The 144,179-nt window shown below is 46.6% G+C and overlaps 1 protein-coding gene and 4 non-coding genes across 5 annotated transcripts; all 5 read right to left on the bottom strand.

Moving 5' to 3' along the window:
* Positions 1-23,986: 23,986 nt before the first annotated feature.
* On the bottom strand, positions 23,987-142,207 carry NOP58 (NOP58 ribonucleoprotein). The gene is made up of 15 exons (XM_086955262.1): positions 141,938-142,207; positions 135,055-135,131; positions 134,209-134,261; positions 133,304-133,428; positions 128,234-128,370; positions 126,269-126,333; positions 125,143-125,277; positions 105,636-105,781; positions 102,013-102,139; positions 97,278-97,441; positions 70,684-70,818; positions 70,403-70,464; positions 46,065-46,204; positions 44,960-45,072; positions 23,987-24,313 (listed from the first exon to the last, which is right to left on the bottom strand). The coding sequence occupies exons 1-15, from the start codon at positions 141,980-141,982 to the stop codon at positions 24,257-24,259; spliced, it is 1,581 nt and encodes a 526-aa protein (XP_086811388.1). The 5' UTR covers positions 141,983-142,207; the 3' UTR covers positions 23,987-24,256.
* Positions 105,503-105,580, bottom strand: LOC147730458 (small nucleolar RNA SNORD11B). The gene has a single exon (XR_015308953.1). It is a non-coding gene; the product is annotated as a small nucleolar RNA SNORD11B (small nucleolar RNA).
* LOC147730457 (small nucleolar RNA SNORD11B) lies at positions 125,482-125,564 on the bottom strand. The gene has a single exon (XR_015308951.1). It is a non-coding gene; the product is annotated as a small nucleolar RNA SNORD11B (small nucleolar RNA).
* LOC147730456 (small nucleolar RNA SNORD70) lies at positions 126,418-126,508 on the bottom strand. Its single transcript, XR_015308940.1, has one exon. It is a non-coding gene; the product is annotated as a small nucleolar RNA SNORD70 (small nucleolar RNA).
* On the bottom strand, positions 133,902-133,990 carry LOC147730455 (small nucleolar RNA SNORD70). The gene has a single exon (XR_015308939.1). It is a non-coding gene; the product is annotated as a small nucleolar RNA SNORD70 (small nucleolar RNA).
* Positions 142,208-144,179: the final 1,972 nt, after the last annotated feature.

Genomic DNA, 144,179 nt, shown 5'->3' with positions numbered 1-144,179 from the left:
GGGACAGGCTCTTGGAACAGTCGTCCTTTGCAAAGGTTTTGTGGATTCCACCAATGCAGAGAATTGTATGCTTGACTGGTTGCCAACACTAGGTCCTGTAATTGCCCTTGAGCCTGGTTCCACTGTCTTGCTAGGCATTACTGAAGCGGAAGCATGTGTAACCTGGCATGAGGGACTATGAAAATGCACAAGGCCATCATGCCTATGAGTTGCATAAACACTCGAGCTGGCAATAAGTGATGAGGTGTGAACCTTTGGATTAACGTCTGCATTCAGTTTATACGTGCTGCGTTCAGATATGCCTTTGCTGCTAGTGTATTTATTGTTGCTCCCAGGTACTGTTGGACGTGGGAGGGTTGCAGGTGCGACTTCGGGTAGTTCAGCGAGAAACCTAGACTGTGCAGGAGATGAATGGTCTTGGACATGTGGCTGGCACATTGCTGGGCCGATGGCGCTTGTATTAGCCAATCATCCAGGTATGGATATACATGAATGTTCTGTCTCCTGAGATGAGGCGCCACTGTTGCTAGGCATTTTGTGAACACCTGTGGAGCTGTTACACCGAATGGCAGGACTTTGAACTGGTAGTGTTGTCCTTGAATCGTAAACCTGAGATACTTTCTGTGAGCAGGGTGTATTGGTATATGAAAGTATGCGTCTGAGGTCTAGAGTCGCCAGAAAGTCTCCCTGCCGCAGCAGTGGTAAGACTTGTTGCAGAGTGAGCATGTGAAAATGTTCTGATAAAATGTACTGGTTGAGGGGCCTGAGGTCCAATATTGTCCTGAGAGACCCGTCCTTTTTGGGAATCAGGAAGTATAGTGAGTATACTCCTGTTCCTTGATGTTGGAGTGGGACTGGTTCTATGGCCCCCTTTTGTAGAATACTGATGACCTCTTGCTGCAGTAATGTTATATGTTCCTGCGACATTGGACGGTGCACGGGTGGTCTGTTGGGTGGTGTTGACGTGAGTTCAAGGCAAAGCCATGTTGGATAATTTGCCTTACCCACCTGTCTGTAGTGATGTTTAACCGGACTGGCAGGAATTGTTGTAGTCTTCCCCCGACTGGTGTTATATGGTCTGGGGGTAGTAGCAAGAAGTCACTGTTGTGTTAGTGGAGGATCTATTGGCATTGCCTCCACGACCCCTGCCTTTTGTGTTATTTCCTCTGTATCCACCTCTGTTCGTGTTTTTATTGTATGTGGATTGCGTATTTGTTTTGTAAGTGGAAGATTGCTGCGATGTGTTACCTCGCGCGATTCCTCTGTAACTTGAGCGACGAAAGGAGCCTCTGTGTTGTTGGGATTGAAGGGCTCCCATGGACTTTGCAGTTTCGTTGTCCTTTTTCATTTTGTCCAGAATGGAGTCAACTGCCGGACCAAACAAAAATCTGAATTTATAGGCTGGTTAAGAATTGTGGCCTGTACTTCATTTTTAAATCCAGATATGTGAAGCCATGCGTGCCTTCTAAGCAGTACGCTTGTGTTAATAGATCTGGCAGCTGTATCTGCTGCGTCTAGAGCACACTTGGTGATGAGCTTTCCCTCCTGTATAAGTTCATCTGCCTGCTCTGGTAAATGTTGGAGAAGTCCTTTTTAAGCATCATAGTATGCCCTGTCATATCTGGCCAGCAAGGCCTGTGTATTGGCTATTCTCCATGAGTTTGCTGCTTGAGCTGCTACTCTTTTGCCTGATGACTCTAGAATCTTAGACTCCTTGTCAGGAGGAGGAGCTTCTCCAGTGGTTTGTGAATTTGCACGCTTTTGTGCGCTGGATACCACCAATGAGTCTAAAGACAGTTGTCCCCTGATGTATGTAGGGTCTACAGGTGCAGCCCTATACTTCTTCTCTATTCTAGGGTTGATGGCACGTGCCCAAGAAGTGTCTTTAAAGATGTCAATTGCGTGCTTTAGGACGCCCTTTAACATGGGAAGAGTTTTGACACTTATCTCTGATGTTGCCAGTGTGTCAAATAGAAAGTCCTCTTGTATAGCATCAGAATGCAGGTCTACATTATGGTAACTTGCAGCTCTGTCTATTAAGTAGTTAAAAGCCACTGTGTCTTATGTGGGTGTTGGGTATACAGTAGGGTCTGTAATGGGTAGAGCCCCCTCCTTGTCTGGCTCACCTCCATCCCCATGGTTGTGTATTGGGGTCTACATATGGGTTTTGTATATCTCCAAAACCACCCTCTGCCTCCTGATCTTCATCTAGGTTGTAGTCCGAGCGTGCAGGTGAGTGTGGTATGTATGGAGTAGCAGGCATAGCTGGAGAGATAGGTTGGAAAAGAATAGGAGAAGTAGCACAGTTTTTTCTTTTTAAGTGATATTTTAGATAAGTCTTCACTAGGCAGTGGTCTTTTCTTCCTTTTATAAACAGTCACTTTCCCAGTATTTGGGACATATATAGTTTTGACTGATCTGTGGATGGGTCTGGATGGATGATCTCCTCTTCCACAGTTTTTTGCTTTGGCGCCGTAGTTTTTGGTTTTCCTTTTTTCGGTTCGATGCCTTTACTTGGTTCGACCGCTTTTGGTGCCTGGATCGGTTTTTGAGGCTTGCCGACAGGGTTTGTCGGTCCGATGTCCTTTACTGGTTTCACAACGGCTTTTGTACCGAGCGGTTTTGTCGGTTCGGTAACCTGTTTAGGTGTTAGAGGTGTCTTTGGAGCCTGCTGTTTTGGCTCAATGACCCTTTTTGGATCGATGGGCTTCAGCTCGACCGATCCGGTGTGGTCTACTTTCGGTTTCGGTTCGACAACCGCCTTGGGCGTAGCCCTTTTGTCTTAGTCGATACCCTTCTTTCCTTTTTCGACCGTTGGACCCGATTTGCTCGAGTCGACGGGCTTTGGCTTCAAGGTCGATTCGACGGCCCTTGGCTTCGAAGGTGTTGATGGAACGGTAGCCTTCGGGTCGGCGCCCTTTGTCTTCACCTTCGGTTCGACGACATTCAGTCTGAAGACTGTTGTGTCGATGAGTTTCGGTTTCGATGGGCCTGGCCTTGTAATAAGTCTCAGAAGGCTCTTTTTGTATGTTCTTAGCCGGGCGGTATGGCGGGGCTGTAGAACCAGTATTTTGATCTTGGCTAAGGCCTGTTGGCGATGCCTCGACCTGAGTCTCTGATATTGGTGTATAGTCTATATGGGGCGGTGTACTCACGGTTCGCCCCTCATTGTCAGAGGAGTCGTCTTAGACAGCTACGATATCTTGGTCTTATTCTTAGACAGACGAGTTCTTAGTCGTCGATATAATATTCAGAGTCGTGCTCTGAGAACTGATCTTCCTCTTGATCCGAGTCTTTGGCGTCAACCAGTTCTTCCTCGTCGCCGAAGATATTCTCGGGCTCTGGTGCCGACCTCTGCATTTCTTGCATTGCCGCCCGTCGATTCCGGATTGTCTTTTTGGACCGGAAATGGGCACAAGCTAGGCAATTGTCTTCATTGTGATCTGGAGACAAGCATTTGTTGCACACTGGATGTTTATCGGTGTGCGGGAACTTCGAGTTGCACTGCGGGCAGTACTGAATGGGCTTCGTTCCATCGACAATCTGTTCACGTGTCGTCGAGAAGGCCAAACGGCCCGATTCGACGAACGGAGTGCAAACTAATGTTAAAGAAGGTTATTGTTGAGGGGGCGTGGCTAGCCGAGCTGCGAGATGGCCGCTCTGTGAGTGAGCTCCGCCGGCTACAAGCATTAATCCTGCTATTATCCTGATCCTGGCACTTGCGAACCCCCGCTACCTCAGGGTTCGACAGCGGACACCTAAAGGATCCCTGCGCGGAAGTTTGAGGCGCGCAGCTGATGTGGTCGGGAAACTAGAGCCATTTGCGGAACTGTCGCCCCGAATGCCCGCTCTGATCCTGGGCGGAAGTGCTGTGCCCTGGGCAACGCGAACCACTACAGCCCGCGGCTTTGAAGGCCTCTGGGGGTCCGGCACACGAAGGCGCGAAATCTTGCTGGCGGCGGCGCCGCTGCTTAGAACAATCCTCGATCAGCCCCTGCTGAGCCCGGGGGGCGGCCCTGAACACTGCAGGCGGGTAGAACACAGAGGGCGGCCGGATCCCCTGCTTGGCGACGGCTCCGACTGAGACGCAGGAGTCGGACCCGCCATTCGTCCGGAGCTGGCGCGTGGTGACCGGAGCTGCTGCAACCAGGTTAGAGACTGACCCTGCACCACTACAAATACCGGCCACAGCGATAGGGGTGAAGCGAGAAGCGGTAGGTGTGGTGAGGACCTACTGACACCCTCCTGCCCACACCGCTCCGCCTGAGAGGTGCTGCTGCCATTAGATAACGGGTCCTGAGCAATACCTGCACCGCTGTGGCACCGGGGAACTGGGGCCCTGACATCGTATACCGGCCACCTGCTCTGCTGACTTGCTAGACGCTGCGCGTCGCCGCTAAAGTGAAGTACATAAGGCGCCCGCCATTTTGTGACTTACGAGTGGCCTGGCTTGCGCGTTGCTGACAACGTGAACACTGTGCAGATACGCCACTGAGGCCTGGGAACACGGCTTACACTTCCAGAACCCCCCGGGACTGCCTGTACTGCTCCGAAACCACACCGGTCGGCGCACATAAACACTGCGGGGGACCACTGCGTTTCCAAGCCACCTGCTGAAGTGGTCTCACCACCACGATGGGGAAAAACGAAGCCAGACAGCCCAAAATAAGCTTTGATAATAAACGTCTTCCGAAGAACCGGCTACAGAGGCGGGAGGCGACATGGCGTCGTCGCAAGGGACACCAACAGATATAGACTTTGGTGCGCTCATCATGGAGGTTAGATCCAGCCTGAAAAGTATTGACACCAAACTCGACGCCATGTCTGCGCAACTGGAATCTGTGAAATCCAAGGTTGACGTGCATGAAACTCGGCTGGACTGCTTAGAAAATAGGCAAACCGAATGCTGTGAATTCCAACAGCAGGCCAAGCAGCATATCACATCATTGGAACGAGAGCTGGACATTTTGCGAGCCAAGTCGGATGATTTGGAGGCGCGTTCCCGTAGATCCAATATACGCAGAACGGGAATTCCGGAGACGACAAACATTGACAAGATGGAGACGTATGTGACAGACCTACTGCATGAATTATTCGACCCACACCTGTCCTCAGTCTTCACGGTCGAGAGCGCACAGATCGCTAGGGAAGAAACCACCGCCAGGGGCTACACCTCGTCCCATCCTCGCTAAATTGATCAATTACCAGGACAGAGACTTGATATTGCGACTGGCGAGAGAGAGAAGGGCAAAATCACCCATAAAGGAAACAACATTTCCTTTTATCCAGACTTCACCCCCCTGGTGCAAGCGGCCCGTAAAGAATTCCTGCCGGCAAAGAAACTGTTGTTGCAGGCAGGTGTGCCGTACTCCCTACTATACCCGGCAAAATTGAAGGTACTCCATGATAACACTACACACTTTTTCACTGATGCGAAATCAGCACTCAAGTTGGCCAAACACATCGGCGGTGCGGGGGCCAGAAGGAGGTCGCCCAGACACAAGGACACTGCGGAACAGCTAAGTGATAATGACTAAATGGTCTGCTGTTGTACGGTTTGCGGCATTATAGGATTACCCTCTCATGTCATACATGGGTTCACGAAGTCTCCTTACGATCACTGCTGTTACACTTAACCTGGGAACGAGAGGGGTGAGAACATGCCATATCCCCAGGCACCCGGCTGTGATTAATGGTGCCCTACTGCCTATGTGAATATTAGAAATGGTAGAACCAAATGTCCCTAGGGCGGGGGACCCGCAGAGACCATGGAACCTTATACCAAACTGTAGCCACCCCGTTCACACGGGGGTGAAAGCTGGGCACACCACGCCCCATGGGGTGCCTCCCATTGTTTTCGATGTTGGTTTTATGTCATGCCTTGCGTGCCTTACTACGGGTTATATCACGACCTAATTGGGAGGTTGCTGAGGGTGGCGGGAAACGGGGGGGGGGGGGGTGGGTTTATTGAATTGTTATGTTTTGTTGACACGGTGCAATGTGCCTTTTGCTATGATTTCATTTTTGTGCGCGAGATTAGTGGCAGGGAGGTGTGAAGAACCTTGTGGCACTGGAGGGTGGGAAAAGATGGGGATGACCCTACCTCTACAATACCTCAGATATGGGAGGGATTAAGCTATAGACCTGGAACATCAGGGGCCTCGGGGACTACAAAAAAGCCCGACTGATGCATGGCACACTGGCCAGACATAATGTAGACATTTGCTTCTTGCAAGAGACTCCTATTAATACAACCCTTTCACCCAGATTGAAAAATTCCAGATGGTCATATGTGTATTCTGCCATTTACTCTAATTATGCGAGAGGGGTGGCTATACTTGTACGCAGGGGGCTGGATTGGCGGGAACATGCTCACATGCAGGACGTGGATGGAAGATACGTAATCTTGCATGGTTCCCTACAGGGGCGACCTATCGTGCTGGCTGCCATTTACGGTCCAAATGTAGACGACCCCGACTTCTTTAGAGGTGTATGGGCGCAGATAGCGCTGCTTGACTGTCCGTCAGTTGTGATAGGTGATTTTAATGTTGTGCTAGATGATGACATGGACAGACGAGGTGCGAGTAGACCAATGCATGCCAGAGCGCGCCAGCCCGTCCTTGATGTGATGGGTGAGGGATTGCTGTCTGATGTGTGGAGAGTTCGTCACCCGAATGCGAGAATGGGAACCTGTTACACATGTCATAAAGCGGCTTGGTCCAGATTGGACCTCTGGTTGGTGTCTCCTGAGGTTGCAACATGGGTGACAAAGGTCGAAATACAAGCTAGATCACTATCAGACCACGCCCCTTGTATGCTTGAGCTGCGCCTACCCGACACCATTAACAGGGCATTCACATGGCGATTACCCCCACACGCACTCACGGACCCAGTATTTGTTGAGGAGATAAGAGATGATATCATTAAATACTTTGCCGAGAATGCGGGTTCCGTCACCTCAGAAGCCATTGAATGGGATGCCTTTAAGGCGGTAATCAGGGGCCAGTGCATAGCGAGACAGGCGGGAGTGCTGCGAACAATTCGTGACACACTGGCCAAACTGGAGGGGGAGTTGAGAGGTCTGGATGCGGCCTTTAGCCTTGACCCGACCTTAGCGATTGCTGGTGACATAAAAACAAAGCTGCTTGCCTTTCATGAGGAAGCGGAGCGCGAGGTGCGGTTTCTGGGGAGGCAAGCTGAGGCCCGCAGATACGGAGAGGGTGATAGGCCCAGCAGGACACTTGCCAGGTTGATAGCTCCTCGCACACAATCACACCACATCCACACCATTTATGACAAGGAAGGGTCTTTGGCCGTTGGCCAGGAAGCTGTGTTACGCGCTTTCACTGACTTTTATGCGTCATTGTACACCTCCAAACAACCCACTGCCCCGGCATCCTTGGACAGCTTTCTGGACTCTATTGCCCTAGTTAGGTTTAATAACAACCACAGACAATACATGGACCTACCTGTTACCGTCCAGGATATTGTCCAGGTGATCAAAAGCATGCCGGCAAACAAGGCCCCTGGGCCTGACAACGTCCTTTTACAAACCTTATGCAGATGAGCTGGCGCCGAAACTACACTCAGTGTTCGTGGAGGCCCATGATTTAAACTCCCTGCCAGATTCCATGCGTGAAGCCTTAATAATTACGCTCTTAAAACCCAACAAAGACGAGATGCTCCTGGACTCCTATAGGCCCCTATCCCTGATTAATGTGGACGCAAAAATCTATGCTAAAATAATTGCGGACAAATTACAGCCGATGTTGCCGATCATTGCACTACCTGACCAGTCCGGATTCATCCCCGGTCGGGCCACGTCACACAACCTCAGGACTATTTTCTCGATCCTTCATTACTTACATCCATCTGTGCAGGCAGCGGTGGTGTTCTTGGACGCCACTAAAGCGTTCGACTCTTTGGAATGGCCGTATTTATTTAAAATTTTGGAAAGAATGGGATTCAGTCGTAATTTCATGACCCTAATAAAATTACTGTACACTGGACCCAGAGCTAGAGTGAGCGTTAACGGCCTTGTCTCTAGACCTTTCGATATCACTAGAGGAACCAGACAAGGGTGCCCACTGTCCCCCCTCCTATTCGCCATTGCAATGGAGCCGCTTGCGGCTAGGAAACGACAACACCACACCGCGAGAGGCATCGGGTTCAGCTCCCGGAGCTTACTGATCTCGTTATATGCCGACGATGTGACTTTGTACATCGTCAACCCCAAAGACAATATGGACCCGTTGCTCCGAGAATTAGTGAGATTTGAGGGCCTGGCGGGAGTATCCATAAATTGGTCTAAGTCTGTGGCTTTCCCTCTGACGGATGGGACTTGTCGGCCAGCCCCAGACTACCCTCTGCGTTGGGAGACTGAGGCTGTTAAAAACCTGGGGATATGGGTAAGTCGGGATGTGCAGGAGCTATGGTCACTAAACTTTGGGAGAGTGGTGGACTGGCTGCAAGGGAAGATCGAGGTTTGGAATAAACTGCCCTTATCCCTGGTTGCAAGAATAGCATTAGCGAAAATGGTGATTCTCCCCAAATTCCTGTATCTGTTCGTGAATATCCCGCTGCCCATGACAGCGCACTTTCACGCACGTGTTCGCTCTCTGTTATTGAAACTGGTTTGGGCTGGGAGACAGGCGAGGGTCTCCTGGGACCTACTCACACTCCCGCTTCGGCAAGGGGGCCTTGGGGCTCCCGACTTGAGGCTGTACTCTATGTGCGCAGGCGCAATTTCTACATTTTTGGGCCTTCCCCACTCCCTACCAACCGCACGTGGCGGTCGAGTTGGCCGCGGTTGCCCCGTTGCCTCTGCGAGTGGCACTATACAAAAAAGTCTCACACCCTTCAGGGGAGATCGACACCGTGGAGATGGTACACTGGACCTGGCGAGAACTGCAAAAGAGAGCAGGACTCTCCTTACTTTACGCGCCTGCCATCCCCCTACAGGGAAACCCGATACTACCCTGCTCAACCGCAAGGGGTGACGTCCTCATGCTCCGCGGGAAGAGGCTGCACACCTTTGCCGATTTATATCCCGAAGGCACCTTTGTGGAGCTGTGCGCGAGAGATGACGACCAGCCTGAATCTTTTGCGGACGCGCTGCTATACCACTCCCTTAGGGAATCTTGCAAAAAGATGGGGCCCCAATTCCCGGAAGAGCCGCGAGCTCTAGATGCCCTCCAGAACCTGCTTTCAAAACCTTCTCCCAAAAAACTAGTATCGAGACTATACAACAGCATGCAAGAGCAGGCCCCAATCACTGTGGCCACAGCCAAGATGGCTTGGGCTGCTGACCTGGAAGTCCCGTTAACCGACGAAATGTGGGAGTACTGCTGTAAACAACTGACGGCACTATCTCCAAACTATCGACTGCGGCTCATACACTTCAAATTCTTACACCAGTACTACCGCACACCGATGCTGCTACACCGCATGGGCATCCGCACGGATACGTCCTGCTGGAAGTGCGGAAGGGAGGATGCGTCCTTCATACATGTGGCATGGAGATGCCCCAAACTGCACGAATACTGGGCGGACGTCTTCACAGCTATCAACCAAATCTTACACAGAAATGACACACCTTCACCACTCCTGGGCTTGTTGGGCTATGTCAAAGACACTGAACCTTGTGACAGGAAATTGCATGCACTCCTCCTCCTCTATGCAAAACGACAGATTTCACTACACTGGGGCAGGAAAGCACTTCCATTGTTCACAGAGTGGATTGGGATGTCGCTTATGGGCATGCACAACTAACTCATTACTGGGAGACTATGCCCACTGCCTCTAGGCCGAATGACATTTGGGAACCGTTTCTGCAATGGACCAGAGAGCGTGCGGGTTCGGTCGCCTCTGGGGGATCACCTGATGTGGGTGTTTCGGATGATATGGGCTGAATGATTTGAGCATGAGACCGGACTGTTGTAACTCTGTTGATCTAATCCAGCGCTAGCTTGCCCTGGCCGTAATGAGTACTGACCCTGCTGTCCTTTTTGACTTAGCACGCGCTGCGTGTCCTGTCCCATCTGCCTCCCCTGAGACCACATGACCCGGTGGATTGCCCTGCTCCGACATCTCTCCTCCCCCCTACTCCCCCCCCCCCCTCCATCTTCACGAAGGAGGCTGGATACCTGCCACACCTCCACCCCTGCCACAGATCGCCATCCACTGATAGTCGTCCGGCACAGGCACACGCAGCCCCATAAATGTGTGGGACACTGCGTGGTTGATTTTCTGTAATTGCACCAATGTTAGGTTGTTTACGTTTCCATTTTGGTTGTTGGGGAAGGTTGGGTGAAAACAGTACTGCTAGACGTACCCTTTTCATATGCTGTTTCAATACTGGGGTCTGCTGATCGCCCCGGAACAGCCATATTACCTCATGCTACGGTTATCTGTCTACTGTACTGATAAAAGTAAGACCACTTAACGTGCTAAGGTTGCATTGCTCACATACAAATCATTACTGTATTGTATATCTTTCTGGGAGCTCGGAGTTCCGCAGAGTTACGTTAAAACCGACTGCTTTATTATGCTTGGTGATATGTAAACTTCATAGCAGCCTGCCTCCGGGTTGTTGGCGTGACGCAGTGTAATCTTATGACTCTTTTTCCATAATAAATGTCTTACAAAAAAAAAAAAAAAAAAAAAAAAGGTTATTGGTACCGATCACAAACAATACCGACGAAACCAAAGGCCTTTCGAAAAGTTATCTTGATTCCGAACTTGGAGTGCTGGAAAGTACATTCGAACTTAAGGAGGAAAAAAAACAATCTGAGCATGGAGAGGATGCCCATGCGCACTGTAGTCCAAGGGAGGAGCCACCTATCTCGTGATACTTCGAAGACTCTTCCAGGACAAGAATGTGCAATCATCCAGACCCAACACTAGGCGGCGATCTATGTACAGATATGGATTCAGCAGCCCACATGCCTCGAACACTACGTTCTTCAAAGGCAGAAGGGAGGCCTGGGTTTCAATCCACTAAGACAGTCGTGAACCAGAGTCAGGGCTAGGCTTAAGAAAGTTATGTGCAGATGTTGGGGGGTGTGTTTAGCCAGCTCTTACCTCCTTGCAGGAAAATCAGCCATTATGGATTTGGAAGACTGATGCACTCTGGCACAAACTAATGCCACACTCCACAGGATGTGGTCATAACCATGAGGAGTTGCCCTGCTTTCATTGGTCAGCAGTGACCTGGTGCTTGACCCAGAGAATTTTGAATAAGTATCTGAGAGGGGCAGAACCCTCCAGATCTGCTGCCTGAAACTTACTGAAGCAAGCAGTGCCCTGCTGCGAAGTTAGCTGTGCAAAGATTTCTAAGGCCTGACCTCTGAAGACAGCACCAAGTAAAACTGCAGCCCTGTGGATTACCTTGCTGCCAAAGGACTAAGAGTGGACTCCCTGCAAACTACAGGTTAACAGATCTCACCTGGACAGCCCCACAAAAAAATCCAAGCCTGGAGTACAGTGGATTTGTAAGGGTTTTGTTCAAGTGGATTGCGACATTGAAGTTTCACACTTTCAAGGACCCTCTTGGAGATTCCAGAACCTTGGATTGTGTGTTGGATACTTTGGGACCCGCAAGCAGAACACCAGGAAGGTGTTCTAACTGGACCCCGGTTGCTAAAGAAGGCGGCCCACTACAGTGGTGAGAATTCTTCAGAACAATTTGTAAAGGTGTGTCCCTGACAGAGAAAACGAAATGTCTTAAAGGGGAACTGTTGGTTTCTAAGCATTAGAAAGTGACTAATCTTTAAAAATTCATAGTTGTTTCCCTACAGTGGATTCTTTTCGTTTTGGTGTCATTTAAAATATAAAAATATTACCTATTTTTATAAATTGGTGTTGGATTTTTATTTTGTGTTGTCTTAATTATTTACTGAAATGGTGTTTTTAAATGCTTTACATACCTGTCTGCTCGTAGCCACGTTACCAAGGGTTGAGCAAAGGAATACTTTTCTAAGACCTATGCTGAGTCCCATCATGTGTTAGTGGCCTTATTGCCAGTGGCAGACCTACATTTGCCCCTACCAATAACCCACTTTCCAACATTTGGTGTTCAATGTTGGAAAGTGGACATCTTCCCACCCCCAAGGGGATGGGAAGAAGTTTCCCCCCAACCACACCCGAGAGGGGGGTTAAGATGAGACCTTTCCCATTGTGACTAGTGTTAGCCAGGTGAATCAAGGTGGTGGTGCGAGTGGGGAAGGGTCCCTTACTCAGGTACCACTTCAGTCCCTTGCAGAGAGACAGCTTCAGGCTCAATTAGAGTCGATTGCCTTCGAGAAGGAGAAATTCGAATTGGCTAAGAGAAAATGGGAGAGGGAGGAGAAAAGGAATGGTGGCAGCGAACGTGACGATGCTGAAATGTCATGGGGTGGTAGATTTGAACCTAAACTTCCCAAAGGCATTGTACCCAAGTACACTGAGGGGGATGACATTGACAAGTGGCTAGCAGCTTTTGAGAGGGCCCTTAAAATGAATAGGTTTCACTCTAGGTATTGGGGTGCACTCCTGTGGGAGTGGATTCCAGTAGCTGGGAGGGATAGGCTCCTGACCCTGAAGGGCGAGGATGCAGAATCATACCAGCAGATGAAGGCATGCTTAGTCAAGAGATTTGGTCTGACTCCAGACCAGTACAGGGTGAAGTTTAGAGGCACACAGAAATTGAGTTCAAAGTCTTGGGTAGACTTTGTGGACGTTTCAGTAAAGGCACTGGAAGGCTGGATTGTCGGTAACAAAGTTGACACATATGAGGGATTGTATCATTTGTTTTTGAAAGAACACATTTTGACTCATTGTGCAGAAGAGAAGTTACGCCAGTATCTAGTGGACTCTAAGCTGACAGACCCCAGAGAGCTGGGGGAATCAGCTGATGAGTGGGTGAGAACAAGGGGTTTCCATTCAGCATCAGGGGCGACCAGAAGAAAGGTGGACAGATCCCTCCCCAGGGGGAAAGCCCAGGGAAATTAAGGTCAAAATCCTAAGGAATCCTCCAAAGACCCACAAACACCTGCACGGGGAGGGGGGTGTCGAGCCAACTCAAATTCAAAGGGAGGGGGTTTCAGGGAAAGCCTGGTAGGTTCTTTGATCCCCTCAAAGGTGGGTAAGTGCTTTGACAGTAACCAGCCAGGGCACAAGCAGGGAGATGCTGTCTGCACCAAGAAGCTCCCCCCTAAGGGACCATCCACAGGGATTGCCAGTGTCAGTGTAGGGGTGAAGGGTGGTGTACAGAACAGGCAGGTGGTGGAAGCAACCTTAGTGTCTCTGGGTGGGGAGAGTATTGCCACCCTTGCTGCCTTACCTCCAAACATGGACAAGTACAGGCAGAGGCCTAAAGTGAATGGGGCTCAGGTTGAGGCTATCAGAGACACTGGGGCTAGTGTAACTATGGTCCTGGATGAACTGGTGCCCCCAGAGAGGTTGTTACCTGGTGAATTTCACCAGGTGACACATGCAGACAGCACTACCAAACTCCATCCCATGGCTGTGGTGGATTTGGAATGGCGGAAGTGTGACAGGCCTATGAAGGTAGCTGTGTCAAGGGTGCTCCCAGTCCAGTGTTTACTGGGTAATGATCTTGAAGCCTCTGCGTGGTCAGAGGTGGCGAGAGGACTCCATATGAAAATATTGGAGCTCCCGAGTGGGTATGTGCTGTGACTAGGTCACAGACTAGCCAGAAGGGAGGAGCTGGCCACTTGGACCCTGGAACAAAGGGCCAAGCATCCAAGGACAAGGGCACTGGGTCTGGTGAGCCAGCCTAGGGAACTCCAGAGGCGCAGGAAGAATCTAACCCTGATGGGGAGGATTTGGCCTCTGGGGGAGGGACTCCATCCCTGCCAGAGCTGTCAGATTTTGCAGAACTGACAGGAGCAGGTGGACCCTCCAGAGAGGAGTTCAGTCAGGGACAGCGTGACTGTCCCACCCTTGAGAGCTTGAGGCGGATTACTTCTAAGCAAGAGGAAGGGGATGACAGTTGGTTTCACAAACTCTACTGGGAAGATGGACTGCTTTATACTGAGGCCAGAAACCTCAAGGAGGGGGCCACCAGGAAATTGGTGGTGCCCCAGAAGTACAGAGAGTTCATCCTGACTTTGAGTCACGATATCCACTTGGCAGGACAATTTGGGACGGACAAAGACATGGAACCGGTTGGTGAACCATTTCTACTGCCCCAATAGGTCTGAAAAGGTAAAGGAGTTTTGCAGCTCCTGTGTCACCTGTCAGGCCAGAGGCAAGGCAGAGGGCAAGACAAAAGGCTCCCCTAAAAGCCACTGCCAGTGGTTGGGGTTCCTTTTGAAAGGGTGGGGATGGACATCGTTGGTCCCCTGGACCCACCTACTGCATCAGGGAATAGGTATATCTTAGTGGTAGTTGACCATGCTACTAGATACCCTGAAGCCATACCTCTTCGAAGCATTGATGCACTTGCAGTGGCGAGGGCACTGCTTGGTGTGTTGACCAGAGTGGGTTTTCCAAAAGAGGTGGTGTCCGATAGGGGCACAAACTTCCTGTCCAGCTATCTCACTGCTATGTGGGATGAGTGTGGTGTCAACTACAAGTTCACCACCCCCTATTACCCACAAGGAAATGCTCTAGTAGAGATTCAACAAAACCCTGAAGGACATGATAAATGGGTTGTCAGAGAAACTCAGGAGATGGGATGCTCTCCCACGCTTACTGTTTGCCTAGAGGGAGGTGCCACAGAAAGGGGTTGGTTTCAGTCCTTTTGAGCTGGAGTTTGGACACCCTGTGAGGGGGCCATTGAGCCTGCTTAGAGAGTCTTTAGAGAAGCCTCTTAAAGAAGATAAGGACAATGTGCTCGATTATGTGCTAGGCCTGAGATCTAGAATGGCGGAGTACATGTACAAGGCAAACAGGAAACTGGAGGCCAGCCAGGAGCTCATGAAGCACTGGTATGATCAAAAGGTTACTATGCCCGAGTATACTAGAGGACAGTTGGTGTGGGTGTTGGAGCCTGTGGCTCCTAGGGCCCTCCATGACAAGTGGAGTGGGCCCTATCCAATCGTAGAAAAGAAGGGTGAGGTTACCTATTTGGTTGACCTTGCCACCCCCAGGAACCCTCACAGGGTCCTGCATGTGAATAGATTGAAACCACACCATGACAGGGCAGACATGACCATGTTACTGGCCACTGATGAGGGTGTGGAGGAGGAAACTGAGCCTATGCCCGACCTCCTCTCCACCAATGTGCAAGATGGGTCAGTGGAAGGAAATGTGCTCTCTCCCAAGTTGACAGACCAGCAGCACAGAGACTGTAATCAGGTGCTGGAGCAATTTGCTGGCCTGTTCTCTGACCCCAGGCATCACTGGGTGGTGCGTGTGCACCACATTGACACTGGTGACAGCTGACCTGTCAAAAATAAAATGTACAGGTCGTCTGACCATGTCAGAGCCAACATTAAAGCGGAGGTTGCCAAGATGCTGGAGCTGGGGGTAATTGAACCGTCTGAGAGTCCATGGGCCAGTCCAGTGGTACTGGTACCTAAACCTAATCCTCAGGGGGGACCCAAGGAGTTACGGTTCTGTGTGGACTACAGAGATTTGAATGCAGTCACAAAGACGGACGCTCACCCTATACCTAGAGCTGATGAGCTCATTGATAGGTTAGGGGCTGCTAAGTACCAGAGTACTTTTGATTTGACTTCAGCATTCTCAACACCAGAGGGACATTATCAGTTCATGGTAATGCCCTTTGGATTAAAGAATGCACCTTGGATTAAAGAATGCACCTGCCACCTTCCAAAGTTTGTTGCAAAGTCATCCTGTGCCCTGGGCACCCCCAACTTTTTGCTGACTGGAACTGGTGGTAACTGACTGACCCGGAGCTCTGTTTAACCAGGGCCAAGCTAAAAGGAACACATTAGAACACAGTTAAGACACCCAACATACACTAGGGTACACTATAGTATGGTGGGGTACCCCTGTAGTTGGCATGACCTACCACCTAAGCCCCTAGTACGTAATGGAGCAGGGGATTGAAACTACCTAGAAGTCTGCAGTATCATGGGGATTGGCAGTTTAGAGGCCAGCAGATTCTCTGCACCAGCATGTGTGCCGTGCTGAAGCCTGAGGTCAGTTTAAAAGCTGCACTGGTGGCCAGGACAGCTTTTAAACCTTAAATTGTGCCCAAACTCTACTTTGGGGGTAGGGGCCTTAAAAATTAAAAACCTACCATGTTTTTGCATATTAGGGACCCCCAGGGTCACCCCTAGGTATCCCAGGGGTGGGGGATCAGTTATCTATAAGGAGCGCCCTTATAAAATGAGTTTTTAGAAGCCTGGGTAAAGTGAAATTTTACATTTCACTCCCCACATTGTCTTAAAGAGGTGCTCAAATTCGACTTTGATGCTGGAAGAATTGGGTAAGGGTGATCTGCAATATTTCTGCAGATTCAGAACCCCTGAAGTCTCCCCTAGTTGCACAAGGGGGGGGGGGGGGGGGGGGGGGGGGGGGAATTAGGGAAATATGGTTTTATAAGCCCTGGTGCTACAAAAGTGGCGCCAGTCATTTCCCCCATTGCAAACCCCATAGGTTACCATGGTAGGAAGTGATTGATTAATAAATATTGATAGGAGAGGACTAGCCGGACCATTCAAAGACTTCCCAGAATGGTCGTAGTAAATCCAACAAAATTATATTGTTGAATTTCTCCTAAAGTGTACATACAATTAGTTATGAGACTTTGTAAGTCTTAATTCAGCCTTTCAGTGGTCTGCCCTGATTGGTCAGAGTTAAGTGGATTAGCCAGGCTGCTGGGAGGGCAGTGATCTGTTCTATAAGAATGCCAGGCCAGGAGGTGGCGCGTAAACTACGTTTTTCAAAAGGTAGAAGGGAGGCCTGGGTTTCAATCCACTAAGACAGTTGTGACCCAGAGTCAGGACTAGGCTTAAGAAAGTTATGTGCAGATGTTTGTGAGTGTGTTTAGCCAGCTCTTACCTCCTTGCTGGAAAATCAGCCATTTTGGATTTGGAAGACTGATGCACTCTGGGACAAACTAATGCCACACTCCACAGGATGTGGTCATAACCATGAGGAGCTGCCCTGCTCTCATTGGTCAGCAGTGACCTGGTGCTTGACCCAGAGAATTTTGAATAAGTATCTGAGAGGGGCAGAGCCCTCCAGATCTGCTGCTTGAAACTTACTGAAGCAAGAAGTGCCCTGCTGCGAAGTTTGCTGTGCAAAGATTTTCAAGGCCTGACCTCTGAAGACTGCACCAAGTAAAACTGCAGCCCTGTGGATTACCTTGCTGCCAAAGGACTAAAAGTGGACTCCCTGCAAGCTACAGGTTAACAGAGCTCACCTGGACAGCCCCACAAAGAATTCCAAGCCTGGAGTACAGTGGATTTGTAAGGGTTTTGTTCAAGTGGATTGCAGCATTGAAGTTTCACACTTTCAAGTACCCTCTTGGAGATTGCAGAACCTTAGATTGTGTGTTGGAAACTTTGGTACCCGCAAGCAGAACGCCAGGAAGGTGTTCTAACTGGACCCCGCTTGCTGAAGGCGGCCCACTACAGTGGTGAGAATTCAGAACAATTTGTAAAGGTGTGTCCTCGACGAACAAGTTACTTACCTTCGGTAACGCTTTTTCTGGTAGATACAGTATCTGCCTGTGGATTCCTCACCTTGTGAATATCCCCTTGCGTCAGCAACGTTCGGAAAATTCTTCGTAGCACGCCGGCGTAGACTTCATAGGAGCATGGCATCGCAGGCGACTCAGTCCGACGTCACCGACGCCTTATTAGGCCTACGTCGGTGTGATGACATCAGTTCCTCCTTTTTTCCGTGCCTTCGAGGCACCCGGACGGCCAATGACAGCAGATATATACAAATATACAGTGTACAAAGTATATACAAATCAAAACAGCACACAGTGCGCAGCAAAGGAATAAAAATCCCATTATATATATATATATATATATATAAATATAAAACTACATAAACTCAGGTATCGCAGAGTGGACAATGGGGAGGCGGGTGGGTCAGTGAGGAATCCACAGGCAGATACTGTACCTACCAGAAAAAGCGTTATCGAAGGCAAGTAACTTGTTCTTCTGATAGATAAATCTGCCTTGTGTATTCCTCACCTTGTGAATAGATTCCCACAGCAGTCACCACTCCCGGAGGGTGTCCACTCTGCTACACCAAGAAATCTTGGAGGACAGAACGCGCGAAGTGGCCGTCCCTCCTCACTTCGGTATCCAAGCAGTAATGCTTCGCGAAAGTGTGGAGGGAGGCTCAAGTCGTGGCTCTGCAAATGTCCTCAACTGGCACACCTCTTGACAATGCAGAAGTAGCAGACCTTGCTCTGGTAGAATGAGCTCTTATACCCTCAGGAGGGTCCTTACCCGCCAGGGAGTAGCAGATCTTGATGCACAGAATTATCCACCTGGAAAGTGTGCGCTTGTCGTGCATTCCCTCCTCCAGCAGCCAGCAAAACCAACAAACAGCTTGTCTTCCATACAAAAGTCTATAGTTCTGTCCAGATAAAAAGACACCGCCCTCTTAGGGTCCAGACGGTGCAGTCTCTCTTCCTCCTTGGAAGGGGGAGGATAGAAGGTAGGAAGGGTAATGGACTGTCCTAGATGGAAGGGAGTTACCACCTTAGGCAGAAAAGCAGCCCTGGTCCTAAGAACCATTTGATCAGCATGAATGGTCAGGAATGGGGGCTTAGAACTAAGAGCTTGAAGCTCACTCACCCTCCTTGCAGAGGTGATCGCAACGAAGAAGACCGTCTTAAAAGACAAAAACCTCATGAGACACTTGTGTAAGGGTTCGAAGGGAGAACCCATCAAGAATGTTAAGACAAAATCACATGCCTCGAACTAAGACAAAATTTAATTCCCATTGAGGCACGATAAATGGAGAAGGAGGGAACCTATTAGTGAGGCCCTTCAGAAACCTCAAAACCACTTGAGATTTAAATAGAGACGGCTGATCCGGCAAACAGAGAAATGCCGATAATGCCGAAAGATAACCTTTGACTGTGGCAACAGCAAATCCTGGCTGCGCCAAAGAAAGAGCAAACTGCAAAATATCGGACAAATGAGCCCTCAAATGATCAATAGCCTTCTCCCTCCACCAAGCCACAAACTTAGACCACCTATACGAATAGATGGACTTGGTGGAGTCACGCCTGGCTGAAAGAATGACATCCACCACATTGTGAGGGAGTGAAAAGGAATTCAGGTTGCCCCGTTTAATCTCCAGGCATGAAGGTGTAATGTCTGGAGGTGGGGGTGTAAAACCTGACCCTCCATCTGAGAGAGGAGATCTACCCTGTAAGGGAGACGGAGCGGCGGGTGAGGAGAGGTGGAGTAGGTCCGTGCACCACACCCTTCTTGGCCAATCCGGGGCGACCAATAGGACTTGGGCCCAGTCCTGGCGAATCTTCCTCAGAACCCGAGGAATCAAGTGTATGGGAGGAAACACCTAAAGGAGTGGACCTCCCTAACTCAAATGAAACACGTCCCACAAAGTTCCTTGCATCGGATACTGGAGACTGCAGAATGACAGGCAGTGAGCATTCTCGCAAGTGGCGAACAGGTCCACCCGAGGAGTTCGCCCCACATCTGAAAGATGTTGTGAACAACCTCCGGATGGAGCCTCCACTCGTGATCGGCAGAGAACTGCCGACTGAGAGTCTGCACGTACGTTCAGAACTCCGGCCAGATGATTTGCCATCAGACAAATCTGATGGTCCTGAACCCAGGACCAGAGACGCAGAGCCTCTCTGCAGAGACACTGCGACCCTACTCCTCCCTGCTTGTTGACATACCACATCGCGGTCATGTTGTCCGTCAGGACTTGAACCGACTGACCGCGAAGGGAAGGGAGGACGCCTTGAGCGCCAGACTTATCACCTGCAACTCTATAAGGTTGATGTGAAGCAACCTTTCCTCTGGAGACCAAAGACCTTTGACTTCCAGATCCCCCAGATGAGCACCCCACCCTAGAGTGGATGCATCAGTTATCACTGTGGCCACCGATGGAAGGGCTTTCCTTGAGACAGATTGCCTTCCACGCCCCACCAAGTTATATCCGCTGCAGTTACTCTGGAGATCCTCACTGACTCCCCGAGATCTCCGTTGTGCTGATACCACTGCCAGCGGAGGCACCACTGGAGTGCCCTCATGTGCCAGCGTGCATGGTTGACCAACAGAACGCAAGAAGCCATCAGACCGAGCAGACGAAGGACCTTCAGGACTGGAACAACCGCTCCATTGTAGAATAAAGAAATCATTTCTTGTATGTCGCGAATCCTTTGAGGAGGAGGGAATGCACGACATACAGTTGTGTCTAGTACCGCACCTATGAACAGGTTGCGCTTGGAGGGCACCAGGTGAGACTTGGGTACATTTATCGAAAAACCCAACCTGTACAACAACTACGTTGTCTCCTGCAGATGAAGGAGCACCTTCTCTGGTGACTCCGCTATGATCAGCCAGTCGTCCAGGTACTGCCATCACCTTGGTGAAAACTCGAGGCGCAGTAGTAAGTCCAAACGGAAGGACCGCAAACTAGTAGTGTTGCGACCCCACCGTAAAACGGAGATACTTCCTGTGCGACTTCAGGATGGGGATGTGGAAATAAACATCCTGCAAGTCGATCGACACCATCCAGTCTTCTTCCAATAGCACTTGAAGAACCTGCGCAAGAGTGAGCATCTTGAACTTTTGTTTCAGATACAAGTTCAAGATCCTGAGATCCAGGATTGGCCGAAGCCTGCCATCCTTCTTGGGGAATCAGGAAATACCGGGAGTAGCACCCCTGACCCCTTTAATGCTCCGGAACCATCTCTAGCGCACCCTTTCTGAACAGTGCCAGGACTTCTTCCTGCAAGAGAAGCAGGTGGTCTTCCGAACAATAACCTTGGCAAGGAGGGTAACTGGGAGGGAAATCCTGAAAAGGAAGTGCATACCCATTTTCTACGAGATTGAGAACCCAAACTTCTGATGTAACAGATTCCCAATCCCGTAGAAAATGAGTAAGCCGACCCCCTACCGGAACCGCATGATCCAGAATGGCGGATCTAGGGCTGCTTTGCTGTTGTAGGTGGGGGTTAGAGGAGGAAGAAGAGGAGGAGGAGGAGGCCTGACGCCCACGTCCACGACCCCTCTGTATGATTTATACAGAGGGTTCTGTTGTTGCTGCTGCTGTTGGCTTGGTTTGTAGGGACGAAAGGAGGACCTCCCAAAGCCCCTGAACTTCCTGGTGGTAGAGCCCTTTGCTTGCAGGCCCAAAGATCTAGCCGTTGCCCGGCTTTCTTTGAACCTCTCCAAAGCCGTATCCCCTTTCTTCCCAAAGAGGCCAACACCATCAAAAGGCAAATCCATAGGAGTAGCCTGAACATCTGTGGAAAACTCTAATGACTTTAGCCAAGCGGCTCTTCTGGTGTCCACCGTAGAACCCATCACCCTAGCCCCAGAGTCCCCCGTGTCCATGCCACTCTGAATAACCTTGCGGGCCGCCGTCTGAGCGTAGTTTTTCCTGTCTTCCTCCGGAAGCTTTGCTGACAATTGCATCACCGAATCCATTAAGGCATGAACATACCTTCCCAGTAGGCAAGTAGCATTAGTAGACTTCAAGGCCATGCAACCCGAGGAGAAAACCTTTTTAGCAGCCTGATCCAATTTCTTGGAGTCCTTATCTCCAGGAACCAGGGGAAAAGAGCCAGCAGACCTGCTTGAACAAGCCTGCACCACCAAACTTTCCGGTGAAGGATGAGAAGTCAAGAACTCAGGGTCACCAGGTGCCACCCTATAACGCCTTGCCACTGATCTGGACACAGCAGGATCAGACAATGGCTGTTTCCAAACCTCTAAAATCGGTTTGGTCAGAGCCTCAGTGAATGGCAGAGTCGGTTCAATAACCTAAGATGGTGAATGTAAGACTTCTGTGAGGATATTTGACTTGAACTCCACTGTAGGCAATGTCAAATTTGGCAAATCAGCAGCCTTTCTTATAACTACATGGTATGGCATCACATCCCTAGAGGGTGCATCCGAAACCACAGGCAACCCCCCATTCTGGAGAAAGTTCCAGGCTACTTGCACTTTGCAGATCCTCAAAGCAATCCTCATGCTCCTGAAGCTAGCCTTCCTCCACTTCAGGTTCCCCATACTCCTTCTCCTCTAAGACGCTGGGCTCTACGCCTAGACCACTCCAGTCGATCCGAAGTCGCAGGATCTGGTAGCGACTCAGTCGGCGTCGAGCGAGGAACTGGAACAGGTGGAAGAGAAGACAGAACCGGTGTCGAACCCAGATCCAAATCCCGAGGTCACTCCGGAGCCGGCGAAGCAGCTTACCTCGGCGGCGCCGTACCGAGCCAAGGAGGATATGGCGCCGGCATAAATGGTAGAAAAGGCGCCGGAGCATAAGCTTGGGGAACGCCCAAGTTATATGTCAAGGGACCCATGGGACCCACAGGCGCTCTAGAGGGGTACATTGCCCTCGCATAAACACCAAACATGGCATTTAGGAAATGCGAAGGTTCCTGACCAGGACCAGGAAAGGGAGGGTACGAACCCAATGGCTGCTCCGATTGAGGCTGCTCTGAATTCGGCTCCTTTTGACCCTTTTGACCTTCCAGGTCCTCCTCCTGAGTCTGTCTGTGGATTCTCGACCTCTTCGTGCTCCGAAGACTGTCCCGAAACCGGATTCGGTTCTAGGTCCGGAGAATGCTCTGGAGATCGTACCGGTGAGGTTCCACCTTCGGGAGATGGAGAGACTAAGTCTTCATGATGTCTTCGAGAAGACTACTTCTTTGAGTCAGACGACCCCGAATGATGCCGAGAACTGTGCTTCTTCCTCTTGTGTTTCCTTTAGGAGGATCCCGAAGCATGCCCAGAAGCAGACTTAGACGCAGACTCCGATCTGGCCCTCGACCTCGCTCTAGACCTCGACCGTGACTTCGAGCTGGGGCGTCAAGATCTTGATCTCGAAGATTTCTTGGCTTCTTTACCTTTGGCCAGCAGAAGTTTTGCCTCCCGTTCTCGCAGGGCCTTCGGATTCATTTTGAAGCAGTATCGGCAGCCCTTGACATCATGATCCGAACCCAGACACCATAAGCATTCTTCGTGTGGATCGGTAATCGACATCATCCGGGCACACGAGCCACACTGCTTGAACCCAGTCTTCTTCGACGATATCTTCGACGAAGAAAAGAAAGAGAAACACACAAATAGATACAAAGTCGCTATCTGAATCCCAGAAGATCCCAGAAACCGTTAGCGTCAAAAACGCAGAAAAAAGGGAACTGATGTCATCACGCCGACGTAGGCCTAATAAGGAGTCTGTGACGTCAGACGGAGTCGCGCGCGATGCCGTGCTCCTATGACGTAGTCTACGCCGGCGAGCTACAAAGAATTTTCCGAACGTTGCTGACGCAAGGGGGATATTCACAAGGTGAGGAATCCACAAGGCAGATGTATCTGTCAGAAAGAGAAAACAAAAGGACTTAAAGGGGCACTGTTGGTTTCTAAGCACTAGAAAGTGACTAATCTTTAAAAATTCATATCTGTTTCCCTACAGTGGATTATTTTTGTTTTGGTGTCATTTAAAAGATAAAATTACTTATTTTTATAAATTGGTTTTGGATTTTTATTGTGTTTTGTCTTAATTATTTACTGAAATGGTGTTTTTAAATGCTTTACATACCTGTCTTTGAAGTTAAGCCGGTCTGCTCGCAGCCACGTTACCAAGGGTTGAGCAAAGGAATACTTTTCTAAGACCTATACTGAGTCCTATCATGTGTTAGTGGCCTTATTGCCAGTGGCAGACCTACATTTGCCCCTACCAATAACCCACTTTCCAACATTAGGCCTGGATGCTTTTTGTGATAAGGTCATGAAGGCTTAAAAGCGAACTTCCCCAGATATCAAAATAACAGCCTCAGCACTCAAGGAGGCAAACAAACTTCTTACTACTTCAAATAATTAAACTAATCTTTAAAATAGGTTACCTTTTTATAAGAATTACAAAATAAAAATACAAGAAACTGAAATTGGCAACGATCTTCCTCCCAATTAACGGTATCTCCATTAGTCCGTGTAGAAAAATAACAAGGCTCATGATCTTCGGTTCAGGGTGAATAATCTTAACCCTCTTTTCCAACACCTCTCCCCTTACAGAGCTTTCTGCAAGGACATTCAGCGATGAATTTCACAAAGTGTCCAGGGTATAAGATTAAGAACGGAGTCCAGACTGGGTATTCCAATTAATCCTCTGTAGGATCTTCTTTGATTTTCTTTTTCTTCTTCTTCTTTTTTGGTGGCTGTAAAAATAAAATACAAAAATAAACCTTAACACAAAAAGTAATATGGTCAAAACAACAAATAATATAGGTGGGGATTTTGCCAATCATTCACTTGATAAAATGCAGAGTTGAAGGATTTGTCAATACTAATGATCATAAGAAAATAAGTATAAAAACACATGTGGTACGTATGCAAATGCAGAGTGTAATATGCTAGGTTTACTATTGTGGAACTGTGTGTGTTAGCATGGGTTGAATCCGAGCAGGGAGATCCAACATTCCAGAGGCTACATGACTTAGCAAACTTGTAATATGGAATATCTGCGAGTATCAATAGGGCTTTTCACATGTCAACATTGTACTGTTTAAATATGTATTTGATCTTTTCACTGTAAGAATGCGTTAACCTTTCACTAAATAGCCGTATTTTTTTGGGAGTAGCTATATTTATTTGTCCTAAAAAGAAGTGGCTCAAAATAACTACTTACTTTACCTGCTAAGGCAGCACCGAAGGGGGTCGATAAAATTGCAGATTCCTCACCTTTTGAATATTCCCCCAGGAGTAAAGACTGCATCCAGAAAATATTCAGCAGTACCCCTGCGCCAGTAGGTAGGTCCGCAGTGATTTTGTTCTGCTTTGGAAGGGATGTGTGAAATTTTATATAAGCACCACACATGCACACTACAAGTTGCTTTTTGACTTGTCCATTCCTCAAGCATGGAACACAATCGCAGATTGGCTTGGAGCATAATCCCAAATGGACTTGGACCGGTATAGAGTTCTCTAAAGTGGGACCTTTTCAGATTGAAAGTTTACAGAAGGTAACGGATGGGAGGGTCGGTTGAGGAACCTGCAGTTAGTCCATACCAAATAAGAGGTTACTCAGGCAAGTAATTTTTTCTTCTGACAGTAATTGTGAGGAAAGGTCTTTCTTGCAGACTCGTCCCTGCTTTTGCTAAATTTATATCTGGTTTACGGATTCTGAACACTGGGGCACTGGTATTGAACACCTAGTGTGTGCTCTGATGCCTAAAGTATATGTGTATTTGGCTAACACACGACTGACATTTATATCAATGAGTCCCTTGTATATGTACTCGTGTACCCAAGTCCTGTAAGTTAAATGTCACCGGTGGAATGCAGCACTGATTGTGCCACAACTGCAGTGACTAAGTGAAAACATGGCTCCGTGCCCGCCACTGCAGCATAACGAATAGTTTACCTGTCTGTGTAGTTTTGCAGCTTGAAGAAATTTCTGGATTCACTATGCTGTGCATTATTCCGCAGTCTAGTGGGCGGGTCCGAAATCGTAGTCTTTTTGTAGCCGAGGTGGGCGTCTACGTCCCACCTTTTGGTGTCCTTCTCGTGACGTCTGCACGCAGCAGCCCCCACCCTTGGGCGCCATCTTCGGATGGAATATGCTACTTACCAGTATGCATCTGTTCTTGGCATGTAGGTCTGCTGACATTCATATCTGTGCATAGATCGCCGCCTAGTCTTGGGTCCGGATGATTGCACATGGTTGTCCTGGAAGAGCCTTCAAAGTATCACAAGATAGGTGTCTCCTCCCATGGACTACAGTGCGCATGGGCATCCTCTCCATTCTCAGATTGTTTTTTGCCATTGTGGCAGAGATTGAGTATGATACATTAAGTGATGACCATGCCTGAGAATAATTCTGAGTGCTACAGCTGCGACAGGCACCGGGGAGGAGGGCGGGCGATATGAATGTCAGCAGCCCTACATGCCAAGAACAGATGCATACTGGTAAGTAGCATATTCCGTTCGAGGCATGTGGGCTGCTGAATTCATATCTGTGCATAGAATAGATAGCAGTTTCCTCTTTAGCGTTGGTTGCCCGTGCCAGCTGCAGCAGTCTGAAAAAGAGTTCTGAGAACAGCCTGTCCTACAGCAGCTTGCTGTTTGGAGTGTACATCCATGCAGTAGTGTTTGGTAAATGTATGTATGGTGGTCCATGTGGCTGCTCTACATATATCCTCTAGAGGAATGTTACCTAGGAAAGCCATGGATGCCCCTAACTTGCGTGTGGAATGCGCTCTTGGGGGAACTGTTAATGTGCGTTTAGCTTTTTGATAACAGATCTGTATGCACTTAACAATCCATCTGGCTATACCTGATTTGGAAATGGGGTTGCCTTTGTGCTGTGGAGAGAAGGCAATGTAGTACAGGAGAGCTCTTAACATCTAGTGTGTGCAGTGCTCGGTCTGCCACTGAATCAGGATTTGGGAAGAAAACTGGCAGTTCTATCGTTTGGATAATGTGGAACTGTGACACCACCTTAGGCATAAATTTAGGGTTGGTACACAGCACTATCCTGTTAGCATGAATTTGTATGAAAGGCTCCTGAATAGTAAGGGCTTGAAGCTCACTAACTCTTCTTAGCGATGTGATCGCTACTAGAAAGGCCATTTTCCATGTCAGAAACTGTATCTCACAAGCGTGAAGAGGTTCAAAAGGTGGTCCCATCAGTCTGGTGAGAACTAGGTTTAGATTCCAGACAGGTGAAGGCGTATCAAGAGATAGTTGGCTCCTCCCCTGGAATACAGTGCGCATGGGCATCGACTCCATCCCCAGATTGTTTTTGAGCCATTGTGGCAAAGATGGAGTGAAACTATGTGAATGATGACCATGCTAGAAGTATGTGTGAAAAACTGCAGCCGCTACAGGCGCCGGGGAGGAGGGCCGGTGATATGAATGTCAGCAGCCCTACATGCCAAGAACAGATGCATACTGGCAAGTAGCATATTCGGTTCGAGGCATGTGGGCTGCTGAATTCATATCTTGTGCTTAGAATACATAGCAGTCCCTCCATTAACGGCGGCCGCATGTGCCAGCTGCAGCAGTTTGGAAAAGTTTTTTTAGAACAGCCTGCCCTACAGCTGCCTGCTGTTTGGAGTGCACATCAACACAGTAGTGTTTCGTAAATGTGTGCGTGGTAGACCTTGTGGCTGCTCTACACATGTCTTCTAAAGGAATATTTCCAAGGAAAGCCATGGAGGCCCCCAGATTGCGGGTGGAGTGGGCCCTCAGTGGAATGGCGAGAGTGCGCTTGGCTTTCAGATAGCAGATCTGAATACATTTAACGATCCACCTGGCTATACCAGCCTTAGAAATGGGGTTGCCTTTGTGTTGTGGCGAAAAGGCAACGAATAGTTTAGTCTTCCGAAAATCTTTGGTCCTATCAATGTAGTACATTAAGGCTCTTTTGACATCAAGTGTGTGGAGCATTCTCTCCGCAACTGACTCCGGAAGAACACAGGTAGTTCTATAGTCTGATATGGAACTCAGAAAGCACCTTAGGCAGGAACTTTGGGTTAGTGCGAAGCACCACCCTGTTGGAATGAATTTGAATAAATGGCTCTTGGATAGTTAGTGCCTGGAGTTCACCAACTCGTCGTAGCGATGTAATCGCTATAAGGAAAGCCACTTTCCATGTTAAGAACTGAATCTCACATGAGTGCAGTGGTTCGAAAGGGGGACCCATCAGCCTGGTGAGGACCACAGTTAGGTTCCACTCGGGAGCTGGTGGGGTCCGCGGTGGAATGACTTCCAGAAAGGCTTTAATGGCCGGCACTCTGAAAAGTGAGAGGTGCTGTCTGTTTTGGAGATAGGCAGCCATTGCGGATATATGTATCCGAATGGAAGCATAGGCCAGATTACATTTGGACAGATGTAAGAGATAACAAATGATGTTCTGAATAGATGCATCCAGCGGGTCAATGTTGTGGTCTGCACAATAAATGACAAACCGCTTCTATTTCGCCGCATAGCATGCTCTGGTGGTGGGCTTTCTCGCCTCTCTGATTAGGTCCATACAGTCAGGAGGTAAGTTGAGGTAGCCAAACTAAGACCTCAGGAGCCAGATCGCCAGGTTGAGCTGTTGCGGATCTGGATGTTGAATGTCACCATGGCTCTGCGTCAAAAGCCTGGCTGTGAGGCGCAGCCTTTGATGCGGTACCACGGATAGTTCCAGAAACTTGGTGTACCATGGTTGGCGAGCCCACGTTGGAGCAATCAGGATGAGAGTCATCGAGTGCTGCCTGAGCTTGCGTGCCACCAGTGGTATTGGAGGTGCTGGGGGAAAAGCGTACGCAAATTTGCCTGACCAGTTCATCCATATCGCATTGCCCTGCGACTGTGGGAACCTGGCGGCAAAGCTTGGGCATTTGGCGTTTTAGTTTGTGGCGAACAGGTCTATCTCTGGATGACCCCACAAGAAGTACAGGTGGAGTACTGATGGATGTATCGCCCACTTGTGCATTTGGTGGCTGTACCTGCTGAGCAGGTCCGCCATCTGATTGTCCTTGCCTCGGAGGTGTTCTGCCACGAGGAAGATGTTTCTCTGAATGGCCCACTTCCACATGCTCTGAGCCAGATGAGACAACTGTGGAGAGTGTGTACCTCCCTGCTTCTGGATGTAGTACATGGCCGTCATCAGTGCTTAATTTGTGCCGGTGCTTTCCGGTGCTTAGCACCGGCACTTATTTCTCGGGGCCGGGTCTATGTCGTAAAATACATTTCTCATCGACGCATGCCTTATTAAGAGGCACATTCCACTTCCCTGGGACTGCCAGCGAGCACACAGTGGAGCAGTGTCTTCGCACGATCCAAGGGGCGAAAATGATCGTTCTCCGGCTATAATGACGTACCTCCTACTGCCTAAAAAAAGCTGCGCAGCCTCCCGGGCAGATTAGCGTTCTGAAACAGGCACCCTCCTCCACCCTCTAACTTCCGCCGCCTCTCTGCTTCTGCATCCAGCCCCTGAGGTCACTCGAAGAGCAGCAAAAGGCGGGCATTTTCTTTACTGGAGGGAACGTGTGAAAATAAATAATACAATGGATCCTGAACCTCTTAGGTAATGTGAACTTGCTGATATATTTATTTTGTGCTGCGAGTCCCTGCTCATGTAGAGTGCGATTGATGAGTGCACACTGTCCACAAAATAAGTGATTAGCATGGCGCGCAAGAGGCCTCGGTGATGGTGTGGCGCACTCGCCGCTGGGACCGAGGGACCGAAGTCGCTCAGTGGAGTCTGTATTTTTAAAATTACATAAACGGATTGGTGTTTGCTACCTAGTGCATGCTGTTTGTGCAAGTACGTGTTAACTGAACACGCAGCCCAAAACAAAATGCTAATTATGCAGTCTGGCATACCTCTGCTCCTTCTCGGTAGAGTTTCTGGCGCTTCCGGCCCTATCCCAGAATCTGCTGAGGTAGTCGTGTGATTCATGGCTTTTACAGCGTAGGAGACATGGCCGTACCAAGGACCCTCCAGCGTGAGTCTGAGTGGTCACCCCACACATTGCCCGATTGCCACTCACTGCAGCAGTATGAAAGTTTATCCTCGTGTGTGCTTCTCTGTTCAAGCAATAGTCTGCAGAGGCTCCAGAGCTGCTGACAGCTGAAACACATGCTTGAAAAGAAAGAGGCTTGTAGCATATCAGAAATGTAACTATGTGCACGTTTGTTTGCATCAAATTAAAAACCCATAGAATTTCAAAAACGAACACTAGAATGCAAAATAACTTAAACCAGCGTGCGTGCACTGTCTGAGCACTGTTATCATCTTAGCCAACGCAGCAGCTGACACCAACAGAACATACTGTCTCACCCTACGATAGCAGTGTCTCCTCGGGTGGGTTTACGCAGCAGGCAGTTCCTCTGTCGCAACACCTGCTGTGCTGTGGTAGGTTTATCCTGTATGTGCTATGCTGCCATGCCCCCGGCTGCAAGGGTGCTCAAATGCAGGCTGTGCACTCTGTAATGGGTGTGTGTGTGAGTAGGCATCATCTGACACAGCCTAGCAACCCAGCGAGGCCAGCATGCAGATGGCCAACACCAATGCCTGCTAACTCGTAGGGTGATGCATCACCAGCCATTTTAACCACCTCTGACAATGAAGCAGTCACTCTTCACCAATGAATCCTAATTTAATTTACTAACTTAGAGCTTGTCAACATGATACCAAGTAAAGTCTTTTTTTAAATTACAACAGGGCAGTAGGTTAGTGCCCTTCCATTTCTGCCACTCTGCAGCAGTTTGAAGAGCTTCTTAGAGTTTCTCGTTGCTCATATGGGTGTCATTTCAGATTTTTATGTTACCATCGTCTTCATTGCTTGATTTTGCTCGGGAGAAAGTGTCACTCGTTGTAATTGAATGTCACTCATAATTACACGGAAATTTTGAAAATGTCACACATGGCAATCTGAAACCTTGGCAGCTATGCTGACTGTATGCAATGGGATGACAAGACTAACTGCCGGCGCTTCCTGAATCTGACCTCACTTACTTCCAGGAGGAGTCACTGGTGAAAGTGGGTGGAGCCGAGGGAAGTAGGTGGGCCTCCTAAAAAAAATTGGAGCACCTGCACTTCATATTTTACAAATTAAGCACTGGCCGTCATGTTGTCCGTCCGGAACACGACCTTGTTGCACATATGTACCTTGAATGCTTTCATTGCCAGGAAGATAGCCATCAGTTCTAACGTTGATGTGCATCTTCCTTTGCTGTGGTGTCCATAGTCCCTGCACAGTGTAATGGAGTACATGAGCTCCCCAACCCTGGAGAGAAGAGTCAGTCGTCAGAATGATCTGATCGTGAAGAAGGTGAATGGTGTGGGACATGTGGGCGGCACACTGCTGGGCTGACTTTGCCTGGATTAGCCAGTTGTCCAGATAAGGGTAGACGTGAATGTTTAGTCTCCGTAGGTGCGCCGCCACCGTCGCCAGGTACTTTGTAAGCACCCGGGGTGCCGTGGTGACTCCGAAAGGTAGAACCTTGAACTGGTAATGCCTGTTTTGGATGGTGAACTGGAGGTATTTTTTGTGTGACGGGTGCAGCGGAATATGAAAAAACGCATCCTTCAGATCTAAAGTTGCTAGAAAATCCCCCTGACTGAGCAACAGTAGGACTTGTTGCAGCGTTAGCATGTGAAAGTGCTCCTACAGAATGTACTGATTGAGGGGTCTGAGGTCCAGTATGGGTCTGAGGGACCCGTCCTTTTTTGGTATCAAGAAGTACAGTGAGTAAACTCTTGTGCCTCTTTCGTCCACAGGCACGAGCTCAATTACCCTTTTTGCAGCATGACGAGTATCTCCTGCTGCAATAAGTGCAAATGGTCGGCGGACATAGGACGGTGTCTTGGGGGTATGCTGGGTGGAGTGCATGTTAACTCCAGACAATAACCGTACTGGATAAGCTGTGTGACCCACCTGTCTGTGGTGATGGACTTCCAGACTGGCAGTAACTGTTGAAGTCTCCCCCCGACAGGTGTTGCGTGGTCGGGGAGCAGTGACAAGGCATCACTGTTTGGTAGTGGCGGAGGATCTGGAGTTCTTGCTTCCACGACCTCTGCCTTTGGCGCTGTTTCCACGATATCCACCCCGACTTTGCTACGTGTAAGTGTTCTGCGTGCTGCCTTTATAGTACTGTGTTTGGGAGAGCTGGCCTCTGGAAACACCTCTATTGCTTGAGCGACGAAAAAAACAACCCCAGAACTGCTGGGACTGCAGGGCCCCCATGGACTTAGCAGGGTCCAAGGTGGTGTCCACCTCTGGGCCAAATAGATGATCAGGGTTTACCGTCTGATCGAGAATGGTGGTCTGTACTTCAGGCTTGAAACCGGAGATTCTGAGCCAGGCATGTCGTCTCAGCATAACACTAGCATAACTGCTCTGGTCGCAGTGTCTGCTGCATCCAGTGCGCATTTTATAGAAGCATTAGATATGAGCTTCCCTTCTTGGATGAGCATCTCAGCTGCCTCTTTATATTGATCTGGGAGGTGCTGTAACAGGGTCTCAAGTGGCTCGAACGCCCTAGGTCGTGCGGTCGGGGGCAGTCCGTACTTCATTGGTGGCGTAAGTGTTGGAGACGGGCTACCTTCTTAGAGGGTGGCGCGAAATTCGATCCGACCGACTTTGTTTTATCACTAGCTTGTTTGTGGCCTTGCGTCGACTCGATCTCTTGGTGCGCAGCAGGCACGCTCTTCTGCTTCGGCTTGACATGCTCTTTCGGGCGATTGTGGTCTTCGACTCGAAGGCCTTGACCACCAGTGGTTTAGAGGCCGGAAGCTTCGTATCGAGAGTGAGCCTTGAGGCCCTTGTTAGTGTGGCCAGCCTTTGACGTCGACAGCGTCAGTGCGACGTGCTTGACCGTAGTTATGGGCTTCAGCGCCTCGATCTTCGGGACGATACCCCCTTGTGACCCCGAAGGGTCGATGACTCTTCAACTTGACTGGATCCGATGAATCCGAAGTAGTCGATCCGAGGACTGTCTTGAGCAGTTTCGGTTTCGATGTAGCGTCTGTTGGTTTCGATTTCACCGCTGAATATGGTTTATCGACGATGGCTCCTTAGAAATATTCTTAGCCGGGCTTTGACGCGGGGCTATAGAATCTGGATTAAGATATTTGCTAAGGCCTTCCGGTGATGCCTCGACCTGAGCCTTTGGAAGTACAGTGTCATTATTGGGCCCCGCGACTGCGGTTGGGCCTTGCTCATCACTCGAGTCGTCATCTACGGCACAGATGGCCTGTGCGTTGTCTCCTACCTAGACGACGTCTTCATCATGGACGTAGTATTCTTCTTAGTCCTCATCATAGTTAGAGTTCTGCTCAGACGCAGGATCCGACTGTTCAGGATCCTACTCAGACGCCCTTGTCGTCTTCAGCCTCGAAGATGTTCTCCGGGTCGGGAGCCGTCTTCTGCGCCGACTGTCTCGCGGCGCGTCGAAGCCGAAGTGTCTTCGACCTGAACCGAGAACAGGCCGTGCAGCTGGCCTAGTTGTGGTCCGGGGATAGACATTTATTGCACACCGGGTGCACATCGATGTGAGGGTATTTTGAGTTGCAAACGGGGCATCGTTTGTACAGGCTCCGTTCCATTGATCGTTCGTTGATGGGGCCTTAGGTGTCAAAAGGCAAGCAGCCTTCGACGTCCGGCTTGAAGAACTGGAACAAGTACGAGGCACCGAACGAAAGACAATACAGACGCCCCGAAGGCCTTTTGGCCATGTGAAAAAGTGTGTTATATCGATTCCGAACTTGAGATAAGAAAGTACATCCGAACCCAATGGCGGAAAAAAACAGGATGGAGAGGATGCCCATGCGCACTGTGGTCCATGGGAGGAGCCACCTATCTTGTGATACTTCGAAGACTCTTCCAGGACAACAATGTGCAATCATCCGGACCCAACACTAGGCGGCGATCTATGCACAGATATGAATTCAGCAGCCCACATGCCTCAAACACTTTTTTTCTCATTGTGTTCTGTTTGTGAATCCTTGGCAATGTTCAAGTAAGTGTTTTCCTTGGCAATGTTCAAGTAAGTGTTTTACCCGCTTAGTCCTCCAAGGTGTCAGTTTTTAGTAGTGTCCTTGTTTTTCCACCTGCTCCTCTAGCCTCATCTTTCTGGCGGAGGTGGGTAGGTTCACTAGTGAATCCAGAAAGTTCTTCAAGCTGCAAAACTACACCGACAGGTAAGAAACTATTCGTTTTGCAGCGTGAATCTTTGATTCACTATGCTGTGCATAGACTTTGTAGCGGTTTGTTATGTTTGTGGCGGAAGCACTTTGTCCTACTTGTGTTTCCTTGTTCATTTGTATATCCACACAGTAGTGCTTCGTGAACGTGTGTACTGAAGCCTATGTTGCCGCCATGCGATAGTTCCCTTTGTTACTGGTCTACCCAGAAAACTGCTTGCGAAGGACACAAAGAACTGATTGGTCTTCCTGAGTTCCTTGGTTCTTTCTATGTAGTGCATTACTGCCCTTCTAGCGTCCCGAGTGTGCAGCGCAGTCTCTGCGCTTGTGGTTGGTTTCCTAAAGAAACTTTGTATTTGCACTGTCTGGTTGATGTGGAACCTCGACACCACCTTTGGCATAAAGTGTGGGTCCGTTCTCATCACCACCCTATCATTGTGTATCTGGATGTAGGGTTCTTGTAGTGTTAGCGCCTGTAGTTCGCTCACCCTGCGCAGTGAGGTGATTGCCACCAAAAAAGCGGTCTTCATTGTTAGCATTTGAAGAGAGGCCTTATGGATGGGTTCAAAAGGTGCTTTCATGAGCTCTGTTAGGACTAAATTAAGGTTCCATGCCGGAGGCAGCATCCTCTTAGGAGGTGCGATTCTTTTCGCCCCTTCCAGGAATCTCTTTACTATCTGTGATGTAAAGAAACTCTTCCCCGTTTCACCTCGTGTAGGCCACTATTGCTGCCAGGTGTACTCTCAGCGAGGACTAGCTTAGTCCTTCCTTCAGCAGGTGCGCAAGATACTTCAGCACTGTTGATTCTCTGGTCATCTTTTTGTGTAGCTTCTTCCTGCTGCACCATAGTGTGAACCTTTCCACTTCGCCATATAGCACCTTCTTGTGCTAGGTCTCCTTGCCTCTCGTAGTACCCGCAGGGTGCTTTCAGGTAACCTCAGGTGCGCGAACTTTAAGTCTTCAGGAGCCATGCCGCTAGGCTGAGGCTCTCCGGCTCAGGGTGTAATACTTCTCTGTTTTGCATGGAGAGTAGGTCCTTTCTTTTTCCGAATTTGTGGGGTGCACCGTGTGCCATTTCCATTATTTGTGAGTACCAGGTCTGCCTGGCCCACTGTGGTGCCACCAGGATCAGAGTCATGCTGCTGGTTTTGCACTTGCTGAGTACTCTATCAGTGGTTTCGGGGGGAAAGTGTAGGCAAATGTTTTTGACCAACTTATCCATAGGGCATTCCCCAGGGATCCTTCCCCTGGTTGCCTGGACGCGAAGCTTTGGCATTTTGCATTCAGGTGTTTTGCAAATAGGTCTATTGACGGCGTTCCCCAACTTTTGAATAGCTTTTGTGTTTCCTGCGTATTGAGCTCCCACTCGTGGGATGCCGATGTCTGTTTGCTTCCACATTGTCCTTCCCTGGTAGGTGTATGGCTAACAGGTCTATTTTCAGTGGGATGGCCCATCTCCATATCTCCTGTGCTAGGTTTGATAGTGGAGCCGATTGAGTTCCTCCCTGTTTGTTGATGTAGAACATAGTCGTTGTGTTGTCTGTTTGGATCAGCACTCTTTGGTTGTACAGTTTCGTCTGGAAGGCTTTGAGGGCGAGGAACACAGTCTTTAGTTCCAGGTAATTGATGCGTTTGACCGCATCCGCTGGAGTCCACAGACCCCTCACCCTAAGTTTGCTCAGGTGTGCTCCCCCATCCCTTCTGGGATGAGTCTGTTGTGATAGTCACCGTTAGGGTCGGTGGTGTTAAGAGGCTTCCCTTCTGTAACGTTCTTCTTGCTCCACCACGACATCTCCTCCTGCACTGCGTGCGTTACAACCACTAGATCTTACCAACTTCCTGTAGCTTGTGACCATTGCTCTTGCAGCCATTCTTGGAATGGTCTCATGTGGAGGCGTTAGTTTTGTATCAAATGTATGCACAAGGCCATCATGCCCATGAACTTACTCGCTGTCGTCACTGTCAGAGCGCACCCCTTCAGGTAGAAGCGCGTCTCCTTCAGTAGTGCCACTGTCCTCTTGTCGCTGGGGAACACCTTGCTCTCTATGGTGTTGATCTGTGCTCCCAGGAAGATTTTTACTTGCTCTGGTTCCATAGAGGATTTTCCCCAGCGGATGGAGAATCCCGGGTCTATCAGCGTATTTGTCACGCGTTGTGCGTGTTCCTTGCATGTTCTGTGGGAGCTTGCCTTTATTAGCCAGTCGTCCAGGTAAGGGTATACATCAGTGGATGCCAAACTTTTTCGACCTGTGGCTTCCTTGACCTAATTGGCAGTTGGTCGTGGCTCCCCATCAGGTCACTTTATTTGTTTTACCGGTGGTAGGATACAAGCCCGACCTCGGTAGTACTTCTAATTTTCTCCCTGAAATGAAGTGGGATGAAGGTATTACAATCATATTTGTAACAAAATAAAAAGATAAGTCGTTTAATAAAAACTTTTATTGGTTAAGTGAGAAATGATACAATATTAATTTGACAAATAGGTTTCCATGACTTGTCCCTTTTTTAACCACACATAATGAAGAGTCCAGACATAAGAGCTGGACCAGTCATGTGAGTGTAGACTCTGGTCACAGAACTAGAATAGTCGGGGACTGGAGACTCTGTGCATCCAGAACTAGAGCAGTCAGGAACTGCAGAGTGTGGGCATCCAGAACTGGAGCAGTCAGAAACTTCAGACTCAGGTCACAGAACTAGAGCAGTCAGGAGACTGCAGACACTGGTCACTGAACTAGAACAGTCAGGAGACTGCAGACTCCGGTCACTGAATTAGAGCACTCATGAACTGCAGACTCTGGTCACTGTCAGGTGTATTACAAGTTGATCATGAAATGTTCTCAATCTTGTTTAGTGTAGCGCCACCTAAACACACACAGTAGGAGTGCTTTGATAAGAAAAGAGGTTTAGGAAACACCAAGATTTTTTGAAGATATGCATTTTCTACCAGGTATGTCCCCTTTTATCTTGCACTCTGGTCATATGCTCTGTCTGTAGTGTAAAAAACTGGTCCTCTAGAAATGACCTCAAGCGGTCTACTTTAACAACATTTTGAATTTCATCTTCAATTTGCAACTTATAGCATTGATATTTTCCTGGCTCTATAGGTGGCTTTGATGCATATCCCTCTATTTGCCACCTAAAAAGCTTCTTACTTGAGTCTATCCTGAAGTTGGAGGGCATTCCCAAGGTCTGTGTAAAGTACTTTTTAAAATTTCTTTTATGTTTCAAAATACTGGGTAACAGGAGGAGAAAAGTATTCAGGTGAAATGAAAATCACTCCTTGCCAGGGCTCCTTCCAAGTCAAACAGCTACTTACTACATCTTTTCTTAAATTAGTATATTCTGTTTTGTGTGAGACATGCTACTGTTAACCCCACCCTCGCTCACTATCGGGGACTCTAGTAACACTAGAATCCCCTTGCTCAAGGAAAAGTTTGAGTTGAGCATCTAAAATCAATCTCTGATCCTCATTATGGAAATGTTTTTCTATGAGCTTTTTAGGAGTAGTCTGTTCATCATTTCAATTTTACAAAATTCTTTAGCATTTCCTTCTGCTATGCAGGGCTAATTAATACCTAAAAATCCGAAGTGACAGCCATTATTAAAAGTACCATCAGTCTTTAAGCGTGAATAGAAATCGAAGAAAGAATTCTAAATCAGGCATATCCCATATATTCTTTTTTCCTCTAAATAAGGGCCCATCTAGATATTTGTTGTAACAAAATTATACTCTTCCTGACAGCGCCTCCGTGTGAGATGGGAGATAAGGTTTGAAAATGCTAATTTTATTTGTGAGGCCTTACTCTTGTTACTAACAGGGAGAAATATACCGAGTGAAGAAGGGGGAACTGCTTTCACTGAGGCTGAAAAGTAAACTGGGTTACATTATTACAATAATAATTACATGCTTCGTGCCTGGCCTTGGCTGAGGGTCCGACTGGGGCCGGAAAACTAATCCAGGCTGCAATGCGGCTAATTTCCAAAGCTGAAGCGAGTTTGCCCACTGGAATTTCTGTCTTTTAAATTCTGGTGCGGACAGGAACAAAGAGTGGTAACAGCAGCCAGCATAATTACAGGGGCTTGGCCAGTCACAAGTTTTTCATGCCCCCTTTTTTTTGTATTATTCTAATGTGCAACCAACCTGTGTAGTTTGTGCAGGGTCCTCAGAGGCGCAGAACAACACAGGCAGCAATAATGCTGGACAGTCTGCTATGCACAAATGGAGGCATCTTGAAAGCACGTCGTAAATGCGAAGTTGTGCTCTTGGGCGAAAGTGTTTACAGGTTACACAGGTGGCATTTGTAACACCCCCTGCGGGTCACTTGCAGCAGCAAGTGAATCTTATTTAACACCCAGCAGCCTGCAGCGCAGGGGGTGTTACAAATGCCACCTGTGTAATCTGTAATCACTTTGGCCGAAGAGCGAATTTCGCGTTTACGACGTGCTTTCAAGTAGCCTCCAATTATGCACAGCAGACTGTCCAGCATTCACAACTACAATAGAAGCTTCCTTTTCACAGTCACAGGCTATCTTTCACACATCGTGCCGTGGTGCCCCTGGCTACTCCCAACGACGCCCTGGGGTGCTGCGACGCACAGTTTGGGAACCACTGGTATACATGGATCCTTTCCAGTCTTAGGTGCACTACCACTGCTGCGAGGAACACCAGGGCTATGAACTGGTAGTGGTCTTTGTTTATTGTGAATCTCAGTAGGTTTTGTGCTGCCTGTTCATTGGGATGTGCAGGTAAGCATATTTGAGGTCTATGGTGGCCATGAAATTTCCGTCCCTTATCTGAGGAATGCGCTCCTGTAAGGACGCCATCTTGAATTCCTGTGTCTTTATGAACTTGTTCAGAAACCTTAGGTCTAGGATGGGCCTCATTGTTTCGTCCACCTTTGGCACAAGGAAGTATGTGAAGTACACTCCCTTGTGCCTTTCTCGGTATGGTACTGGCTCAATGGCCTCTTTTTCCAGGAGGTCCGCCGCTTCTCTTTGAAGTAGCTCTAGCTCTTTTCCTGACTGCGCCCTCCTTTTTGGCGGTGTCTTTTCCAGCTCTATGCAGTATCCGAAGTGTATGATGTGGAGTATCCATTTGTCTGTGGTCATCTTCTTCCACTCATGGAAGAAACGACTTAACCCGTCTCCTACTGGTGTTACATGTTCTGCAATGTGTGTTCTGCGTAACCCTGCTTCGGTCTTTGTGCTCCACCCTGGGAGGCTTTTGCGCGGGTGGGCACTGATTTCGTGACTGAGTCACTTCTAGGCGGCTTGTTGGCCCCCTTTTTTGTTTTGTCCACGTCTGTTCCCTATACCGCGAAAGGACTGGCCTCTTGTCGGTGCCAGCGTTGTTTCTAATGCCCTTGCTGTGTTTGGTTGTCGCCATGCTGTGACAGTTGGAATGCCTGGTGCGACGTTCCCGGCTGGTTACCCCCCCCTTCGGTTTGGTCTCTGTGACTGGGTACCTCTCTTTGTTCTTCTGAATTGCAAGGCCCCCATGGACCTTGCAGTTTCCTTTTCAGCTGTGTGAGTTTTTCATCCACTGGTGCGCCAAAAAGTGTCTCCCCGTTGAAAGGGGTGCTAAGACTGTTGTGCTGTACCTCTGGCTTGAAGCCCGAAATCCTGAGCCAAGCATGTCTTCTCTCAGTGACTCCCAACATAATCAGCCTGCTGGACGTGTCTGCTCCATACAAGGCAGTTTTGAGGCAGGCATTTGCCACGTGCTTTTCTTCCTCCACCAGGTGTGCAGCTCTTTGCTGGTACTTATCTGGTAGGTACTGCAGCAGCTGTCCGATTGGATCTGGTACTGGTGCCTGTTCCGCAGGGCGTTTGAGTTTGCCATGCGCCAGTGCATTGCAGCGTTCCTTTCTATCTTTCTCCCAGTCAGGTCCATCCTCGTGCTTTCCTTGTCTGGAGGTGGCCCTGAGGTAGTCGGGACATTAGCCTTTTTCCTGGCGGTCGCCGCAATAATAGAGTCCGCTGTAACAGATCCTCTGACCTATGGAGGGTCCTTGGCGGAGTGTTTATATTTCTTCTCCGTCCTAGGCGTGACGGACCTGCATGTCGCTGGTTCCTTGAACGCCTCCTTCCCCTGGGCCATGACACTCTGAAGCATAGGGAGGTACTGGCTCCTATACTGCGTGGGGAGCAGGGTCTCGAAGAGGAAGTCGGCTTTCGGCTTCTCATCAAGTTTTACTCCAAAGGCTGTTGCCGCGTTCTTGATGACAATATTGTACACCTCAATGTCATCTGGCGGGGAAGGCGTCACAGGGTACGTGTTCACTGCCTCTTCTGGGCTCTCGGTGTCTAGGTCCTGCCACTCCAGGTCCGGTGTCCCCGAAGATGCTGGTCCGAGGGTCGTCCACTGATAGTTTTCCCCCTCCTCATCGTAGTATGAGGCTTCTTCATCCAGGTGTTCCTGGGGACCGGGACTTTTCGGCGGCTCCTTGGCCTCTAAGTCCTCCTCCTCTTCTATTTCCACAACCACCATGCTTTGCTTCGACGGGATATTGAATCTATTCATTTTATCGTCTAACTCCTTCTTTCGTTGAAGGATGGCAGCCATCTCTGCCTCAAGCAGTCTTTTTTTCCTCTCCATTTCGGCAGCCTGTTCGGCGTTGAAAGGTTCGCTGCTCTCTTCATCGTAAATCTCGACTTCGAGATGGGATTTGGGTCTTTTATCCGCACCGAAGCCATCTTCGGGGCCCCTTCTTTCGAAGCCGAACGTTCCTTTTCGGGAACGTGCTTCGACGACCGTGGCTTTTCGCCTGTCTTCGCCGCCTGGTAGTCCTTTTCGAAGGATCCGGTGGGCATTTTGTTCTTCGAGGCAGCTGCGGCCGTCGAGATTTTCGGCACCAGTGCTACCCTCGAGGACTTCCACTTTTGAGAGTCTGCCTCAGATTGTCGAGGCTCTTTTCGGGACTTTAGGGGTTGCCAACTCTCCTACCTTTTTAGAAGTCTTGTTATCAGTCTCTACAACCGTGTAGCTATCTTAGTCTCCTGCGACGTTATCCTCATCGTCGCTCGAGAGCCCCATGTCCCGAAGGGACGACTTGTGGCCTGCATGTTGTAGTTGTCCGGTCTTTGTCGCTCTCGAACCCGGAGAGTCTTCGGTGTGAAGTCTGAGCAGGCGTTTCAGTCCTTGCTCTCGTGGTTGATCGGTAGGCAGAGGTTGCAAACCGGGTGTTGATCCTTCTGCGCGTATTTGTGGTGGCAGTTACGGCAGAATTTAAAAGGTGTGTTGTCCATGTCGCGCGTTCAGGGGGCCCCCTGAGCGCATTCTCCCTCTGACGTCGAAGTTCTCCTTCTTCTTAGCCCGGTTCAAAGTGGTTATCCAGAGTCGTCTTTTCAGGCTTTTCCTCGCAAAAGCGGCTTATCAGTGTCTTCTTTTCCTCAAAAACTCTGGAGCCACTCGTGGAACGATGCAGACCCAACGGCGGAAAAAAGAATCTGAAGATGGCGCCCAAGGGTGAGATCGAAGCGTGCCGACGTCACGAGAAGGACACCAAAAGGTGGGACGTCGACGCCCACCTGGGCTACGAAAAAAACAGACAGGACCAAGATTCCGGACCCAACCACTAGATCGCGGAATAATGCACAGCATAGTGAATCCAGAAAGATTCACACTGCAAAACAGGGCAGTTTTAAAACTGCAAATTGGACATGGCAAAATTAACACTTCGCTATGCTTAAACCTTTCTTTTAAATACCTGCAAGTCATCTGTAAGGTAGGCCCTAAGTGGCATAGGGAAAGGGTGCATGGTATAAAAAATATATAGGACCTGTGCATGCAAGTTTTACACGTCCTGACAGTGAACATCTACAAAGCCTTTCATTGTAGCAAGGATGCCTCCCCATAAAAAAGCAATGGATTTCATTAGAACACATTATATGCCTTCAGTTTGGAGTCAACCACTCAAATTATTAATAACTTAAAATTGTAACTTTTGTTTTATGTTCCTCATCGTCCTATACACACCTCAGGGGTGTGTCTAGAGCTCTGGCTAAAGGAAGAAAGATTTGACGTTTTGGATTTGAGCACAGAGATGCAGTGTGACTGCTTAGTGCCAAACCCCCAGGAATGGATACAAGAGTCAGTAGGTTTGCCGGTGGGAATATTACTATTGGTTATGGAGTCTCCCATAACTACAAGCTATTTTCGGGCAAAAAATTGGCACCTATGGCTACCTTCCTCAGTAGACTGCTGGACCTGTGGAAAATGGGAAGATTGCACCTGCTGAACTAAAGGACTGGAAGTCCAGAGGAGTGATTCTGGGGCCTTACCTCTGGAGAGAAACTCCAAGGGCTCAAGTGCTGCTACATGAAACCAGGACAGAAGACTGATCGCCAAGAGCTAGTTGGCTAGTCTCTTGTAAAGCTCCAGAAACACAAAACCTACAAAAATCCAGCAATAAAGGAAAGCCCAACTGATCAATTACAAATGAATTTGCGTAACTCACTAAGTGATGCCCAAAAGGTCCTGGCCCCTTGGCCTGTATTTGTGTACTGTCAGCCCCCATTTAAACTGCTAAAGTTGTCACTTTGAAACTTTTTCACAAACCAACCAGAGGCTACCATGGGACCACCGCCAAACAGTAGTATCGCTGGCGGATTCAATTTGCTGGTTTTCCAATTGAAAGCAACACGTCTCCCAGAGAAGTTTTAAAGCCCCACTGTGGAGGTTTTCACTGAGAACACTGGAGAGCACTCCGTCTGATGCAACTGGCAACCCATCCAATCCACATGAAGATTTCTCCATAAAGAGGCCAAGTCAGAAAGCAAACACTACACCGGGACAAATCTGGTCCCTGTAGCTCACCTACCCTGCATCGTGGTCAGCCTTAACTTTTGACTTTGACCCGGACTAGCACCATCAGATACCTGTGGTTGGCTTTTTCTGGTACGAGAAAAACTCTTTTAAACAAATAATTTGTGTTTATTTTTGGTGTCTAGTGGCTTAGTGAATATATGCTATTTTATTGAATTATGTTGGACCGGACTGTTTTGGCACGGATAAATGCTTCACACTTGTTCCTAGGAGTTAAGCCCGACGGTTCAGTGCCACAACTTTCCAAACAGAAATAAGGTTTAAATTAAAAGTAACCCACCTGACCCACGGAACCCTTATAAGGGACCTCATATTCCCAATGCTCACTGACCGATCCATCCCGCACTGTATAATGACTCACTCTGTTCGGATGTCATATAATCTTGTTTTGAGATCTAGTACTGTGAGTTTAAGTTGTACTACCTGCATGTTTGGCAGGTGTTGGAAAACGATCAAAATGTTGGAACTTCAGCGATGTCAATCACCTCCCCCCCCACATTTCATTGTAGGGCTGTTGCCCAATTTTCAAACGAATAACTGAATAAAATCTGTATAAAAAAAAGCAACCTACCTGGACCAGATACAGAATATTAACACTTACTAGGTTAGGTCTCACAACCACCCTAATCAATAATAAACTTTTTCAGTGGAAATTCTGGATTGTATGAAATGTGTCGTCACCACAGAGTATGGAATTTTACCTCCCAGAAATAGAAGGAAAATGCATGTTTGTAGCCGAGGTTTGAACTTTGCAAGGGCATCCTGGTAAGCACAGTCCCACACTCTGCAGCTAGCCCTTCGTATCCACACTGAGTTATAGGATGTTTGCATTTCGGGAATTAGGCAGAGGCACATGCACACAAGAGGGGTAGCAAGCAATGTTTTCTGGAGAAGTGTGGAAACCGGTCTTAGGAATTTTGTTGATACCCACAGGCCCTGAAAGCTGCAGACACAAACGTGAGAAAAATTTGTTTAGCGATTTGGGCAAATTTTGACGTTTGCATGGCATTGTGGTTGAGTGGGATCAGTGAAAGTTACACCACTCTGGACACCTCTGGGTGTACAGTTCTCAAATTTGTGAGGGGATTGGTATTGCTCCTGCTGAGTCCATCCACTATCGAACTACATACTTACACAGGTTGGTTTTCGGACCTTCAGGACGTGCTAGTTTCAAATAGCAAATACTAAAAACAAAAGGTAAGAATGTTCAACCCATGACTACTGGGTGTAAGCTGTAATTCTATGTAAAGGTCAGCACTGCACAAGTGTGGTAGCAGGATTTTTGGGGATACCCATCGGCCCAGGGAGTTTGTCACAAATCTGAGGGAAAAGTGTGATTTTATATTTTTAAGCAAAGTTTGCAGGGTATAGTGGGTGAGTGGGATCAACGCAGATTACACCACCCTACACACCCTTAAGTGTTCAGTTAACAAATGTGTGTGTGTGTGAGTGGGGTGGGGGGGGGGGGGGGTTATTGTTCTTTCAAGTCCAGCTTGGAGAGATCTTTCAACCTCCAAGGAATAAGCGCTTTCTCAGACAAGATTCCCGAACATATGAAGCAACACCCATTAAGCAGTCTGGCAAATTGCAGATTAGGCAATCCATGTGTCAGCGCAGTGTTAGCAGCCTTAGCTCTGGAGGATTGAGCACTTAATCCATTCGGAGATTGCTTTTTGCCACCATCTCAGTTTTTATGCAGACTGATCAAACAAGATAAGGCCCTCTTCTGCTCTGCCTTGCCTTTCTTTGCACCACTGAATCTATTAACAGATCGTCCAGTGTTTTTGATATAATTAATGTAAAAAGGAGGCTTGGGTTCTCAAACCTAGTATATGGCCTATGGCCTGAGTCACTGAAATTATGATAATCTTAGCATTCAGTAAAGTAAAAGCTTTTTTTCTGAAACTCTACATTTGCAAAAATGTAATACTTCTCTTTGCCACTTAAAGTCCCATGTTTTACTTTTTTTCGCTAAACAATTCCTGGTTTCAATAAAAGAACCTTTTCAAGGGGAAAGCACCAAAATAAACACAATATAAATGAAAAGTAACAAGTAACATGAAATATGCTTCTATATTGCTACTGTGAAGTTCAGGTAACATTTGAAAACCACAGGCTGTTTTGCCTTATGGTTTTCAGGTGCCTAATGTCACAATGTTTGTGCCTTGATAGCACAAAGGCACACCCCATACTAAAAGGATTTAAATATGCTACTAGCTCAGGTACAATCTTCAGTAAGAACATGTAATGGCTAATACAATAAAACAGTCCAACAAGAAACCTTTGAGGCGCATAAAAAACACAAAATTGTTTTGATGTACTGAGTAATTAACTGACCTCAATTGCTACACTTGTGGAAGGCTCTTCCTCTTCTACAACCTCTACTTTTACTTTTTTCTTTTTCTTTTTCACTGGCAGTTCCTCAGCAGGCTCTTCTTCCTCTGGCAACTCTGTTGAAAAATAAAACCATAAACAAAGAAGTTTAATAAGGCTGCCATCAAATGCAAGTAGGTACAATTTTAGGTTACGTATGCCATAAAAAAAAAACGGTTCAAGAATAAAATAGAAAAAAAAATGTCAAATTTTAGAAATACAGAACTCTAGACCTGCAGAAACAGGGTTTTTTTTTCCAACTTGGATTTTCAAATTCTGCAATTACATTAAATCCAAAAGGTATGGAACTTTCATCAGCTGTTCACAAAAGGTGGTCTCTACACACCGTTTTCACTTGTACAAGGACGGACGGCATAGGTGTATAAGTACTTGGCAAGCATGGTTTTAAGAACAGGTGGCTGACATTACATTTGACATCTGAACCGAATTTAAAAATGAAAAATGTCAAAACTACGATTATAACAGTAGTAGTGAAAAATCAATGTATTTAAATATTGTGTTAAGTTGTTTTTGCAAGGTGTGACTATTGGGTAACGTGAAAATATGGAGGAAAGAAATACAGTGGGAGACAAATATTGAGAATCAAATTATTGTGACGGTCAGTGCAATAAAGTAAGCATAGATTTACTATTCTTATACCCGCTATTATGTATCTTTAAAATGAAGGTTAGCATAGTGAAAATCAATTGTTACCTATAAATTATTACCGCCACAATGTTTTTGTTTTGATATTTACTTCTTAATATTTTGGTCCTATGATATTCTTACATCAGTTGTTTGGAGAAAATGCCCCTAGAGAGTAATTGCTCAAACATGCATTTTTAACATTCAGCAAAACTTGGCTGGACCACTGCTGTATTTACAGGAAAGTAAGACTTGTGCTCAAAAGTCCATCTTTTCAACCCTCAACCATGCTGCGAGCTAATAACTTCCAGAAGATTTTGAAAAGGTCTATGTTAATTACGTGTCTCTAGTCAGTCATTCTAGAAGCCAAACTCACTACTCTAAAAAACTAGTTTTAGCACAAGAAAATATGCAGCTGGAACACCTTCAATTTTTGCTTTTTTTGCTTTCTTTTCTTTAAACACAGGTTGCTCCTCTTCTGCTGCTTCCACTTCCTCAAACTTGCGTTTCCTTGGAACCGAGGGCAGTGTTGAATCACCGGAGGGATCATAAGTTTTTACTTCACTGCAGTGGAAAGATGCAGATAAAGTCAGCATAAGAAAATACACATGATGGAGCCAATCATAAAATGGAAAACGGTAACAGTATATTATCAAGATGTGTGTTATTAGCGGTGAATATTAGTATCACTCGATATCATGGGGAGGAACCCAAGTGTTTTATTTAAGCAATTAAGAAAAACCAAAATGCGTAAAGCAAATGGTTAAGATTACCTTTTGAAATCCAATTGTGAAAGGTGCGTATTTTAAGAACCATAAATATTTGAGCCTAGTTCATAGTTCTGCATTTCAGAAGGGTATCTACCCCCTAGTAACAGCTTGATGAGGTGAAACGAACAAACAAGGGAATCTCAACGCAATTTTTTTGCTATATGGCATCTAAATCAAATGCCAAATATGGGAACATACCAGAATTGTTGACTAAACCTGAAGGCAGGGTGATGCATATCATTTGCTAACAAAGCAAGGTGCGGCTGGGATGGGCTACTCAAATACCATTTTTTAATCAAATAGTGGCTTTCCTTTGTTTGCTTCACTCTGCCTCCTACAGATACTCCGTATGAGGGTTTACTGTTAAGTCATTGGTAGTAGTATTCAGGACTCCCCTGCCTTTAGTGGACAGGAGGTGTGACCATTTTTCAAAGTAACAAACACATTGTGTGGAAGAGCACTGTCATTTACAGACGATACATTTTCCAAACTTTTCACATGAACAGTTTTACAGATAAAACTATATAACACTTACATGATAATGTGTGGAAATAGTGTTTGTGATTGTTTATCATTTGTGCATCACCATTTACGGATATTTACATTTTGTTTAAACCCCTCCCCCCTCAAAAACACTTTACAGCTTCCCTTTTTATGTCTCGCCTATGCAGCGCCCATGCGCTACCTGCATAGGCAAAGAGACCTTTTGGGATCGCTTTGGCTTTTCAGCCAAGCACGTGCATGCATTACATTGCCTTCAACGGCAACGCGTGCATGTCAGGAGATTCGCTTGCGGGAGCGAGCGCCGCCATATGGCAGCAATTATCACTCCCGCAAGTGAATCTCGCAAACCCGACCCTCCTGCTGCCGCGCGCGCCTTCCCCCCTGCTGTCGGCAGCGCTTGTTTTTGCGCCAGTTTTAGATGAGCATGCTGCAGCAGAACTCTTTCCTCATGCTGTTCCAAAAAAGTACTGGCATCTTGTTTTGTTTGAACTGATTTCGGCGTGGCCTTGCTGCGCTTTAGCCAAACCCTTGTTTTTTAGTTACAAAAAAGTAGGCCTGGCTGGAGGCGCCCCCTTTATCGGCTGGAGTGTTTGGATTCCGGGCAGGGGGTCCCAGCTTTCCTTTGCTCGTTACACGCTCATATGCTGCCTACCCTTCTACCCAGCCCTCCGCGTGAGCAGAGCGCATGTGCCAGCCACGGGGCATAAATGTAGACCCTGTCACCAGGCTGGCTCACCTCTCATGCCCATGTTTCGCATTCACGGACAGCAGTAACCGGCAGCGGAGGAGCTTTTACCGGTCTCTCGTGAACTGATGAGGCGGAAGCAGGGGAGACTTTAAGCCTATCCTAATATTCAGGGGAGAGCGACAGATGCCGCCATGCCCAGGGTAGTTGGGCTTAGCGCCAGTCCCCAAAAGCGATGCTAGCATGGCATCAGCATCATTTGCGATTGTTTTGCGAAAGAATTTAGTTCTATCAATGTAATAAAGAATGGCTTTTTTCTAGTCTAGGGTGTGTAGAGCGCTTTCTGCTACAGTCAGGTTTTTATAAAAACACTGGCAACTCCACTGATTGATTAAGATGAAATGGAGCGATGACTTTAGGAAGGAATTTTGGATTTGTTCTGAGGACCACTTTGTTACGATGTAATTGTAAAAATGGTTCCTGTATAGTGAAAGCTTGAATCTCACTTACTTTAAGAGGTAATGGCAACTAGGAAAGCTGTTTTCTATGTGAGGAACTGTAGTTCACATGTGTAAAGGATCAAATGGGGGTCCCATGAGCCTGGTAAGAATATTTAGGTTCCACACTGGAGGGTCGCAACCTACAAGGAATGATTTTTTTTAATCCTTCCATAAAGGTTTTAATTGCAGGGACTCTAAATAGTGACAAATGTCTTGTTTTGTAAGTACGCAGCAAGTGCTGCAAGATGAAAACATGTAGGGCTGCTGACATTCATATCTGTGCATAGATCACCGCCTAGTGTTGGGTCTGGATGATTGCACCTTGTTGTCCTGGAAGAGTCTTCGTAGTATCACGAGATAGGTGACTCCTCCCCTGGACTACAGTGCGCATGGGCATCTTCTCCATCCTCAGATTGTTTTTCGCCATTGTGGCAGAGATGGAGATAGTAGAGTAAGAGATGTCCATGCAAAAGATAATGCTGCAGCTGAGACAGGCACCGGGGAGGAGGGCGGGCGATATGAATGTCAGCAGCCCTACATGCCAAGAACAGATGCATACTGGTAAGTAGCATATTCCGTTCGAGGCATGTAGGCTGCTGAATTCATATCTGTAGCAGTATCTCCTCTAGCGGTGGTTACCTGTGCCAGCTGCAGCAGTTTGAAAGAGTTTTGAGGACAGCCTGGCCTACAGCAGCTTGCTGCTTTGCTTGCACGTCTACACAGTAGTGTCTTGTGAAAGTGTGTATGGTAGTCCATGTGGTTGCTCTACATATGTCCACAAGAGGAATATATCTCAGAAAAGCCATGGATGCCCCCATTTTTCGCATAGAGTGTGCTCTTGGGGGGACAGTTAAAGTAAGTTTAGCTTTTTGATAACAAATTTGAATGCATTTAACTATCCATCTGGCTATTCCGGACTTTGATTTCCATTATGTTGTGGTGAAAAAGCAACAAATAATTGCTTTGTTTTTCTAAATGATTTCGTTCTGTCCACATAATAAAGCAGAGCTCTTTACATCCAGTGTGTGTAGGGCTCTTTCAGCTACTGACTGGATTTTGGAAGAACACTGGCAGTTCCATTGCCTTCCACGTTAGAAATTGCAGTTCGTAGCCAGGTGATACTTCACTCCGGCCCCTCAGCAATTGCTAGCAGCGGCGTTTAACTTCCCGTCTTTGCCGTCTTTCACGAGGTCAGCAATGCTCAGTGCGCCGGGTGAGCCATCCTCTTGTTCACATGCTTACATGCTGCATGGCAGGTGATTGACGGTTCAGCGGCAGCAAGCAGCAGTAGGAGGCACATATAGAGGATACGAAACCCAGTAAAACTTTCAAGTGGACTTTTAAAGTGACGAGCCTCTGGCAAAAGCCTTTTGATCTCTTCTGCACAGAGGTGATGAGGACTCCAGCAGCCCAAGACTAACTGGAATCGGAAGTAAGAGGGGGCAAAGGACGAAGGGTTAAAAACGAAGGAAGAGCTAGGAGGGGGAAATTCCCCCCCCCCCCTTTTTTCTCCCATTACTCTGTATAGCAATTGAATTCTGAGAAGTGTCAGGGGTCGACTAAGAAAGTCATTTAAAGTGGAAATCCCTCCTGGGCATTTTTTCTTGTTAAGCGTCATGTCTGGCCTCCCTGAGATGAAGAAAAGTTCTTGTCTCGCTAAAGCCAAAGCCCGCCGTTTGTTGGCGAAAGAAAAGAGATGCCAGAGAGGCCAAGAAGGCAGCACACTTAGTGGGGATAGAAAACGCCCCCCCCCCCTCCTCTCACTTGCACGACTCTACAGTTGAAACAGCTGAAAGCTCAGAGGGGGAATTAGAAGATGGGAACCCAATTACCAGCAGCTTGCACTATCGGGAGAAAGCCCCAGTGAGGGTTCAAGATCGTGCCTAATACCGAATAGTTTACCTGTCGGTGTAGTTTTGCAGCTTGAAGATCTTTCTGGATTCACTATGCTGTGCATATTCCGCGGTCTTGTCCGGATTCGTAGTCTTTTCTTTGTTTTTTTTCATAGCCCTTGTGGGCGTCGGCGTCACACCTCCTCGGGTGCATTTCCGGTGACGTCGGCATGCTTCCTGCGGAAGCTCCCACTCTTGGGCGCCATCTTCGGATTCTTTTTTCCGTGTTTCTTTCTTTTCCGAAGCAATTGCAATGTTCTATTCAGGTGATAATTTCTTTACCACTTGTCCTTATATTCTCTTACTTCTCCTATTTTCCTTTTTTTTTTTTTTGACCACCTCTTCTCTCTCCAGCCTCATCTTTCTGGCGGAGGTGGGTGGGTTCGCTAGTGAATCCAGAAAGATCTTCAAGCTGCAAAACTACACCGACAGGTAAGAAACTATTCGTTTTGCAGCGTGAATCTTTCTGGATTCACTATGCTGTGCATAGATTTCGTAGCGGTTTCTCATTTCCGTGGAGGCTGGGTGGAAGATGAGCTCTGGTTTCTGAATATATGCTGGAGCACCCTTTGTCCGACTTGTGCTTCTTTGTTCATCTGAACATCCACGCAATAGTGCTTCGTGAATGTGTGCACCGAAGCCCATGTTGCCGCCAGGCATATGTCTTGTATGGGTGTATTGGCGAGGAAGGCTATTGTAGCCCCCCTTTTTCTAGTGGAGTGGGCGCGTGCCCCCCTCTGCCAGTTCTTCTCCTGCCCTTTTGTGGCAGAGTTGGATTGTTTGTGCGATCCATCGTGCAATAGTGGTCTTAGTCACTGCCTTGCCCATGTAACTGTTGGCGAACGACACAAAGAACTGTTTCGTTTTCCTGTGTCCTTTTGTCCTTTCAATGTAATGCATGACCGCCCTTCTGGAGTCCAGGGTGTGCAGAGCTCGCTCTGCGCTAGTGGTTGGTTTTTGGAAAAAACTTGGTATCTGTATGGACTGGTTCATGTGGAACTTGGACACCACCTTCGGCATGAAGTGTGGGTCGGTCCTCATCACCACCCTGTCATTGTGTATTTGTAAGTAGGGCTCCTTTAGCGTTAGCGCTTGCAGCTCGCTCACTCTGCGTAAGGACGTAATTGCAACCATGATAGCAGTTCTCATAGTTAGCATCTTCAAGGAGGCCTTGTGAAGCAGCTCGAAGGGCTCCTTCATGAGTTCCGTCAGGACCACGTTTAAGTTCCATGCCGGTGGTGGCACCCGCTTGGGTGGTGCAATCCTTTTTGCTCCTTCCAGGAACTTCTTTATAACTTGTGATGTGACGAAGCTTCTGCCCATCTCACCCCTTGTGTATGCCACTATAGCCGCCAGGTGAACTCTCAAGGAGGACGAGCTGAGGTTTTTCTCCAGTAAGTGTGTCAGGTACTTCAGTACCGTGGAGTCCTTTTTCATTTTATTGTTGAGTCTCTCCCTCCTGCACCACATCGTGAACCTTTTCCACTTTGCGACATAGCACTTCCTTGTGCTGGGCCTTCGTGCCTCCCGAAGGACCCTGAGGGTGCTCTCTGGCAGTCTCAAATGTGCGAACTCTATGTCCTCAGGAGCCATGCTACTAGGCTCATGCTCTCTGGTTCTGGGTGCAGCACCTCTCCGTTCTGCATGGAGAGCAGGTCTTTTCTTCTGCCGAATCTGTGGAGTGCACACTGCGCCATCTCCATGATCTGCGAGTACCATGTCTGCCTCACCCACTGTGGTGGCCAGTATCAGGGTCATGGTGCTCGCTCTGCACTTACTCAGTACTCTGTATCAGTGGTATCAGGGGAAAAGCGTACGCAAATTTCCCGGACCAATCTATCCATAGGGCATTCCCATGGGACCCTTCTTAGTGTTGTCTGGATGCAAAGTTTCGGCATTTCGCATTCTGGCGTGTTGCAAACAGGTCCACTGATGGCGTTCCCCACCTGTTGAACAGCCTCCTTGTCTCCTGAGCATTGAGCTCCCACTCGTGGGATGCCGAGGTCTGTCTGCTCAGCCAGTCTTCCTGAATGTTCTCCTTCCCTGGTAGGTGTTTGGCTAGCAGGTCTATCTGGAGAGGGATGGCCCACCTCCATATCTCCTGCGCCAGCGTCGAAAGCGTTGTTGACTGTGTGCCACCCTGTTTGTTGATGTAGAACATCGCCGTGGTGTTGTCTGTCTGTAGCAACACCCTTTGCCTGTAAAGTCTTGTCTGGAAGGCTTTCAGTGCAAGGAAGATTGTATTTAATTCGAGGTAATTGATGTGCTTTGTCGCATCTGCTGGCGTCCATAGACCCCTCACTTTGAGTTCCTCCATGTGAGCGCCCCATCCCTTCAGGGATGCGTCCATGGTGATGGTCCCTGTCGGAGTTGGGTGTGTTAGAGGCTGTCCCCTTGTTAAGTTCTCCAAGGTCCACCATGTCATCTCCTTCTGCACTGCGTGCGTCACCACCACAAGATCCTCCCAACTGCCAGAAGCCTGTGACCATTGTTCCTGGAGCCATTCTTGCATGGGTCTCATGTGGAGCCGCACATTCGGCACTAGGTGGATGCACAATGCCATCATCCCCATCATCTTGCTCGCAGTCCTCACTGTCCGAGCTTGTCCCTTCCGGTAGAGGAGAGTTTCCTTGACCAGTGCCCTTGCTCTCTTCGCGCTGGAGAACACTTTGCCCTGTAAGGTGTTGATCTCTGCCCCCTGGAAGATCTTCACTTGCTACGGCTCCATTGATGATTTCTTCCAATGGACGGAGAACCCCAGGTTTATGAGCGTGCTCGTCACTGTATGTGCATGCTGCTTGCACTTCTGGTACGAGTTTGCTTTCACCAGCCAGTCGTCCAGGTAAGGGTATTCGTGTATCCCCTGTCTTCGTAAGTGCGCTGCGACTGCCGCGAGGCACTTCGTGAATACCCTTGGTGCTGATTTCAGTCCGAAGGCCAGCGTTGTGAATGAATAGTGGCCTCCTCCGATTGCGAACCTGAGCATATGCTTGTGCTTCTCGTTCATCGGTATGCGTAAGTAGGCGTCCTTGAGGTCTATCGTGACCATGAAGTCTCCGACCTGCAATTGCGGCAGGACCTCCTGCAGGGAGGTCATTTTGAACTTTTGTGTTCTTATGAATTTGTTGTGGAACCTTAGGTCTAGGATGGGCCTCATCTTGTCGTCGACCTTTGGTACTAGGAAGTACGTTGAGTATATTCCCTTGTTCCTTTCCCTGTAGGGAACTCTTTCTATGGCCTGTTTTTGTAGAAGTTCTTGCACTTCTTCCTGAAGCCTCGCAAGCTGTTCTCTTGCTGGTGGCTTCCCCCCTGGTTTTCTGTTTGTTGGCTTTCTCTCCAACTCCAAGCAGTATCCGAATTGGATGATGTTTAGGATCCATTTGTCTGATGTTATTTCTCTCCATTCTTGGAGATAGAACTTTAATCTTCCTCCCACTGGTGTCATGTGGTCGTAGGTCTTTAGATCGTCCTGACCCCTTCGTACGTGGTGCCCCCTGGGATCTTTTCTGTGGTCGGGCACCCGGAGGTGTCTGAAGTCACTTCGAGGTGGGCTGCTGCCCCCCTCTTCTATTCTGGCCACGGCCATTTCTCCCTCGAAAGGACTGACCTCTTGGCTGGTATTGCCAGGACTGCTTCTGGTGACCTTGCTGAGCCTGCGAGTCTGGCTGGTGCGTCTGCTGGAAGGCCTGGTGCGATGTACCTGGCTGGTTTCCACCTCTCCCGCCAGGCCTCCGTGCCGGGGTGCCTCTTCTGTTGCCTCTGAACTGCAATGCCCCCATGGATCTTGCCGTCTCGTTATCTTTGAGTTGGCATAGTTTCTCGTCAACTGTTGCTCCGAAAAGCGTTTCGCCGTTGAACGGTGTGTTCAGGATACTGTGTTGTATCTCGGGTTTGAACCCGGAGATCCTGAGCCAGGCGTGTCTCCTTTCCGTGACACCCATCATCATGAGCCTGCTGGCAGTGTCTGCCCCGTCCAGGGCCGTCTTAAGGCAAGAATTTGCCGCATTTTTCCCTTCTTCGATCAATTTTTCGGCCTTCTGCCTGGCATCCTGGGGTAGGTCCTTCAACTGCCCCAGCCCCTCCATGATCTGGTACATGTGCCTGTTTAACAGGGCGTTGGAATTAGCCATGCGCCAGTGGGTCGCGGCATTTCGCTCGATCCTTCTCCCCACCTGATCCATCCTCTTGCTCTCCTTATCCCGTGGTGGGCCCGAGGTAGTGGATACGCTCGCCCTCTTCCTAGCTGTGGCCGTGATAATGGAGTCAGCGGAGACCTCGCCTCGAATGTAGGCCGGGTCCTTCGAGGAGTGTTTGTATTTTTTCTCTGTTCTGGGAGTTACCGCCTTGCATGTTGCGGGCTCTTTGAACACTTCCTTTCCCTGAGCCAAGACGCTCTCGAGCATTGGAAGGAACTGGCTTCTTGTTTGTGTTGGGAGCAATGTCTCTAGCAGGAAGTCTGCTTTCTGCTTTTCCTAGTCGAGCTTTAGCTTGAATGCAGTTGCGGCAGATTGTATCGCCGAGTTGTATGCCCCGATGTCGTCCGGCGGCGAGGGTCTCGAGGGGTATGAGTCGACCGCCTCTTCCGGGCCCTCGGTGTCGACATCTAGGTAATCCTCCTCGCGTGGGTCAGAGGTGGCCGACTCGGCGTCCAACCTATTGTCCTCATAGCTGTAATCCTCGTAGGGATTCTCTTCACCTACCTGGTCGTCGACCATCTCGTCGCTAGGCACATGGTCGTCGACATGTTCTTCCTCTTCGACAAGATCTAGCACGGCGTGCTTGGTCTTGTGTGGAATCGTGAAGGCACTCATCTCGGCGGCGACATCTTTTCTCCGCTGCAAGAGGCTTGCCATTTCGGCCTCTAGCCAACGTCTTTTCCTTTCCATCTCGGCCGCGTTTTCGGCTTCGGAACGTTCAGCCCCTCTCTTAGTCGCCTGGTTCGGCGGCGAGATTTTCGGCGGCGACGGCTTGGACGTCGAACTGGCTTTCTGGTCCTTGGACAGTGCTGAGGCTTTAGGGTCTTTCTCCCTCGACGTCGATCGGTCCCTTTCGGCGACGATCTTCGACGCTTTCTGCTGGTCAACAGCTTTCGGCGCCAGGGACTCCTTCACCGAGGATCCGCTGGGCCTGCTTGTGGTCGCGGACGGCAGATGTCGCTGCGTCGGCGCCTTCGGGCTCTTGGCCTCGTACTTCGAGACTCAGAGTCTCTCGTGTTCTTGTGGGACGAAGAGTCTCCTACCTTATCAGGTGTCTTCTTGTAATCGGTCTCTACGACCGTGTAGCTGTCGTCTTCGGCGGCAGCGTTGTCCTCCTACTCTGAGGACATCCCCAGCTCGTACAGCGATGGCGTCGGGGATTTTCCTTCGAGGGTGGCGTGTGCTACCCTCTGTCTCTTCTTCACACGAAGGGTCTTCTGGGCGAAGACGGCGCAGGCGTTGCAGTCCTCGCTTCTGTGTTCTACCGGTAGGCAAAGGTTGCAAACCGGGTGCTGGTCTTTCTGCGCGTACTTGTGTCTGCAGTTCGGGCAGGACTTGAACGGCGTGTTGTCCATCCTCGTGCGTTCAGGCCTCCCTGACCGCGTGGACGTCGACGATCGTCGAAGTTCGAGGTGCTCACCTTCTTTTCTCCTAGTCAATGTTCTGTGAAGTCTTCTTTAGTCTTCTTCTTCCAATATCTCCTCCAACTTCCACTCTTTTCAGTACTTTCTCCAAAAATGTCTGGAGCCCAACGGGAACGATCCAGACCCGACCGCGGAAAAAAGAATCTGAAGATGGCGCCCAAGAGTGGGAGCTTCCGCAGGAAGCATGCCGACGTCACCGGAAATGCACCCAAGGAGGTGTGACGCCGACGCCCACAAGGGCTACGGAAAAAAAAAAAATAAACAAAGAAAAGACTACGAATCCGGACCCAACCACAAGACCGCGGAATATGCACAGCATAGTGAATCCACAAAGATTCACGCTGCAAAACTACTCCTATCCCCTTACACTCCCAGGATAGCATACAGGAAGGCGATCAGGTCTCAAAGGCTCAGAAGAAAGAGGTGCCTCAGAAGGAGGTTAAGCAGTTTGCTCTCCTTAGGAAAAAATCTACGATGCCTACTGTACCCATAGTACAGGCCTCCCTCACTAGCCCTCTCGGCCCTTGCGCCCCTCAATCTACTGCACAGAGGCTCCCCGACGTGTTGAGACAAGAGAATTTCAAAATCCAAGAAGCATCTCAAGAGCCACAAAGTCCATTATTAAATACAAGCAGCCCAGCTACCTCAACCTCCCCTGATTCACAGATTCCAAGCAGCCTGAATGTTGGCAATGAAGAAATCTCTACTATCCCTATTACCCGGACTGTTGCCATTTCATTTAATACAAGGAAGGAGAAAGATAGCGCACAACAAGCGGATATTTTGAAGAATCGTGGACTAGACTCGAGAGCTGGGGTCCAGACACCCCTCCATCACCTGGAGGAGGCGGAAGAGGCTCAGTTGAGAAGCTCCCCCGCTGTCACAATCTCTCAAACAGCTTTGTTCTCTTTGCAGACTGATTTAAGTACTGAAGCCAGTATTGACCCAAGGGCGGAGACAACTGGGGCCTTCCAAATGAACATCAAAGACATGCTCAATTTGATTCTGGAGGAGGTTTGTGATTTAAAAAAGACATAGAAGGTTGAACTGGCCGCCCTCGGTCTAAGTCTTGATAAAATTATTACAATGGGGGGCCTCCCCATTAGAGTCCAAGAGGCCGAGGAAAGAATCTCGGTATTAGAGGATCAGCTGTCTACTGTCATGAAAGAGGTTAAAGCCGTGGCGAAGGTTAAACAGGCTCTGGAAACCAAGGTTGAAGAATTGGAAAACCATTCCAGCAGATCTAATCTTCGTTTAGTTGGAGTGCCCGAGGGATTGGAAGGCTCTCTGACTTTGAGCTGGGCGAATACCTTTATCAAACAAAAGGTCATGCCGGACTTTCAAGGGGATCTTACGATCACTAGAGCTCATCGTGTTCCGGCACACCCATTCCCCAACTCATCACTCCCACGCACGATTTTGATCAACTTCTCTGATTTCAGAGTAAAAGAAGCAGTCTTAACAAAAGCTTTACAACAAAGGCAATTTCCTGTTAATGAGACTACAAAATGTTGTATTTTCTCTGACATGTCAGCGGCCGCAGCTCGCCGCAGGAGTTTGTTAAAATACTGCAATTATTTAAGGCAAAAGGGGCACAAGCGTCCATTGGCCTGCAATCAAAGCTAAGAGTCCTAGTTAATGGAAAGTTTTTTGTTTACCTGATGTAGACTAAGCTCAGGGGTTTCTGGAGGGCATCTCTTCAACATCTAAGGATAGAAATGTCTAATGCCTAATGTTCAATGTGATGGTGTCGAGTCAAGCAATTAGCCTAAAGTTTCAAACCGTATAGTTAAGATGCAGGGCCTGACAAAGTGGTCATGGTTCAGTAATCATTTTGTGCCAAATCAGATAATATAGCCTAAACTGTTCAATTAGGGAGGATTGAATAACGGATTTAAAGGTCAGGCCCGATTGTTTTTGTGTTAGAGGGAAAGTCGGCTCTTAAACCCAGCAGAGTCTCTTAAAATGGTTGCACACAACCCAGTGTATAGTTAGGGAGAGATTGCACATTAAGTTAAGTAGGATGAGTAGGTTGATGAGGTCAATCTTGATTACATTTTGATGGTACGCCATAAGATGGGGGAGAGGAATTGCGATTCACATTGCTGGGGAGGCTGATAGTGAAGCGCACCAGGGTGTAGTAACATGACACCCGAATTGAGTTGGGGTAAGTGGAAGGTGTGGTGGAGGGTGGGAAGTCCACTTTTGGGGGGGTGGGGTGGGGTTTTGCAAAGGGGAAAAAATGAAGCCAGTTATTTGTTCTTATTCAGTTGTTTTTTGCTTATTGGTTTCATTAATGTCATTAGAAAGGGTATTAATGCCGGTATATGGCTAAAATGTCAATTTTGAAGGTTTAATGTCAACGGACTCAATAATAAGAGAAAGATGCGTGCCATTGAAACATGGGTAAAAACAGAAAACCCAGGGGTAATTCTTCTACAGGAGACCCATATTGCGACCCATAAGATCTCTGAATTCTCTATGTTTAGATCATGGGCAGGTTACAGGGGGTTCTCATCTTCCTCTGCATCCCATAGAGGGACTGGCATCTATATTAATAAAAATGTACATGCAGAGTTTATTAACTCTGCTAGTGATCCATCAGGAAGGTGGTGCTGGGCCTCCTTTTCGTTCAGATCCAAACCTCGCCCTCTCACATTTGTGAGTTTTTATGCACCTGTGGAGGACAATATGAAACCCTATGAGGAACTTTTTTTTATAGCATTGATCAGGATCCCGGGGGACTTAATTCTAGGAGGGGATTTCCAATATTTTGATGGATCCACGGCTAAACTCCACAGTACAGGGAAAGAGGCAGACAAAGCCCAGATCTTTCAAAGTTTTGAAAAATTACGAATACGTACTGAACTTACATGATCCATGGCGTTTAGCGTTTCCATCTCAAAGGAGATATACGTGTGGATCTAGTCGATCCCGTATTGATTTTTTTCCATCTCTCAGGGGTTACAGTTTTCACAACAAAAAAATGTTTAAATGCATTTTCAGATCACGCAATGCTTACATTGGAAATCCAACTGGGGGAAGGCTTGAGACTCCCCAAAAGGTGGGCTTTCAATAAGCAGTATTTAAATGATGAAGAATGGGGTCATTGGAGTCATGGGTCCATGGAGTCAGAGATTAGACAATTTTTGATTCAGAACACTACCTCTGCTGCACCGCATATTGTTTGGGATGCACTTCAAGCATTTGTGCAGGGGCTACTGATAGGCAAAGATGCAGCAATGTCCAAGAAAGCTAGGCAGGAAAAATGACAGCATGAAGATAAGATCCATGCCTTTAACGAGATATTTTTGAAAGATCCTACAGTTTCTAATAAAAAAAACTTCTTGATCAGGCTAAACGTGAGCTCTGCTCTGCCTATAATATCCAAAGTGAAATCTTTTTTTTAACGCTTTCAACAGAAGGTTTATGAGGAAAGCAATTTCACTGGTGAGCTATTGGCATGGCAGGCCAAAGAGCAGGCCGCAGCAAATCAAATTAAAACATTAAAATGCCCCCTGACAGCAGCCCCCACAGAAGATCCTGGGAAAATAGGGGATATTATGATGGCCCACAATCAATCAATCAATCAATGGCATTTGTAAAGCGCGCTACATACCCGTAGGGTCTCAAGGCGCTGGGGGGGGGGGGGGGTGCCGCTACTGCTCGAACAGCCAGGTCTTCAGCTTCTTCCTGAAGGAGAGGTGGTCTTGGGTCAGGCGCAGGTCGGGAGGGAGGGAGTTCCAGGTCCTGGCGGCCAGGTAGGAGAAGGACCTTCCTCCTGTCGTCGCTCTTCGGATGCGGGGGACGGCGGCGAGGGCGTGGTTGGCTGATCGGAGGTGGCGTTTGGGAGCGTAGAAGTTGAGTCGGCTGTTGAGGTAGCTCGGGCCTTGGTCGTGTAGGGCTTTGTGTGCGTGGGTGAGGAGGCGGAAGGTGATTCTTTTGTTGACGGGGAGCCAGTGAAGGTCTCTCAGATGTCCGGAGATGTGGCTGGTTCGTGGGATGTCGAGGATGAGTCTGGCTGAGGCGTTCTGGATCCGCTGGAGTCTCTTCTGGAGCTTGGCGGTGGTACCGGCGTAGAGGGCGTTGCCGTAGTCCAGTCGGCTGGTGACGAGGGCCTGGGTGACGGTCTTCCTGGTCTCGGTGGGGATCCACCAGAAGATCTTCCGTAGCATGCGTAGGATGTTGAAGCACGCTGAGGAGACGTTGTTGACTTGCCTGGTCATGGTGAGGGAGGAGTCCAGGATGAAGCCCAGGTTGCGTGCGTGGTCTGTCGGTTTGGGTGCGGTGCCCAGGGCGGGAGGCCACCAGGAGTCGTCCCAGGCGGAGGGCGAGGAGCCCAGGATGAGGACCTCCGTCTTGTCCGAGTTCAGTTTCAGGCGGCTGGTCGTCATCCACTCGGCCACCTCTTTCATCCCTTCGTGCAGGTTGGCTCTGGCGGCGGCGGGGTCGTTGGTCAGGGAGAGGATCAGCTGGGTGTCGTCGGCGTAGGAGATTATGCTGAGGTTGCGTTTGCGTACGATGGCCGCGAGGGGGCTCATGTAGACGTTGAAGAGGGTGGGGCTCAGAGATGATCCTTGAGGGACGCCGCAGGTGACTTCGGAGGCCTCTGACTTGAACGGTGGTAGGCGGACTCTCTGTGTTCTTCCGCCGAGGAAGGAGATGATCCATTCCAGCGCCTTGTCCTGGATTCCGATGTTGCTGAGGCGCCGTACTAGGGTGCGGTGGCAGACCGTGTCGAATGCCGCGGAGAGGTCTAGGAGGATGAGGGCCACTGTTTCTCCATTGTCCATCAGGGCTCGGATGTCATCGGTGGCGGCGATGAGGGCGGTCTCGGTGCTGTGATTGGCTCGGAAGCCGGACTGTGAGGGGTCGAGGGATCCGTTCGTCTCGAGGAAGGCGGCCATCTGCTTGTTGACGGTCTTCTCGATGACTTTAGCTGGAAACGGGAGGAGCGAGATGGGGCGGTATCACAAAGTTGATGACCAACTGCTTGTTAAATTCCTTCAAGAAAATCCATCCTCAACCCTGTCCGAAATAGATAATCAGTCTATGGCGAGCCCTTTCTCTTTGTCAGAGCTGGAGGAAGTTGTAAAAAGTCTGGCGAATAGCAAGGCCTGTGGTCCAGATGGATTACCCGCAGAATTTTTAAAAGTTTTTTTTTTAGAGTACTTTCAGATTGTGTTATTTTTGATTAACTCTTTATTAGAAGGAGGGCCAGTCTGGAATCTTTTAGGCAGGGGAACATGGTTAGTTTCCTAAAGGAAGGTAAGGATAAGATGGATCCTAGCTCTTATAGTCAGATCACGCTGCTGAATTCGGACTACAAAATCGTCACAAAACTTCTATCCTATAGGTTCAATACATTTGCAGCACAGTTGATCCACCCTGACCAGAACTGGTTTCTAGCTGGTAGACAATTGCCCACTAACACTCACTTTCTCGCAGAAGCCCTGGATTATTTTGAGGGTCAGAAGATTCCGGCTCTCATCTTATTATTAGATGCAGAAAAGGCCTTTGACCTTGTGGTCTGGGAGACATTATTCACAATTTTACACTCTTAATATCCCAAGGTCATTGATACTTTTAATTCAGACCCTATATGACAACGCAATGGCCAATATAATCATCAACTCGGAAGTGGTAGGGTCTATTAAAATTAAGCGAGGCACGAGGCAAGGTTGCCCTTTATCACCCGTGCTATTCGCATTCTTTATTGAACCCGTAGCAACAGCCATACGTAACTGTCGGTATTTGCCCTCGAATTACAGCAATGCCCAAAATAAAGCTGTATGCTGATATTATGCTTTTAATTAACCCCTCAGTTAGAGGCGCAATCCAAGGTCTTCAACTTGTTTGAGGACTTCGAAGCTTTGGGAGGCTACTGCATTAAGGGCAAAACAGAAGTTATTCTGTGCGGGAGTGACGCTATAAATCTTCACCCTGACATTCTGGGCTCGGTTAACTCGAATTCAAAAGAGATATTTGGGAATATATTTCTCTAATTTAATTCATGATCTATATAAATTAAACTTTGTTCCCCTAATAAAGAAAGTTAAAGCGCTGCTCTCCTGATGGAATCTACTTCCCTTGTCTATTTTGGGACGAGTGGCCCTGATTAAAATGTCTGTTTTACCATTATTTAATTTTTTGGTTGCCTCAATTCCGTGCATTTTATCAAATTCCTTCTTTTCTCAGATTGGGGCAATGTTTACAGCCTTTAAATGGGCAAAGAAAGTCCCACGCCTTGCACTTTATATGAAGACTTGGATTCGGGCGGTCTAGCACTTCCCAATCTTAAATGCTATTATGATGCGTATTTTGCACAATACATCGAGATTTAAGCCCGCACCACAAACACATTGTTTTACCAACTTTTTTTTATTAATCTTATGTGTCAGGACACCCAAATTCATTCTCCCCTGTTAATTTTCAGATCTCAGTTGGTGCACTACAAGAGCCTGCAGTGGCTTTTTAAAAGAAGGCAGTCATTTTTTAAAAAATATTCCATTCCTGCAATTAACTCTGCTTCCTTGTTAAAAGAAATTCTACCCTTCATAGGTGTTAGACAACCTAGACACCTGACTGTAAAATGGGCAGAAGCAGGGTTTGTGAAGATCTGATTTTATACGGGATGGCAACTGGGTGTCTATGGTCGATATGCTTCAATTATTGATCAATGATTTTATTTTAATGAATTCTTATGGCACCTTATTCAAATATCTGACCGAAATTAGCACTATTTCCCTTTTGACTCAGGATCTCTTAGTTAAGGTTTCAGACAGAAAGCATGGTGCTTGGATGAAATATTTGACCTCGGTAAGGGGATGATGTTGAATCTAAAGCTTTAAGGAAATGGTCAGAACAGGAAAATTGTGAAATCTCCCCCTTTATTTGGACCACTTTTAATAGGTTGAATTTCAGTTTCTTAACCGGGGCAAATTGGCGCAGGATGCTATTTTTTTAGCAAATGGCTGCTGTATCGAACCCCAGCAGCCCTGGCCAAAATGTACCCCAATCAGTCTTCCCAATGCTTCCGATGTTTGAACTGTCCAGCTGCCAACTGGTCACATACGTTATGCTCTCCAAAGATTAATGTATACTGGGTAGAGGTATTTGTGTATCTCGAAAAAGAATGTAATTTACAGTTGGAAGTAAATGACAGGTTAATTCTTTTTGGCTTTGACCCGGATCTCCATTTTGTCGACTCAGTGAATAGATTTTTGTACATAGCTATGGCGATTGCAAGATCACTGGTCCTTCCTTCAAAATTGGCGCTCCGACCAAACTGTCAGCCTTGGAATCGGGGCATAAGATGAGAAGGGTAAAGAAAAGTGAATACACCTTTGCAGCTAGAAATGGGGGACTCAATAAATTCATTAAAACATGGGGCTCGAGATTTCATTAAATCAGAGGGTGAACATGCAGTTCCCAGTTTGCTTGGTGGCGGGTGGGAATGAGATTTAAGATCATTTATCTATTTATTGCGTGAATGTTTACAGGGGACTTTTTCTACAGGATTTTTGTACTTTTTATACCTGATCAACTCTCTTCTAAGAAATGTATAATAAGTTTGTGACTTGGGATAATGACTGATATTGATGATTCTGTTTGGTTCTAATAAGATGCGTTTGCCATTCAGCTTTTTGCTATGATCTAGTGGTCTATGCAAATGTCTACGTAGACAAACCTTGGCTTCAATAAAAAAAAAAAAAAAAAGAAATTGCAGTTCGCACGAGTGTAGAGGTTTGAAAGGCGGTCCCACAAGTCTGGTAAGTACTGCATTTAAGTTCCAGACTGGGGAAGGTGGATGTCTAGGAGGAATCACCCTTTTAAGACCCTCCATGAAACAGTGAAAGGTGTTGCCTGTTTTGAAGGTATGCCGCTATAGCAGCGAGGTGTAGTCTTATCGAAGAGTATGCTAGGTTGCATTTTTGAAGATGCAGGAGGTAACATTATAATGTTGTGTGGAAGCATCCAATGGGTTGATTTCGCTATTGTTGCAGTAAATAACAAATCTCTTCCATTTAGCTGGTTAGCACGCTCTAGTAGTTGGTCGTCTTGCCTCCTTAATGATGTTCATGCAGTCTGGAGGCAAGTTAAGGTATCCAAATTCTAAGACTTCAGGAGCCAGATCGCTAGGTTCATCTGCTTGGGATCTGGGAGTCTGATTTCCCCATGGTTCAGAGTTAGAAGATTGGGTGCGAGGCGCAGCCTTTGATGAGGAACTACTGAAAGCTCCAGGAACGTTGTGTACCATGGCTGTCTCGTCCATGTGGGAGCAACTAGGATCAGTGTGAGTGACTGTTGCCGCAGTTTGCGTGCCACCAGCGGAATAAGTGGTGCTGGGGGAAAAGCGCACGCAAATCTGCCTGACCAGTTCATCCATATGGCATTGCCTTGTGAAAACGGACGTGGCAACCTGGCGGCAAAGTACTGGCATTTTTAGTTTTCGTTTGTGGCAAACAGGTCTATCTCTGTGTGCCCCCACTGGCTGAAGAATGGCTGGAGAACTTGGGGGTGAATCTCCCATTTGTGTCGTTGCTGGCTGTGTCGGCTGAGCAGGTCCGCTATTTGATGGTCTTTCCCTGGGAGGTGTTCTGCCAGGAGAAAGATGTCTTTTGGGATTGCCAACTTCCATATGCTTTTTGCCAAGTGGGACAGCTGTGGAGAGTGTGTCCCTCCCAGTTTCTGGATACGATACATTGCTATCATGTTGTCCGTCCGGAACACAGTCTTGCTGTACAAGTATTTTTGGAATGCTTTTAGGGCTAGGAATATTGCTAGCAACTCTAGTTGGTTGATATGCAGTTTCTTTTGTTTGATTGTCCATAGCCCTTGTACTGTGTAGTGAAGGAGGTGGGCTCCCCAGCCTGTCAGTGATGCGTCAGCTGTTAGCATTGGTTGTGGAACTTGCTCTTGGAACAGTCGCCCCCTGGAAAGGTTTTGTGGGTTCCACCACTGCAGAGAGTTGTGAGCGCGACTGTCTACCAACACTAAGTCTTTTAGTTGTTTTTGAGCTTCGTTCCACTGCCGTGCTAGGCATTCTTGCAATGGACGCATTTGAAGTCTGGCATGTGGAACAATGAATATGCAGGAGGCCATCATGCCTATGAGCTGCATGAAGACTCGAGCTGGCAAAGAGTGCTGTGGCAGAAATTTGCGAATGAGCATCTGCATGCTGGCTATCCTCGCCGAGTTTGGATATGCCTTTGCCACTGAGGTATCTATAGTAGCTCCCAGATATTGTTGTATGTGGGACGTTGTAGATGCGATTTTGGGTAGTTTATCGAAAAACCTAGGCTGTATAACATCTGAAGTGTTTGAGACGTGTCTCTTGCACACTGTTGGTACGATTTCGCTTGTATTAGCCAATCATCTAGGTACGGGAACACGTGGAGGTGTTGCCTCCTTGTGCTGCTTAGAATACCTTTGCGCAATTTACGGGTAATACATACATTGAGACCATAACACTACTGCTGCCCCTCGGACAGAAAGTTGAAGAATCTTCCTTGTATTTACTGAATTCTTACACATTTCTAAATTCGTAATATGGCAAATATTTCTGTATAGAGTTATGCACCCTTGAATTAACATTGCGATTGGCTTGCACTTAACATAGAACACACACCTCACCAAAAGATCCATTGTGGTTTGAGCAGGAAATAAAATTACTGTTCCACCGCTCACAATAGTGAGTCAGGCTTTGCGCAGCATCAGTAATGGGCTTGCTATCTGAGAGTTTTAGTGGTTTGATGCCCACATCGCTTTTAGAGCGGTCTGTTTGGTCTCTAGGAGTCTCAAAAATAATGCTGCGAACGTCGCAACACTTCCCTGCCCAACCGAACAGACACTTCAGATGCAAGTGTCTCATTTGCTAGTTCTCCCAGAAAGGCTGTGCAAGTGTTTCCATCCTTCGTAGTGCTGCACTGTATCACTCATCACTTCATTTCTGCTGTTTAGTTTATACTCTTTCCATGTTTTAAGTTTCATAACTAGAAGTGTACTCTAATGAACCTGAACGATGATGCACTTTCTGTTAAATGAGAGCACAATTTACGTCCGGGCTTTGTTTGTTTCTCTGCTGTGCCCGCAACAGTAGGGCAGTGTTGCAGTAAATCCCAATGTATCCACTCATTTGCCAGTAAATTTTTTTTTTAAAGTGGCAAACATCATATTTTTCTGTCATGTCATCCTTGAAAGCTGATACTTTTAAAGCAATTGTTTTTCCATAATTCAGTAGTCTGATTTAAAAGCCATCAAACCAGTTTAGGCTTTTCAGAAAACTACGGTACCTTCCTTAATAAAGTTTAATGGCAGGAAGATCTGTTCTGCAATGGAGGACAATAACGAAAGCTCAGTTGGCTTACCCGCATTAGGCAAGGTTGAGCACCCACCCACCTTATACTAAAAGAGCTTCTAATCCCACTGACAGTAGTTCAGCCAGAAGCAATTTGGCACTCCACAACATCCCCCCGGGGGGGGCTCTACAAAATCCCCCCGGGGGAGGGGGGGGGCACTACAAAATCCCCATCTGGGGGGGGGGGGGGGCTCCACAACATTCCCCCAGGGGGCTCCACAACATTCCCCCAGGGGGCTCCACAACATCACTATGCACTACCACAGCATCAATCTGTGCAACCAATCAACAACTGGTTCAAATATGTTCTCTCAATGTTTCAAGCTTTATTACAAATGTCACAAAAAAAGATGTTACTATTTCACTTCTGTTCTTGGATTTGTCACAATAAAATACACTAAACAATCTTCACAAAAGTTATTTACAAAAGTTTAAGCTATTGCCATTATAAATTACAATCACTTATTTAAGTATAAATTATTTAAAAAAATTAAGCCATTAATATTTGTAATCTCAATACATCTAAGTAACGTACATACAAAACATGTTGCATTACAAATGCTATAGGTGTCACATTTGCGAAAGTTATAACTATTGGCATTGTAAATTACAAAGCTATTAATTTAGCTATTTTCAAAACCAACACCTAAATAAAAAAATTGTCATTTACAAGACCAATAGCTCAAACTTTCATAATGCGAGACCTATTGCATTGCAAATGCTTGTTTCTAGTGCAGTGTCCACAGCCGGGCCAAAAAGAAGTTGTTGGCTAAATGGCTAATTAAGGATAGTAGTCTGGACCTCCTGCTTAAACACATCGCTGCTGTGGTTATTTTTCCCCTGTGCTGAAAATTGCTATTCTCCTTTTTTTATGACGAGCTCAGCTCGTCATCAGCACAGCTCAACTGTGCCTCATGACGAGCTGAGCTCGTCATGAGCATGGAAGGGGTTAAAACCAGAGATGCGTAGCTATGCGTGGTGTCTGAGGAGGACACTGGTATTTATTGCTCGAGAGGCAGTGTCTGCTGCATCAAGTGCACATATTATTGATGCATTTGAAATTAGTTTATTCAATTGGATTAGATCATTTGCTTGAATTTTATATTGGTAAGGCAAATGTTGTAGTAGGGTTTCTAACTGGTCGTAATGGGCTCGGTCATATCTTGCGAGCAGTGCTTGGGTGTTAGCTATGCACCAGGTATCGCTTGCTTGGGCAGCTATTCTTTTACCAGAAGAGTCTAGCAGCTTGGACAGGCGGTGGCACTTCTGATGTTTGGGAGTTAGCGCGCTTTCTAGCATTGGAAACGACCAGAGAATCCAAGGGCAGCTCTACCTTAATGTAGGCAGGCCTATACTTCCTTTTTCTATTCTGGGGTTTAGAATCCTGGCACGTACGGGATCTTTAAACACTTCGGAGGCATGCTTAATGACTCCTTTAATCATGGGTAATATTTGTACTGACTTTAGGGACCGTTCGAAAACATCTAATAAAAAGTCCTCTTCTGCCTCCTCTGAGTGCATTGTGACACCATGATAAATAGCAGCCCTATTACGTGTCCAAAACCTATATGGTCTTCTGGAGGAGATGGTTTTGAGGGGTATGTATGTGGATGTCCGGTATGTCTTGTGGGACAGGGTACCCCCAATTCGGTGGGTCAGTTGGGTACGTGAAAGGGTCATCTGGGTCACCCCTGCTGCCAGGTCATCATCATCTTTCTGTGGAGGTGGAGAAGTTGGAGGTGTAATAGGTTTAGGTAGAGGAAGTGGGTTAGCAGGAAGTATAGGAGAAGAAGGGTGTATAGGCGATGTGGCAGAGTCCTTCACAGGCACTGGAGGAACAGGTGCTGTGTCTAACTTCCTCTTTTTATATGGTCTAGTGGGGACATGTCCTGTCTTTGGATCAGTATAGATCTTTGTCTGCTTAGGATCAATGAGATCTGGATAAAAAAGCTCCTCTTCCTCAGAAACCGCTTTCAGCGTGGATTTTTTCGGTTCCGAGCGGGGGGGTTGGGGTTTGTCCTTAGCCTTAGGAGGCATGATGGTCCTTTGGCGTAGCTTTTGGCTCCGAGGGTTTTGGAGACGAAGCTGAATGTTTCGGTATGGAAGAGTCCGAAGCCAGTTTGTGTATGGGCTTGGGAATTTTCAGGCCTGTTTTGTCTTTCAAAGTTGACAGCGTCTAAACAGTTTTCGGAGTGGGACTTCTTTTGGTTTCGGTGCCGAAGGTGCTGGTGGGATTGGGACGTGCGGTTTGCTCGGTCCAGAGCCACCAGAAGGCCTTTCGATTTTCTTCAGAACCGGGCTCGAAGGCGGGGCTCCTAAAGTACGTTTTCGGTCGCGACAGAGTCCAGCAGGCCGAGTGTTGACCATTGCCTTCGATTTGGGAGGTAGAGGTGGGGGTGGGTAGGGGCAGTAGTACTCAGTCTTTCACCTGGAGTGATCTGCCTCCGACACGATTGAGTCCTTCGGAATCTTCTTCTGGGACATCTGGGCCTTCATCGAAGATGTCCACCGGTTCCGGAGCGGATTTTTGCATGATGTGTCAACAAGCTCTTCGATCTTGAATGGTCTTCGATCAAAAGGATGCGCAGGCTGGATAGCTGGACTAGTGTTCCGGTGATAAGCACAGGTTGCAGAACTCGTGATGGTCACTGTGCAGGAATTTTGTTCCACACTGGGGGCATTTCTTGAATGGCGTCCTTTCCATGAGCTGTAGACCTCACAGCGTGGATCGGCCCAACGGCCCACGTCAACGACCGGAATCAAGTTGATGAAGTAGAGTCGAAGGTCGAGATGTTTAGAAGTCAGTTTGAAGAGTTTAAGGAAGTTTTTTTGTGTCAAACTACCTAGGAAAGTACATTTCGAAGCGGAAAGTTACATCCGAAACCAATGGCCGGAAAAAAACAATCTAAGGATGGAGTCTATGCCCAAGCGAACTATCGTTCAAGGGAGGAGTCACTTACCTTGTGACTATAAAGACTTATTCCAAGACGACAACAACATGCAATAATCCGAGCCCAAAACCACATGGCGATCTAATGCTTAGTGTGAGATCTGCAGTTCATATGCCTCGAACATACTTACATAAATATCTATATACACAAACACATATACATACCCACACACAGAGATTTAGTGCAAACTCGAAGCGCTTTAACGGAAAACCAGACTGTTACAGTACACAAGGTTGGATTTGTTTCTTTCGGGGGTGGGGGTTACAGGAGATTAAGTGGGTGGCCAAGAATTAAAGGACATTGAGCAGTCGCTGGGACTAAAACATGGTTCCTGGCAGCTCTGACCAAAAGCCACATCCCCTCACAATTCAGTGGAGTTTGAATCAGAGATGAAGGCCCACAAATCTTCTTAGACCATTTTCATGGTGAGAGGCTAGGAATAATGGTCTGTTCGGACATGGATTTGCGGGTACTGGGCTGTCTTTTTGGTATTGTTATTTGGGTCACTGCAGATGGTCTTTCCTGAAAAACCCAACTCCTACTCTTATTCTCAAATTACAGTTTTACTCTTTGATACTCCTCGATTCATTCTCCGAGCAGCCACTCATGCATGTCCATTTCTCAACTTACACTGTGCTTTTTCTTCTCTTATAACTTATTTACTACCCATCAATTTCTTGCCCATTTCTCAGCCTTATCTGGAAGTGTGAGCACTTTTAGTTGTTCATGTTTACTTGAGCCAGTTATCAATTTCACAGTTCTATTCAATTTCCTTATATACAGCCAACTTAACCACAGACATCCACACTGCCAATGTGCCATTTCCTGCACCTTTTCTTTAATTTTAATGTATTGCTCTCAGCCTGCAGATTTGGTGTATCTGGTGCAACAAAAGCCTGAAGAAAGTGCGCCCAGATTCCACCGCAAAAACAAGGCCGATTTACATAAGGCTGTAACATGTTTGGAAGACAGTAGGCAAAAGATGGAAGGTGGCCCAGAATAAAGACCTGGGGCTCAGATAAAATTTGCACATTTCCTTGATCAGTTCTTTATTCTGGGCCACCTTCCATCTTTTGCGTATTGAGTAAAGACCTGGGGCTCAGATAAAATGTGCACATTTCCTTTATTCCATACACACAAAAAGTGTGGTAGTAGGGCATGGCAGCATAGATTAACAGGAGGGACAACAATTTTTATCTCCTGCAAATACAAGGTACACTGAGGGAATTTTTGGCGAAAATAAAAATGCTTCAGATAAACGAAAATAGCAGAAATCCTGGAGAACATACTTAAATAGACAAATTCAAGACACTCCACTTGGGCGTTAGAGGGGCGGAGGGTGTACCGGTAGGGTGTTGGAGGTGAAGGCAATATGTACGCTGTGCGAGTATACTGGTAGGCTACAGCAATGTGAAATACCTGAATCTGTACTTATGAAATGATTATTACATTGAATTGTGCTACCTGGAAAGTAACCCACCTCTTGAACTGGTATTTTTCAGCTCTAGCCAAGGCTTTTCCTGTGCCACTTATTCGCTTTATCTAAAAGAGGAGTAAGAGAAATCAAAGAAAGGCTCATCATAAAATTAAAGTGGCATAATAAAGTAAAGCATTCACACTTAGCATGCAGAACATAACAAATGTGAGAATTTGAGCTAAAAATGTAAACACTGTCGGATCAGTGGCTGAAACTAAATGAGCATACATGACTACTTTTCAGTGATTATTAAATTATTACAACTAGAACAGTAATTTACATACCGATTTATCCTCCAAGCGTCGCAGCCGAAGCTCCAGTTTTGCCCGGTTTTCAACTCCCATTTCTGCATTAGTGTCCTCACCCAGAGCATCGTATCTGATCGCAAGGGCAGTTTTTGATGCTAACATGCGAGAGATCTGTTTGCATGGACAGGAAAAGAGACACATTTCTAACTCCAATCACCTCAAAATTCAAAGTAAACTACTGTGCATTTTAGACGAGGTTTAACACATTATTCAAAGAGCTGTAATCCTCAGAGATGTAAAGCACTGACTTTGCAATAAGCTGGATAATAAAGAAAATGATAAACCCCTTCAAAGCGGAAACTGCTAGGAGAGATCAGGTGTAACCGAACAATATTGGAGGGTCTCCAATGAGGTAGTGACAACCTGCAAGCAATTTAAGTCAGTCATCACAGACCACTTTCTTCAGGATCACATTTGGGTCTTCGAGATATCCATCATGGTACACTTCACTTTGGCCATACACAGAAAAAATTAAATTCTGAGAATGCCAAGAAAGTCACAGTTAAGGCAGATTAAAAAAAACTACATCAATAGTTTGTTTTTTTTCAAGCAAAAAAGGTACAAAGTTAATCTGACAATCTAATGACATTTACCAATTGACTAATCATTGAAAGCTCTTTACATAACGCTGACACACCAAACTGACACGTCGGTCAACTAACTTGGCTTTAAGGGGGAGAGGGAAGGGGAGGCTTGGGGGATTAGGTTCAAACTCAGAGGGGCTCGGGTCTTTAGGATCTGTTATGCCAGAATGCAGAGTAAGTTGATCAGGACTCAGGCTGTGGGGCTTGTGTACAGTGGTCTATGTCCCGGCGGTCAGAAGTTCTTAGTTTCAGTTGGCCCGCAGAAAGGCTGCAGGTGGGTACTTGGAGGGGTGGGGGTGAAGGGGGCGGAAATGGAGTAGTGGGTTCAGGTCTACAATCTGTTTACTTGGATACGGGCTTTGGGGCTTGGGTGCAGAGGTGCTTTGAGATTTCAGGACATGGCAGTCAGACACTTGCTTCAGGTGATGATCTAGAGATGGGGCACAACAGGACAGCTGGGCCACTCTGGGTGATGGCTTCCGCAGTACAGATGTCTAGTTAGCTGGTCGCAAGACGGTCGGTCTCCAGATTGGATCGCCAACAAGTCTTGGCTGCTGAAAGGGGTTTTGCACCCCGGCTACCTGTGCTGGAAGGCTCCTAGAGGATCTAGCGTCTCATAACTCTCTGGGGAACGAGGACTTACCCCAAGAACATGGAAAACCTCATCCTGGGTTCCTGCAGTGCAAATGAGGGCGAGGTCAGCTGTTTGGTAAACCAGAGTATGGAAGACTCTGGGGGAATCAAATATCTGAGGCGGCAGGGACTTTTGAAGTCGCTGGGTCAGATAGTCTAAATCACTAGCCATCCTGCTGGAGGAAGTGTAAGCATCTTCTTTGGAGCAGCCACTGTTTATCCTCAGAGTCCGGGGGTTACCACCTGCAAAAGCAGGGGGGGAATGGGGGGTCAGAAACTAGTCTGTGGTGGCAGGCTGGGCTATACCAGTCATCCAGAAAACTATAGCCTTGTAGATTTCAGGGGCACCTCTAAGGTGTTCTCTAGGTGCATGGTATACTAACTCTTGTACTGGAATCAGTATATATTTATTAAATCATTGTACGATACAAAACACCAGATTTCAGTGAAGCCATTTTGTAGCTGGGTAACTCGTTTTGACCAGCGACTAGTACATACCTTAAGATGGCTTCCTTATTCACCAGAAATATTTAGCAATTTAACTAGACATCACAGGACCATATCTACCCCTGCAGATATGTCCTCATATAGAATAGAAGGCACCATGCGTTAGGGCTGGAAGGCCTGCTATAGGGGTGACTTACATGTATCATATGCTGTGACTTTTACATTGGACATAAGGGTGGGTGCTATGAAGTGTTTTCGTCCTGGTTTGCACCAGGTCATGCAGCCTGCAATTGTATTTATAGTTCACTTACTACCCCTGACAAGGTGTCAGTGTTTTTCTGGCTAGTAGCATGCTAATTAGGAACCTAAAAAGGATTAGTTATGAATTAGTATAGGCAAAAATAATTTAATTTGAGCAGTGGACCGGTTAGTCTCATTTGGATTGAAAAGGATAGCGACAGGAATTTGGATGGGGTTCCTTAGGGTGGCATATGACATGCTGCAGCCCTTAAGGACCCTCTGTGATACCCATACCCTAGGTACCAGTGGTACCATTTACTAGAGACTTACAGGGATGCCACAGTGTAGGCCAACTGTATCACAATTTGATCTGTTACCTTGTTTTATCGAAAGAGCATCGGCACCGGAGCCTAGTAAGCAGGCTCCCAGTGTACTTGTCGAAAACATCAGTATTGGGGAGCAAAACGTGGGGGGGGGGGGGGTAGGGGCGGGGTGACCATGACCAATAGGGTCACTTTCCTACAGGCTGTGCAGCATGTTACAAATAAAAAGGAAACATTGAGAGAGCCCCAGAAAGGTGCGAAGGCTTTTTTTGTCATGCTTCACAGCGCTTTGAGTGGATTCCTAACTGCTCCTAATTTAGGCATATAATTGAACCGATTTACTAGTACATATGGCAATTTCTGCAAAACAAATGGATGGACAAAATGCAGAACAATGTCATACATTCACTCCCTTTGCATTTGTCACCCCGAGTGGGACTGTACGCCCAGTCGTGGGACCTGTGCTCTCCATGCCACTGGAGTCAAGCTATCCTGGCCGATGAGGGCTTAAAGTCCGAATCCGGTCCTAGGATGCTGGTTTCCATTCCAGGGAGGACTTGGCCTGGCAGTTCGGGTTGGACTGTTCCCATTGGTCGCAGAGTCAAGACTGATATGGCTGGGTCCAAACTGGAATAGTGAGCCGCAGAGCAATGTTAAATCTGCAAAACCTTCTCTGCCAGGACCCTGAGAGAGGATGAAGATCAGGCTCCAAGGCCTCGAGGACAGACGTCAGAAGGCACAAGGTGGGTCAGGGCAGGTTTCATCTGCCCATGCTGAGGCCTCTGGGGGGCTCCCCAGGGGCAGGAAGTCCAGCAAGCGTCCCCATACTCCGCCAGCGTGGATTGCGTCGACTGCGGCGTCGAGGGGGATGACAACGGTCTGTTCCCCATCTCCCCAGGCCTCTGGGGACAAGCAGCGTCGACGTTTGGCGCCGAGGGAGCTGAACAGATAGTCGTCGACATAGTCGAGTCATCGGCGTCAAGAAAAGGCCCAGCGTCTGCGCTTGCCGTCGAGGCGACACCGCCGTTCGCAGTCAGCGAAGAGGAGAAGATCGGCGTCAAGGAGGAATTCGCCGTCGAGAAGGCGCCACCGGTCGACGTCGAGGTGTGCTTTGACGCCAAGGAAGCGCAGGAGGAGTCCTGACGCTAGGAGGTCGCCGATTGGTTCGCCATAGTCGCCAAGGAAGACAAAGTCACCGGGCTCGGTGTGCTTCGGGGTGTATACGCCTACTAAACCTAGGACGCCTACCCCATCTCCTTTGCCGAAGGGTCCGCCTCCGCTGAACCCCACCCCGCCTCCACCTCCACCTCATGGGCCGGCTCCTCGTCAGTCACCGCCACCTCAGCTTCCACCACCGCCTCTTCCCTCCGTTCCTCCACCTGTGCCTCCACCCAGGACGGCCTCATTGCCACGTTATCCATTGCCTCCTAAGGGGACCCCTCAGCCGAGGGTCCCGGCTGTGAGAAGGTGGCCTGATATGCAGTGCTCACTATTCTAGTGAACACTATGTATCAGTCCAGCAACCCTTATTGATGATTGGTTGTAAGTCAACCTTATAGACCAGCTATCCTAGTAGCGTGGATACGAGCAGTCTAAGGCTAAAGACTCGAGAGGGCGTGTTAAGCCAGCTGTTTACCACACATATACCCCTTGAATACCCAGTGAAAGGACACCACACAAGTGTTATGAAAATAAACAAGATATTTATTAAGAATCACAACAGCCCTGTACTCTTTATGAGGACAGGGTACTAAGCACAAAACAAAACTCTTACGAAAATACTTAAGTTAGCACAGTATATACAAATGCCCGAGGGGCACGGAAAACCATATACTCTGAAAGTGGAATGCGAAATTACTAGCAGGTAAGTACAGTACTAATAGGCTTAGGAATCGCTAGGACTTGACTATAGAATCTTCAGATTACTTCTAGGAGGCCTAGGGGACTCGGGTGCAGAGTGTGCACTCTCACGCGTGATGCGGGACAAAGTCTATGGTAGCTAGTAATGACAAAGTTAGTGTTCTCGGGCGAACCCGACCTGGTAGGAGGAAAACGAAAGTGGATCCTGACCCTTGGATAGTGAGGCTATGCTGGGGCACCGAAATGCCGAAGTTACCTAGCCCAGGGGCTGCAGCTGCATAGGTCTCAAAAGACGTCGGGAATCCTAGTAGACGGACCTGGAGCCTGGAAGAAAGAAGTTGCTGGCAGGCGACCAGTGAAGAAAGTTCGATGGATCCAAGCCTGGATCGAAGGAAGATGACACCTGAAAGCAGAGGGGACCAAGTTCGAGACTACTAGCCAGTAGTCAGTGGGCACCAGGGGGGCACCGGATGGTAGCCACCTCGAGTGGGTGACGCTGTGCTCGCAGATCTCACGGACCAGGAGGCGTTGTCGGCGACCAGGATGGAGGAGCGAGCTGTCCCACGAAGATTGAAGCTGTCGGCGTCGCTGGACCCAGGATTGGGCAACAAAGCCTTGGCAAATTCAAGCCCACGCGGTGGACTCAAAATGGCGTCTGGAGTGGACCAGGAGGGTCCGGGGTGCCTCTCTTGAAGAAGGAAGCAAGGGCCAGTCTGGAGCAACCAGACCAGCAGCAGTGATGTCGTCGGGCGTCGTGAAGAAGGCCACAAGCCAGCCGGCTAGTAGCCACACAGCGCGGTGAGCACGCAAAAGCAGAAGGGCCCCACGCAGATCGTGGAGATGCTGGAGGGCTGATCTTCGGTGCTGGAGCTGCTCAGGGTTGGGGCTTCTCGGACCCCAAAGCACTCACCAGTGGAGCACACGGTGGGCTTGTTGCAAAGAAGTCGTGCAGTCTTGGCGATCGTCGGTCCCTCTAGGTCTCGTCGCACTCACAGTTCTCAGCTTTGCTGTAGAGGTGAGTAGAGGTCAGAGGTGCCAGGGAAGCCGGGTCTCGTCGAGCTGGGTCGTCGGATTCGTGAAGAAGGACTTGCAGCAGACCGCAGTGTTCTTAGGATGGTGCCTGCGGATGCAGGGTGACTACTCCTTAGCCACAAGGGAGAATCTTGAAGAAGAAATCTTGATGTCCTTTCGTAGAAAGTTGTGTCTTGATTCCAAAGATGATCTAATTTTAACAGGGGGACCGCTCCCATCTTTATACTAAAAAAGGGGGCTGACCCGGTGACTAGGTCCTGCCTATGGGTGGGACTAGGAGGGGGGTGGTTACACCCCTCTGCCATGCCGGACTTTCCCCAGGCCAGGGGCTGGTGTGCCCCTGGAACTGGTTCTGACTGGCCTATGCGTAGTGAGCACCGGGGTGCCACTCAGCAGTCACCTTCCTGAAAAGCCCTGCCTACCCAGGATACACAAAACCATGTCTGGGACGGTGCTAGCACCGCCCCTGACAGGAAACCCTTTGTCCAGGCTCCCCTCGCTGGAAGGACTCCCAGCTGCAGGGGGTCAGACTCGTGTCTGTGGTGGCAGCATCCATTTTGTGGAGCTGAGGCTTTGTTTAACTTTAACCGGGGTTCACAGTTACATACATGTCGTGTCCCTCTAGAGGGGTGGAATGCTAACCCCGTCGCCAGAATTGGCGAGGGGTTAGTATTCCAATTCGTATGACACCTTACTCGACATGTTGTGATAAAGCAATACCAAAGATAGCATTTAACCGCGAGGATTATAATGCACTTAAGAGTATATGGTATGCGTTATCATGGAACAGCTATTAGGACTTGGTTCCGCAAGCTGCAGACAGGCTCAGCTCGTGCCAGAGCACCATCTCACACGATTCCAAGCACTCTGCCTTCAGGATTGTCAAGGCCTGCCATAGGAGTGACTGATAGGAATCTGTGTGTCCATTTTAGGGTTAGGTATAGGTATACTACACCTACAGCAAAGGGTGATTACACGACTTTGCCCCAGCTGTCATGCAGCCAGTTGTGTCAAATTTAGGAGGCCATCCAGGGGTGGCATAATCCATGCTTCAGCCCCTGGTAGGCCCTGGGTACACCTATGCCCTGAGTTACAGGGTCTGATAAGGTGGCCCAGTACCAATTGGAAATGTACCTAGGGTACATGGAATCCATTTTACAGAGAGAGCAGTAGGCCTGGGGTCCTGATTGGCAGGGTCCCAGGTCGACTATGTTAAAAACCAGCTAGAACACAAGGCAAAAAGTTGGGGGCAACCTTCCTACACCGGCCAGGCCGACATCACCTGCTCATGCGAGGCCCGCGGATCGGCCGAGGCCGAGAAGATCGTGCTCCCGCTCCGGCCGGAGAGGGAGATCGCGGAGCCGTGGCCGGTCGTCATCTCGATCTAGACGCCACAGGAGGCGCAGATCCAGATCCCGCACAGGCTCTTCCACCAGGGATTATTCACTGACGCTGTCGGAGTCTCCAGGGACGAGGGTGTCGCCCGTTGACGATGTCGTCTCCTTCCAGGAAGTGCTGTTGAGGGGTGCGGCTAAGCTAGGGATCACAGTGACGGTGCCAACACCTATGACGTCCGTGATCTTAGAGACGCTTCACAAGAAGCATCGTCTCCACCGCTGCTGCCGTTGGTACCTGGATTGGAGGAGCCCGCCAAGGAGTTGTTTCTCATTCCGGCAGTAAAGGCAGCAGCTCCATCCAGGCTCCTCAAGAAATACCGGGCTCCGGAATCTGACCCGGCTTTCCTTCGAATGGACCCAACACCAGACTCCGTTATTGTGACAGCGGCTAAGAAGCAGCATGCACCACTCCTTCGACAGTGCCGCCTGATAAGGACAGCCGTTGGCTGGATTCGGCAGGCAGAAAGGTCTGTGGGACGGCATCTACCACCATGAAGGCTGCAAGTGCCGGGGCTCTGCTGGGGCGATATGATCGTGCCCTATGGGAGTCCCTCCAGCAGTAAGCTGAGCTCCTCCCTCGTGACAAGAAAAAGGATTTTCTGGAGATATTAAATGAGGGGATGATGTTGTCTAACCAGATCATCAGCGCGGCTGCTGATGTATCTCTTCTGGCGGCGCACAGATACTGCCACGGAATGAATCAGCGGCGTCACGCTTGGCTTCGCCTCACTCCACTCAAACCGGAGGCGCAATTTTTTCTGGCAGAGTGGAGAAAAATTACAGGATGCGTACTTCCATGTGCCCATTGCACAGAAACACAGGAAGTTCCTGAGATTCCAAGTCGGCGCCAATCATTAATACATAGTACTGCCATTCGGGTGAAGTCTGCGCCCAGGACATTCTCGAAGTGCATGGCAGTGGTAGCTGCACACCTGCGGAAGAACAAGGTGTTTGTCTATCCGTACCTGGATGACTGGTTGATCAAGGCCTCCTCCTTCTCAGAAGCTCAAGCACACTTCCAGAAGACGTGCGTTCTATTGAACAAGCTAGGGTTGCACATCAACATGTCCAAGTCGGTCCTGACTCCGGTCCAATGAATACAGTACTTGGGAGCCTTAATCAATACGCTGTCAGCAAGCGTGTCTCCTTTGGAGGAGCGACGGTTATCACTCCTTCAGAAGGCTCAGGCTCTTAGGACCGCTCCATCTACAACAGTGAGGACGGTGTCTTCTCTACTGGGGTCGATGGCCTCTTGTATCTTCCTCACGCCTCACGCACGGTTGCACAGGAGACCACTGCAGGAGTGCTTGGAGGATCAGAGGACTGGTTCTTGGGACGACACGGTACGACTCAGATCTCTGTACTTGGGTGAACGTATGACATTGTTCTGCATTCTGTCCATCAATTGTTCTTTGTACTTAACCCTTATAGTAGTGGCTATTGTAAACATGAGGCAGTGGAAGACCAAATTATTGTTGAGGATTGATTAAATTATGTGCCAAAAGAAGAAAAATGATGCACACATTCTGAGGCAGTATTATCGCTCAGATATATCCTTTAAATACATATTTATAAAAAATAGTGTTGCTCAGGAGTGACAACGGAAAGTTCGAGGAGGGATAGGGTGTAGGAGAGGGATTGCAGATGCATGCATTCTTTTAGGAGAGTATGCTGATTTTTTTTTTTTTTTAATCTATCCACAGGAGTAGGGACCAAGACTAGGAGTCCAGAAGGCGGCCGCAGGAGGCACTAGGAAGCAAGGAAACTAGTGATGTAGGCGCCAATGGTACGTACAGGTAAGTAATTGCTGTAAGCCCCTTTTCAAATTTTTTTCACAAAAGAACAGCCTAGCACAAGCGATGGGCAGGCAAAACCATAAAAAAGGTAGAAAAGTTAACACTGTTTATTTGAATAGGGCAGTATACACAAAAAAGGTTTCACATTGCTGGTCAAATTAGTAGTGAAAAGGCCTGAGATCAGGCATGCATCTGTGGAATATCAGGTAATCCAGATTCAGATATTAGTGTTTAATGTTACTCAGCAGAGAGTGTCAGTTATACGCATGGGAGAAAAGCCAGGTATTAAGTGATTTCCTAAATGGAGTATAGGAATCAGATGTGCGCAGGTAAGGGGGGAGCGGGGAGTGTTCCAGAATTGAGGAGCCAGTGTAGTGTATTTCAGACCGCCGTGTTTTTTCTGTTTAAAAGTGTGGGACACCAACAAATTCTTGTTGGAGGTGAGTAAATCACGGGGGCGGGAAGATACCGCTGGGTGTTTAGAGCAATGAAAGCGGTGCCGGCGACCTGACAAGGCTTTGTAAATAGTATAGCCCAGCTTGAACAAGCAGCGTTGGGGAATAGGTAGCCAATGCATACTTTTCAACAGTGGTTTCACGTGAGAGTGCTCGAAGCCCTCCTACACCATCAAGCACATCAAAATTCAGGGACACTAAAATTTAGGACCACTATAAGCCATAAACAGCAATTCAATCCACTTATTACTAAGAGCCCATGGAAAGATTTAGTCTCATTAGGAACGAAAGTATTTTTTGAAGCTACAGAGAAGCCGGACGACATTCTGGACCTCCTAAACATGGGTTATTAAATGGGGTGGAAATACACTAGCATGGTGGGCTTGTAAAGCGCACACCTCACCCCAGCCAGAGAACGCTGAATTTCCCCAGCACAATGCAGCGGACCTGCTAGTTTCCAGTTCCATGCATCACTAGCTCATGTTTTGGAAAAATAAATAAATCCTAAAAAACGTGTTGCACGAAGCCTAAGTGGACCGCTCGGAAGGTGATTAGACTCTTGCAATAAGTGGCGAGCTGAAGTCGGGGGCAAGGACTGCCAGACGGTAGGATACGCGGAGGCAGTTCCACAGCAGCGTTAACGGAAAAATGTTCCTGTTGTATCAGATTTTCGGTTCCTCTGTGATGCAGGTATATTTACTGCTGAAGGTTGGGATAGAAGTTCCTGGTGAGTTACCATACATTACATGCAGTCTGAATTTGTATTTCACTAAACGCTGGTTCAAGTATTATGTATTGCCATGGAATTTTACTGACTTGCGTTGAGAGGGTAAACTAAGTGAGAGCAAGAGAACCCCAGAGGCTGGGATTTAGAGCCATTCCTCTGTTTTTGCAGCAATGCCTGGCCGCACAAAGATACCCACAGCCTGGCCCCATACACTATGCGTTGGTGATCTGAGGCTCATAGCATTCAGCCTGAACTTGCACCTCAAAAGGGGAGTAATAGGCTCCCCTCAGGGTGAAGCAGACTGGTGGATAGTTCGAGGAGGCCTACAGACATCTCCTAGCGCTGGTATTCATATTCCTTGAAGACTCAAGAGGTTCAGCAACTAAGTTGCGCCGCTATGAATCTAGTGTGCAACAAGAAACATTCCAATCGCATCTCCTTTGTTAGGGGGAGTGGGATTAAAATTCTCTGGTGCAGAAGTACAGAATATTTCACCTGATAGTATATCTGGTCAAAGAGCCAGCCTAGAAAATGATGTAGCAGCTTTTGAACATTTCAGTGGAGAAATTGTTCAGGTCAAAATCTTTGGCTTTCATGGAGGCCAAAACTAATGACTCTCCATCCTTAGAAGTACTGCAATGTAAGGAGGGAGGGCACTGATCACCGAAAGAAAATCCAACTCGAGATGATCAGGATAGCACAGCCTAGCAGCTATAGCCTCCTTCACCTATGGTATGGGAAAATCTGCAGGTGAACGACAGGTCCGAGAGCATGAACATCAAGATCATAGACTCCACAAACTCATGTAGAAGGGAAAACCTTTAAAATAGGCGAATCCTAGGCTGCATCGAAGAAAATGCTCCTTCAACAGATCTTAGGAGGGGGAACTAAAATAAAAATATCCCAAGAGGAGACGCAAAAAAAAACAAAAAAACGAGCAGCTACTAATTTTAATTCATATAAATATGCAGTAGCTTGCTGCACAGATTTCCCATGTTGAGCAACGAGTCTCTGATTTAGAAGTCAAGCCTCACCAGGAACCTCTAGCTGAGAAGTTACATGCTGGGCTTAAGAAAGACCAGGATGTGCCTACCTTGATTTCGGATTTGATCGTTAAACAGGAGTATCCCGAAGCGGATGCAGAAAATCTAGATTTAGCTATTACGCGAGTCCCTGCAATCCAACTCCATAATGCAAAGTTTTCACAGACTATTAATCAGTGGTCAACATGGCCGGGTGGACGGGATCCACCTTAGCTCCTGAGCGTTCGGTTGTCCTGTGGGCTACATGAGGCGAAGAATGACCAAAACACATCCAACTGGAGTGTGAAGCCCCGTGGTGATGAGGGAGATAAGTTGATCACATCGGCATGTACAGATTAAGAAGTGCAAGCGGGTAACTTTGGGAACAAAGAAGGAGCTACCGTGACTCCCAAAATGGCGGCGCTGACTGGGGAACAAAGATTTCCCCAGCTGAGCTGAAGCTGAATCTCAATGATCATTGATGAGATCCAGCCCCCCTGAGTGCCAATGCAGGAGGTGAGGCACGTACGATTGGGACACCGGTGAGGAATGACAATGCCGTAATGCTAGGGATCGCGCCAGCTATCTGCACTACGAAACTAGGTGGAACAGGAGAAACGTCAGACTACGCTTGGGATCCAGATAAGAACGGGGTACACCCTGAACTGTGTCTCTTAATTATGGTTGCACGACCCGGTGCCAAAGATATTGCTCGGGGGAGACCAGCCGCGGCGTGCCGAACTTTAAAATGGCAACAGCCGCTGACTCTCACCGACACTTATAGACTGTCTGATACATCAATAAGCCTGGCGGCGAGGGAGGCGGAGGACAGAGCTGCATGACAGGTGCGGCTGGGGGTCAGCTATGGGGCCAGCGAAGAGCTACATTGTGGGACTCTGGTGCTGTGTATGCAGATTGTGTTATGGCGCGAGAACCGAGGAGGTGACAGATTGAGCGCGGTATCTAGCAGTGATCGCGGTAAGCCCGGTTCCCTCGTGGTGAATGGACTCTGGGGGTTTTGAACCCCTGCATTCGGAGCGAATGCAGAGACTTACGGTCCGAGGAGTGCTCCCTATGTTGAAGTGCTGTGAGGAGTTACGCAGGGCACAGGTGACTTTTGCGTCCTCGCTAACTGACGTGCTTGTATCGTGGTGCCCGCGTTGCGTCTGCCGGTGATCCGGTCGCCGCAGCTATGATCCCCACACCTGACTAGATTGTGGTGTCTCACTGGACAGTGAAAGGCCCGGGCCAGCAACAGCGGGAAATGCCAATTGCCTACGGACCAGTGTTATTCTGAGGTGGGTGTAAGGAGGCGGAGCTGCTGAATCGTGCAGGCCCATACTGCAGTGATCAGGCCCAGCGGTCCTTTGTGTGCGTTAGCGGACCGCTGACTCTTACTGCCCTGTTATTGAACCTCAGTGTGGCTGGAGAACTACTGACCCCATAGTCTCTCAGTCCCTCGCTACTGATCTGTGGAAGGTCCAGGGGTCGGTCACTTGACTCAAACATTCAACAGGGGGTGATCCCCCGATAACAGCTTCACCCGCCCTCACCTGTGAAGGGAAAGCTAACATCGGGACTTCTTTTGGGCGTAAGTGTGCATTCATGAGCACCCTTTTTGTATGTTTATGGCATATTACTATAATTAGACTACCATGTCGTCGTCCTACCGCCGACCCCGAAGAAGATGCTGAGCATGCAAATAGAAATGGGCCTGCTCCCTTTACATAGTATAGTTGCCATCTTTGAGTGGTCATTCACTTTACCTATACTCACTCCTTGTCTCTGCTATGTTTGCCCAATATCACATACTGGGTGAGGTCGCTAATCTACAAAATGGCACTGGTCAGGCGATTTCAGTTCTACACCCTGTGTGGTCCTGAAAGGTGAGCAGAGGGGCCGACAAGACAGACATCGTTTTCTTCCTCATCTCGTTTTTCTAGGTTTATGGAATACACTAGCAATGGATCAGTCTGTAATTTAACTGCAACTGATTTACCGCTGTAACATGCCTTAATCCTCATGTAAAGCGCTCTAATACCTCTGGGTCTAGCCTGGACCTTCTCGCTGAGTCTCCTAACCCCTCTGCACCCAAGAACTTTATATGAAAACATCTGAATTGCTGAGGTGCAGCGTACTATAAACTATTGTGAAAATAATTTGAATTACAAGCGGTGTGCTTGCTGTCCTTCCTGGATGGTAACGCTTCTGGAATTGCCTGTGCTAAGTTTTTTCCTTAGAGATGGGGCAGACTCATGGCCACAGAGAGAAAACAGCATCAGTTTGGAGGACAGACTGTGTTCCCATTTAGTACTCTCTCTTTGTCTACTTCATTTGCTCCTATCCCCTCTCACCTGAATCCCTCCTCTCACCTCCTACACAGACTAGCCTCCTGTCGTTTTGTGCCCATTGACTATTATTTTATTTTATTGAATTTATATTGCGCTCAGCTACCCGCAATGGGTTTCCCGGCGCCAGGGACAGACTGGAGAAGAAAACAAGCACGTGCAAAAAGAAGAGCTCACAAGCAGGGGAAATCAAAACAGAAAAGTCTTCAACTTTTTGCGAAAAGCCAGAAGATTAGTTTCGGTTTTTAACGCCAGCGGGAGAGCATTCCACATCTTTGGTCCAAGATATGCAAATGAGCGACCTCCCATTTTTGCCAGTCGGATTCTTGGAATCAAAAGATTGCCGTTGTTAGATGACCTTAAGGAGCGGCCAGGTAAATAAGGCTGGGCAAGGTTATGAAGGTAGATGGGGGCAGAACCCTGACGGATCTTGAACAAGAAACACAAAGTTTTAAAGGTCACACGATCTGAAATTCTTAACCAGTGTAGGTCACGCAAAGCTTGCATTGCGGACGTTCTCCGTGGAACATTGCGCAAGAGGCAAGCGGCTGAGTTCTGTACCATTTGGAGTTTATTAATTGTTGCTTTATCCGCTCCAAGATAAAGCACATTGCCATAGTCGATGCGAGACATCACAAGGGCCTGGACGACAGTTCTTCGAGTGGACTCAGGCAGCATCCATATGATCTTCTGCAGCCAGCGTAAGGTGTTAAAACAGACTGCAGCGACCTTGGTTGCCTGCTGGCTCATCGAAAGTTTATCGTCGATCAGGAAACCGAGGTTACGGGCAACAGGCACAGGGGTAGGCAGAGGGCCCATATCACAGGGCCAGTGTCTAGAGCCCCACAGATCTTTATGCTTGCCTAATATGATAACCTCGGTCTTATCTCCGTTGAGCTTCAGCAGATGGACTTGCATCCAAGCTGCAACACGAGATAGGCCAATTTTAAGGGCAGAAACTTCCTGAACCCTGCTGCTAGAGAGGGAAAACACAATCTGCGTATCGTCTGCATATGAATATATAGACAGACCGGTGTCCTCTACGATGGAAGCAAGCGGTCTGATGTAAATATTAAACAGAGTGCTTAATATAGACCCTTGAGGGACGCCGTAAGCTGAAGAATGAATCGCAGATTCAGCTTTGTTTGAGAAGACCTGAAAGGTGCGCTCATTGAGGAATGAGGCCACCCAGGCAAGCGCTGATCCATCAACACCTAGGGAGCGGAGGGACTCCAAAAGAGTGGAATGGAACACGGTATCGAAAGCAGCGCTTAAATCAAGAAGAATAAGCGCAAAGGTCTCACCGCTATCGATACCGTGTCGGAGTCGCTCAGTCACCCCAAGGAGTGCGGATTCGGTGGAGTAATTAGCTCGAAAGCCTGATTGGGATGGATAGAGATATCCCACGTTTTCAACAAACTCAGTAAGCTGGGTGTTGACGTGGCGTTCCAAAATTTTGGAGCAAGCTGGCAGCAGGGATATAGGCCTAAAGTTGGCAAGATTTGTGATGTCAGCACCAGATTTTTTGAGCAAAGGAACAACCATGGCATGTTTCCATTCCTGTGCCACCCGAGATTCGGTAAGAGAAATGTTTAGTAGCCTCATTAGGAATCTCCGTGGTTCAAGGTCTAGTTGTTTTAATATCTTCATAGGGACTGGGTCCCGCGGGGAACCTGACCTAATGCTGTTTAGACAAGACAGGAAGGAAGAGTCATCAAATGGTAGCCAGTTGTGGATAAACACAGTGGGAGAGAAAGAAACATTGCAAGAAAAACCAGGTTGGGGGGAATCAGTTGGTTGTGGAAGGGAGGCCAAAGATTGATAGATGCCCTCGGCCTTAGATATGAAGAAATCCGCAATGGCATTACATTGTATACCATCTAAAGCCGGCAAAGAGGGAGTGGTATCAGCTCCTGTGAGTTTTTTTACAGTGGCGAAAAGAGTCAGAGGACAATTTTGCACTAGGGTAATGGTAGAGGCAATGTAGGAGGCCTTGGCACGTTTGCAATTTGCATGATAGACTTTCAACTCTTCTTTGTAAGTCACCTTGCAAGGAGCGGAGTATGACATCCTCCACTTCCTCTCCAGGGCTTTACATTTAGCACGTTGGATTTTCAACTCGTCAGAGAACCAAGGTGCTGGGGGGGGCGCAAGGATCTATATTTGCTACTAGAGCGGGGGGTAAGAGCAGTCACTGCATCTGTCAACCAACAAGAAATGGGGGTATTCAAATCCTGCTCTGTGTTGATCGAAGATGGAATTCTCAGTCAGACGCTGATTAAAGGCAGCCATGTCGAGCCTGTCCCAGCGGTAGGACGATTTAGTTTCCTCCACATAAACACTGGCCGAAAAAAGACCAGGTGGTAGCATAAAGTGTATCGCATAGTGATCAGACCAAACAAGCGGACGCGCCGATTGAGTACAATCGAACGAAAGAGTTGAAATGATTAGGTCCAAGAGGTGGCCAGCAAGATGAGTAGCCCCAGAATTACAGAGTTTGAGATTAAAAACCTCAAGATCAGATAAAAAAAAAAAAAATAAAAATAAAAAAAAAAAAGATTATGGGGATTATTGACATCTTCTAAATGGATGTTTAAATCGCCAAGAATAGTGAAATTGTTTGATTTCAATAGTGTTGCTGAAAGGCAATCAACAAGTGAGGAGATCCACGAAGCAGCGTTCCCGGGCGGCCGATAAATTAGCAGACCGGAAAGCGTCAGTCGGGGATTAATCATTAGTTTAAATAATGCTGCCTTACTACCTGGAAGATGTAATAGTTCCAGTTTGCATTGATAGATGGATTTAAAGATGATTGCGATTCCACCACCTTTGCCGGAGGGTCTGTCCTGATGCAGCACAACATAGTTGGAAGGAATAGCTGCAGCAATGTCCGGGCCCGAGCTGGCATGTAGCCAGGTCTCGGTCAGGAACAGAGCGTCAGGAGATTCATCAATTATGAAAATCGAAGATGTTTAATTTATTCTTAGGAAGCGATCTACAGTTTAAGCTCCAAAAATGGAGCGGAGAAGGGGATGGAGTACGGCCCTTAGTAGGCTTCCTTTTTCCCCTATAATGCTTTATATTTAGTTGAGTCTTAGAAAGCTGCATTTTGCCAGTGGAAAAATCGCAACCAGCACATGTGAAATAGTGAGAGGGCAAGATGCATAAAGTGAAAGTAGTGGGGGTGGGGGATCGCAATGAATGTAATGCCGTGGATATATAATATACGCGGCCATCCAGAGTTAACATACCTGAGGACATGTTGACTAATCACTCCTCTCCTTGTTGGGGAAAGATCCAATTCTTATACTCTGGAGTCTCAGCAAACCCGCCGATCGAGTCCACAGCGCCAAGGAAGCCACTCACAGTAGAGGTATGGTATGGCACCCCAAGCCAAAGCACTCCCTCTCCCCTTTTTGGGGAAGGATCCAGTATGTAGGCCTTGGAGTGTCAGAGACCCCTCTGAGAGAGTCCACTGCGTATGTGGAGCCTCTCGCAACAGATGGGGAAAGGATACCACTTGCCCCGGGATCACAGCTTACTGGACTTTGGACGCAGCTATGACTCTTATACCGTTTGTGTCCCCGTCACCCTCCCATTCCTCTTACCATGCTGTGTCTCTCGCCCTCCCCATCTCCATTCTCTCTTCTTCCCCTGCTCCCATCTCCTCCCCTGAATCTCTTTCCGTGCCTGCTTTTTCCTTTATGTATATGTCCATTTTGTTAGTCTCGACCTTACATTTAACTAGGTTTGCCAAGCTCTAATAACTAATGGAATTAATCATAGCAAGGTTAGATCTATTTTTATCATGGCTTAAGTTAGCTGGCACACAAATATTGCTTCAGGAGACTCATTTGAAAGCTTCTGCCAAACAACCAACTGCGTCGAAATTTGTATATCAGCCATTTTATGCATCTGCAGCATTATTGGCAGAGTGTTACGGGTGGTGGGAGATCCGAACACCAGGTGGATTCTGATTAGCCTGCAGGTCTACAACCAAATCATGAATCTAATTAGGTTATTATGGGCCTTTAGAGAATGAGGTGACTCCGTTAGAAGTCTATAATGTTCCAGCCCCACTCACCAAACTAGTACTAACTGAAGGCAATTTAAACGTAATCTAGGATATAAAATGTGACTGCTCAAGCCAAAATAAGAAATCGGAATAAAGCAAAATCAGCTCCGTTTCTGGTCCATTAGTGATGTGATCTCGCTTTGGTTGATCCCTGGCAATTTGATCACCCTACGAGAGGCAAGTATACTTGTTTCGCCAAACTCTTCAATTCTACGTCTCGCATAGATTTTAGTATCGCATAGTTGGGGGAGGAGTTGTATCAGGTATACTCTTGAACCCATTCTGACCATTCCATATTTAGATCTTAAAACAATCAGCCCTCTGAAAGAGCAACCACGATGGCCATTAGATAAATCGTGGTCGCAGGAGGGATGAGTCAGTGTCAAGCGAGTCACGCTGAAGGGGTTGATTCAGAAAAACAATGGTAACGCCTCCAGTTTTTAGGTCGAGCCTTTACCATTCCGCAGGAATGGGAAATGGGGAGAATTCAAGTCGGCTATTTTCTCGTCAAACCAAAGGGCTTTCAGCCGCGGTTTTCTTGCAGTGCCCGTGAACCACGTGATAACATGCACGCGCATTCAGGGCCAGCCAGCCCAGCACATCAAAGGGCTTCTCCTCCCCTAATTATTCATGGCCGGCCGCAGGCCGGCCGTACTTTCAGTTTCCCCAGAACGGCTAATTAGGGGAGGAGAAGCCCTTTGATGTGCTTCACACCAATGCGCCTCAGTCATTCCTCTTCTTTGTATTTGCTTCCAGACTCACGCATTTGTTCACATCACATTTTAGTGCCCCCTGCCCTGAGGCACGCATCACTTGCCCGCTGCCATTAACCACGCATCACTTGCTCTTCGCCACACTGTGCCTGCTTGAACATCTCTGTGCCCACCTTTCACGATATTCATTTACTACTTTTTTTTTTTTTAGCAGTGTAGAAATACGATGTTATTTCCTGTCATACATGCACTGAAGCGAACCCACTACGAAGTTCACGTTTCAGCTGTTTTCAATGCGGGCCCTTTCGTGAGTCATACCGGATGACTACTTAATTACTTCCGCTTTACATTTTTCCAATTACTGACTTGCTGCCACTGTCTTGTTTCTATTTTGTCTTCTGCCATTTCCTTCATTTCATGTACATTTTTTTTCATGTTTTACTTTCCGAGGACTGTGTGCTTCTCTCGTAGGCTCTCCCGCCCCATCCGGCTTCCCTCCAACCATTTGCCACACTCCTTGCCTCTGTCTTGCCTCCCCCTCCATTCTCCTCCCCTCGCTCGCACTCCCGCCCCCCACCAGGCTCTCCCGCCCGTTTCTCTTTTTTATCTCTGTCTCTCGATAAACCTGTTTGCCAGGATCCTCCCCTGGGCATCGCACTCATGACGTATGAGGTGCAGACACGTACATTAAGGTTTATTACTAGACTGCACTAGACTACATTGTACAAAATACCACAGCAAGACTCCTAGCAAAAAAAACACATACTCCCCGCCTGCAAAAGCATGTGTCAGAAGCCACGTAATTAAAGAGCGCTCTGTTTAATGAGGAAGAAAACGAGAAAGCACTTACGGAGACATTTGTGAATATGTCAACAATGCAAAATCAGCGTGCATTGTTGATTCACACTCGATCAAAGCGATTTAAGAGAGGAGGAAGCTATCGTGTCTTAACGCTTCCCTGCCACTGCTGGATGAAACCGCAGAAGTGCAATCAGAGGGCAGCGGAGATCCTCAGACGGGAAATTACCTCGATCGCCATAGAAACAGGCAGGGAAGCCCGTGCAAAGCAACACAGCTTCTTTTTTCCAATCAATGGGCATTCGCTACCCCGGGCGATCAATTAAAAGTCATGGAGAATAATTATTTGACATTACTTATTCGTCCAGTTGTGCAGCACTGCGAGGTCGCCTGGCAGTTCCCCCCCCCCCCCACATACGCACCCAGTGCCCCGTCTAAGAAAGCAGGCTCGGCCAGTCTCACTCCCACAAGCGGGGCAATTACTGCTAGCGCTATGATACTACCGCTGCGGTAAACACCGATAGCGGTAACTACCAATTACTGCGGGGGGATAAGTAATAACTTTTCGGTAATTAAGTTAATAGCGTTTTCTATCTAAAATATTCAAAAGCCCACCTATGTGCAACAACCAACGTAACCTAACCATACAGCAGGCGTTGAACACCCCAGCCAAGCGCATTTCTACCAGAGGCACCGCACTAGAACTGACACGCAAACAGAGGCAGTATGGAAAGTCGGAATCCCAGACTGACAACTGCTGTTCCATATGAAAACGTGAATATACCCAAGGAAATTACTTGCATAGGTACACGAACTGACTAAATAGTGGAAATCACTGGTCAAAACACAAGAGCAAAAAAAGAAATCAAAAGTCCTGCCTTATTCTGGAACTCTCCAAAAAGTTGTACTTGCATAGGTACACGAACTGACTAAATAGTGGAAATCACTGGTCAAAACACAAGAGCAAAAAAAGAAATCAAAAGTCCTGCCTTATTCTGGAACTCTCAAAAAAGTTGTGCCACTTTATGAGCAGTCCCGTCCCCATCAGTAATGTTGCAACTACTCCCCCCACACCCCCCCACACCTTCACCCCAACAGCCGAAGACCCATTAGTCCTCACAACCCTTATGTACTACCCTTGCGGTTGGTTTGACCTTTTGCCGTGTCACTACCCCATGAAGACCAGAGCACAGCCAGGCATTTGGTGGCTACCTGAAATGTTTCAGCATCTTAGAGAGAGAGCACCACGGGAAAGCACCAATGCCTTGATGCACTATGCTCACTCTGTTAACCTCGAGTGACTGCATAAATGTTTTGCCATTTGTGCACCCGACACTCTGAAGCAGCTACAAGATACAGGCAGATTTTAAATTACACAAACACCTAAAAAACAGTTGTTAGCAGTCAGCCACCAAGAAAGCCTTTTAGCAGGAGGACTGAGACTTACAAAATGACGGGTGCAAGTCACACTTTTTGGGCCAGTATTTGGATTAGGATAAACATGATCAATGAACAACTCCTCTGTATAAACTTGTTCAATATGCACTGCTTAATTATCTAGGGTTCAGCAAAATGTATCAATCATCACTACATCTGGGTGGAAGAAACAAAGTCCACTTTAAACATCCTCAGACAAGATGATCCAGACATGGCACCAGATGGAATTTAATTCACTAATTCTGGCAAAGTGCTGAAATGGCTATTACCAGAGGATGATAGTTAATTAAACAAGCACTGGCGTTGCCAATAGGTCTCGCAGTAGGAAAGTTGGAGCTATTACAATTGCAAATAACAATGCCTTTTATTTTTGTTTACATTTTAAAAACATAAAGGGCTTTGTCATTTACAAAACCAATAGCTCAAACTTTCCTACTGCGAGACCTATTGGCAACGCCAGTGCTTGTTTTGTTTGGCAGAGAAGGAAGCCTTATTTTAGGGAGAAATGATCTCCTATACAGCCCAAGTCAATAACACAAGACGTGAGGAAATTGCTGCGCTGCAACAAGACTTGGAGCAAGCACACATGGACTACCTTAATTTACACACTGCCGAATCAAATGTTAATCTGGCGGCAGCAAGTCAAAGACTTAAAGATTTTTTTTTTTTACTTCTAGAAATTTGGTTACTTCGAAAGTCCTGTTTTCAGCAACTCTGCGAAAAGAATAGGCAGGCAAGATGCTTTTTGACGTTGTCTGAGAAACGTAACCGGGGAGTCATCAATGCAATCTTTGCTGAAAAATTGAACCACACTGTTGCAGATAAGACTAGATAGGCAGGGTGTTTTTAGATTACACAGATCTTTAAGCTTTCACTAGCAACCTCTTGCCTAGTGCGATTGAAGCCTTCTTGCATCCAATCAAACTTCCTCACTGAATAGTGAACTTTGTGAAAGGGTAGGGGCTCCCATTACGGGCACAGAGGTCAAAAGATACTGTTAAACTCCTGAGGCCAAACTTATGATCAATTCTCAAACCATAGGCCTTATTCCCAATTCGCAGAGGCACGAAACAAGGATGTCTAATGTCACCGGTGCAGTTTGCTTACTCTGTAGAACCTTTAGCGACGGCCCTAAGACAAGATCCAGAGATTTGGCCTCTGCTTCCCTGAAGCAAAAGCTATTTGCGGATTACATTATTCTTTATTTAGCAGTCACAGAGCTATGTTCAAAACACAATCCTTTACAGATATTGGGGGCTGCAAGATCAACCTGGCCAAAAGTAGAAATTCTTTTATATCATTATCCACCCATTGTCAGCTATGCGCCATATGATGTATTCAAGCATTTGTCGCTCATGAGTTTTAGACCTGCTTAAGCTAAACTATACCAGCCATGGTTAAAAAGGCATGTTCAATATTAAGTAACTGCCATAATCTACAGCTATCCATTATAGGGCAGGTAGCGCTTATCAAGATGCTGATCCAACACGTGTTTTTTTTAGTTTCATCTAATATTTTGTTCACTTTTCAACAATCTTTTTTTGTCACAGTGGTTCAAATGATGAGTCATTTTTTGAGGCAAGGGAGAAAGCCCCGCACTAGGCTGACTTTGAATCAGCTATTGATAGACGATGTTGGCTTGGCCATATGAGGAAATCTTATCAAGCCGCCTTTGATTGCCTAAATTGAGTCACCACAGAGACTAGTCTATTAAATTGCTTTTATTTGCAAAACATGCTTACTAAGTATGGCACTCGGCCACCAGGCTTTTTAAAAATTCTGGAAATCTTACTCATTCTCATACTCCTGTGCACGCCGGCAACTTAGGGCCAACAGCAGCCGACTAGGCGCTGCATCGGCTCCAGTCATTTGAGGTCGCCATCTTGGGTGAGTCCGAGGGCGAGCAGATTACTTGCTCGGCCCTCCCACCCTCCACAGCATAAAATGCCACTCCCTTCTCGGAGGCGCAGCGGACGGGCGCGCCAAAGGCGAGCCCGTGTGCGCCCGGCCAGGGCAAGCCACTCTGCCCTTTTTGTTACTTATACTGCTTATGACTTGAAACATCAGCACTCTCAACGGCCCCTTTACCCAACTATACTTGCCAGATTGGACTCATTGGGTCTGCTTTGTTCTCGTTTACCTTTCCCGGAGTTAGTTCCTACGGTAGCTATGGCCTCTGCTCCTGCCGCACAGACCCCTGTGGCCATCCCTCCCCCTCCTGTCAAAGGAGCTGCTAGTTCCAATTTCACTGTGAGCTATTGAAACACCTGCTCACTGGTCAAACATTAGCTGAGATCTTCCAGCTGTTGGACTCTGATAAGCCCGACATACTCTTTGTCACAGAGACATGGCTAAATGAGGAGTCTTCACCGGACATCCTTGCGGCGGTTCCACCAGGCTATTATATCCTCCATGCCAATAGACCCACCGGTAAGCCATGTGGCGGGGTGGCAGCTATTATTAAACATCCCATTAGATTTTCTTCAGTAGCTATTACGCTGGATTCCCCTGTGGCCCCCCCCCCCTTATTTGTGTTTTAGTCTATCAGCCCCCTCAGTCCATGCCCAATTTCCTGTCAATGTTTAGCGAGATGCTCTCCCAGTTAGTTATTAATAATTCAAAAATTTTGATCTTGAGGGATTTTAACTATTGGCCCTTTGTTCATCCACCTTTTCCAACTTGTTACTGGGTATGAATTGCTCTCAACATATTCGCCAAGCAACTCACATCAAGGGCCATACCCGTGACCAGATATGGACTTACAACCTGGACATCTCCTCTCCCCTTGTCCTTCCCTGCACCTGGTCGGACCATTCTATTATTACTTTTTCTATCGCCATTACTACCCATGTTAGTCGTACTCTTGAGGGCAACCTCTCTGCTAGGAATTGGAATAGGGCCGACGTAGGCTTCTTTGTCACCTTACTTAGAGCCTCTTCCCCACCGGACGACGACTTGTTGGACACTCAAGCGCTGGGCCTGCAGGGCTGGCTTGAGTCTGCTAGCGATACTGTAGCCCCACTCAAAAAGGTTAGGCTAAAACGCCACCAAGGTGCGCAAAGATGGTTTTCAGAGGAACTTAAAGTACAAAAACTTAAACTTAGACAGGCCGAGCGCTGTTGGCGACGAGTATAGACTCTTGACAGGAAGCTGATATTTACGACCCTGCTTAAAGATTACAAGCTAGCTATCTTGCAAGCTAAAACTTATTTCTCTAAGAAAATTTCTGACTCAGCCCCCAAGGCTAAAGATATTTTTTCTATTGTGGAAGAACTCACACCCAGATAGGATCACCATCAAACCTCCCCCCTCTCAGGCACTTTGTGACTCCCTTAACTCATTTATTTATAGTATTTCTGGTTCGGTCCCCTCTGACTCACCCACTTTTGTTTCCACTCCCGCTGTTCACAACTCGCAGAGGATTACACAGATACCACCTATCTCGGAGGACGAGTTTCTAACTTTGTTAAATAAGGTGAGCTCTGGCTCCCCTATTGACTGTTGCCACCCCCACGTTTTGCGTGAGGCTTTTTCTGCCTGCCCTATTGCCCCTCCGACTCAACAACTCACTCAAACCGGCTTAGTCCCTAGTTCCTTTAAAACCGCGGTCGTGGTGCCTATCCTCAAGAAACTTAATGCTGATCCCTCCCTTATGAATAATTTCCGTCCTATCTCCCTACTCCCTTCTCAGCAAAGTTCTTGAGGCTCATGTTACCCACTATTTGAGTTCATGTATTGGACACTCACAGTTCCTCGATTCCCAAAGGGCCGGGTTTCGACCTGCCCACTCAACTGAGTTGGTCATTCTCTCAGTGATGGAGGAGCTGCGGAGGGGGGCGGACTGCAATACCAGCCAGGCTCTGGTACTCCTTGATCTGTCGGCCGCCTTTCGACATGGTCGACCATGATATTCTGGTCGGCCGTGTCGAGGAGGCCGGCATCCGGGGTTCAGCCCTTGACTGGGTTCGCTCGTGAGTGATCGTCATCAGGCTGTCCGTCTATCTCAGTTCTCTGCTGACAAGAACGGGTTAACATGTGGTGTCCCGCAGGGCTCCTCTCTTTCTCCCCTTCTTTTTAATTTGTACCTTGCCCCCCTTATCCGTTCTTTACGTGGCAGCAATGTCACTGCATTTAATTATGCAGATGACATTCAACTGATCCTAGATACCGACCCCTCGGACCAATCCATTCACAACTTCCAGTCCACTCTGTGTCACATTAGTGATTGGATGGGGGCAAATCACTTTAAACTTAACCCTGATAAGACCGAACTGGTTCTTATCGGGGGCACATCCAACCCATGGAACCCTAACTTCTGGCCTACTTGCCTAGGCCTTCCCCCTTGCCCTGCTGATTCTGCCAAAAGCTTGGGGTGGTCATCTGTAAGGATCTATCGATGAAACCCCAGATTAACGCGGTGGTCTCTTCTAGCTTCTTTCACTTATATAAAATCCGAAAGATCTCGATTCCTTACCACAGAGGCCCTCACCCTGGCCTTACTGGCCCTGGTAATTTCCAGGCTAGATTATGCCAACTCCCTCTATGTTGGTATCACCGCCTACCAACTAAACCGATTACAGCTGGTCCAGAACCAGGTGGCACGACTGATTTTTAATCAGCCTAGGCATCAGCACGTTCGTCCACTATTGAAAACTCTTCATTGGCTCCCCGTAGTATAACAGGGTAATTTCAAATTGGGCTGCACCATCTTTAAAGCATTGGTTGACCTCGGCCCGGCCTTCATCTCCTCCCTTCTCCATCACTATATTCCCCCCCCCCCCCCCCCCCCCCCCCCCTCCGGAACCTCCAGTCCTCCCATCTTGCTCTACTTAAAACTTCCACTTTCAAACACAAGAAACATGGAAGGCTCAAATTCTCGTTTCTGGCCCCTTCCTTTTGGAATGCACTCCCCTTAGAGTTCAGGCTCACCACCTCTTACCCTCATTTCAGGTCCCTCCAGAAAACACACCTGTTCCGTAAGGCGCACAATTAATTCCCTAATCTTCTGCTTTGTTTCTCTCCGTCTCTCTACTGCCTATAGCGCCATGAAACCGCTGGGTGTAAGTGCGCTCTATAAGAATTTTTTACATTACATATAAGTTCCCGCAAGTAGAGGCAAATACATTTGCGTTACTCCCAAAAGAATCTGTTCCCTCAGCTACACTACCAGATGCAACTGAAGGGGTGTGGGCTGTAGGCTTACCAATGAAATGCGGCACTACTGAATCATGGGATAGGCGGGGTATTAGGTTTTGGTAATTTCACGCTAGCCGAGCAGATAAAATCTTGGGATCAGGTGGCTACGGATAATGCTAATATTGTGCCTCACTGCACTCGCCCATCTCCAATTTTGCAATCATTTACCCGCCTACGCTTGGATATCTAGCATAGTGAAAGAGCATATCAGCAAAGCACATTTCACGAGCAAGCGGACGGGACAGGGAAATTAGTATTGGATATTCTATGTGTATCTGCATGAATTGGTCGCTCTCGCAGCATTTGCTTTGATTCCCCACAGCAAAGGGCAAAAATAGATTCCACTGCTTGGAGCAGGTATAATATCATGGCTTACAAGGCCGCCCAAGGAGTGAATTTTAAGCGTATAGCCCTCTACTTTACTATACCCCCACAAAACTTGCAGCAATAGTTACTGGCCTCATCCGCCAAATGTTTTCAATGTCAGCATCTGCAAGGCGATTGGTCGCAAATGATGTTTCTCTGTCCCAAATACTCGTCTTTTGGACTAGTTTGCTTTTATTTGGGGGGGTGGGGGGCTACAAGCTCTCAGAGACCCAGACATACAGGGGGCGATATTTGGGATCCCAACCTCTAATTGCCATTTAAGGTTGTGGCAGCAACAATTCTTTTTATTGGGTCCCTAGTTTCGAAGTTGCTCGATACCAAAAAGTGGTAGTCCCACCAACCCTCCCACTTTTGCAACATGGGTAAAGAATATGGATAGAGTTAGAAAATTAAAAGGGACTCTAAAGGTAGGTGCACTGAAGAAATGTAAAGGTATCTGGAATAACAGAGGTGGTGAAGCAGATTCTTTCCTATAAATTCTTTTTCTTACTCTCCAGAAAGGTTTTCCTCGACTAAGAAGGATTTTATATTTCCTTCAAACATTTGTGTACTGAGATAGTGATAATTTAACACTTTTTTTTAATAGTAATGGATTTTTCGACACCCAATTATAAATAAATAAAAAAAAAAATGTTCACCAACTCTTGAATACATCAATATGTAGGTTAAAAATCAAATACCTTTAATACACTGAAGTGACATGCTTATCCAGGCAAGTCAAACAACATGACATATTTAAGTAAAGATCTAAATCTAATATTTCCATACATACACAACCCCAAAAGTAAGTTCATTAGTTATCAAAACAAGGATCTTGGATAATTTGCTTATAAAGGAGTGCACTTCTAATATGAGGGGAAACAGCAAAAACATTGGCCTTTATTTCCAAATAGTGCAGCTTTACAAAGCTAACCAAAATTGGGAAATAACTTGCGATTGATGCTCAATCATCCACGTGATCACAAAGCATTTTACACATAACTAATGTTGGGAGATCTAAACAGAGGTTATTTCGACTATAGTGCTGGCCTGGTCGGCTTATCAAAGAAAACAACTGCAATTTTTAGTTGAACAGGAAGAAAATACACTTTCACACTCACCTTTCCTTTGTTCTTGGCACTTGACTGCCCAACTAGGGACGCATGGTAAATCAAGCCATACTTTGGAGTGTCTTTTCTGGTCTTCAGAGCTCTAAAGAGTGCTTTCTCAGCACCAAGGATCTGAACAGTAGAAGCTGGATGCTTTGCCAAGTTTAGAAGTGAACCTAGAGGAAACATTCTTGTTAAAACACCTAAAAACGGCAATGCAAGAGTAGTATGGTAAACATGTCCTAAATATATTTGGCAAAAAAATAATTATAATAATGTTGTATAGACAAAGTACTTAACGTCACCAATCAATTCTAAAAAATGTGTAAATGGAACATATTTTGATATTTCCAGGTTACTCTTTGGTGTAACGAGATGACATGGCGGCGACTGACACGGATTTAGGTGTCAACATTAGGGAATATTCACCTCCTCAACAATTAGCCTGACTGTCCCCCTTGATTACATTCTCTGAGAGTCGAGCCCATGGTAAGATAGTGCCTTACGTGCTCTAAAAGGTACTTGTAGACTGGCGGAAAGACAATGGCGCAAGCCCTACGAGGCTGACAAGAAAGCCGCGCATCTTGCTTCCGTTAAGCTTTACCATCGAGCGATCTGTAGAGCTCGCGCGGCGTTCTATTCCTCGGAATTTCGCAACAGCCCGAACCAGTCTAAAACCATCTTTAAAGTCCTTAAAGACCTTTTGGCGAAAAGGATCTCCTCTCAGGAAGCCTGTTCCACCTCCCACTGCGAGGCCCTGGCATCCTTTTTCCTAGAGAAAGTCCAGATTATCTATCAGGCTTTCCCTAGTATTGGACCATCTCCAGGAGCCCCAGATTGCACTCAAGGCCATACCATCCTGCACTCTCTTCCCCCGTTACTTCCTGAGGGGTTCAACAAATTAGCCCAGCAAATCAAGTCCGGCTCTCCTTCGGATCTGTTAAGACCTGCCCTTTTTAGAGACCAGTCTTTTTTGGGACGCTTCACGGTGTGCTCCCTGATTAACCTCTCACTGGCCTCGGGCATGGTTCCAGCCAAATGGAAGCAGGCGGTGGTTTCTCAAATCCTGAAGAAGCCTTCGTTGGACCCACTAAAACCTGAGAACTACCGTCCCATTTCATTGCTACCCTGGCCGGCGAAAGTTGCGGAGGCACACGTCAATTTGGCCCTCTCAGACCATCTTACTAGGGCCAATGTCCTGGACCCCACGCAGAACGGTTTCCGTGCTGGTAACAGCACGGAGACAGCCCTTCTCGCCATGGTGGAGCATTTGCGTGCGGTGTTGGATGCGGGTCAGACGGCGGCGCTTGTATTATTAGATCTTAGCGCTGCCTTTGACACCGTCTCTCACCGTATTCTTCTGCATCGCCTGGAGGAGATTGGCATTGGTGGGCTTGCTCTGCAGTGGTTCCGCTCCTTCCTCGACAATCGCTCTTTTTGCGTGGCCATCCCACCTCACCAGTCCAAATTCCATCCTCTGGGCATGGGGGTTCCTTAGGGATCCTCGCTGAGTCCCACGTTATTCAATCTATACGTGAGACCGTTGGCTGTCGTCGTCAAGCAGTGGGGCATGACTATGGTCTCATACGCTGACGACACTCAGCTAGCGGTTACTATCAGTGGGGATGCTGAGCAGGATGCCCCTAGGTTCCAGAGTGGACTGAGGGCAGTGGCTAGCTGGATGAATGCCAACTGTCTCCAGCTTAACGCAAAAAAGACTGAAATCATGATTGTCGGTAAGAAAGAGGAACTTTGGGGGGACAGCTGGTGGCCTCCGGAACTTGGGCCGTCCCCGACTCCGGTCACGGAATTAAGAAACCTGGGAGTCTGGCTGGACCCCACCCTCAGCTTGGTTGGCCACACAAAGAGAACTGCAGCCTGCTGCTTTGGTGTTCTTCGGGGCTTAAGACCTGTCCTCCAATTTTTTGATGCCCCAACCAGGCAGTTGGTGATTCAGGCGACGGTGATCTCCCGGCTTCATTATGCCAGTTCTCTCCTGATGGGGGCCAACCAGGCAGAAATCACTCGCCTGCAGCGCGTTCAAAACGCCGCAGCCAGAGGGGTAGTTGGCCTGCCCAGGTTTTGCTCCGTTTTTAACACTCTACGATCGTTGCACTGGCTGCCGGCCAAGATGAGAATTCATTTTAAGGTCTTATGTCTGGCCTTTAAAATCTTGAAAGGTTCTGCTCCCCAGATCCTTACCAACCTCTTGTCTCTCTATATCCCGACTCGCTCTCTTAGATCCTTTGGCCAAGCTCTCGCTTTGGTCCCCCGGTTCAAGCTCAGCCGAGCTGGGGGCCGATCTTTCGAAGTGAGAGCTGCAGCTATTTGGAACTCCCTTCCTGTAGAGATCAGTCTGTTGGAGGACCTCTTGCTGTTCCGTAAGGCCATTAAAACTTTCTTATTTTAATTTTGCCCCCGTAGCTGTTCCCCTTTTCAGTTCTTTGCATTTAGCGGTGTTGTGTTCTACCTTGTGCGCCGGGACGCTCCTTTGCTGGAGCATCTGTGCGCATTATAAGTGTCCATAGCATAGCATAGCAGAATTGGACCGTGTGACTACACCATTGGGAGATAAAACTCGCATTGCATTTCGAAGAGCCGCAAGGATGTTCAAATTGTTTGCTGTTTTGATAGAATAAAATTAAAGAATTTAATAAAGTGAAATTTAAGACATATAGGATCATTGACTCTGATGACTGGGTGCACCATTCCATATTGTTAAACTATGTGCCTCTGCGAAGCTGCAGTACTGATCGACGTCTGGAATGGAGGAAGGGTTGCCCCGAACTTTTAAGTATGGAACTGCATGGGAGGAACGTTCGAGTGTCCGCTGCCGTTCTGATTTCTCAATATAGATTTTGATAAAGCCCTGTTCATTTAAGTAAGATGTGTCACAACTTGCTTTTGAACACCAACCTAAAACATTACACTTACCATCAGGCAAATAGTTATTCAATAAATGTATGCAATGTACAAAAGAGGCAATTTTTGGTGCTTTTTTTCTTATAATACAAGGGAAAAGTGAACACCGAAAGTCCTACTGTAGAACAGTGGATTTAGGCCCAGATCTCTGTACTGGGGTGAATGTATGACATTGTTCTCCATTCTGTCCATCAATTGTTCTTTTGGCATTTGTCAACCCGAGTGGGACTGGTATGCCCAGACGTGTGTCCCGTGCTCTCCATGCCACTGGAGTCAAGCTTTCCTGGCTGATGAGGGCTGAAAGACCGAAACTGGTCCTAGGATGCTTGTTTCCAGTCCAGAAAGGACCTGGCCTGGCAGTTCGGGCTGGACTGTTCCCAATTGGCGCAGGGCCATGCATATGGCTGGGTCCAAACTGGAATGGCATGGCGAGCAAAAAAACTATGGATTTCGGCCCAGATCTCTGTACTGGGGTGAATGTATGACACTGTTCTACATTCTGTTCATCAATTGTTCTTTTTGCATAGATCATAATTGGGGTTTCTGGAATTATGCAGCAGGGGAGCATCAAATTATGCGAGTTGACTAAATTATGTGGCAAGAAAAGGCTAAATTAAGTGGCAAGAAAAGACAAATCCTGCAGTCACATTTTGTGAAATTAAATCAGAAGTGTTATTTGTCCACGTTAACACTACACACAAGTTTCATTTCATTAGTACTGGTTTAGCATCCAAATACAATAACAAGCAACTAAAAGAGGACACGCTACCTTTGTATAAGGCTTTCCTCTGCGCAGCAACAATAGTCGCAATGGACTTACGAACACTTGATCCATTTGAGCCAGAAACAGTTTAGTTAACATCGACTGGCCTAGATCAGAATCAATCCATGGATGTCAGTCTCAAATTGTAGGCTATGCTTTGTATCAAGAGATTTGCTAGTCTCCAAAAAGGACATGAAGGGCATTCACTTGACAATAAAAGATTAGATGGGGAAATAGCAGTACCCTGTAAACTTTTGTATCTTGTGGGTGTATGCGAATCATCAGCAAGGTAATACAAAGCAGGTTTCATTATGACCAACAGGAAAAGACACGGACTGTGACATGATCCGATGACGTGGGAAGGTTTTTTGCCCCAAGTCTGGCATTAACCAGTTCACTTTCATAAATTGATTAACAGCTACTTAAAATCGGATTTGCGGTACGATGAACAGAACAAGGCAAGGAGGAGTGCAGGAATAATCCCACTCAAATGAAAGACCTGTGCATTCTGCATTTCTTCCCTTGGAGGCATGCAATTCTTCACTAAAAACCTTTGCTTATGCGTCATTCAATTTTGAACAACTAATATTTTCCAGACAGCATACTGTCAAAGTATAAAACATCATATATGTGAGATAACAATCCCAGGCATACAATTGAGGAAAAGAGGCAAAAATGGATTAAGGCAAACACACAACTAATTCAATATGAAAAAATACATTTTTAATATGATAAACACATAGTAAAAAATCAATAAATTGATGCCGATTGATAAAATAACATTGTCACAATAAAAAGCTATATGATAATAAAAACAGATGGTTTCCTGCCTGTATAAAACATCTGCTCACAGGGGCTTCAATTTTATTTACAAACATGTCAGACTACTACAATTTATTGCGAAAATCTGCAGTGACCGAGCCAGACCGTACTTTTAGCAGGTAAACAGAATCACAACAATGATGAGTGTAAACAGAGCGGAACTTCTCCAAGCACACAATATTTAATAGCAATTCTACATTCAACAAACCCATTAGTAGAGTGTCCAAAAAATAAACATACCCGCATGCGCAATGAGCCTGGCTCCAACCAGTTCTCCCACCATGATCGTAAGATTTGGTGCAATGGCCATCATACGGTTTTTGAGGTAATCATAGAGTTGAGCACGATATTCTGAGATTTCAATAACCTGGAACATTAAGACGGACAGACAAATAACAACGAGTTAATACTTCTACAGTATTATCAAATACAACCCTATCTAGTTACAAGCTAAATGTATTGCATTACTAAGGCTTCCGGTTTTCCATTTTTAATGATTTTTACAGATTATTACAGACAGAAAATGTGTTTCCTGTTTATTTATTTTTAAAAGCAGAATAGTGAAAATGCTTCTTGTGAAAAACTCCATGATATTTAATGAATTCCAGGCAACAGTTGAGCAGGCTGACAGTATGGAGGGTTAAAATACAGGTTGAGATTTCCTAAAATACATGTACAAGATTACATACATTTTTTAGTATGATGCTAATATGTACCTGCGAGTATTGGCTTTTGTTATACGTGGCTGCTTCGATTGCTAAAACGTGAAAGGCATCCATATTTGAGTGCCAATGGAAGAGTTCGATAAACGCAGAAATATACCATTTTAAAGCTACATTTATGCAAGAAACAAATACTAATAAGATGGCAAAAAAATTCATCTGGATAAACGCAGACGAAAATTTTTAAACATTAATCAAAATCGGAAGCCCTAATTACAATACTTCATACCTAGACCAGTTTCAGTAAGTGTATCAATAATCAAAATTGCTGTAGCTCTTTCGCAAAGCAGTGCAGAACTTGGCAGGTGCGTGCTTCTGTAAGGCTAAATAGTATTATCGTAGATGCAGCCCTTGATCTTTTTTTCTTCTCATTGAGCAAGACAAAATAAACATGCTACTGAGTAAGCTTATTTAGCTTAAACAGCTGCTCTCCTAAAAGGACGTTTCACTTTCATTAAAACATAGGAGGAACTGGTTCATTTGTGGCAACTTTGAAGGACAGATTGTGATGAAATAACCTTACTCAAGACCAGGGAAAAGTGATGTGCTGTTGGTTGAGCACTACCACAATTTAAGCTATAAGTCTTTCAAAATGAACGGTACACTTCATTTTCAGATCCCAAAAGGTATGTAGCATACTTTTTCACTGCCGTAGAAATAGAACGGTCAACAGTCTGCACTAATAAGACTAACTTGTTATGGTGAACACTATCGCACATTACTCGTAACCAGTTTTGTTTGACGCAACTGTAACTGCGTCAGGTGAACTCAGTCAGATACCTACTGCCAAGAGGGCTCACTACTTCCCATGGGAATGAAGGATTTCATGAGGACTATCATAAAATGTGTTCACCTGAACATTTTTTTTAAATTTCACAATGTATTAAGGTTTATTTCACGGTTAACAGGTTTGGTTTAACTTCCGGACAATAAGGAGGGAGTAATAACCAGAAAGGCACGTTCTAGAGAAGAATACGAATTTGCCCTCACGTTTTGGTCTAAATATGGTTAGAGCACTCCTGAATTAAAAAAAAAAGCAAACCTAATTTCCTTTAGGGAGAAGAATGCATGCGATAATCTGAAAACTGGAGAGGGCATCAGCAGTTTTTATAGCTTCCCTTCGTGGTCTTGCAGCTTTCGAGCTAGAAGAGAGCATAAACGCCCGACGACCTTACATGTCAAAAGCCAAACACTAATGCAGAATGTTGGGACATTGTATCTCCAGTACAGATATTTTTCAGCTATCAAAAAACAAACCCTGCTAGGCATGAAAACAATTAGGACGCAGATAATCTCCACACACCTTTCCATACATAACTTTTGCGTAGTTTACAATCATTACTCATTTTGTTGTTCTCAGAACCTGTTCAAAGGACTGCATATAAAAAAAGTTGAGAGAAACTGAACCTATTACAACTGAAATTGGGATGCTGTAACTTGGTATTACGAAAAAAATACAACTTGCACATGCATGGTCTTCCGATCCATATTAATGCAAGCTACGGAGAAGTAGTCTGGATTGTTTTAATAGTAACAACTAAATTTAGAGTTCACATATGACATGTGGAAGTTTAACCATTGATGCATTATGTAGTCATCTCCCCAAATGTCAGTTGCAATGGTTATCCTACCCACGGAAGGGCGCAACTTGCACGAGACTGGCTATACTACCCTGGTTGGATGCAGGTGTAGAGACTGTTGGAGCACTATTTGCTGGTGTGACACTTATGGATCATGATTCCTTTATAAGAGACACGGGGCGCCTAACACGCTATACATGACACATGCAGCTTTACTGCACAATATAAAACGACAGTGGTCCCCACAATGGAAGGAACCCCAAGCAAATTAGTTACGTCTCTTTACTACATGGGACACAGTAGTCATCTTATTAAGTGGTTATACATTAGCGCCCGTAAACATGCCAGGATTCCCCTGGATACCATGAGCATTGTGCAATAGATCTGGGACGATATTTTACAGACAGGGAAATGAAAGATATTGGAATACCCACGGAAAATACCTCGCAATGCCAAGTTAATGTTTATTCAATGTATGATCTTACATAGAGCTTATTTGACCCCACATAGGCTACAGAGAATGTACCGTCACTGCCCACCAATGCCCCCGGTGCAAGTCACCAGCAGCGAATCTACTTCATTTGCTATGGGCATGCCCTGCTGATTTTTGGAGGGAGGTTACGGGATTGAGAGGAGACTACTTACCTCTCCGGAGCAGCACTGGAGTGCTTATTAGGCATCCGTAGACGTAAAAAGATGCACAGGGTTCAGTTACGCTTTTTGGACTTGGCACTCATAGTTGCCAAAAGGTCTATCACTATGCGCTAGAAATCAGCCAAGGCTCCTACGATGCGCATGTGGCATAGCAAACTGCACAGGTGGGATGGGGCTGAAAGTGCGGCACTGCGTAGTTAGGAGGTCCTTGGTCTGCGGAAAACTCCTAGGATACAATGGTAGAAGCCCATAAGAGTGCCAATCCCGATGATACCCCTAATGTTCCACGTAAACAATCATAGATATAGCATAGAGTTTCTATGTAGTCACTCAATGATGGTTATGTACGAAACAGTGCGACAAGTTAATGTAATCAGACGCTCTTTTAGAGGGACGTTTATTCAGGATTTTGTATTATGCATTCAGAGCATAGGGGGTGGGTTATAGACCGGGAGGAAGGGGGGGTGTTCATGGGTAATAGTTAAGCATTGTTGGATATATACACATGGTTGGTGTCACAACATATGGAAAGTAGACTGAAAAAATTATTTTCTTCCTCCGATTTACATCCATGGTCATAATGCTCCGTGTATGGAAATCTTATAGGAAGGGAAAGTATATTTTCGTACAATTCATGCATATAATAGGTTTACAATATGGAAAAAGAATGAAAAATCCAATAAAGTTTGTTTACAATATATTCATTCATCTCTTCAAGTGGTTTTCCCACTTTAGGACTAAACTGATTTTCTGCCCATGTATTAAAGGCCTCCTAGACAGCATCAGATGAGGTAGTGACTTGCACCTTCATGTTTTATCAAGAATGCAATTAAAGAATCATCACTGCTGCCATAGCACATGAAAAAATCATATGAACGTGAAGGTTATCAATCACATATATCCTGACCTGGTCACAAAGATGCAAGATGTTGCTGGTATCCTCCTCTGACACTTCGGTTCCCATGGAGATTTCCGCTGCAGCTTTCACTTCAACCTCTATCTCTTCCGGGAGTATCTCAGAAAGATCAAAAGTGGCAAAGTTTGTCCTGTCCCCTACAAAGCAAAATTAAGTTTAAAAAAAATATGTACAAGTGGTTGAAAGTAAACAAACAAGGTAGGACTAAAATGAAATGCAAAACAGGACTACAAGTGTAGTTGTTATGGTAGGGTAAAGTACTTAGTGGTAACAAAAATAAATTGCAACTTCCCCATCGCTGGTCTGTGTACTTGGTGGACTTAATATTTTCTTCTTAGGAGAGATGATTCAGTCAAGAAATTCTTTCCTCAACAACTAGTAGGCAAAAATAACTAAACAAATTAGCCCAATGCAGGCTGCTTTAATAGAAAGAAAAGGAAAACGCTATTTTCCCAGTAGGCATCCTTTCTTTGCATGTAGAGCTGTACATTCACATGCTTTGCATAGCCTGCCATCTAGTGTTGGGTCCAGTTGTTTGCACTTTGTTTTTGTTTTAAGAAGTCTTCGAGTCACGACTTAGGGGACTCCTCCTTTCAGGGATAGTGCACATGGGCATCGACTCCATTGTTAGACTGTTTGCCGTAGAGGGTGATAAGTGAGTTTGTAAGAGATGTCCATGTATAAATGTATCTAAGTAAGAGGTTACTGCAACGGGTATAGGTACCCAGAGAGGCGGGTGGGCGCATGTGAATCTACAGCTTTACATGCCAACAGATGCACATTGGGCAAGTAGCATTTTCCATTCAAAGCATGGGAGCTGTAGATCACATGCTTTGCATAGACTATACAACAGTTAGCTCCCCAAGTGGTGGCTAGCCTGTAGCTTTTGCAGTTGTCTGAAATAATGTATGTAAAACTGCTTAGTCCAGCTTGCTGTCTTGCGAACACATCACACAATAGTGTTTTGTGAATGTGAGGTGTAGACCATGTTGCAGCTTTGCAGAAGTCATCTATAAGTATATTTCCTAAAAATGCCATAAAAGCCCCTCCTTTGTGAGTGGAGTGCGCTCTAGGGGGAATTGTTAATGTTAGTTTTACTTCTGCATAGCATGTCTGAATGCATTGGACTATCCACCTTGCTATATCAGATTTGGATATAGGATTGCCTTTATATGGTGGAGCCAAAGCCACAAATAGTTGTTTTGTCTTACGGAAAGGCGATGTCTTTTCTATATAATAAAGTAGTGCCCTTTTCACATCTAAGATGTGTAAAGCACGTTCTGCCACAACATCTGACTGAGGAAGAACACAGGAAACTTAACAGATTGGTTGATATTGAAGGCAGAAATTACCTTAGGTAGGAATTTAGGGTCGTCAGAAGAACTTTGTTTTCGTGTATTTGTAAAAATGGTTCTTCTATGGTTCGTGCCTGAAGCTCACCCACTCTCCTTAGTGATGTGACTGCTATGAGGAAAGCTACCTTCCAAGTGAGAAATTGCAGTTTACATCTGTGCAATGGCTCAAAAGGAGGACCCATTAGGCTGGTGAGAACAAAGTTGAGATTCCACACTGGAGCAGGTGGAAGTCGTGGGGGAATGATTCTTTCAAGTCCCTTCATAAAGGCTTCAATGAAAGGCACTCTGAAGAGTGACAGATGTCAGTTCTGTAGGTATGCTGCTATTGCAGCCAGCAAGATGTAAGCATATGGATGTTTACGCTAAATTGGAAAGCTAAAGATGTAATAGATAGCAAATGATGTTTTGAACTGAAGCATCAAGCGTGTTGATTATTACAGTATATTACAAACCGATTCCACTTTGCTGCATAGCATGCTCTTGTGGTAGGATGTCTAGCCTCCGAGAATGTTCAAGCAGTCTGGCAGGAGATTAAGGTAGCCAAACTCTAAGATTTCAGGTGCCAGATCGCAAGGTTGAGATGACTGGGATCTGGATATCTTATCTCTCCATGGCTCTGAGCGAGGAGATTGGGAGAGAGATGTAGTGTTTGGTGAGGAACTAAGAGCTTCAACAGGGTTGTGAACCAAGATTGACGAGCCCATGTGGGAGCTACTAGGATTAGTGTCAGGGATGCCTGTCTGAGCTTCCAAACCACTAAAGGAGTAAGTGAGAGGTGGAAAAGTGTAGGCAAATATCCCTGACCAAATCATAGTGCACTGCCTGTGTGGATACCTGGATGCGAAGCTTGGTCATTTTGTGTTCAGGTTTGTGGCGAACAGATCGGTGTCTGGAAAGCCCCCTACATTTGAAAGAATGGGAGGAGAACATGAGGGTGGAGTTCCCACTCATGGATCTGTTGTCTTTGACGACAGAGCAGATCTGCTATCTGATTTTTTACTCCTGGAAGGTGTTCTGGAGGAGACATTTTGTGATGTATAGCCCATCTTCAGATGGTGTGCGCTACTTATGACAGCTGGAGAGAAGTGTCCCCACATGTTTATATGTATTAATTGCTGTCATGTCTGTACGAACGAGGACAGTTTTGCCTACTAGATGAACTTGAAAAGCTTTAAGTGCTAGAAAAATCATTAGCAACTATAGAAGATTTAGATATGAAGGTGATTTTGCTGCAGACTCCACATACCCTGAATTGTAAGTGTCTGGGTAGGAGCTCCCCAACCAGTAAGCGATGCGTCAGTTAGCACCATCTGTGGAACGTGGGGAGGGTGGGTCGATGAAGGGCTGCCCTTATGAAAAAGTTTTGCAGAGAGCGACGGGTGCGGCCGTACACCAACACTATATCTGATAACAGACCCCGAACCTGGTTTCACTAGTGGCGACGCATCCAATGTCTTGAGTAAGGGACTATTAGGATGCAAGACGCCATCATCCCTAGGAACTGCATGAACACTTGAGCTGGCAAAGAGTGTGGAGGCTGAAACTGAGTTGACTATGCATGTTGCGGATTCTGGTCTGATTGGGAGAGGCTAGAGCTTTGTGTGCATCTATCGTGGCTCCCAGATACACCTGTAGGTTGGAAGGTTGGAGATGTGAATTGGACAGATTTACTGTGATTCCAAGTTTGTGGAGCAACTGCACTATTTTGCGAGTGTGACTTCGACAGCTCTGTCGTGAGCTGGCTTTTATGAGCCAGTCGTCTAAGTATGGGAAGAAGTGAGTGTGTGGTCTTCGTAGATGAGTTGCAACTACTGCTAGGCATTTGGTGAAAGCCCTGGGTGCGGTAGTTACTCCAAATGGGAGCGCCTTGGACTGATAATGTTGGCCTGCTACTACGAACCGGAGGTATTCGCAGTAAGCACAGTGTATTGGATATGGAAATAGGCTTCCTTCAAGACCAGGGTGGACAGAAAGTCACCTTGTTGAAGGAGCCGGAGCTCATGTGTGAGTGTCACCATGTGAAAGTGGACAGACTGAATCTATGGATTTAGTTCTCAGAGGTCTGGTATAGGTCTGATAGAAACGTCATTTTGGGGAATTAAGAAGTACAGGGAGTATCCAAGGCCCCTTGATATTGTAATGAGACTGGTTCTATAGCTCCTTTTTCCAACAAAGCGAGAACTTCTTGCTTCAGAAGGGTGAGATGTTCCTGTGACATTGCGTATGATCTTGGGAGAATATTTGAGTGAGTGTCTTTAATTTCCAGGCAGTAACCAGATTGTATAATTTGTAGAACCTATTTGTCTGTATAATTTGTAGAACCTATTTGTCTGAGGTGACTGTGTTCCAGACAGGGATACATTTGGAGATGTCCCCCGACAGGAGTGGAATGATCCGGGGGTGGGGAACGTCACTGCTCGTTGGGAGCCACCTCAGGATATATTCTTGGGAGCCACCCCTGTAAGAGGATCAACGAAAGGAACCCCTATATGAAGGTAACTGCAAAGCCCCCATGGGCTTTGCGACCCCAGTGTCTTCCTTCATTTTATACTGTGAGGTGTCAACTGCTGGGATAAAGGTGTTGTCAAATGGTTGGTTAAGAATAGAGGCTCTCACCTCAGGTTTAAATCCAGATACTCTCATCTAAGCATGCCTGCGTAGCATTACGCTGGTGTTTACTGCATGGGCTGCTGCACCTAGGGTGCATCCGATGGAGGTATTGGCGATTAGTTTGCCCTCCTGGATAAGATTAACCATAGATTTATGCTCATCAGGCAGAAATTATATGAGCTTTTCTAACTCATAATGAGCCCCATCATTCCAAGCTTGAGCATTAGCAATCCGCCAATGAATGGCCGTTTATGGCGAGACTCTTGTCGGAGGCATCAATTAACTTGGACTCCTTATCAGGAGGGGCCTCACCTGTGGTCTGAGTTAGCTCTCTTGCGGGTGTTGGAAACCACAAGAGAGTCTAAGGGCAGCGGACCCTTGATGTAGGCGGGTCAGCAGGTGCAGGTTTATATTTTTTCTCCACCCTAGGTGTGACGACTCTTGCCCTCACAGGATCTTTAAAGACCTTATATGCGTGCTTTAACATCCCTTTAAGTATTGGCAGCATACAAGTAGCCCTTTGAGAGGAACTTAAGGTCTCAAATAGGAAATCCTCTCCTAAAGACTACTCATGCAGCTCCACCCATGATACTGAGCAGCTCTGTCAAGTAACTCAATGTATCCTATATTGTCATTGGTTGTTGAGAATCTGAACGGATATAAACCCAGGTCATTATCCGTGTTTGGGTCAGTATCAGTCATACCATGGACCAGTATCCTATTTTCATCCCATCCCGTTCATCCTGTGGTGAATTTATGGGTGTGATGATTAAGTTGGGATCAGTGAGCAAAGGAGGTGGAATGGAAGGGGTGAAGGGTTAGTACCCATATTTCTTCGACGGGAATAAGGTAATCCTCCTGTAGGCCCAGTTTCCTTTTTTCAGGCAATTTGGTCTTGATATGTCCAGTGTCTAGATGTATTACGAGCTCTTTCTGTTTTTGTCTGTCTTGATCTTTAGTCACCGTTTTTGGCATTGAAAGTTTCGGCTCAGAACCCTTTGGCTCCGAAGATTTGCTCTTCGATAGCAGTGGAATAGTGACCACGACATGCTTCGGTTTAGACGCTGAAGATTTCGGGTTGGCACCGGCATGGGGCAGACTCCACCCAGAGTGCCAGAAACTCTGTGCCGACCTTGGCCCGTAGGCAGAGGAATGACCGGAGCCTATTTGGTCTTGTGTTGTTGGTGCAAGTGGGCTTCTGTACTCCCAGTATGCTGACCGGGTATAACTTGCTCTCCTTTTTCCATGTCTGAGTCTGCTTCAGACACGGAGATGCGGTGTGCTTCCTCGCCTCCTTGAGCATCTATTTCTTCTCTATCGGAATCTTCGCCGAAGATATCCGTGCGGATCCGCCCTGATTTTGCATCTCATGACGTCGAGCCAAACGGTCACGAAGCGTTTGCTTCGATTGAAACTATCGTCGTATTCCAGGGATAAGCAAGAGATTGCATACTTTGTGCGCGGAAACTTGACGCAACACCCAGGACAGAGCTTGAAAGGAGTCCGTTCCATCGACTTCTAGCGAGCCCGGCATGGGTAGGCGCCAGTCTTCCGATCGAAGGTCTGAGTCAGAACGATACGCGGAGAATGGGGAAAGGCGATCGAGAGACCATACTGTTGAGGGTAGTTGATAGCGCGTCTAAGGGAGCCCAAGAAACTGTGCCGAAACGGAGCGCAGCAATTCACATCCGAACCAGATGGCGGAAGAAAAAACAAACAATGGGTTCTATGCCCATGCACACTATCACCAAAAGGAGGAGTCGCCTACCTTGTGACTGGAAAAGACTTCTTCCAACAAAAACAAAGCACAAACATTCGGACCCAACAAAATATGGCAAGCTATGCAAAGCTTGTGATCTACAGTTCACATGCCTCGAACAGTCATTTAAAAAATGGAAATTAATAGCATTTCCAGACAGACAATATGCCCCTAAAGCTGGAGGAATTGTTTTGAGGTCAAGCGTGAAGCAAGAGGAAATAACCATCCGTGTTCTGGCCCAGGATAGGGTGTACATAAAGTCGTATCAGAACCCCAAATTTAACAAACAAAAGCTCGTTAATAAACTACTCTACTTGGGGCCATTCAGCACACAAAGCAACATTTAGAACCACTGCCAAATGGACAGCAACCATTTCCTGCCTTACTGTGACACAATGAAATTTTTTTTGTAAATCGAGATGAAGGCCAGTATACAAATGAACCTCAGAGTCACTGTTACAGGTTTGCCAAGCTAAATCATTTTGAAGTCATATTTTATCTCGTAGTAAAGCAAGTCCTACCCAGCATAATTTGAAAGACAGTTCGTTTTTCAACTTTGCTCCCGCTGTAACAAAGTAGATATACCAATAGGATCAGTAGGAAACGTGCCCATCCACCTGGGGATCTTCAATTCGATACAGCACCTCAAATTAAATGCCAGAGATGTTATCAGCTTCACCCAATTAGCAAGCAAACAAACTAGTTTTGAGGGTGGGGGGGGGGGGGGGGGGGGGGGGAAGCACCTTGGATAACTACAGTATTTGCCAATAACAAACACCAAACTAAAAATGCACAGTGGATGGCCTGCAAGGTTTTGCCAATTTAGGGCTTGACAATCAGCCTAGAAGTCTATAGCAGGGAGGTCTAACTTTAACATCAGTAACTTTAAACCACACAACTCTGTAGTTAACTTCTTCAAAGATTTGGTGCTCTCCATCTTGCACCACCATTAATGGACTGACATTTAGAGAGCAAATTAACATTAAACACAAGATGCCAAAACAAGCCCTTTGCATTACTACAACTCAGTCACAGCAGTGATTTTTTTTTAAATCAGTTAAATTTCAAATAACTGATAAAGTGCAGTCTTAACAAGCGACCCTTAAAGAAACTTATTGAATATTTTGAAGTGCAGTGTTAGTCTACCAGAGATACACCACAGCCTCCTGCAGCAATAAACTGTCAGCACCAGTACAAAACGAATCTGGCAGGCATTAAAATCTACTCTTTAAGCCAGTTCAGTAATCAGTGCCATATCCAAAGGGGACGCCTTCCTGCATTTTTGCTGTGACCTGGTTGGAGTTGGGAGCTTGGAGTTTGCCATCAGCCATCAACCCACTTCTGCGGAACCCGCTCCGCGGGTCCCGCTGCGCTTGGAGTGCTGCCTGCCATTGTTTACAGAGGGACGCTGAGGGAAGGATATTGGTAGGGGCTGCGAGCGAGCGCGCGCGCTGCACTGGGACTACATATCCCAGGAGCGCCCGCCTGCCTGCCTGACTTGCTACACCTGGGCCGCTCTCCCCGACCCCTCCCCCCTTCTCACCTATTCGTGCATATATTACGGGCCCTGCTCTTCCGCTGCGCGGGAGCGCGCGGGAGGGCGCCGGGAGAAGCCCGGGACAAGGGCGGGACCGTCTGTGGCCGTCAGGGGCCGAAGGAGGCCGGGCTGGGCCACCCCACTGACGAGTAGGACTTGAGATCTGTTTCCTGTAATTTGTTATTCTCGGGACTACATTGATTCATTATATTGTGTGCCCCACTGTGTTTATGAACTCGTAAATTTTACCAATAATGTCTCACATGTTAAATACCACCAGCTTACCACCTCCCCATTCTGAGGGTGGTACGACCATTCTAGGCCCCTTGGACAAATTCTTTTTCAATCGTCCCAACCAAGATATAGACAAAGAGATCTCACTGGCAGAGAAACGTGCAGACCGTAGGCTGTCCATTGAGCTTCTTAAAAGCTCCATGGAAAAACGGTTGCCGCAAGCTTATCCGGCATTGGTAACCCCTCTGTCCTCTATAACTTTGCCTGGGGTGATTGAAATACAAAACACTTCTCCCTCTACTTTGGAGATTGAGGACGGCCCACTACAAAGATTGGACAATGCCACTCTGTCCACATCTTTACCTTTAGACCCCATTGTTCATTCATCTACAGTGAAAACCATAATTAAAACTAGTATGTCAGGCCCAAAACCATGTGTAAAAAGGAAAAGGATTACTGCCCCAAGGAAATCCCATCCTTCCAAACCCCCTAACAAGGTAAGAAAAGTGGTAAAAAATCCTTTATTTACACAAAAGGCACACAACGGGGTAAGTGGAAGTGGCGACTTACCAAATGAGGGGGACAATGTAGTTATAGAGAGTTCTAATCCACCATTTAGTGACCCCCAGGGGAACGGGTTGGCTGCGAACATTCCTCCAATAGACTCATTGATACCTGAGTTGGAGAAATTACTAAGGTTGTTTTTGACACCCATTGAGGCCAAAGTAAATAAGTTAATGGATCGACTAGACCACTTTGAGCAGGCTACCCTGGACAATTTTTTCCATACTAAGTCACTAATTAAATTACAGCCCAAGATAACTGAGTCTAGTAGGGCTGAGGAAATTTCAGAAAAAGCACAAAATCTGCCTGTTGTTGTAACACTCCCCCAAGCAGGCTGCACTATAAGTAAGACCCAGGCAAAGGGACCAAGCCAACCGCTTATTCCACCAGAGCAGGTCTGTCCGAGCACTAGTGCAAGGGAAAAAGCATCTAAGGTCCAACACCCTATGGTAAAGGACAAGAATAAGACGGGCCTACAAAGCAGCAACACCGTTGCAAGTAACCATCAGCCAATGCCAAGTATTTCCAATCCCGACACAAATAATGGAGCAGAGGGCCTTAATGGCCCCAGGACAACTAAAGCTTTATCCACAAATCCTCAGCAAAAATCAAATATCCCTAACCCTTGTCCTAGTGCCCCGGTTAATAGACCACCACCGACTTATTTGGAGAAACAACCCCGAAAGATTCCTCCTGTGAATCTTACCCCGGATTCCCACCCTTTCGTGGCGGTTCTCACTAATGTTCCACCTCTTTTAGTCGGTCAAAGAGAAAACTTCCAGATGCTCAAAAATAAAGTAATGCACTGGTTGAAGGAAAATAGACCACTCCCGGGGGGGCTGGACGGGTTGATAATAGGGGCAAGGAGGATCGACTGGATTGGGTACACCAGTAAAAACTTGGGGGGTGACTGTATTATCATCAATTTTCAAGACCCCAGGGTGGCTGGTTGGATTACAAGGCAGGGTTGGGGTACAAGTAGTGGTGGAATTGGTATCGTGGATCTTTCTTTTTTCTACCCAAGACAAACATGCTTATTAAAAGGCGGGCCCATGAATCTAAATAGTTCCACCAATCCTCCGTTGGTAATGATTGCACCCCCACCCTCTACCCTACTGCAATGGCAACCCCAAAATATTGGTTCAAATCATAATAATCTGGAAGACACTCAATGTTTGAACTGGGGATATTGACCAAAGCTTAATATAAGGGGATGCCTTTCACACCAGAAGCCAAGTTGGGTCCCCGAAACCCCGGAAATGAGTATTGATGTTGTGTTGAAGGTAACAGAAGGCGATGAAAATGTTGCATCTGTAGAGGAAAATACCGGGGATTTAATGCAAAATATGAGTGGTGAGGTGTTAATGGAACAGAATATTGTGGACAATGATCACAATTTGGGAGATGAGGATGGTGGACAATTGAGTCCCATGGGATTGCCCATTTCTGATATAATGGGTAGTGATAGCCCTGCTATGGAAAGCTTTGTATCTTGGAACATTGCAGGATTGGGGAGTAAGTTGATGTTACAATCGTGGGCCGACTTCATTAACGGGTTTGAACTGTGTTTCTTCCAGGAGACTTGGGCCTGTGATCCTATTTACCTCCAAGGCTACCTAAATTTTTCAATCCCGGCATGTCGAGGCCCTAGGGGTAGACCCAAAGGAGGCCTCACAGTCTGGATTAGACAGAGTTCCGGACTTACTGTGAAAATGTGGGACTTGGGCTGCAGAGATATTCAAATGCTACGAATTTTCTCAGTAGAGTGGGGTGTGATAGATTTATATAATGTCTATGCCAGAGGTTGCAATAATGGGAGTTCCCCCACTTTAGAGGCTCTATTTAATTTTCTGCAATCAAAGTCCCTTGGGAACAGAATAGTAATAGCTGGGGATTTAAATAGGACTTTTGAGCCTCTAGACAGTACCGAAAACCCATTAGGACAGGAAGAGGACAATCTATGGGGTGTTCCCTCCCTGAATCTTGCCCCTGTCAAACGTTGGTCTAAAGATATTCTTTCCTTAAATGCTATGTGTTTAGAATATGGGATGCGTGCCCTCAATGGTAGAACAAAGGGAGATAAGGAAGGTATGTGCACATATGATAATGGTCATAATAGAAGCAGGATAGACTACGTTATTTGTAGTCTTAATCTTTGGCAGGGGGTTTGTGACATGGAAGTCAAGGGCAGGATAGAAAGTGATCACAACCCCCTCTGTGTGACCCATACCTGGTGGAAGCACACTCAGCCTTATCTACATGCTAGTAATGGGTTGCTCCCAGACATGGCGAATAATATGCGTAGATTGAAATGGCCCTCGGTGTTGGCGAATGCAGCCTCCATGGATTTTATTGGGTCTGAAGTGGACAAAGCAATTCTTTCCATGGAATTAGCTAGTGCAACACTGCCAGGATCTAGGGCGATCACCGAAATCCATAACAATCTTTTCGCCACCCTAAAGCCATACTTTATGAGAACATGTAAGGGTAATCGCACAGCTTCCTCTAAACCAGCAGGGTGGTTTAACAAACAGTGCAGGGCAGCCAGATTAACACTGGGTAATGCTATCAGAAGCAGGGACAGTGTAGCAATCAAAACTGCCAGGAAGCAATACAACACTAGCATTTTCTTGGCCAAAAAAGACTGGGATGAGAAGCATTGGGAGGAACTGAAGGAGGCCTCTGGAGCAAAGGATTCCAGGCTTTTCTGGAAGATAGTAAAGTGGGGCAGAGGCGGTACCCCAAACAAACCGGATAATAATGTTGCTGAATCCGATTGGGTGAATTACTTTAGGCCCCAATATGCTGAAACAAAGGAGTGGGGTGGTGGGGATGTAATCTTGGCTGTATTTCCTAAGGATGATTTGTTTTCCGCCAAGGAAGTTGAATTTGTAATTAGCTCCGTTCAAGGGGGCAGGGCCCCGGGATTAGACGGGATACCCTCGGACGTTTTTAAAAATGATAAAGATAGGTGGGGCAGATATGTGCTCCTATTGGGGAACGCAATTGCAAAGGGTGCGCAAGTCCCGGAACAGTGGAGGGGAGCCATCATTATACCCGTCCACAAAAAAGGAGATCGATCCCTTCCAGCTAACTACAGGCCCATAAGTTTGATTGCCACCGTCCAAAAAGTAATTGGGAAGATGGTGGTAAACAAACTTATGGACTGGGTGGACGAAAATGATTCTCTTTCCCCTTTTCAGGCAGGCTTTCGAAGGGCTACCAGTACCATCGACCAGGTGTTTTGCTTCACTATGTTACGGTGGGGGACGGTTCTTCTTGGTGGGGGCAGCCTGTATGTCGCTTTTGTCGACCTGCGGGCTGCCTTCGACCTAGTCCCAAGGGGTAAGCTCTGGGCAGTGTTAAGTAAGATAGGCATTCCCGCAGAATTGCTTACTTTGGTTATGAGGTTGCACGAATGCAATTTTGCCAAAGTACAGTGGGGGACAAATGGCCAATCCTCAACTGACTTCCCTGTGGAGCGTGGGGTGCGCCAAGGTTGTGCAATGGCGCCCTTGCTCTTCACATTATATATCAATGGGATAGTCAGCAGAATGCAGGACGCTAGTGTGGATGCGCCTTCGTTGGCGGGCATCAGGGTTCCGATCCTGATGTTCGCTGACGACACTTTGATAATATCCAAAACCCCAGCTGGATTGCAACGGGCCCTGAATGTTTTTGATGACTTTTGCCAGGAGCATGGCCTGGAAGTAAACATAGGCAAGACCAAGCTGATGGCTTTCTCCCAAGGACAGAAGCCTCGCCCTAGGATACACTTGAATAATATTGGGCTTGAGGTCGTAAGGGAGTTCACCTACCTAGGGGTACAAATCGCAAGTAATTATGGTTGGTCCCACCACATAGAAAAGGCGGTCCTGAAACATCAGCAAATATCGGGGGCCTTACGGGTGGAGCACAATAGATCCAAAACAAAACCCATAAAACCTGTCCTCGCTGTATACGATGCTAAGGCAATAGGATCGGCCTTATATGGGGCGGAGCTGTTTGGTTTTGACAACTTAACCTCATTACAGATAGCTGAGAACAGGTTTCTTCGGGGTATTACGGGATTGCCCCAGAGTACACCATTAATCCCTCTTAGTCTTGACCTGGGAAGAAGATCGGTAACCGACCGAGCCAGACTGCGTCCCATCTTATACTGGAGGCGACTTTGGTCCACCCCTGAAATTAGGCATTATGGGGAAGGCTTCCTGGCAATAATCAAGAGTGATACATTCCATAAAATATCATGGCTGAAAAATCTAAGGGTATTGCTAGGCGAACTAGGTCTTTCCAACCTTTGGGACAATCCGTCGGGGGAAGTGTTCCCAAGCAAAAATACACTTAAAGCACTATATTGGGAATGGATAGACGAGAGGCTTTGGAGAAGGGTTAAATCTGACTCAATGGGAGGTCGCTTTTTGGAAAGTAAAATGTGTCCTGCTCTAGAAAATTACTGGGACAGTATAACTGTTCCTATGGACAGAAAATTGTTTTTCCAATTAAGATCTGGTTCCCTCCCGTTGAGAGATCTAACAGGCAGGTGGAAGAGTTTGAACACCCAGTGCTGCCCAGCATGCGGCGCAACTAAGGAAAGTGTGGGACACTTCCTATTTGCTTGTAAGGCTTATGCCTCCCCAAGAAGGGTCTGGTTAACCCCTATCTGCAAGAACCTTGGGACATCCAGTGCGGCTGAGGCGCAGAGAATTATTTGCACTACTTCTGAGGAGCCTATTGTTATGGGAATAGCAAAGTACCTGGGGTGGGCTTGGTCCATTAGGCGGAGAGCCCTTTCTGTTTCTCCTAATGTTTCTTGATTATGTTTTACTTGTATAATGTTTTGTTTTACAATGATTAAGCTTGCGCAACTGTTTTAATGTACTGAATGAAATGTCCTGATTAAGTGTGATGTTTTTATAATATGCATGTTGTGCTTTTATGAGTCTATAACTCGAATAAAGCTTTTCTATAAAAAAGAAAATCAAGACGTTAAATCCTAACCTGAACTGTCATTGTAGAACCAAATATAAAAACAAGCATTAGAAATGCAATAGGTCTCGCAGCATTAGAGTTAGTGCATTTAGAATTGTTTATGGGTTTTTTTGTAAATCTTTAGCATGAGGTTGAGGGTGAGTGAGGGTGAGTGAGGGTGAGTGAGGGTGAGGGGTTGAGGCTGAGGGGTTGAGGGTGAGGGTGAGTGAGGGTGAGAGGGTGAGGGTGAGTGAGGGTGAGGCTGAGGGGTTGAGGGTGAGGGTGAGTGAGGGTGAGTGAGGGTGAGTGAGGGTGAGTGAGGGTGAGTGAGGGTGAGTGAGGGTGAGTGAGGGTGAGTGAGGGTGAGTGAGGGTGAGTGAGGGTGAGTGAGGGTGAGTGAGGGTGAGTGAGGGTGAGTGAGGGTGAGTGAGGGTGAGTGAGGGTGAGTGAGGGTGAGTGAGGGTGAGTGAGGGTGAGTGAGGGTGAGTGAGGGTGAGTGAGGGTGAGTGAGGGTGAGTGAGGGTGAGTGAGGGTGAGTGAGGGTGAGTGAGGGTGAGTGAGGGTGAGTGAGGGTGAGTGAGGGTGAGTGAGGGTGAGTGAGGGTGAGTGAGGGTGAGTGAGGGTGAGTGAGGGTGAGTGAGGGTGAGTGAGGGTGAGTGAGGGTGAGTGAGGGTGAGTGAGGGTGAGTGAGGGTGAGTGAGGGTGAGTGAGGGTGAGTGAGGGTGAGTGAGGGTGAGTGAGGGTGAGTGAGGGTGAGTGAGGGTGAGTGAGGGTGAGTGAGGGTGAGTGAGGGTGAGTGAGGGTGAGTGAGGGTGAGTGAGGGTGAGTGAGGGTGAGTGAGGGTGAGGGTGAGTGAGGGTGAGGGGTTGAGGGTGAGTGAGGGTGAGTGAGGGTGAGTGAGGGTGGGTGAGGGATTGAGGGTGAGTGATTGAGGGTGAGTGAGGGGTTGAGGGTGAGTGAGGGTGAGGGGTTGAGGGTGAGTGAGGGTGAGGGGTTGAGGGTGAGTGAGGGTGAGGGGTTGAGGGTGAGTGAGGGTGAGGGGTTGAGGGTGAGTGAGTGAGGTTGAGTGAGGGTGAGGGGTTGAGGGTGAGTGAGGGTGAGGGGTTGAGGGTGAGTGAGTGAGGTTGAGTGAGGGTGAGGGGTTGAGGGTGAGTGAGTGAGGGTGAGTGAGTGAGGGTGAGTGAGGGTGAGGGTGGGTGAGGGTGAGTGAGGGTGAGTGAGGTTGAGGGTGAGTGAGGTTGAGGGTGGTTGAGTGAGGGTGAGTGAGGGGTTGAGGGTGAGGGGTTGAGGGGTTGAGGGTGAGTGAGTGAGGGGTTGAGGGTGAGTGAGGGTTTGAGGGTGAGGGGTTGAGGGTGGGTGAGGGTGAGGGGTTGAGGGGGAGGGGTCGAGGGGGAGGGGTCGAGGGGGAGGGGTCGAGGGGGAGGGGTTGAAGGTGAGTGAGTGAGGGTGAGGGGTTGAGGGTGGGTGAGTGAGGGTGAGGGGTTGAGGGTGAGTGGGTGAGGGGTTGAGGGTGAGTGAGGGCGAGGGGTTGAGGGTGAGGGGTTGAGGGTGAGTGAGGTTGAGGGTGGTTGAGTGAGGATGAGTGAGGATGAGTGAGGGTGAGTGAGGGTGAGTGAGGGTGAGTGAGGGGTTGAGGGTGAGGGGTTGAGGGTGAGTGAGGGGTTGAGGGTGAGTGAGGTGGTCAACATATGAGGTCTGAGCGTAGAGTACTCAGTGAACTGAGAGGCATGAATAGGCGGCGGGAAGGGGGCAGACATGGCGGGGAGGGGGCGGAGCGGGGGAGAGGGTGTGTGTGAAACGAGACGGAGGGAAGAGAGGGGAGGGGGAGGAGAAATGCGGCAGGCAGGCAGGGGAGGAGAGGAGGAGGGGGGAGGAGAGTAGGGGAGGCACGGCCTAGCGGCCGTGCAATCAAGTAGTGAGGGGGCGGAGCTGGGGGAGGCTGTGAGAGAGAGTAGGACCACCTGCCCTCTGGTGTACCACCCCCAACTCATTGCCAAATCCAATAGCTTGCCCATAGGCGAGACTTTTGCCAATGCTTGTGGGCTTGGTCTTTGCTCTCTCAGTTTCTTTAGTGTACAGCGTAAATATTTGGGCAAAACTTCTGGGCAGGGACTCTGCAGAATACCAGTTCAGAGTTTTGCCAAACTGCACTCTAACTAAACCGAGATTGGATGGAATTCTGTGAGAATTTTGCCTAGAAGGGAATCTATCTTCAGGAAGGATGCAACTTTTTCTAAAGGCTAATCTTGCGACTGTCTACTGCATGTACTTTACTTTTTGTACTTTGTTTGACAAAGACTCTGTTGGCTATTTCTGCAATAAATGAATGACGAATAACTGTCTGCCACCTGTCTCTCCCCCAGACTGTTTTCTAATCACATTAGAGATGAAAGGGAACCTAAGTAAGGTCAGTGCAAGAGTAGGCTGTTATCAGCATTTCCCCAGGCATTACAAATCTGGTCACTGGCTGTATTTCAATGCCGATAACACAAATCCAACAATTGACTAGTACAGGGCATTCTGCCATCTACCAGCATGAGTAAGTTCCTGTTACACCACATCTTGTGCGAGGGGATGTTTCGAGTTGCTGCCTTATTGCTCTGTACACACACAGACATAGCGTTGCATACGTTTTTCATGTAAGACTAAATGGATTGCTGTAACAAATGTCTTTCCTATAGAGCTGCAGGTTTATTTTTTGCCTGTAAAAGGTGGTGCTGTGTTTATCGTTATTCCTCTCTTTCTGCATTAAAAGATAGTGCTCTGCATCCCAGGTGGCTAGCCTTGTGCCATAGGACAAAGAACCGCTGTACTAGGCAACAAACAGTATATTGCAGAAAGTGCGTACCGGACACTTTCTAAACCAGCACAGCACCAACAGCTGCAAACTGCACATTGACCTGGTTAGAAACCCAAACACCCCTTCTGGAGCTACACATTCCTGGATAGGTCTCGGCCTACAGTAAATTTGGTGCTTTTGGGAAAAGTCTGACAAACCAACCTGAACGGCTTAAAAGCCAAACTCGGTTCACAGCTAGCACGGATTCTTTTTCACATTTCTTAATGCTAGCAGTTAGTTACTCTAATTACATAAAACGTTTAACACCTTTTTACTGTAATATGTACCACAAAAAAATGCTACCTATACGTGTCCACCATAGGCTTTCATAAAAATAAAAATGAAAAAACACATTCACTATTGTGGCCATTTTACTAGTGGTCTCCTTTAGTTGTGCCATACATTGTATTACTTGTGAAAAAGACAAAAAGGAATTAACCATGCACTCAAATCCTAGTTAGCTACAATGTTAAAATGTCAACACTTAAAAAAGCAGTAAGGAAATAAATCCCCAATAAAGTAAGCACTCGAAGTGCAGGAAAAATAAACAGCCAGAACTTTAGCTATATTATATAAAAGAATACATTAAATGAAAAGTTAACTTCACCCCTGCATGGCCATTGCAGAGAAAGTATTATTTTGGTGGCTAAGAACAATGTGCACAGGTCTTGTGCAGTCACTCAAAACGAAGGGAGCCAATGGGTAAAGTAGGCTGACCCATGGCTTTTTGCGATATGCCGTGCGGTGGTGGATGGAAGCAAAACGTGAATGACAATTTAACGGGCCAATAGATAAAGCGTGCTGACAAACACTCTCCTTGTATGCAACTCATGTATGGATTTCGTGGAAAAACAATAAGGTGAAACCGCTTAAAGCGTCTCAAAGGCCAGACCTAATAATAACATGGGAACTGGAAGCAGCACAGAAAGGACGGACGTAAACACGAACTTGTTGGTTATACTTGGGTTCCAAAACATTTTCCATCTTTTAAGGCGCGATCTTTTGAAGGTTCCACAAATATTATTTCACGAAAGTTTGTTCTCAAACATGTTATTGCTTTAAACCCAAGTTCCCCACCACACTTTTGCAGATAGTTTGTCGTGGTGCTTTACCGGAAACAGAACATCGAATGTGGAGTTCAATTAAATCCACTACAAGGTGATATATTTTATTAGCAAGGAGTCTCTACTAGCAACAGAAACAGTCGGTACGAAGAGGATTAAACCATTTTTACAAAGACCTGCACCCTGATGGAGACGAGCAGTACACTGCTACAGATTTAAAGATACTGTCGCGGTTTTCCTCTCCTGTAATTCGGTTTTACAATAAAACAGCAACACGATTTATCAATTTATTTGAACCCTTATCTGCAGTGCTGCAAGCAACAGTCAGTCTACATTCCTCTTTCGGGCTGGTCCGTTCTTGTTGGCACAGAGCAGGTTGCCTCCTCCTTATCTGTGCTTATGTTGTGCGCCTTCATTTTCCCCGCGGGAACCTAACAGAGAGTAAATCTCCCTGCCACTACCGAGCGAGACGGAGCGGCAATCACGGGCAGAAGAGGTGGGGGAGGGGATCGGAGCACATGGGGAGGGAAAGATGGGAATTTAACCGCACTGGAGGTCGGGCAGAAAATCTGAAAACATCCATCAACACCCGGTACAGAAAGGGAACCCACGGTGGCATTATAAACAAGACGGACGGACGGAAGAGAGGGGAGGGGGGAGGAGAAATGCGACACGAAGGGGAGGGGGCGGAGCGGGTTAAATTATACAAACAACAAGCTGGAGGGAAGAGAGGGGAGGGGGGAGGAGAAATGCGACACGGCGGGAAGGGGAGGGGGCGGAGCGGGTAAACTGAGACGGACATGCACGCGCCCGTGACTTTTAAGGTCAATGCGCATGCGCATAAGCTTAATGCGCATGCGCATTGACCTTAAAAGTCACGGGCACTGCAAGGAATCGCCACGATTCCTTGCAGTGTGGATAAAGAGTGGATAACTCGCAATAGTCTCGCTTGCTCGATGCGCATGCGCATCGACAGGCGAGACCTAACAAGTTTGTCGGGTGATATGAATACTAGAAAGAAACTAAAAAGGAGCTTAAAGAAGCAGCAACGATGAGACCTGTGCAGTTGGTGGGAATTAAAGACTATTAAAGCACAGGACTTCAGCTGCATTGTGTTTCTGTACTGGTCTATGCCTAGATTGCAAGTTGCCATGTTGGAAGACGCTATTGAAATAATATAAGTATATATCACTCAAAAAGAACAGGTCTCGATAATTACACGTCTGTAGTCCTTGTAGAGAACGTGTAAAGTTAATACTTACAACCTGTAACAGTTTAGGTAAATAACTTGCAAATGTTTGGCAATTCAAAGCCACAAGTATTTGCTTTCAACATGGACATTTAGCTTAGGCTGGCATTTTAAGTTGGGGCAGTGCCCGACATACCGATTCCAGTCAGTATACCCAAGTCTTAAGTCAATCCGACTTTTCAGCCCTAGAATGGAGTGTAACATGGTGGTTTTGCTAGGTCTAATGCCACATATTTCTACCCAGGCACACAAGCCTGTTTATGGAATATTTCATTTTACCAGGTGCATTGCCACACCTGTTAACCTCTTCCATGCTCATGACTGCTCCCGGCCGCCATGAGTCACGGTGGGCGTGTGCTGATGACTGCCGGGAGCAGTCATGACCATGCCCGCGATGGAATTTTCAGCACTGCAGCGGAATTCGCGTCACAGCGAGGAGGTTAAAGCATGGAAATCTGTACGGGCAGTATATCATTCCTGTGCCCCTAACCATAGATACCGCTCTCCATAAATATGAATGAGCCTCTAAATGTCTATGCAAGTTACAGTTTTTAAATCCACCTTTGGCTAGACTTTGAGACACCAAAATTATGCCTCTCAAGTTGCCCTTTGGCTCACAGAAAGTACATGCTCACGCTCCTTACTCCTGCAGATAGTCATAGAAAATCAAGTATTTAGACATAATTTGGGTGAGAAAGTGTAGATACATATCAGTGCTGAACCTTGAATGTACAGCTACAGGGAAGGAATATGGACTACGGACACCCCTGTGCTGAGATTAACCCGAGAGGATCAATGCAGAAACTAAACTCTGCTCGCTGATTGAAGGGGACAGTAGATAATAGAAAAAATAGTGCACTGGACAATGCTTCCTATTTGCTGCAATGGGAAGGCTGGAAAGAAAGGCTTCTGGATGCACATGTTGGAGAGAAAAGTGCAACATCAGAGACCATAAAGGCCGAACCCAGAATTGGAGATAGATGAGCAGCTTGGGGATTTTGAGTGACCGCCAGACAAAGGAATAGCCAATCTTAGCACAGGGGTATCTTTAATGCGTACTGCTGTACAGGAGCTGTATTTTTCGCCATCAACTATTTGTGCAAACGTCCTCTTCTATTCACTTTGGGGAACACTCAATATTGATCCCAGCCGTGCCCATCAAACAATAGTTCTCTCTCCAAACAGTGAAGGGCCTAGGCTACTGCTGTGGATTCCACATAAAATTTAACCCCCAATGCACGTTTTTGAAATTTACCAAATTCAACGACAATAAAAGATATTGCTACTGCTGTACAGTCAAACAAGACACTACTTACCCACTTGTCGTACACATTTACAGAACGTTAGGTTATCGGTGAGGATCTTGCCTAGCTCAGGGAAATGCCAACCATACCATTCCCTGCAGCGCATTATATAGTTGTTCAGCTCTTTGTCCAAATCATCCAGCAAGGCTACATCAGGCAACACAAGACAATGCCAAAAATCAGTATAAAATCAACTTCACAAATGAATAACTTACATAAAATATATTTATGTCGCAGGAAGAATGCTGAGGAAACGCCACACAAGTTTATTCAACAGATCGCATTACACCTGGTCACTGTGCAAAACGACTAAAGAAACAACATCAGTACATCTGTGGTGTAAGTGAGCAAAGACAGCATCAGATGAGGTAGTGACTGTGCACCCACACGTTTGAATTCAGGAAGCAACAATGTGAGCATCATCACAGCTATCAATTGCATCACTGTCAGACCACAGAGCATTCACTTTATAGAAAATGTGGACACATTCAGCAAAAATTGCAATTCGCAAACTGCTGTAAAATGGCCAATAAATTAAGGCTTGCAGTACTTTATTAAAGAAATATCGTTCAAGGAGGAGTTTCAGGAAACACCCACATAACTACTATAAGCATATACAATGCCATTTAAAACACAATTTAAACGTGCCCTATTGACGTAGATCCAACTTTGAAAACAAAACTAAGAAAACAAATACCTGCCACAATTAGTAAAACAAAATATTTATATGACAAACCATTCACTTCACCTGGTTTGAACTACATTTTAATATCCATGTTTTAGTTTCCTGCTACAAAAAAACTTCCACTCAATCTCTCAATTACAAACACAGAGGGTGAAAAAAAACCTTTAATGTCCAAGAGAACAAAGCGCTCATAGATAAACATTTTGTGCCGAAATGCTTTTGTTGCAAGTCCCACCAGTAATTTGTAGACGCTTGCTCAAACCTAGCCGAGAACCATTTATTGCAGGCCAGCCTCGGTACTTGGAAACAAAATGTTCTCTAGGACAACATAAGCTCAAGTTCTAACCCTCTGGCCTGAAAAAAGTATTACCATATACATTTTCAAGTACTCACTCAAATACAATTCCTTAAAGCGATGATTAAATAATAAAACAATCATACAAGAATACTTACAGATTGCTTGAACGATCATTGTATCCACTTTGTCAGGGCTGAACTTCAGCTTATAACGGGAGAGGCTGCAAGCATACAGACAGGGGTTAACTCCTACAACAGATACACGGGGAGATTCACTTAGTTCATTACACAAAACCCAACACTTTCATTCTGTTGTCTCAGTGGTAGTGACGAAATGTTGTAAGTGAACATCATTTTTCATCAGTTCAACAAGTATCCATCATTGACAACAGAGCACAAAAGCAAAGTAGCAACTCTAAACAGAATCATACTTAAGCAGCAAAAGGTATAACTCCCACCTATTCAGGTGGTACTTCTGATATAATACATTTGCTATATTCAACATACCTGGAATAATACCGCATTTCCAACAACTAGAAGATAGTAACCAACTCATAACAGCAACAGGAAGGAGCAACCTATATGCTCAAATTAGTCATGGTGGAACCATCCCACCAAAACAGTAGGAGACCAACTTTCTCTGCTGCAAGGTCTTTGCAAAACCAGGTCAATGGTAAACGTTTCTTTTATTGCTGAACACACCTCCCCGAAGTGCAGTCAACAAAATGACAAGATTATTTTAATATTCAACTTGTAATAAGCACTGACAAAGCCAATGCTTCACCTTTGTTACCTAATAGACTTGCCAATGTTTTTCTTATTCATGCTTCACAGCATTGGGGATGCTGTGAAGCAAAGCTACATAATAAAAAAAATTTAAAAAAACTTTAACTTGGCTAGCCTAATCATTTTACAGGCAGATGCCGGCCCAAATTGGGTCAATAACTAAAAACAAAAATATACAAAAGCATATTTTTTAAAGCGAGTGGGGGCAAGCAACATGGGGGTGAGAAAGCAGCACAGAGGGAGCAATAGGGGGAGCAGATGGAGGAAAGCAGACTGGCAGCAAAGTGAAGCATGCAGATGGGCAAGAAAGCAACAGGGGACGGGGTTTGGTTAAAAGGTAAAGTACACGAGTGCAACATGGAGGGGTGAGAAGAACATGGGCGACAAGAACGGGGGTGAGAAGTAAAAGAGGGAGACAGCTGGAACTATGTACTCACATGGAGACTTAGCCCAAAAGAAGAAAAGAAGTGCTTGAAAAACAAGCACTGGAAGCAAAGATGCCAGACAATCAAATGAGATAGTAGGGGCAATGCTCCATGGGAGGGACAAATAGGATTGCAAACGTGTACACTAATAAAAAGCAGGCAAATGAGCGACAGAAAGGGCAACCTATGGAAAACACTGGAGATCAGGCCTCTATATGTTCTTGTTAAGCCCACAACAGATCTTGCAACAAACAGTGCATGTGCTGCCAAGTAGGCTCAACCGTAAGTGTTTGTGGATTAGATCTTGGAAAAAGTTTGACTGCTGTTTCGGAAATCAACACAATTATTGTCAGAAAACTATGCAAGTAATCCAAAACGCTATTAAAATATTAAAACAGGACGCACTGGAGAAAGCTATGGAAACCACTTTCACATTACTAAAACGGAGTACAAATACCTTGTTATTAAACCCAGTAGTAATACAAAAAATTATACATTCTTGGTTTACATACTGATGGCGATAGCACCGGTATTATAACACTAAGTCAACAGAGGAGACTGTGCAGTCTATTTTAACTATCAATATAAAGCAAAGGTAAAAATGTGCGTTTTTGTGTCATGATTTAGACCTACGGGAGTTAAAATACTTTATGGGCTGGATATGGATGTCAGTGTAATGTCTGACGTTATAAATACTCTCAGCTGAGATTTAGGGAGAGGAAAAAAGACAGACAAGAGAAAAGCCAAGCTTTCTTGCATGCTTCAGCGTTTCAAAAGATGCACTGTTAAGACCCAGAAACCTCCCGTAGCGTAGATAAATGGTATAACCGGACTTGAAAGTTACTACTAAAAAACAAGATAATTGGCACTAAAAGCACAAAAAGGGCTGGGGGGAGGGGGGTTAACTCACCTGTGAGCCAGTCCAAGAGACATAGCTGCCATTTCCCTTGGCTGAAGCCCAGTTATCAAGCCTTCCATTTGAGTACGGATGCCTCTCATCAGTTCGGTAACAACGGCATTGTGGACACAACTAATGTTCACTTTGTCCTAAAAGTAAGGGGGGGAAAAAAGGCTACATCAACTACTTAACAACAAATGCTCCAAACAAGGCGGAGCAACTCCACATTTTTTAAAGAAGTTTAAGACTGGGATTGCAGAAGGGAAATGGTGGAGGAAGCCCCACAATAAGCTTTTACAAAGCGAAGTAGCGGTGTCATTAATTCCTCAGACAAGGAGAGGAGCAGAATTCCAGCACTAGATATAAATCACCAGAGGACCAGCTTAGTCCAGAGGCTTAAACATTATCCCACTACACCTTTCCGCACGACTCAAGACATTACCCGTCAGTAATACATTGCAGCCTTCAAATTTTAGTACACTTTCCTGCACCTCTACAGATAAAATCTAATCAAATAAAGAGCGCCAATACAATCAAACTCCGTTAAGTGTCAATATCTGCCTAGATGGACCTTCAGCAAAACCTGGATTGAAGACACTGCACTGGCTCCCTATAAAGGAAAGAGTAAACTTTGAATCACTCTGTATTGCCCACCAGACCTTCTGGTCTACAGGCCCGGCAATTAATCTCCCTCTCATTACACCTTACCTCCCCACAAGACAGTTGCGCTCCACCTCTGCAAATCTAGCCATTGTGCCGCCAATAAAGAAATCAAGGTCAGGAGGCCGCTCTTTCTCCTACAATGTAGCTAAGAGATGGAACGCTCTGCCCCAGCATCTTAGATCTAATCCTAATATTCTCTCTCCTTTCGCAAACAGCTGAAAACGCTCCTATTCACTACTCAATGATGAAGCTGAACCTGCCCCTTTGAACCCAAACCTCAGATGGTATGCTAAGCGCTTGGACGCCTCAGGGCAGCTATGTGCGCTCTATAAATCGGAGTTCATTCATTCATTCACCTTCCCACCACTTCCTGAACACAGGATGCAGGAAATGAACACTTGGTCAACCAACATATGCTCACCTATAGGTCAATCAACGATTTACCCCAACCACTTTTTTTTTCACACACATGAAAAAAACTGCCTTAAGATCCCTCTCCTACAAAATCCTTGAAAAGATTAGTGGAGTGACGACTACAAATTTATATTGCACAAAAAACTACCGCTCATGATTTCAATTGGAAGTCACCACCTAACTATAACCTCTCCTTCAGTCAGATCCAACTGGACTTTCGATTGCATAATGATCCTCATCACAAATTACATCAGTTTTAATCGGGGGAGGTGTATGGGGGTGGGCAAGGAAGGGAGAGGTTGGTGTGTCCTAAAACCATAATAAGAAACGACAAACTGGAAACTAGAACTCAGCTCTCAAGCGACTTACATCCTCGAATTCTATACTCTGACTGTCAGTTTGGTGCGGTTACCAGCTTAATTTGCACCAAATTTACACCTGAATATCAAGGAATAAAGCAAAATGGGTCAAAACTCAGGACATTCCGTTCAATTTTACACTAGCGCCAAACGGAGAAGAGTAATATTTCCTACTGGTTTTACAGGGAGCAAAGCAAACACATTTTGCTCCACTTTTGAAATGAGTTGGACAGGTTTACAAAGGAGCCAAATTCAGCTTTCTTTGCGAGTACTCGATAATTACAGAGCAGAAAATACAGCACAAACTGCATTTTCTCATTTTGTACCCTTGTGCAAATCGCCAACCGGCTGAAGTAAAAGAAAAGTGATCGAACCCCGTTTACTGCACCTAGGCGTTCCTAAGGCGGCCCAACGCTGCTTATGCCACACAAGCGTATCCATGTTTGCCTGTCATTTGATTTTGTTTGTGTTGATAGCGACCAGTGGCTCGCGTTCTGCCTCTGTCAGAGTTTGTTGCTGCTTTCAATTTATGTGATTCATAGGACAATAGCTGAAACCATGAAAAGGCCAACTACGCTTTTCATCCTTCCGTGGATGATAAATTAAGTACTTTTCAATTGGACAAAAGGAACACCAATTTACAACACTTACAATCAGAAGCAACTGCGGTGCTATGCAATATCTAACAGTTCTTTTAATAACAACATGTTTTCATATAGTGCTTCTTCTCACACATGTATCCTTATACACAACTGTTTTATTTAAGTTTGTGAATCATAAATACAATTTTACATTATAACCAGGGCTTTAAGTTGGATAAAAAAAATTGGGAGGGGTGTCTAAAAGAGATGTGACCTATGTAATTAAGGCTGTGGCTCAAGTATACAAGGAAAACGAGTGGTGCACGCGTGCACCACAGCAAGACATATGCTTTCTATTATGGTGCCAGTGTCTGGACACGATAATTGAAACCACATTGCCGGAGGTGCGCTTTCACTTTCGCGATTTCCTGTGTCAATCATTTGCAGAGTGCCTTGTGTCTGCGTACTACGGGTGGCGTACCTGCATGTTTCCGTTACTTTCTCCTGCTCCTCGTCGCGTGCAAGGACTGACATGAAGATGGTTGTTCTGGGCCCCTACACTAGCAGGACTGAGGTTGCAATGCCAGGTACCCATTATTTCTTTTGGTTTCAGCCCTGGTGTCTCATTTCAATTGTATTCTATTCGCTGTTCTTTCCTACCCTTCTTCCATCACTTCTGACTCCGCTATGACCCACTCACTCAGCCCAACCCTTGCAGGTCCCAGGGATGGCATGAGGGTAAGTTCGGTGGTTTGGATTGTGGGATCTGTCTTTGGGGCTTGTGGAGCAGGCATTGAGAAGGAGTGAATGAAGAATATGTGTGAGGTACAAAGCACTGTTGTCCATTGGGAAGTTGCAGAATGGAGCAGCTACGTTGCCATTGATGTCGTCATGGCAAGACTGTAGGAAGAGGGTGTCAGGCAGGTGCTTTGCAGAGTGGACTGACAGGACAACGTGCGTGTACTGTGCAGTATAGTTAAGTCCTAGCTTGTTGCACGGTAGAATTTGCACACTATAGTAACTGGGCAATTTTTATTATGCAAAATGTGGAGTGTTTTTCATGTGTTTATACATTATGGGTCTATGCCAGCACTATTGCGATGCTATGTGGTCATCAAATTTGCTTTAGGGTATATAATTCTCCAACTCTTTTTTCAGAGTTTTCTCGGGGGAGAGCCCCCTAAACTCCCAATGTGATGGTTGTGCCCACTAGCCTAGCTCGCTCGTGATGCAACACATCAACTGTTTTTGCGCCTCACCACTTTCAAATGCAACCAGCCACCACTGATCGCCAGAGCTCTCCATCTTCCATTATAGACCACTAACAATGTTGAAACTACAAAAAGGCTTTTTTTTTTTTATTGGGGTGTCACATTAAAAAGGTGTAAAGAAATTTGTCGCATTAGAGGCCTTTCCTTGAACCTCTTTGTATCAGTAGGTGTCTAGATTTATAGCTCATTTTTCTCCAGAAAGACCATTGGTACATGTCGACAGTGTTGGAATTTTCCCTTTACTATACAGCATATACTCCTCGCTGAATCGGGGTGGATTCTAATATTCCATAAAAAGGGCCACGCTCGCCCAATTCTCAAGAACCCAGTGCTGGCACTATTGTACAGCACAACTGCAGACAGATCATGGCCCACCCATTCTTCTCTAAGATATTCTTCAAGTGTGTCACCAACAGTTTACAGTTTTAAATGCGATTCAGCAGATTGCGAACATGGAGCAACCTGGTAGGGGGAGCAAATGGAGGACTTTGAGAATACATAAAAATCTATCAAATGTACTACTGGCTTGATCCACCGGGCAGTGGCGTGAAGGACGATCATATGTGATGCTTGGGCACCAGCAAGTGTAGCTTCGACCCTGTTCAGCAGAGAATGGGCCAGGCTTGGGTAGATGTTTTGAAGTCTGATCAGAGAAATTTGCCTTCATTAAATGTGTCCTCTCCAGAGATAGTGGTACTAGGAGAACCTGATGCAGGAATTCTCACTTTCTGGGCAGGTCACGCAAGCTATACAATGTACCTTATTTATTTTTCATATGCATTAACAATTGCTTGTGAGTCTTTTTAGCAGTCCTTTTCATCCTATGGTGACAGCCAACATAACCAGATTTCCTCCATTCATCAAGAATATCATGTGTCATTGATCTTTTAATATCTTGCTGCACATAAATAAATGTCTTTGTGATTTACAATGCCAATAGCTCAAACTAATAAATGCGAGACCTGTTGCATTGCAAATGCTGGTTTTTCTTTGCCCCTTCTCTTCTGCCTTTCCACCTCACTATTGGCTAACTAACAACTTTATCCCTACAAAGATTATCCAGCACTGACCCTTGCCCTTTAAACTTACTGTAAGGTCATAACTCGACTGCCCTCTCAGCTATCGGTAGACGCATGGGCTGCTAGAAAATACATCCATGTTTTATCTGTTCATAACACCAAAAACATCTCAAATCCCCTGCCCAGCATTTTACGTCTGCAAAACTGGCCTTAATCTCATGTTACGCTACAAAAAGTTGGAGCCAGTGCACATCTGCCCTGAATATTTTAACAGCACCCTTTTCTGCAGCTATCCTTTAATCCATGCAATGCTACTTCAGGTTTATCATTTACACATGCCAGTGTTCTCATAGCACTCCTCTGAATCTATGCTTCTCCATGGTAATGATTTTGGGCTCACTATACTTTTTTTTATTTTCAGAATTGCCTACAAACTAAAAATTAAAATTGTATGTTCTATATAAATAGCAACAGTAAATGTAAGGGTTGGTACCTTTCCGTCACTTACCGTGACAAAGTAGCTAAAGTTACATTAATACTCGTTTCGCCTCAAAACTAAAGGGTAGCTGCAAGAAACATTACTGCTTATTAAGGTAATAGCTCAATCACAACAATGGTTAGAGAAAGTGAGTGGTTACACATACATCTGTCTTGGTAAATTACAGACATTAAACGGAGATGCTTTCGCTGCCGGTGATATTAACCACTTTAGTATGATGGACTCGGGGTTTGGTCGACACAAAATAATGGAAATTCTTTGCTCACAAATGTTTACCTTGATTACACCTCCCAGTTTTGCATCGGCTATCGCCAACTGCTCATGAGCTTCCTTCGCTGCTATCTTCCTCAAAACTTTCTTTAACTTTTTGCCGAGCTTGCCCTCAACCAGGGCAGTGGAAGCTTTGAAGAGAAAATAGTATGAAACTGAAATGATGTTCACTCCTGTGCCCCAACATGTTATGACAAAGTGAAACACCCCATAATGAGCCAACGCACCAAATTCAGCCGTTTCCAAGTGAATGCAATCTTTAAAAAAAAATATTCTACATCTATACAACATTCCCTAATTTACGCTTCTAGAAGTTAAGTTAGTGTGTAATAGCATAGGGGATGTCGATCTGTGTTGCTACAATAATGCTGCAACATGCTTCAAGCAAAGGTAGCCATGCCTACCCATGTTAAGTTATTGTTGGCATTTACATAAAGCATTTGCATAATACTCGAATACCAGAGAGCCCTGATATAGAATCAAACTTTCTACTCTTTCAATAAGCGTATTTTTAAGGTAGACACGTTCATCATGAAGCAAAAATCATTGCAACATAAATGCGCATAGCAATGAGAGTTGTAAACACTGTTTAAATGACTCGCTGATCTGTCTTGTCTCAGTGGTAGTGACGAAATGTTGAATACAATCATTGGAATTCAAATTCAACAAGTATACATCATTGACAAGACAACTTGGCGCATAATGTAAATTACAACACATCCTTGTATTGGGAGAAGTACACATTAAGCAGGTTGGGTTTAATACATCATGAGCTCACAGAGGGATCTCTAGAAGTAAAAACACACCACGTTTATACTGGGGAGGCGGACACCTAGCGTGTCTGCAAGAGATAAAGCACCTTGCATAAAAAGGTAAGAAACAACTGTTAACTGTTTTGCTACAATTCATACCTGCTAGAGCCTCTGTTGTGTCCTGGAACTTTTCAAAATGTTTCAGTTTAACTCTAGAAAGAAAAGCAAAAACTAACTTTATGACAGGAAAAACCCATTCCTTGTCGCCAAAATGTACATATTAAGGTCCACTGTCAGTTTGATGGGCTGTAAACTTGTAACAATGGCCAGCAAGTACTGTACGTCAGGTAAGTTTTGCCCAACAATAACTATAGGGTCTTTAGTTGCTGAAGTTAACGTGGCAACTCTACATATGATTTACGTTCCCACTTTTGTGCACACTGCACAAGCAATCGGATTGAGTTTTTGCATTTTAACCTGGTTGACGGTTGTATCAGCTGTCATGAAACTAAAACTACTACAGACTAAGGCCATGACAATATACACACCCCGAGCATCTCTTATCTGATGCCCCGAATGATCAGGCGCCTTGCAGAGATTGATTAAATGTGAAATACACAATACAATTAGGTTGAGCTTGTAGAGGCTCCACAATATGCACAGCGGCTAAACCCGTGAATAAGACGCAATCGAGTAATTTATTTAAAAGGCTCATCTCAATTTTCTAATGCCCAATTCAATTTATTTTAAATATCTGTGCTTGGGCCACATGGAATGTGCGCTTGCCTCTGGTTTCCAAGTTGCTTAGATTTAAAACTTCATTTCTAAGACAGATCATGGATTAATGTGCACGGTCACACTAGCCTGTAGCCTTTGGTTAGGCATATGCTATGCAGGGCACATACATACGAGTAAGTATTGTCAAAGCAATTTACAACTGGTATACTGGTCACCTTCTTCATCATGTTAGCAAGGTATGCTGAAATTAGCAATTTTAATACTCACACTTTATTGGCTTTTTCTGGGGTTTCGAATTCTTTCCATATGCTGTCCACTTCTTGCAGTTTCCGCTCATCCACTACCTGTCAAAAAAGAGTGGCATTACTTTTTTGTACATTTACCCCTATAACAAAATAAGTGGAAGAGAGCGCAGTCTGTTCTATGCAAGAATCCGGACATATTAGAACTGGAGTGTTCCAACCCAGGGGAGAATCTTGAAGTGTTTTTCTTGAAGCGTGGCGATTGAATTACCTTATATGCTCATTACGATAAACCCTACTTTTTTTTTACAACTCTGTTTTCTCAACATAGAGAAGCGTTCACGCATATCATAAGACTTCCAGCCAATAAAAGGCACAAGGTTTATGTTGCTCTTCAGACGGTCACATCGTAAAATCTGTTGTGTGCAGTACAATCACTACAGATATTATATTTTTTGGGGCAGCCTGTAGATTTATACACAAATCGTTTATCAGTAATCCATTCCCCGTAACCCCTCCGTCCCACAGGGAGGGGGGGGGGGGGTCTTCTCGCTCTCCAGTGTGACTATATTTAATAAGAAGGCGGCCCACCGCCACTAGAAACCTGGTGTATCTGCTGCCTCATTTGTCTGTCAATCCCAGCACCCTCGTTTTGGACTCTGGGATCACAGGACCCCCTAGCACCAGATATATGTGCCACAAATATCGCTCCAGTATGTTTGCATAGTAGGGAACATAGTGGGACTAGGTAGAGTTTTATTTTACCAAGTCTCGTGAGACTATAGTGCACCCTGGTCAGGTATTTAAGTTGAGTGAGCCTCAAATCGCATAGAAAACGCTAGTGCCTAGAAGGCCACCCTTGCTTCCACCCAGTCACCCTCCCATGTCTTGCTCCAGTGTCATGATGGGATCTGGTGTGTTGTTCACTAGTGTGCGGTATATCTTCAAGATTCCCCTTTACCCCCCCCCCCCCCCCCCCCCATCTGGGACACTGGTGTGTGTGCTTCTGGGAGACTGGTCTGGGAGGGCCAGTAAGCTTGCTCTGTGTTCCTCTAATGCATGGAATATTTATCTGTATCGATGGAATTATGTCTTAAACGTTTGGTACGCGTCCATGAGATACTGGAATGTGTGCATTGAGCTGCTCTCCCATATTTAACCTAGTTTGGAGATTCCAATGTTGCCCCAAGCTCGAAAGCATTGTAAGCTTACTGAATGTCAGAGCAATCTTGCAGTCCATAGTGGCGTGTTCTGTCTGCACACCATGCCATTGACCCAACATCAACACTTGTAGCCAACAGGATAGTGATGTGAGTGTTGCTAGGGTCAATGCCAACAACCTGTTAATACGCACACTATATTAACATTGCCGGATCTGTGCAATCAGCAAACACCCAGTCATTGAGTAGCACAATATGGCTAGCCCAATAGTATAATTTGATGCCAGCAATTCCAAGGCATCTATCATATGGTCCCAGCACACATTTGTGAACATATCGAGAGGTTGCCCCCTCCCCGCAACTTTATACTTTCCAACTGCAGAGAATGGAGTTTTGCAGAGAATATAGCAATCGTGTAGGGATATCATATTTGCGCCACCACGGTGTGGACAAGATCACATCACTCCCCATTCTGCTATATTTTGAGTAAGGGTTTCACCGTTTATTTCCCACATGTGCTCTCTCTGGTGTGTGCTATGCACATGCCGAGGGATTTAAAGTGATCAGTACCTTTCAAATAGATATTTGGGTGAATTTCACTGGGCGCCCTAGTTAGAGGAGGAAACTGGGATGCCGACTAGAGCATCAAAAAAATGTCTATATAGACAAGGGATCTGTATTGGGCTTCAGTTAAGCATTCATATATATTTTGGCTATTTTGCTATCAGCGATTATTTTAAAGAAAATGAAAGACTGAATAAAAAACAGAAAACTGAAGATCCAAAGTCTCTTGTCTATATATTTGTTGGGAAAACAATCATGACAATGTCATATGTGATTTAACAAATACTGAAGTATTGTTCATCTTAAATTGTGTATTTAACTCTGAAGGGTGCTGTCTAAATCTATCGCAGATTGCAGTGTAACTCAACTTGATGCAGGATCCTCTACAATCATTATCCCTAGACATGCTACATCCATTGTGTCCTCACTAGTGATGTATAGTGTTCTGTCTTCTGACAGACTGGACAGCCAGAAAGCGCGGACAGTGGTAATGTTTCCGACAGGCAACTGCAGAGGTAAGACAATGATCCATGTAAACCAATATGTGGCTGTGCCAAGATCTGAGAAATATAAAATAAGTTGAGACCGCAATGATATGACTAACCTGGAGGCGAGAATAAAATGCCATATACCCAATGCCAACTTGGCTGAGTGTGTGCTGGGATTCTGCTAACCAGGCCTTAGAGCCTGTGCGTTTGCACAAAACTGCACCTTTGTTACTCAAAATTGGCACACCTCTGTGCCACCTGTAAGACCCTTTAAAAAGGAACCCCTGGTACCAAGGGTCTTGTGACCAGAGAGGGCCTCAGACCTGTAGAATCTCTTATGCCACCGTCAGAGGCCCCTCGCCTTAACACCCACACGTATTTTGGAGTAGATAGTTCCCGAGCACAAAAAGTCTTCATAAAGTCTTTAGAGAAAAGAAATGTACTTTCAATAGTCCAATAAGTGAATTCTTTTTTTATTTTCCTTTATCTTTTCTCGTCACACATCGGAGAATTCTTCGTCAATATTCATCAAATTCACATCAACGTAGCCAATGGAAAAACCAATGCCAACACGTGTTTCGTCATGGGGCACAATCACCCAAATGACTTTTTCAGGGCATATAAATCAAAATGTATCAACAGTATATACATGCCAATTCCAGAGTTCTTCATATAAGTAATTGTATAGCTGATATTCTCGGAGAGTACTCCCTGCCACATCAAACGCGGTCCATATTCATTATTATATGAATATGGACCGCGTTTGATGTGGCAGGGAGTACTCTCCGAGAATATCAGCTATACAATTACTTATATGAAGAACTCTGGAATTGGCATGGATGCAGTTCTTATCTTCTACTTGGAAAATTATTGACCTCTGGAATTGGCATGTATATACTGTTGATACATTTTGATTTATATGCCCTGCAGAAGTCATTTGGGTGATTGTGCCCCATGACGAAACACGTGTTGGCATTGGTTTTTCCATTGGCTACGTTGATGTGAATTTGATGAATATTGACGAAGAATTCTCTGATGTGTGACGAGAAAAGATAAAGGAAAATAAAAAAAGGAATTAACTTATTGGACTATTGAAAGTACATTTCTTTTCTCTAAAGACTTTATGAAGACTTTTTGTGCTCGGGAACTATCTACTCTTTGCTTTTGAATCCTCTGATTCCACAGAAGATTCCCCTTGGGGACGCAGGTGGCAGCTTTCCCCTGTTCCCTTGAGGCATCTCACTTGGAAAACACTACATTGGTTGCTATTGTGCAAACACTACCCAGCCACCCTTTATTCTGTATCACAAGTATTTTGGTGCAGACCAAACTGAAGAGTCGATATGGCACAAAGAAATGAGTCCCTGCGCACCAATTTTAGCAAGATTATAAAAAGCTCAAGGCAAAAGCTGTGCGAGCAAACTTGTACATATCTGTGTGCCATGCCCACCAACACTGCCTGTGGCATGGGTAAGTCAACCCTCTAGCAGGCCTTACAGCCCTAGAGGCAAGGTGCACCATACTACAGGTGAGGGCATAGCTGACGGAGCAATATTTGGAGCCTGTGCCATTCGAAGACACTAAGACGAGTGGAGACGTTTTGAGTACATGATGGCTTTACTTAAGTCTGGGAAGTGTGATATCAAACTTCCCAGGCATTAAACCCACACCGAAGCCAGTGTAGGATTTAATGAATAATGCACATGGAGGGCATCTTAGAGATGCGCCCTGAAAAACAACCAACTCTGGTGTGGTTCCTGACAATCTGCCACCACCCCTGGGTAGAGCGTCATCCATTCTCCGGATTTGGAAACAAATCACATCCTGGGCAGATGTGTTATGCCTCCTTCCTCAGCATCGGCAGGGTCCCCGAGATGGGAGATTCAAAGGCCTGCCGCCCATGTTAGCTATCCCCCCCATCCCTTTTCTTCCATCAGCAACTGGCTCCTAATGGTTAGGGCCCAGATTTTTGTCACGAGAACTGGATGGAAAACCTAGTGCGGAAGGGAGAAGGGCCCGCCATTGACAACCCCTCACCTCAGGTGGGGGAGGAGAGGCCCACATCTCAGTCCCCGCCAGCTTGCATTTGTGGGGGATCCCTTCAATTAGGAGGCTTACGCCCCCCTGCCACGATAGGGTAGGTAGCATACTAGGGGGTGGAGACACCCCATGAAAGAGACACATTGGTCCCAACCTGCACTCTCCTGTAATGCCCCTAAAGCTAGTATTTAGAACACCCCGCAACCTTGCCTCTTCACATTAGATGTGACAAGAGCGACTGAAGAGCTGTGCTGCACAAGAGGTCGACGACAACTGATTTGTCCCTAGCCTTATGGGCATGTCTCCTGCTGGATGAACCTGGCGTATCCTGCAGCCTCTAAGAACCCCAGGAACCTGCTCTGCCTTCCAAAGAACTCTGATCTCCTGTGGACACCGAATTTGTCCGACACCAACCCAAACCAGGACTCTAGATACTGAGTCCACTTCACAGCCCGAGCGGCCCAACATCCAGTGATTTTGTTGTGGAACAGGATGTTCAACCATACTCGAAATTGTTCTACTTTGTTTAAATGGTAAATCAAGTACATATGTGAACTGTAATAAACGTTTAAATTGGCTTTGAAACCACAATAATGTGATCTTATGAATTGTTATAGTATTAAATTTACTCAGTGAGATTGATGTGTGTTGTAAATAGAATTAGATAGGCAGCAGGACACGTCTTCAGGTTATTAAGATGGATTTATTAAGTTACATAGAATCAGACAGCAGAGCAGTAAAACCCCACAGCTGACCAGACCAACTGCCAGGGCTGGAATCCTCAACACACCAGATAGTAGGAACACTAAGAAAGGTCTACAGCCACCAGGTAGTCATTTTGATGTAAATATAAATATACAACAATGTGCAGCAGCTTAAATATACTGAATGTAATATATTGTGAAGGATGTTTATTTAATGCACACAATAATCTATTTCTGCCAAGCAATTGGGCCAAACTCACCACCACGGCCTTTCAAACATTCCCTAAAGTAAACCAATATGCAAGCCCTCCTCGAGTCACAGATTCTAAAGTTAAGTGTCGCTATGCGAACATAAGAAGATAGGGGTCAATCCTGGCACTCAGTACAAGGCATAAAGGACGAAGAACCTACCAATCATCAGTACTGCGCAGCTCGCTCTCTGGCTGTTTGATAAATACATTGGGGCTGGCCGAGTTGTGAGCCTCTGATGGAGGTTGGATTCCTGCGCTGAACACGTAAGAGCGTTGTCCAAGGGCGCACACGAATTAAGACTCGTTCCCTGATGATGCATCAAATTGGGGGCAATTTAGGCGCTACTAAATAAATGTTTCGTCATCAGATACCGACAGGGTTGTGTTGTGGGTGGATAATAAAAAAACAAGCCAGTCCAAACGATACGATTTTGACCGCTCTAGAGTTAAGCGCTACAATAGGTGCTACCAACATGGACAAAACGGATCGAAGAGAGACTGAAAAAAAAACTGGACATTCTATATTCGACCGTGGTGAAGCTAAGCGGCAGCGCTGTATTGTGTGTTCTTAATAAGAATGTTTTTAGACATACATTCTTTTGGAGGTCTAAGATTCTACTGTTGTCGGGTACGGCCGCCTCGGGCACCGATTAAGTTCAAACGATTACCCAAGAGATACCAACAACAATCGCGAACTAGAGCCACACATGCGCGACTCTCCCTCCGAGCCACTTAAAGGATTTCCAGCTCTCGCCATTCTGACAAGAAAAGAAAAAAAGTCAAGTACGCACCTTCGACCATTAAAATAATACAAGAAAAATATCCAACCAAGTATGAGGCCTATAACAAGGCGTAGGTAGAAACTTATCGACATCACCGAGGGAAATTCCCAGAAAAAGCCAAATAAAAGAACAAATGTAAGTATTATGGCCTTTGAAATACTTATCCGAGTCCAAAACACCCTATATGAAGATATTCTAGGCCATATTCACAACCTGTACATGTAATGCAAAATAATTAAGATCTGGTATACTGCTTTGACATCGTGTAAATATCTCCAGACAAAACGGATGTTTGTAGAAATATAGGATTCACCGGTAACGGGATACACTTGTTACAACTAATGTTATGAATATGTGGAAATCGAGAACAAGTTTGTTGATGTTCAATTCCAGTTCTTTTCTTTCACATGGCACTACTATGATTACATAGAATGCTGTGAAAAGAAAGATCTAGATATTGCATCGAATAGTGCTGTAATGATCAACTGTCTGGTCTCCCTTTCATTTGGAAATAAAGCGAAGACAACTAAACCATTTTAAGTGTATCACATGAACACGTGGTCTAACCTCCCGTAACACATGGCCCGCCCCATGTTACTCTAACACGAGTGGTGTAGCCGACACTGTGGGCAATGTTCGAATAACCTGTGACCAACTTTTCTGTGAATTAACCTCGATTGCTTAGATGTTTAGAAGACCACGTCAAAGTTTTAGGATATCAGAAACTTCAACCACAGCCCTTTCTTACTAAGGGGAAGATATATATGCCCTCACCAAACAAACACGTGGCGCTAGAAGAAAATAGAACTGCATGGCCAGTGTAAGAGGAAAAGGCGAAATTGACACAGTAATCCCGGCTTCTGAGCACGGGGTACTCACGATGTATCCCCTTTTGCCCACCGACCCACCCCTTCCTTACCTTGAAGATGGCGTACCCTGCCGCCGTTTCGAATAGCACCAACATGGCGGAGACGGAACCGTGGAGATTCAGAGAGAACTGGGGCTTCCGTATAACGATTACGGAGCCCTTTGGAGGACGTGAGCTTTTGTCTGGTGCAGTTTCGACCCGCAGAAATCACCGCCCGGGGCTCTTAGCCCCGCGCGCCGCTTTGGCACCCGTGATCGACTCCCTATCGCTCCCGCACTCGGCGACCGCGTGTGCCTCTCTCCTGCTGCACCTCGGAAAGGGGTTTTGACGTCACTTCCGTATGCCGTTGGACGTACGAATGGTTTCCTCACAGAAAAATCCACGAGGCTGTGGGGTGTGCGTTAAAGACAGACGTAGCTGAAACGTAGTCACGCATCTAGAGTTCTACGCTGCCCGGCCTTTAAGTTGCCATATTGGAGGTAGGGAAACGTCACAGGCATACAGTCTAAAATCCCCCAATGCGATAGAACAGAGGGATACATACAACATTTTTTAAAGGAATGCTGCTACCACAGACGATTGATATAATGGTATAGAAGTGATTTGATATATAGTTTTTTAAAGACGTTGTATTTGTGTAGCGTGAAACTAGACCTAAGACAGCATAACTGCGAAGTTTCCAGTTTGGTCATTATCACGGTTTGTTTGCTTATGAGTGACGTTTCTGTGACTTATGAGTGACATTGTGAGTGAAACCTACAAATCCGATAAGTAAGAAAAGAGTCCCCTGTGGGGCAACATTACTGCTCTATAACTAAAGTACTACTGAAGTTATTTGCAAGCCCTTTGCGCCGCCAGTGCGTCACTTTTAACAAGCATTTACAATGCAATGGTTTTGCCTTTGTTAAATTTAGAACCTTGAAAACTACTGAGGCGGAAGCCGGGAGAACGCCGAATTTTTTTAAAAAAATTGTCACCATTGTTTATTTCTGTGTCACTACGCCAAAATTGAATTTTTAAAAAAGCGCACTCACCCGGCAAGCAGTCAGAGCGGGCTAGAGTCACGCTTAAACAGCGACTCCTTCGCTGCAACGATCAAACCCAGGAAAACAATTTCCCGCCGCCATTTACGGCGAGGAAGCAAGGCCACGCCTACCTGAGGCCACGCCCACCCCCCTCAGTATAAATACGCGACTGGCAGCGTTAAAACAAACAGAACCTTGAAAACTCCTGAGGCGGAAGCCGGGAGAACGCCGAATTTTTTAAAAAAATTGTCACCATTGTTTATTTCTGTGTCACTACGCCAAAATTGAATTTTTAAAAAAGCGCACTCACCCGGCAAGCAGTCAGAGCGGGCTAGATGCACGCTTAAACAGCGACTCCTTCGCTGCAACGATCAAACCCAGGAAAACAATTTCCCGCCGCCATTTACGGCGAGGAAGCATGGCCACGCCTACCTGAGGCCACGCCCACCCCCCTCAGTATAAATACGCGACTGGCAGCGTTAAAACAAACAGAACCTTGAAAACTCCTGAGGCGGAAGCCGGGAGAACGCCGAATTTTTAAAAAAAATTGTCACCATTGTTTATTTCTGTGTCACTACAGCTGATACATTATGCGCCCTACGTCCTAAAACCATCCTGGCCTGCTACCACACGGTCACTGCAGGTAAGGCCTTCTCGACTTGCCTACACTGCAATCCGACTCCCCCCCCCAAATCCACCATACCTGCTTTGAAAGCAGGACTCCTCAACTGCCGCTCCCTCCCTAAACACGCCACCGAAGTAAATCTCTTAATTCAGAATCAGGATCTTGACCTGTTGTTCTTAACGGAGACATGGCTATCTGACTACACCGACCCGGACGTCGTCACAGCCCTCCCCACAGGTTATCTCTGTCAAGCGTTAAATAGACCTAAAGGGAGAGGAGGCGGGGTAGCCATAATCCACAGGGAACAATTCATCTGTAGGATGACTAACGCTGATATCGAGGACTGTGAGTGCGGCCAGTTCTCCATCCAAATCTCTCCAGCCCTCACCCTGGCAGGGCTTCTGACCTATCGTCCCCCTGGGGCTCCAGGCAATTTTATCAACTCCATATTCAAATCTATTTCCCAACTAGCCTCTTCCACCTCCAACTTCCTAATATTAGGTGATCTGAATCTCCACTTCCTAGACCCGATGGATCGAGTAGCCTCGGACATCAGACACGACCTTACATCTCTAAAGGTATGTCTAGTGAACAACGAGCCCACCCATGAGAAGGGCCATCTACTGGATCCTATCTTCACCAA

This window comes from Lissotriton vulgaris, chromosome 2_1 (genome assembly GCF_964263255.1).
Source record: "Lissotriton vulgaris chromosome 2_1, aLisVul1.2, whole genome shotgun sequence".
Classification (NCBI taxonomy): Eukaryota; Metazoa; Chordata; class Amphibia; order Caudata; family Salamandridae; genus Lissotriton; species Lissotriton vulgaris.
This window is presented reverse-complemented; position numbering and strand designations above follow the sequence as displayed.

Excerpts from the sequence above, each read along its gene's own strand:
- NOP58 (XM_086955262.1), bottom strand. The coding sequence starts at position 141,982 with ATGTTGGTGCTATTCGAAACGGCGGCAGGGTACGCCATCTTCAAG. Across the intron at positions 125,278-126,268 it reads AATGATCGTTCAAGCAATCT|CCTTGCTGGATGATTTGGAC; the intron begins GTAAGTATTCTT and ends TGCCTGATGTAG. Across the intron at positions 70,819-97,277 it reads GTGCCAAGAACAAAGGAAAG|ATCTCTCGCATGTTAGCATC; the intron begins GTGAGTGTGAAA and ends CCATGCAAACAG.